The 138,040-nt window shown below is 45.7% G+C and overlaps 2 protein-coding genes and 1 long non-coding RNA gene across 7 annotated transcripts; 1 reads left to right on the top strand and 2 right to left on the bottom strand.

The window, feature by feature from the left end:
• Positions 1-27,385: 27,385 nt before the first annotated feature.
• GTF2A1L (general transcription factor IIA subunit 1 like) lies at positions 27,386-56,634 on the bottom strand. 2 transcript variants are annotated; one of them, XM_039529955.1, is made up of 10 exons: positions 56,488-56,634; positions 53,618-53,719; positions 52,744-52,867; positions 49,419-49,474; positions 48,506-48,599; positions 44,937-45,535; positions 32,450-32,731; positions 30,774-30,863; positions 28,059-28,186; positions 27,386-27,548 (listed from the first exon to the last, which is right to left on the bottom strand). In XM_039529955.1, the coding sequence occupies exons 1-9, from the start codon at positions 56,506-56,508 to the stop codon at positions 28,079-28,081; spliced, it is 1,476 nt and encodes a 491-aa protein (XP_039385889.1). In that variant the 5' UTR covers positions 56,509-56,634; the 3' UTR covers positions 27,386-27,548; positions 28,059-28,078. The 2 variants fall into 2 exon arrangements, with proteins under 2 accessions (XP_039385889.1, XP_039385890.1); XM_039529956.1 differs by having other exon boundaries at positions 27,386-27,528.
• A 12,124-nt stretch (positions 56,635-68,758) lies between these two features.
• On the top strand, positions 68,759-70,537 carry LOC120400836. The gene is made up of 2 exons (XR_005596103.1): positions 68,759-68,843; positions 70,231-70,537. It is a non-coding gene; the product is annotated as an uncharacterized LOC120400836 (long non-coding RNA).
• A 7,545-nt stretch (positions 70,538-78,082) lies between these two features.
• STON1 (stonin 1) lies at positions 78,083-133,357 on the bottom strand. Of its 4 annotated transcripts, XM_039529953.1 has the most exons (7): positions 133,270-133,349; positions 107,151-107,248; positions 99,463-99,528; positions 88,500-89,750; positions 87,777-88,037; positions 81,345-81,547; positions 78,083-80,459 (listed from the first exon to the last, which is right to left on the bottom strand). In XM_039529953.1, the coding sequence occupies exons 4-7, from the start codon at positions 89,698-89,700 to the stop codon at positions 80,385-80,387; spliced, it is 1,740 nt and encodes a 579-aa protein (XP_039385887.1). In that variant the 5' UTR covers positions 89,701-89,750; positions 99,463-99,528; positions 107,151-107,248; positions 133,270-133,349; the 3' UTR covers positions 78,083-80,384. The 4 variants fall into 4 exon arrangements, with proteins under 4 accessions (XP_039385887.1, XP_039385885.1, XP_039385888.1 ...); XM_039529951.1 differs by having other exon boundaries at positions 87,777-89,750; positions 133,270-133,352; XM_039529954.1 differs by having other exon boundaries at positions 87,777-88,912; positions 133,270-133,350.
• Between the last annotated feature and the right edge of the window lie 4,683 nt (positions 133,358-138,040).

Raw genomic sequence — 138,040 nt, 5'->3', positions numbered from 1 at the left:
ACACTGAGCATGGGGCAGCCCCATCCCCCACCCACAGTGAGGCTATGGCAAGGGGCAGCAGAGGAGGAAGGAAGCCACATGTGATGGCAGTCCCCTCCCCCCCAGCACCCACCACCTCCTCCCAGAGTCAACACCCCCTCTCTGGCCCCCAAACTCTGTCCCAGAACCTGCACCCAGCCCTCCGCACTCCTTTCCAGAGCCTGCACCCCTCCACGCATCCTGCACCCCTCCCCATGCCCCAACCCGGAGCCTGCACTCTGTCCCAGAGCCTGTAACCCTACCTCCTTCCCCCACACTCCCTCCTGCACCCAAACTCTGTCCCAGAGCCTGCACCCCTCACCCCCTACCCACACACTCTCTCCTGCCCCCAAACTCCCTCCCAGAGCATGCACCCAGCCCTCTGCACTCCCTCCCAGAGCCTGCACCCCTCCACCCATTCTGCACCCCACCCTATGCCCCAGCCTGGAGCCTGCACCCAGCACCCAAACTCCATCCCAGAGCTCAACCTCTCAACTGTCCTACACCCCAATCCCCTGCCCCAACCGAGGCCCTGCACCCCAGACCTCCTTCCCCCACCCAAACTCCCTCACAGAGCCTTAAGCAGGTGGGAGGCAGAGTTCGGGGTGGGTGGGCTCTGAGCGTTTTGGGCACCACCAAAATTTCTACAAACCTGCTGCCCCTTGGAGGGGGGTGAGGAGGCGAGTGGCAAGTAAGTTGCTGGAAGGGGACAAATCTCCAAGATTCAAAATCTGGGACTGTGTCTGTTGGTCCTTTTTGCTGCTTTTCTCTGGGCTGGGGGTTGTCCTAATGCTGCAAAGAGGGTGTTCCCAAAGGAAGGTGCTTGCTTCTAACCTCTAGGCCGTCAGTATGTCTGCTCTTCTCTAGTCAGCCCACTGGACAAGTTTGATTGTCCTTGGTCTGGCTCCCAGCCCCTCTCCAAGGGTTGAAGCTGTCTCATTCACACCTCATTCATTCAACAGGGCAATTGATTACAAAAAGGGGGGAAGATCTTATTCTACTTCTAGCAAAAAGGCATTTTTCTTTTACCTTAATTATACTATCTCAGGAGCCCACTATAACATATTACCAAGGTTCAATACAAAGTCATATAAAAGTTATACAAAAATGCATAATGCCACATTTACTGTAAATATAATAATAAGGCAAACGATAAAAATAAACAACGTTGTTTAACTACTTATTCCTATTACTACTTATTCCTTACACACACACACACACACACACACACACACATATATTCATTCACATAATCATTCATTCAGGTTCTGTATAGGTGTTATAGTTACCAGCCTAGAAGTTGCTCATGCCAAGTTACTGGCCAGGTATCTTGGTCATGAGGATGGAGCTGAGTCTGTGTCAGATGCACCTGATGTTCCTGGAGGCTGGCAGCAGAACCAGAGACTCAAAGTCCTCAGACTTTAGAGCTCATTCTTATAGGAATTAATTCCTATGTTAGTCTATGGGAGCTGTTTCATCCTGCTGTTGCTGACTCAATCAGCAGATGGCACATTCCTGGTGGCTCCACATTGTCTAAAGTGGCACATTCCTGGTGGCTTCACACTGTTCAACGTTTGTGTTTCTTATCCTTTCAGGTGATGGGGTGGATCCCAGTTTACCCTCCGGGGGTTGTCTGGTGGTCCACTTGACACATTCTTCGGCCGATGGATACTCCCTTTCTAGGCTGGCACCTCCCTAACCATTCATGCACATCAAGCATTCATCAACATACATTCCATATCTTAACCATATTTTAATTTACTGTCTCCACCACTTTCCGGGTGTGTGTTAATTCATATGAGACTCCCAGCCCTGTAATCACAGAGGGTGGGGGTCTGTTTGTTTACATTGTATCAATTACAGCTTAAGGCTAGCATAATGTTTACATCAAGAACAAAGTCAATTAACTTGTTTGTAAGATTTACATAGTAATAGAGTATCTTTCACAGGACAAATACAATAAATGTTTTCTGCAGACAGGAGCTTACAAGTTTTAACAGAAGAACTAAAAGATTTTTGTACATGGTGAAACTGGGGGATCACTGTCACTTGGGGGAATCACTGTTAGTACCTTCTTTAATATCCCTACAGGGTGGGCAAGCAGTGGGCGGGCAAAGAGGCAAGCAGTGAGCCTCACAGGTCAGGAGGAGATGCGCAGGGGAGGGTATAACAATGCTGCCTTTGGTGGGACACTTCTGAGAGTGTCAATTAAGGACAAATCGCTTAAAGCAGGGCAGTTACAGACCAAGGCTGGGATTCCTTTGCATACCAAGGCAAACCAAACCAGCCAAACATAGAAGACTTCAGTTTTACCCCACTGACTAACTATAAGTCACACAAGCAATTCCCTTAGACACTCCAGTTTCCCAGTATCACCACCAGTGCCACTCGTTACGGTGATGAATGGTTATGAAAACCAATACACCAGTAAAAGGAAAAAGGTTCTCCCAATCCCAAAGGACCAAGCCCCAGACCTAGGTTAATATACAAATCAGATCTTATCCACAAATAACACTGTTGCCAATCCTTTAGAATCTAAAATCTAAAGATGTATTCATAAAAGGAAAAAGATATAGACGAGAGCTAAAGTTGGTTAAATGGAATCAATTACTTACAGTAATGGCAAAGTTCTTGGTTCAGGTTTGTAGTAGTGATGGAATAAACTGCAGGTTCAAATCAAATCTCTGGAGTACATCCACATCTGGGATAGCTCATTCAGTCCTTTGTTCAGAGCTTCAATTTGTAGCAAAGTCCCTCCAGAGGCAAGAAGCAGGATTGATGGAGGAGTTGCAGCAGCCTTTTACAGTCTCTTGCCACGTGGTCCCTGCTTTCATTGTCCCAAAGAAAAGCTATCCAGCATATGGCATAGAAAAACCTTAGAGTTCTGTCCATAGGCATGTCATAGAATCATAGACTCTCAGGGTTGGAAGGGACCTCAGGAGGTCATCTAGTCCAACCCCCTGCTCAAAGCAGGACCAAACCCAAATAAATCATCCCAGCCAGGGCTTTGTCAAGCCTGACCTTAAAAACTTCTAAGGAAGGAGATTCCACCACCTCCCTAGGTAACCCATTCCAGTTCTTCACCACCCTACTAATGAAAAAGTTTTTCCTAATATCCAACCTAAACCTCCCCCTCTGCAACTTGAGACCATTACTCCTTGTTCTATCATCTTCTACCACTGAGAACAGTCTAGATCCATCCTCTTTGGAACCCCCTTTCAGGTAGTTGAAAGCAGCTATCAAATCCCCCCTCATTCTTCTCTTCTGCAGACTAAACAATCCCAGTTCCCTCAGCCTCTCCTCATAAGTCATGTGCTCCAGCCCCCTAATCATTTTTGTTGCCCTCCGCTGGACTCTCTCCAGTTTATCCACACCTTCTTGAAGTGTGGGGCCCAAAACTGGACACAGTACTCCAAATGAGGCCTCACCAGTGCTGAGTAGAAGGGAATGATCACATCCCTCGATCTGCTGGAAATGCCCCTACTTATACAACCCAAAATGCCATTAGCCTTCTTGGCAACAAGGGCACACTGTTGACTCATATTCAGCTTTTCGTCCACCGTAACCCCTAGGTCCTTTTCTGCAGAACTGCTACCCAGCCATTCGGTCCCTAGTCTGTAGCAGTGCATGGAATTCTTCCGTCCTAAGTGCAGGACTCTGCACTTGTCCTTGTTGAACCTCATCATATTTCTTTTGGCCCAATCCTCTAATTTGTCTAGGTCCCTCTGTATCCTATCCCTAACCTCCAGTGTATCAACCACTCCTCCCAGTTTAGTGTCATCTGCAAACTTGCTAAGGGTGCAGTCCACACCATCCTCCAGATCGTTAATGAAGATATTGAATAAAACCAGCCCCAGCACCGACCCTTGGGGCACTCCACTTGATACCGGCTGCCAACTAGACATGGAACCATTGATTACTACACGTTGAGCCCGACCATCTAGCCAGTTTTCTATCCACCTTACCGTCCATTCATCCAGCCCAGACTTCTTTAACTTGCTGGCAAGAATACTGTGGGAGACTGTATCAAAAGCCTTGCTAAAGTCCAGAAATAGCACATCCACTGCTTTCCCCTCATCCACAGAGCCAGTTATCTCATCATAGAAGGCAATTAGATTAGTCAGGCATGACTTGCCCTTGGTGAATCCATGCTGACTGTTCCTGATCACTTTCCCCTCCTTTAAGTGGTTCAGAATTGATTCCTTGAGGACCTGTTCCATGATTTTTCCAGGGACTGAGGTGAGACTGACTGGCCTGTAGTTCCCTGGATCTTCCTTCTTACCTTTTTTAAAGATGGGCACTACATTAGCCTTTTTCCAATCATCCGGGACCTCCCCCGATCGCCATGAGTTTTCAAAGATAATGGCTCTGCAATCTCATCGGCCAACTCCTTTAGCACTCTTGGATGCAGCGCATCCGGCCCCATGGACTTGTGCTCGTCCAGCTTTTCTAAATAGTCCGGAACTACTTCTTTCCCCACAGAGAGCTGGTCACCTCCTCCCCATACCGTGCTGCAGAGTGCAGCTGTCTGGGAGCTGACCTTGTCTGTGAAGACAGAGGCAAAAAAAGCATTCAGTACACTAGCTTTCGCCACATCCTCTGTCACTAGGTTCCCTCCCTCATTCAACAAGGGGAAGTCACTTTCCTTGACTTTCTTCTTGTTGCTAACATACCTGAAGAAACCCTTCTTGTTACTCCTAACATCTCCGGCTAGCTGCAACTCCAAGTGTGATTTGGCCTTCCTAATTTCACTCCTGCATGACTGAGCAATACTTTTATACTCCTCCCTGGTTATTTGTGCAATCTTCCACTTCTTATAAGCTGTTTTTTTGTGTTTAAGACGAGCAAGGATTTCACTGTTGAGCCAAGCTGGTCGCCTGCCATATTTACTTTTCTTCCTACACATCGGGATGGTTTGTTCCTGCAACCTCAATAAGGTTTCTTTAAAATACAGCCAGCTTTCCTCGACTCCTTTCCCCGTCATGTTATTCTCCCAGGGGACCTTGCCCATCAGTTCCCTGAGGGAGTCGAAGTCTGCTTTTCTGAAGTCCAGGGTCTCTGTTCTACTGCTCTCCTTTCTTCCTTGTGTCAGGATCCTGAACTCGACCATCTCATGGTCACTGCCTCCCAGGTTCCCATCCACTATTGCTTCCTCTACTATTTCTTCCCTGTTTGTGAGCAGCAGGTCAAGAAGAGCTTTTCCCCTAGTTGGTTCCTCCAGCACTTGCACCAGGAAATTGTCCCCTACACTTTCCAGAAACTTCCTGGATTGCCTATGCACTGCTGTATTGCTCTCCCAGCAGATATTGGGGTGATTAAAGTCACCCATGAGAACCAGGGCCTGTGATCTAGCAACTTCTGTTAGTTGCTGGAAGAAAGACTCGTCCACCTCATCCCCCTGGTCTGGTGGTCTGTAGCAGACTCCCACCATGACATTATCCTTGTTGTTCATACTTCTAAATTTAATCCAGAGACTCTCAGGTTTTTCTGCAGTTTCATACTGGAGCTCTGAGCAGTCATACTGTCCCTGCATGCCTTGCTGAGTCACAAGGTGTATCTGCCTTCTCTCAATGGTTCAATTGAGAGAAGGCAGATACCCATGCCGCATACCCACGAATAAATCCCTGGGTATGGGTAGGCTGACCATAGAGTTCTACTGCATGTTCTGGGACGTCCTCATTCCGGACCTTGTCACCATCTGGGCTGAGTCCTTGGAGAGCGGGGTCTTCCCCTTGTTGTGCAGGCAAGCCATGCTCACCTTTGCACCACATAATTAGCATTTGTGCAGCCCCAAGTACCAAACACACTGTGGCAGAGACTAAGCAGGGTCTGCCATGTGGAAGCACTGTGCTAATTTATTTTTAAGCTTTTATCTTTCAGGCTCTAAAACCAAAACATCAGGAGAGCTGGTACCAGCTGAAGAGTTATAAAATACCATGGTTATTGTGTCGCAACAAAGTCTGTGTTCAGTGTTCTGTGTTGCATGTTCTGTGTCTGTCTCTAGTGGTGTCCTGTGCTAGCATTGGGTCCAAAAAAAAAATACTACACTAGACAGAGCAAATGTCTTTTCCTCTCTCTACTTCCCCCATGTCCATCCAACTTATCAATCATCACTTGTGTCCAAAAAACTTTGGTCCCCAGTGCATCAGATTTATTTTTGTTAGGTTTTATTAATACATTTGTTTTGTTAGTTACATTTGCTTGTATTGTTAATTCCACACTTTTCTCTATGCACTCTGGTTCTACTTCCCCAAGTCCTAAAGGGTAGTTCTTGGGCCCCCATAACCTGTAAGACCTTGGCCCATAATTGCAGGGCCCCATCTTTCAGGTCCCCAAAAACCTCTTAAGTACAACTGTCATGAATAGTTAGTAAAGGGTTAAAGCATAGTACCTGGTGGACACCTGACCTGAGGACCAATCAGGGAAGAGAATTTGAAATTCCTAGGAGGGAACTTTTTCCCTCTGTGTGTGTGTGTGTTGTCTTTGGCCGTTTGGAGTTACAAGAGTCCAGATGTTTTAATCAAGTCTACAAGTTTCCACCTTTCTGAACTAATTTCTTCTAGTCAAGATAGTGAGTATTAGAAAGATACTTTGTGTCCTCACCTAATAATCCTATGCTTGCAATTCTGTGTGTTTGTTATTGATTATTCTTAATTCTACCTGTATCGTTGTACTGAGAAAGAGAGAAGATTCTCTCCAGAACTTAGCAAGGTTATACCCTATGAGTGGCCAGCTTGGACTCATAGAGATTCTGTATTTTCTTGTTTTTCTTTTAATAAATTCTTTCTATAAAGATTTGATTAAATCCCTTCTACTGTGGATATAGGGGGAGGGGCTAAGACATTCCCTCTTGGTGGTGAGACATCTTATCTTCGGGCAGAGAAGGGAGGGGGAAGAGAGAATTCCTCCTGGGTTTGATTCAAGCAGTTTGAATCAGGTATCTCTTTCCAGTGGCTAGGAGAGAGGGAGGGGGGAGGTTTCCCTCCTGTGAGTGGATCTGTATTCCCCAGGGAAAGTTGTGGGGACAGGCAGTGTGTCAGACACTTTAAACCTGACTGGTGGCAGCGACAAGGAGACCTACCCTAGGATTTTGGGGTGGGGGAAGACATGCGGGTCCTCACCTTGAAACCCCCCAGTTTCAAGTGAGGGTAGACCAGGACCTGGTGAGCAGCGGTGTTTCGAACCCATTCATACAGGCACGGTTTTTTTTTTCTACCAAAGGCACTCTGAGGCAGTTTCAGGGTTAGAAAGATTTCAGTTTCTTCCAGGGCTTTCTGTTACAAAGCCCTCCTGCGGAGCGGTGCTTTCGTCCATTGTGAGACGAGGTATCACTCAGGATTCCTAAGGTGGGGGGAAGTGCTCGTCAAAGTACATTCCCATCCAGCGGGGAAAACAGGTTTGTGGGGGGAGAGAGAAACCCTCCAGCCAGGTTTTTTTTTTCTTTCTCCTGGGTCTTTTGAAATGCTCAAAAGGCAGGAGAACACAAATCCCTGAGAGGATTCACTAGATTTTTTTTCACAGGTACTAAGTAGCAACAGCCTGTCAGCTGGGCTTATTAGTGCCACAGCTCAGAAGGACAGGGAGACAGAGAAATTTTTTTTTAATCTTTCCCTCTTTCTCAGTACAAAACAGTAACATTACACAAACCACAATTTGCTATACAAAGGATTGATTTCTCTTTGTTTAGTCAGTGATAGGCAGGGTTAGAAACGGTAACCCAAGCAACTGAAGCAAGCAAAACAGCACATACCCTGACTGCAGAGGGGTGTGGCCAGCACCAGGGCACAGACACAATGAGTACCAAGGCCGCATCTAAACTGGAAACAAGGCAAAAAGAACTGCAATTACAAGACATGGAATTACAATTAAAACTCAAGGAGATTGAAATGAAAGAAAAAGCCAAACAGGCTGATCACAAGAGAGAAATGGAAAAACTAGAAGCTAACCACAAGAGGGAGCTGGAGATACTACAAGCCAGAGAGGCTGACTACAAGAGACAACTGGAGTTAAAAGACAAAGACCTGGAATTGGCAAAGGCGAAGCAGCAGGAACCAACCAATCCAACCCCTTTTCAACCTACTGATCAACCTTCTCGGAGAAAATTTCCCGCCTACAGGGCAGGTGAAGATGTTGAGGCCTTCTTAGAAAACTTTGAAAGGGTCTGCCTCGGGTACAAGATCCCTGAAGACCAATACATGGTAGAGCTGAGGTCACAGCTCTGCGGAGACTTATTACAGGTGGCAACTGAAATGCCTAGGGGCAACATGAACGACTATAAACTGTTTTTAACCAAGGCCAAATACAGAATGGGCATAACCCCTGATCACGCCCGTCAGCGTTTCAGAGACCAGAAATGGACACCAGAGGAGTCATTTCCAAAACACACCTCCTACATTGAAAAGCATTATTCTTCCTGGTTATCAGGAGCCAATGTTAAAACCATGGACGAGCTAAACCTCCTGATAATGATGGAGCAGTTCTTGGATGGTGTTCCTGAGGACATTACACGCTACATACGAGATGGAAAACCAAAAAATATCACTGAGGCAGGGGAGATTGGAGCCAAATGGATGGCAGTTACACTGAACAAGAAAACTGCTGCCAAGGGGAGCGAATCCCACAAGGTACACACCGACACTAAACCCTACCGTCGAGGACCAATCAAGCCCACACCTACAACCCAAGGACAGTCACACTCTACCTCTTCTTCTACCTCACCAGTCTCCAGTAGATCAACACAAACTGGTGACCCATCAAGTGGGCGATGTTTTCAGTGCAATGAACTGGGGCATATCAAAGCCAAATGCCCAAAGAACCTAAACCGAGTGCAACTCCTTGCACCTTCACAGCAAGGAAAGCCGGACCTAGATGTATCTCAAATACCCTTAGAACATAGGGAAATGTTGAGAGTGGACGGAAAGGAGATCATCGCATGGAGAGACACTGCAGCACATGTGTCAGCTATTCACCGAACCTTCGTGGACCCCAAATTCATCAACCAGAAAACCAAAGTGACAATTCGCCCCTTCATGTCAAAACCTGTAACATTACCTACAGTGCATTTACCTGTCCAGTACAAGGACTGGTCAGGGAAGTGGACTTTTGCTGTCTATGACAACCATGCGATTCCCATGCTACTGGGGAACGACTTGGCCCGACACGTTGAACAGCAAAAAACAGAGGGAGTGGTTACACGCAGCCAAGCCAGACGAGCTGCCAGACCCATCCCTGTTCCTGTTCCTGAGCCATCCACCAAGACCCCGTCTGTGTTACCAGAGACCCAGACAGAGGTGGTGAAACCGGATCCCAGGCCAACACCTACAGCAGCCATAGTACATCCAGTCCCAGAACTGGAACTGGAAGAGCAACCAGCGCCAGCACCGACGCCAGCGCTTACAACTCCACCGTCAGAGGGCGACAACGGGCCTGAACTGGAAGAAACAGCAGACAACCCTACTCAAGAGGCTCAGCCAGAGCCTGAAATATCACCTTGTGCACCAGCGGAGAGCGGTTCACAGTCAACGGAAACAACCTCATCACCTACATTGCTCCCAGAGGAACTGGTGTCTCCCGCCTCAAGGGAACAGTTCCAGACAGAGCAGGAAGCCGATGACAGCCTCAAGAAAGCATGGGCGGCGGCACGCAGCAACCCACCGCCTCTCAGCTCTACTAACCGATCCCGGTTCGTTGTGGAGCAAGGACTGTTATACAAGGAATTTCTTTCTGGTGGACACCAGGAGGGCTGGCATCCTCAAAAACGGTTGCTAGTTCCGACCAAGTACCGGGAAAAGCTCTTAAGCTTAGCCCATGATCACCCTAGTGGCCATTCTGGGGTGAAGCAAAGCAAAGACAGGTTGGGAAGGTCCTTTGACTGGGAGGGGATGGGCAAGGCGGTAGCCACTTACGTCCAATCTTGTAAGGTATGCCAAACGGTAGGAAAACCCCAATACCAGGTCAAGGCCCCTCTCCAACCACTTCCCATAATGGAGGTCCCATTTCAGCGAGTAGCTGTGGATATTATGGGTCCTTTCCCAAAGAAGACCCCCAGAGGAAAGCAGTACATACTGACTTTTGTGGACTTTGCTACCAGATGGCCGGAAGCAGTAGCTCTAGGCAACACCAGGGCTAACACTGTGTGCCAGGCCTTAACTGACATTTTTACCAGGGTGGGTTGGCCCTCTGAAATTCTTACAGATTCGGGAACAAATTTCCTATCAGGGACCATGAAAGACCTGTGGGAAACTCATTGGGTGCATCATTTGGTTGCCACCCCGTACCATCACCAAACTAATGGCCTAGTGGAAAGGTTCAATGGAACTTTGGGGGCCATGATCCGTAAATTCGTACATGAACATTCCAATAATTGGGATCTAGTGTTACAGCAGTTGCTGTTTGCCTACAGGGCTGTTCCACATCCCAGTTTAGGTTTCTCACCATTCGAGCTGGTGTATGGCCATGAGGTTAAGGGGCCATTACAGCTGGTGAAGCAGCAATGGGAGGGGTTTACGCCTCCTCCAGGAACTAACATTCTGGACTTTGTAAGCAACCTTCAAAACACCCTCCGAGACTCTTGGGCCCTTGCTCGAGAGAGCTTAAAGGATGCTCAAGCGGAGCAAAAGGTCTGGTATGATAGACACACCAGAGAGCGTTCCTTCAAGGTGGGAGACCAGATCATGGTCTTGAAGGCGCAACAGGCCCATAAGATGGAAGCGTCCTGGGAAGGACCATACGTGGTCCAGGAGCGCCTGGGAGCTGTTAACTACCTCATAGCAGTCCCTGATTCCTCTTTAAAGCCTAAAGTGTTTCATGTTAACTCTCTAAAGCCCTTTTATCCCAGAGAATTACAGGTCTGTCAGTTTACAGTCCAAGAAGGAGATGACACCGAGTGGCCTGAAGGTGTCTACTACGAAGGTAAAATGAATGGTGGTGTGGAAGAGGTGACCCTCTCCACAATCCTGCAATGTCTACAGCGGCAACAGATCAAGGAGCTGTGCACTCACTTCGACACCTTGTTCTCAGCCAACCCAGGACGGACTGAGCAAACCTGCCACTCCATTGACACAGGTAATGCTCACCCGATTAGAACACCACCCTACCGGGTGTCACCTCATGCCAAAGTTGCTATTAAACAGGAGATTGACAACATGTTGGAGATGGGTATCATCCGCCCTTCTACCAGTGCATGGGCATCTCCAGTGGTTCTAGTTCCCAAACCAGATGGGGAAATACGCTTTTGCGTGGACTACCGTAAGCTAAATGCTGTAACTCGTCCAGACAACTATCCGATGCCACGCACTGATGAGCTATTGGAAAAGTTGGGACGTGCCCAGTTCATCTCTACCATTGATTTAACCAAGGGGTACTGGCAGGTACCACTAGATGAACCCGCCAAGGAAAAATCTGCCTTCATCACCCATGCAGGGGTGTATGAATTTAATGTGCTCCCATTCAGACTGCGGAATGCACCTGCCACCTTCCAAAGGCTGGTGGATGGTCTACTAGCGGGATTGGGAGACTGTGCAGTTGCATACCTCGATGATGTGGCCATTTTTTCTGATTCATGGCCCCAACACCTAGAACATTTGAAAATGGTTTTTGAGCGCATCAGGCAGGCAGGACTAACTGTTAAGGCCAAAAAGTGTCAAATAGGCCAAAACAGAGTGACTTACCTAGGACACCAGGTGGGTCAAGGAACCATCAACCCCCTACAGGCCAAGGTGCAGGCTATCCAACGGTGGCCTGTCCCATGGTCAAAGAAACAGGTCCAATTCTTCTTAGGTTTGGCCGGATATTACAGGCGATTTGTACCACACTACAGCCAAATCGCTGCCCCACTAACTGATCTGACCAGGAAAACCCAGCCGAATGCAGTTAAGTGGACTGATGAGTGTCAGAAAGCCTTTACCCAGCTTAAGGCGATGCTCATGTCGGACCCTGTATTAAGGGCCCCGGACTTTGACAAACCCTTCCTAGTTACCACCGAGGCATCTGAACGTGGGGTAGGAGCAGTACTAATGCAGGAAGGACCGGATCACAACTTCCATCCTGTCATGTTTCTCAGCAAGAAACTGCCTGAGAGGGAAAGCCACTGGTCCATCAGTGAAAAAGAATGTTACGCCATTGTATATGCCCTGGAAAAGCTACGCCCATACGTTTGGGGCCGGCAGTTCCAGCTACAAACTGACCATGCTGCGCTAAAGTGGCTTCACACCAACAAGGGAAACAACAAGAAACTTCTCCGCTGGAGCTTAGCTCTCCAAGACTTTGACTTTGACATTCAACACATTTCAGGAGCTTCCAACAAAGTTGCTGATGCACTCTCTCGTGAAAGTTTCCCAGAATCAAGTGGCTAAAAACTGTTCTTAATATGTTTTCATGCTTAGTAGTCGATGTAATAGTGCATGTGTTTTATTACTCTGGTTGTTTTACAGTTCTAGGAGGAAATCGCCGCCAGTGGATCCCACTGTGACGATTTGGGGGGCGTGTCATGAATAGTTAGTAAAGGGTTAAAGCATAGTACCTGGTGGGCACCTGACCTGAGGACCAATCAGGGAAGAGAATTTGAAATTCCTAGGAGGGAACTTTTTCCCTCTGTGTGTGTGTGTGTTGTCTTTGGCCGTTTGGAGTTACAAGAGTCCAGATGTTTTAATCAAGTCTACAAGTTTCCACCTTTCTGAACTAATTTCTTCTAGTCAAGATAGTGAGTATTAGAAAGATACTTTGTGTCCTCACCTAATAATCCTATGCTTGCAATTCTGTGTGTTTGTTATTGATTATTCTTAATTCTACCTGTATCGTTGTACTGAGAAAGAGAGAGGATTCTCTCCAGAACTTAGCAAGGTTATACCCTATGAGTGGCCAGCTTGGACTCATAGAGATTCTGTATTTTCTTGTTTTTCTTTTAATAAATTCTTTCTATAAAGATTTGATTAAATCCCTTCTACTGTGGATATAGGGGGAGGGGCTAAGACATTCCCTCTCGGTGGTGAGACAGCTTATCTTCGGGCAGAGAAGGGAGGGGGAAGAGAGAATTCCTCCTGGGTTTGATCCAAGCAGTTTGAATCAGGTATCTCTTTCCAGTGGCTAGGAGAGAGGGAGGGGGGAGGTTTCCCTCCTGTGAGTGGATCTGTATTCCCCAGGGAAAGTTGGGGGGACAGGCAGTGTGTCAGACACTTTAAACCTGACTGGTGGCAGCGACAAGGAGACCTACCCTAGGATTTTGGGGTGGGGGAAGACATGTGGGTCCTCACCTTGAAACCCCCCAGTTTCAAGTGAGGGTAGACCAGGACAACAACTGTTAAAAATAGGGAATTCTGCAACATTTTAGCAAATAAATGTTAGTTTAAATCCAAATCAGCTTAACCTTGCATAACAACTGTGGTCCTCCAACAAAATCTTATTTGTTGTGTGTGCTTAAAAAGGTCCTAACCTCAGTAACTTTTATTGTTTGATGGCTATTGCAGCACCAAATGTACCCAATTATTGTAATGGTTATGGTTTTATTGTATTCCCCATTATTATAACTATAATTGTTTGGATTTGTGTTTAGGTTATATCTGGTGTTTAGTCAATTGTAATGGTTTTAGTTATATTCACCTGGTTATAATTGTTTGGTTTGTTTACAACAGATCACATGTGCCCTACCATAACAACAACTACTGTAATGATCATAGATCAAGGGGCAGAGTGTTAGCAGCCCCCCAGCAGATGAATGTAAATGTAATGTCAGTACTGTTTTTACTAAACAAATTACAACCTACCACTGGTCTGATATATTCTCTGGATGGTCCCCAACCACTACTGGCATCCTATCAGTAATGCTACATTGCTTCATAGTTGTCTTAGTATTAAATTGTATTTGTATTATTGGAATGTTTAGCGTGTGCTTTTTGCACATCCCATGTTGCCTCACAGTACCTTCTTTTAAACAGGTTACATAGAAAGTGACACTAACGAGTATATGTATATCGTAGTGTCAAACGGGGGATTCTGTAGGGATATTAAAGAAGGTTTATATTAAACATGGTTTATATGAGAAATGATTTATTGATTTATTGTTAGTTAATACTTTATAACTTAAGGTTTATGTTAGAAGTAAATTTGTGATGATTTATTGATTTATTGTTAATTGATACTTTATAACTTAAGGTTTATGTTAGAAGTAAATTTGTGATTCCCAGCATTTAGCCTCTAACCTGCAAGCCACCAGCTGTGTCTGTGTGAAGCCTGCTCAAAGAGATACTTGGTATAAAACTTGTTAAGCGCAAAGAAATACTTTGTATGAAACTTGTTAAACATTAATTATCTCTAAGTAAGCCAAAACAGTAGCTGTTATAGTGTATAAATAGAGACCCCCCACACCCTCTGTAAGTTTTCATCTCACTTTATCTTTGCTTGTTAAAAGACAGGGAGTCTCACATAAATTGGTAACACCCCAAAAAGTAAAGAGACAGTGAAATAGATGTGATTAAGATAGAGAATGTATGTGAATGGATGATTAGGGAGTACCAGCCTGAAGAATTCAGTGTTGGCTGAAGAAGATGTCAAGTGGGATCAACCAGATGACCCCCAGAAGGCAAACTGGAATCCACCCACCACACCTCAAAGGAAGGAAAAACAAAACATCTAATAACATGGAGCCAGCCACCTGCTGATTGATTTAGCAACAGCAAAATGAAGCAACTCTCATGAACTGACATAGGAATAAATTCCTATAAAACTGGACTCTAAAGACTGAGGACTTTGAGTCTATGATTCTGCTGCCAGCCTCCAGGAGCATCAGATGCATCTGAAACAGACTCGGCTCCATCCTCATGACCAAGATACCTGGCCAGTAACTTGGCATGAGCAACATCTAGGCTGGTAACTATAACATCTATACAGAACATGAATGAAAGATTGTGTGAATGAATATATGTGTGTGTGTGTGTGTGCATAAGGAATAAGTAGTGATAGAAATAAGTAGTAAAACAACGTTGTTTGCTTTTGTCTTTTGCTATCTTTTGTTTTATTATGGTATTTACAATAAATGTGGCATCTTTGCCTTATCCCTCTTAATAAGATCCTGCTGGTTTTTATTATATTGGTATAACAGTCCGTGCTGCCAGATGTGGTCCACCCCGACCAGGTATACCATCTCGGACCATACCATCTTTGATAATCTGTACTTGGTCCAGGATCTCTTGGAGCTCGGGTGTAGGGATGGCCTGTCGTTCACCCTTCTGTCCCTGGATCAGGAGAAAGCATTCAACAGGCTGGACCACAGATCTCCTGGGCACTCTACAGGCATTCAGCTTCGGACCCCAGTTCATGGGTTTTCTCCAAGTGCTGTACGCTTTGGGCGTACCAATCAGCTTAGGGTATGGGGTGCATCAGGGGTGTCCACTGTCAGGCCAGCTATATGCTCTGGCGATCGAGCCCTTCCTTTGTGCTGGGGTTGGTGCTCCGTGAGCCTGAGTTGTGATTGGTCCTGTTGGCATATGCTGACAACGTGCTCCTCATGGTCCAGGACCCAGGCGACCTGGTGCAGGTTGAGGCTTGCCAAGCCATCTCCTCAGCAGCCTCCTCTGCCCAGGTCAACTGGGTCAAGAGCTCTGTCCTGGTGGTTGGGGACGGATGGCAGGCTAGCTCCCTTCCACCCGTGTTTCAAGCTATCCGGTGGAGCGTGGGTCTGCTGCTCTATCTTGGCCTTTATCTTTCTGCCATGCATCCTTCTCCGCTGGAGAACTGGCTGGGATTGGAGGTGGACGGGACTGAATGGCTGCGGAGGTGGATGGGTCTGAGTGGCTGCAGAGGTGGACGGGACTACTCCGGTGCCTCTCCCTGTGAGGAGGGGCACTGGTGCTCAATCAGTTAGTCCTGTCCATGCTCTGACACCGTCTCAACACTGTAGTCCGGGCCCCGGGTTTCCTGGCTAATATTCAGAGGCTGGTTCTGGAGTTCTTTTGGCCAGGACTGCACTGGGTCTCTGCAGGGGTCCTCTACCTGCCCCTGGAGGAGAGAGGACAGGGCCTGAAGTGCCTGCACACTCAGGTCCACGTCTTCTGCCTCCAGGCCCTGCAGAGGCTCCTTTATGGTCCCTCCTGCCTGGCCACCAGACTGCCTGCTGGAGCCACTGCTGCTGTGATTGCTGCCTGGGAGCTGCTGGAGCCTCGAGAAGGAGGAAGAAGAGGATCTTCTGCTGCTGGGGGAGCATGCAGGGACTCTGCAGACCACTATGGAAGGGGCCTTCAAAGGACTGAGTAACTTGCTAACTGTGCTCTTGTGGTGGGGGTCTTGACTGTGTCTGTGGGGATGTAGTGGGTGTGGTGTGGAGCCTGCCCAGGGCCGGCACTTCCATTTAGGCAACCTAGACGGTCGCCTAGGGCACCAGGATTTTGGGGGGGTGGCATTTTGCCACCTTTGGCGGCAATTCGGCGGCGGGGGGTCCTTCCGCGCTCTGGGTCTTTGGCGGCAATTCTGCGGCGGGTCCTTCACTCGCTCCGGGACCCGCCGCCGAAGTGCCCCGAAGACCGGGAGCGCGGAAGGACCCCCGCCTAGGGCGCCAAAAACCCTGGCACCGCTCCTGAGCCTGCCCCCTGGTCCATCCATGTGTGCCCACCCCCACTGGCCACTTACCATCTGCCTCAGCTCCTGCATCTGGGACTCAGCTGCTTGCCTTGCTTGCCACGCCCTGTTTCCACTGCTTGGGCCTGTAACAGCAGCCAGCACAGAGACTTTCCAAGCAGACGTGCCCCGCCCCCCAGCAGAGCACCACATTTCCCCTTATTACCTGAGCCACCTGCCCCTTGCAGCCTTTTGCTCCCGCTCTTTGTCCCAGCCCCTCAGCAGCTTCAGTTTGTTTGCCTGCCCCACCCTTTTCCCTTGCAGTTTTGTTTGCTCATCTGCTCTGCCCCAGCCGCTGATGCTAGCGCCTGGGTTGCCCTGTCCTACCTTCAGCCTGTTTGTCCCCTCCCACACTGCGATACTCCAGCCCTGATTAGCCCCCTGCTCTGTGTGCCCCTGCCCCCCATGCGCTTGTGCCCCTCCCTTCTTTCAGTAGAACCCGTGTCATTGCAGCCCCCCCAAATGCTATTATAGCCACCCTCCCCTAGTTCAGCTAGAGGAGTCAGAATCCCATCTTGTGTGGGTGACTGACCCCCACCCCATCCTTGCCTCTGTAGGCCCCCCATCTGCCTCTCCCATTTTGGCACCCTGCTCCTCTGCCTGCAACCTAGCAGGGAGGAGTAGTTGACTTGTTCCCCTTTATCCACCCCTCTCCTGTATTTGTCCTCCATCCCCACTCATTATGGCTGGGGACAAGATGGGTCGGGCCCCTCAGGCAGACCCTGTTGCCCCTCCTCCACCTGCCCCCCCATCATCCCTTGTGGTCCCCACTGCCAAACCACCCGCCACTGCCTCCACTGGGATGCTGGCAGCAATGGGTGTAGGGGTGGACTCCACTGCTGCCACGTCCCTTGCCCCCTCTGTTTCCCGTGTGAGGCCCCTAGCCAGCGGGAAGGACCAGGGAAAAAGAAGGGCAAAGGCCCTGCCAAGAAGGCTAAGCCCTCCTTGGTAGGGGCTGCCCCCTCTGCTACGGCCCCATCACTGGCCGTGGCATCCCTCCCCATTACTCCCTCCACCAGCTCTGCAGGTGCCCCTCTCCCAAACCCCAGGGTGTACGCCTCCTCCTCCAGGGCTGGCTTTAGGCCTATTCCACCAATTCCCCCGAATCGGGCCCCACGCCTAAGAGGGCCCCGCGCCCAGTGAGAATCCCTTCCCTGGCTAGAGGAACCTTTTTAATTTGTACTCACCCAGCGGTGCTCTGGGTCTTCGGTGGCACTTCGGTCATGAGTTCTTCGCTCACTCTGGATCTTCGACAGCGGGTCCTTCAGTGCCGCTGAGGACCTGGAGCAAGTGAAGGACCCGTCGCTGAAGTGCCGCTGAAAACTCAGAGAACTGTCCAGTGAGTACAAACCCCACATGTTTTTTTACATGTTTTTTTTTGTCATCCCTGCTGAGGGCCCGTCGAAACTGTTCAAATTGGGCCCCACACTTCCTAAAGCCAGCCGTGGCTGCAGGGAATACATCACATCTCTCTCTGTGAGACAGATGCATGTATATCTATCATTCTCTAAGGAGATAGAAAGATAGTCATGTACCTTTATTTGCTATTTTTCTCACTGTCTCTGATACTATGGGATAGTATTAAAATGGAAAAAAGTCAATGATGGTTATGAAGGAGATTAGAGAGATACAATGTCTGATAGTAAACAGTCAGTATGAAAGTTTTAGAGTTCACTTAAATAGCTGAAAGCTAAGATATAAAAATGATGACACAAGATGACAGAGTGCCAGGTTTAATTTTTAAAGCAAATTTTACTTAACATTTTCTACTGATGCCCAGGCAAATTTCCATCTATGCAGAGCCCTTCCCTTCTATGGTGACAATGAATACACGATGTCAAGTAACACACAAACTGAAACAATGTTAATGTCAGCTTTTGCCTTTTGGCCCTGCTCCCGAGGCGGGAACCCCGCAACCCCACGGTCCCGCTCCCCAGGCTGGAGGGCGGCAAGTCCTGCGGCCCCGCTACACTGGCCAGAGCCCTGCAACCCCGCAGTCTCGCTCTCCTGGCTGGAGCCCCGCAACCCCATAGCCCTGCTGTCCCGGCCAGAGCCCCGCAACCCCGTAGCTCCGTTCTCCCGGCCAGAGCCCCCCAACCCCACGGTCTCGCTCCCCCGGCCGGAGCCCTGCAACCCTGCAGCACCACTCTCCCGGCCGGAACCCCGCAACTCCAGAACCCCATAGCCCCACTGTCCCAGCCAGTAGCCCCGCTCTCCCGGCTGGAGCCCGGAGGCCCTGCTACCCCAGCTAGAGCCCCGCAACCCCGCAGACCCGCTCCCTCAGCGGGAGCCCCGCAACCCCGTGGTCATGCTCCCCCGGCCGAGATTGGCAAGTCCTGTGGTCCCGCTCCCCCGGCCGGAGCCCCGAGACTCCGCAGCCCCACTCTCCCGGCCGGAACCCTGCAACCCCGCGGTCCCGCTCCCCTGGCCAGAACCCTGCAACCAAAGCAGACTGTGAAGAACTTCAAAAAGATCTCACAAAACTAAGTGACTGGGCAACAAAATGGCAAATGAAATTTAATGTGGATAAATGTAAAGTAATGCACATTGGAAAAAATAACCCCAACTATACATACAATATGATGGGGGCTAATTTAGCTACAAAGAGTCAGGGAAAAGATCTTGGAGTCATTGTGGATAGTTCTCTGAAGATGTCCACGCAGTATGCAGAGGAAGTCAAAAAAGCAAACAGGATGTTAGGAATCATTAAAAAGGGGATAGAGAATAAAACTGAGAATATATTATTGCCCTTATATAAATCCATGGTACGCCCACATCTCGAATACTTTGTACAGATGTGGTCTCCTCACCTCAAAAAAGATATTCTAGCACTAGAAAAGGTTCAGAAAAGGGCAACTAAAATGATTAGGGGTTTGGAGAGGGTCCCATATGAGGAAAGATTAAAGAGGCTAGGACTCTTCAGCTTGGAAAAGAGAAGACTAAGGGGGGGATATGATAGAGGTATATAAAATCATGAGTGATGTGGAGAAAGTGGATAAGGAAAAGTTATTTACTTATTCCCATAATACAAGAACTAGGGGTGACCAAATGAAATTAATAGGCAGCAGGTTTAAAACAAATAAAAGGAAGTTCTTCTTCACGCAGCGCACAGTCAACTTGTGGAACTCCTTACCTGAGGATGTTGTGAAGGCTAGGGGCTTGGCTACACTTGCAAGTTGCAGCGCTGGTAGTTTGCAGCGCTGGTCGTCCAGCTGTGCAGGGCCAGCGCTGGAGTGTGGCCACACTGACAGCTACCAGCGCTGCAGTGTGGCCACACTTGCAGCATTTGCAGCGCTGTATTGAGAGGTGCATTGTGGGCAGCTATCCCACAGAGCACCTAATCCCATTTTTGCGCTGTGGGTTATGGGAAGGGGACGGAAGGGTGCGGGTCATTCCGCTTCCTGTCCCAACGCCCCGTGGTGCATCGCTTCGCATCCCAGCATTCACAGTTTTTCCGGCCACGTTTGGCGCCATTGTGAGTTGCTTGCTGTTTTTTACTCTCTGTCTGTGAATCGCGATTTCTGTGGGAAATGGAGCCCAAGCTGCTGAGGACTGTGATGATGAGTGTCGTCAGCACAACACGTTTGGCAGTTGAGCTATTCCTTCAGCTCCAAAGTGACAGTGAGGTGTCCGACGATGATAGCGAGTCGCCTGCCGTGTGTGACACTACAGTGCTTGTGGCATTCACGGAAATGCTCAGCACCGTTGAACGCTGCTTTTGGGCTCGGGAAACAAGCACTGAGTGGTGGGATCACATCGTCATGGAAGTCTGGGATGACGAGCAGTGGCTGCAGAACTTTCGTATGAGAAAAGCCACTTTCATGGGACTGTGTGCTGAGCTCACCCCCACCCTGCGGCACAAGGACACAAGATTGAGAGCTGCCCTGATGGTGGAAAAGCGGGTGGCTATTGCAATCTGGAAGCTGGCAACTCCAGACAGCTACCGGTCAGTCGGGAACAAGTTTGGAGTGGGAAAGTCGACCGTTGGAATCGTGTTGATGCAAGTTTGCAGGGCAATTAATCACATCCTGCTAAGAAGGACCGTGACTCTGGGGAACGTGCAGGACATTGTGGATGGCTTTGCACAAATGGGTTTCCCTAACTGTGGCGGGGCGATAGATGGGATGCATATTCCTATTCTGGCACCCCCCCAGCATCAGAGTACGTTAATCGGAAGGGGTATTTCTCTATGGTTCTCCAGGTGCTTGTGGATCACTGTGGGCGTTTCATTGACATTTACACAGGCTGGCCTGGAAAGGTGCATGATGCACGCATCTTTCGGAACAGTGGCCTGTTCAGGAAGATGCAGGCAGGGACTTATTGCCCAGACAGGAAGATCACAGTAGGGGACGTCGAAATGCCCATTGTGATCCTTGGAGACCCCGCTTACCTGTTACTGCCTTGGCTCATGAAACCCTATACAGGGAAGCTTGACAGGAGCAAGGATCGGTTCAACTACAGGCTGAGCCGGTACCGAATGACTGTGGAGTGTGCTTTTGGGCGTTTAAAAGCCCACTGGAGGTCCCTGTATGGGAAGCTAGACTTGGGGGAAAGCAGCATCCCCGCGGTTATATCCGCATGCTGTACCCTCCATAATATTTGTGAAATGGAAGGGTGAAACATTCAGTCAGGCATGGACCACCGAGGTTCAAGTCCTGGAGGCTGAATTTGCACAGCCAGAGAGCAGGGCTACTAGAGAGGCCCAGCACAGGGCTACAAGGATTAGGGATGCTTTGAGGGAAGAATTTGAGGCTGAAAGCCAGCAGTAATGTTTGCTGCCTTGCATGGGAGTGAAGTGCAGTGGTTACACTGTTAGGATTCTATTATCCCTAACATGATTTCCAGTGACTGTTTCTTTACTGGGATAAGGTATCTTTCACTATCTGCAATAATAAAGACTGTTTTCAAAGCCAAGATTTATTTTATTGAAAAGAAAAATACTTCCTTGACAGACACACAACATTTCAGGAACCTAGGGCAGGGGGGTGGGTTGGTGAACTGTACAGTCACAAGTTTGCATATGTCCTGTCTGCAGTGCTGTGCAATGGCTGCTGCACTTCAGGGTGCATATACTGCATGGTGATGGGGGTTGAGTGCAGAGGGTAAGGGTCGTAGTTCTCAGGGCTGGTTGGTGAACGTACAGGTGTTGGAGGCAGCTGGTGGTGGTAAGAACCTGGATGCTGGGGAAGGGGGTTTGGAGCTGACATTGGGGCAGAAGAGAATAAAATTTGGGACGAGGGGGGCTGTGGGGCAGCACGGGACTGCTCTGCCTGCATGGCTACGAGTGCCTGGAGAGAATCCGCTTGGCGCGCCAGGATGCCTAGCAGCTGGTCTGTGCTTTTCCTCTTTGCCACAGCATTTCTCCGCCAATGTCTCTGGCGAATCCTGCTTTCACTTTCTCTCCACTCCTGCAGGTGTTTACTCTCTCTAGCAGAGTGATCAATAACTGTTTTCAGCATGTCTTCCTTGGTTTTTCGTGGCTTTTTCCTCAGATTCTGTAGTCTCTCTGCTGTGGTGGAGATTGGCAGTCCAGCAGTCAAGGTCGCTTTTGGAAGGCAAAAATTGCAACAGTTAACAGGGTAGCATTGTTCATTATCTCATCCAAACAGTAATTCCCACACACTGAAGGAGTTTACAGTCTTCACTTTAGCATATTTTTCACATAACAAATAAGAGCACACACATAACACAACAGCAGCCACGAAATGGTGAGTAAGGGGCACTGATTGCTTCAGGGCTGTGCAGGGGTTTCTGTGCATTGGGGACAGCAAACATCTGCATGGGGGATCTGCACTAAACAGTCTCCCAACATTTTCCACAGGAGTTACTCCTGGAAGATATCTCCCTGCTGCGGGTCACCAGGGAAGAGCAGAAAGGTCTTCTACAGCAATGCGGATTCTGCCCTGGCCCCTATGCAGCTTGCCTGTGTGCAGCAATGGTCCCCCCACCCCTCGCGGCACAGTGGCGCGGAAACGTTGGCCTGACTGGGACAAGGCCCACAGTGGCTCTCCCTATAAACCTGCACAGGCACATTGCCCACGCTCTGGCTGAAACTTTTGAGGAGATTACTGCAGCCGATTACCACGATGTGATAGACCACATCAATGGGCTATTCCACATCTAGGCATGCATGCATGCAGCCCTAACCCCCCTTCCTCTCCTGAAACATTTCCACCCTGAAAATAAAAGCCACTTACCGGTAACTCGCTCCTCTGCTTGTCCTTCAGCAACTGTTGGGTGCTGCGATTGGCTTCCTTCCTCCTGGCTTGAGAAGAGCTCCTGGCTGCATGGCTCCTGGGACTCTGGGGTGTCTTCCCCCATCCCAGTACCTTCACTCGCGGTTTCCTCCCCCCCCCCGCCTCCTCCTGTCTCCCACCCAGCTCAGAAGTGTCCATCGTGGTCCTAGGATTGGCAGTGGGGTCACCCCCAAGTATCATGTCCATCTCCCTGTAAAATTGGCAGGTCGTGGGGGCAGCGCTGGACCAGCGGTTTCCCTCGCGGGCTTTGTAATAGGCACTCCGCAGCTCCTTTACTTTAACCCTGCATTGCAGCGTGTCCCGATCATGGCCCCTATCCAGCATAGACCTTGATACCTGCTCAAAGATATCATAATTCCTACGGCTGGAGCGCAGCTGGGACTGCACAGCTTCCTCCCCCCAAACACTAATGAGGTCCTGCAATTCGCCAGTGCTCCATGCTGTGGCTCGTTTGCCTTGTGGAGGCATGGTCACCTGTAAAGATTGACTGATTGCACCCCACACCTGGCTGCAGCAAACAGGAAGGGGATTTTTAAAATTCCCGGGGCATTTAAAGGGCGGGTCACCTGAGGCCAGAGCAGTAGAGTACAAACTGATGAGCAGAGTGGCTGAACAGGAATTCTGGGATATCTCCTTATTCCCTGGATGCCAATTAAAGCACTGGTGTGTGTCCACACCTGATGAGCAGCGCTGGATCACCAGCGCTGCATTCCTTATACCCCAACCGGAACGGGTGCACAGCCAGCGCTGCAGCCAGGGAGTTGCAGCGCTGGATGTGCCTTGCAAGTGTGGACGGAGAATAATTGCAGCGCTGGAAAGCCACCACCAGCGCTGCAACTTGCAAGTGTAGCCAAGCCCTAGGACTATAACAATGTTTAAAAGGGAACTGGATAAATTCATGGTGGCTAAGTCCATAAATGGCTATTAGCCAGGATGGGTAAGAATGGTGTCCCTAGCCTCTGTTCGTCAGAGGATGGAGATGGATGGCAGGAGAGAGATCACTTGATCATTGCCTGTTAGGTTCACTCCCTCTGGGGCACCTGGCATTGGCCACTGTCGGTAGACAGATACTGGGCTAGATGGACCTTTGGTCTGACCCGGTACGGCCATTCTTATGTTCTTATGTTCTTAACCCTGCAGCCCCGCTCTCCCGGCTGGACCCTGCAACCCCGCGGTCCCGCTCCCCCAGCAGAGCGCAGCAAGTCCCGTGGCCCCGCTACCCCGCGGTCGCGCTCCCCAGGCCGGAGCCCGGCAACCTCGCATCTCTGCTCTCCCGGCCCGAGCCCCGCTACCCCGGCCGGAGCCCCGCAACCCGGCAGTCCCGCTCCCCCAGCCGGAGCCCCGGGACCCTGCTCCCCTGGTCAGAGCCCCGCAACTCTGCGGGCACGGTCTCCCGGCCCGAGAGTGGCAAGCCCGGCTGCCCCACTCCCGCGGCCAGAGCCCCGCAACCCAGCGGCCCCACTACCACCGCCAGAGCGCGGAAATCCTAAGTGCCCCCAGGAGAGTACATGCCCCAAGAATCAGGCCCCGCACTGGCTAAAGCCGGCCCTGTCCCCCTCCTCCCGGTCCACCACTGCTTCCACTCGGGCCCTGGGGTGGGGCACATCCCCCAGTGTGCCGAGATGAGCAGGAGGGCTGCCTGCACTGCATGCAGTCTGGTGGGGCCTGTGGAGAAGGGTGCGGCGGGGGTACTGCCAGGCACGGGAGAGAGCCTGCCTCAGGAAGCGTTTTCCCTCCCTTGTGCCACCCCACCACTACCTCCCTGAGTCTCCGTGCCATCACCTTTGCCCCCCGCCCAACCCTTGCTAGCCAGCCCGCAGATAACACCATGGAGGGCTGGGTCCTTGTACAGGGGAAGTGGGGCAAGTGGAAGGCTCGGGCTCACCTCCTCCCATCTGATGTGGAGGATGCAGAGGCCCCCCATAAGTCCAAGAAGGAGGCCATAGACGCTGAGCCTTCTGCCTTGCCCCCAAGTGAGTTCCATGCACCAGAGCCAGCTAGGGAACACGTGGCAGCAAGGGGAGGCAGCACTGCCCCTCTTCTGGAGTCCCTCCCCCCTTGAGGGGGCTCTGATGGAGCCCCTCCAGCCCGTTGCCACCTCTGGCCCCTGCAACCTCCGAGGGAAGTGTTGCTTTGGGTGCCAGCAGGGAAGTCCCTGGGGTAGTGGGTGACTTCTCCTCCATATTCAAGGAGATTGGGGTCAGACCCAGGGCCTCAGTCACCCAAGGGGAGGACGACCCGCTGCCAGCGGGCCTCACTCTGGGCAACTTTACACTGTCGTCCCCCCCCCCCTTCCCATGACTGCTGCTCCCACTCTCACTTTCAGGGAGCCCCTGCACTCTTCCACCTGCCCGGCCACAGACGACACCTCGCTAAAGGCCACCAAGCCCTTCTGCGGCCTGAGGGAGACCCTGGTGCATGTGTATCTGGAGTGCACCAGGTTGCATCCCCTATTCCGACTCCTCTTAGATATCCTGTTACGTTTTCGGCTGCATTTTTCCCCTCATCTCCTTATCCATGCATTCCCTATCCGTGGGCCCACAGAGTCACAGGACCTCCTTGTCAAGGGGTTTGGACTAGATGATCTTCTGAGGTTCTTTCCAACCCTGATATTCTATGATTCAACCTCCTCCTCGCATTGGCCAAAATGTCCATCTACAAGACCAGAGAGAGGAGGTTGGCTGCCAGGGTTTCCTGCAACTGCGGAGCTTATTTCCAATCCTCTGTCCGCTCATGCATCTGGGGAGAGTTCCTCTGGGCAGTGTCTGCTGACTACCTTGACGCCTTCAAGGAGCAGTGGGCACTGTCCAGGGTTCTCTACGTTCCCTATGGTTCCCTTCGTTTAGCCCTGTGACCTCACTCTTGTCCATTATATCTTTAGTTGTTCCCTGTAATTAATTGAGATCACAGACCTTGTGGATCTTCCCCTTAGGCTGCGGGAGGTCCTTTAGCAGGATCACTCTCCTGTAGCCATCTGGTCTGATCCCGTCACAGAACATAATTCCCCAAACCACAAATTAGGAATATGCAACAAAATTCACGTCTCAAAAAGAACTTAAAACTTGCCAGCAAAAGACACTAGCCTCCTTACACTGGATAAAGCTGAGATTAAACAGGTGGGACATTCTGTGAGGCCTAAGAGTTGGCCTGTCAGACCACCAGAAGAAGCAGATTCCCCAAGTGATGATTTTCCACCTCTCCTGAGGGGACATAGTACAAATGAAATGTATCAGCAGCTGGAATAGTTCAGCTGACTTCAAATCTCTTGAGTTTGAGGTTTTGCTCTCTCCATTCTCTAGCTAGGATTTTTCCTCTCGTCTCTCCTTCCAACCCTTCAACCTTCCCCCTCCTCCCAGCACCACTGCACACCCCACCCCAATGAGCTATCTGCATCTCTCCCAAAGGGGTGGAGATCCTGCCATGCTCCCTGGTATTTCCTGTCAGCATTAAGAAGCTCAGAGCAGGATGAGGAGGCAGCAGAAATGTGAGAGAAAGAGAGGGGCCTTTTACTAGGTTGTTGTGCACTCTTCTTGCAATCAGAAGTACCATTCTGTTTTAAACAGATCCTGCTCACTACTGCTGACAGCTCGTCTGGAGAAGGCAGAAGGAGTAAGAAGCAGATGGAGGCAGTGCTTCCTACTGTCTGCCCCCAAGGATGGTGTAGTCTTCACCCGTCTCCTCTCAAAAGTAAGATAGAGAGTATGGCTAGCCATGTGAGTGCTGTGCCCAAAGCTGCATGAGATAGTGCCATGGTAATCAGGAGATCTTGAGTCAGCTTGGAAGAATCATCATCCACATGAACAAGGAAATCATCCAGATCAACAAGATTTAGCAGTTCCAGTACCAGGTTCCAGAAAAATACAATAAACTCAAGCAAGAAGGCAAATGTGCAGTGGGGTGGTGTAAGAGAATACTGGGCTTTGAGACACATACATATGCCCCAGGCAGCCTGTATGGTCCTTTAACACTGGGAGATGTAGTTATTGGTCACAAGTCTGCTCCTAGTCACGTGCTTTGCAGATGTCACATATCAGGCATCTTACAAGAGTAGCAGACAGGTGAGATCCAGGGTCAGGGAAGGTGCTCTTCACAACTGCCATGCAGGAGAACTGATCTGGCTGTGAATACACCTCAGCTGCGGAGGGCTATACAAGACCCTGAGGGGTAGCAAATTGGTTTTCAATCATTGTTTCTAGGTGAATAAGGAAAAAGCTTTGAGCAATGCAACTGGGCCCTTGTCAAGTCTATGATTTCACCTTCCCGAGCTGGTCCATCCAGCTCCCCACTCCCTTTTGGCATGCATATGTTTCCCATTAAAGCATTATTTACTTTTAAGAAGCACCAAAAGAACAATTCATGACTAGAAATCTGTATGAGATGATATTGTATCTTTTTTATTAGGCACAGTCAATTTATATCACTCAGAGTTTATTAGTGTATTCAGAATGTAATGAGTGTGTACAGAAGCAAAGTTAAATGGTTTAGTACACACTATGACAATAAGGTACTTTTTTTAAAATGAGACTATTTATTGCTCCTCGGTACATATCATATTTGAAGAAAATGCAACAACTGATAACAATGCTGAAGTCTTGTTAACTCAAGGGTCCTCTGTCCATATATTCTGGGTTGCACTGATAGCTTCAGACTAAAGGCAGACGAGATACACTTCACCAGAAGGATCATATGCAAAGGGGGGGGGGAGAGAAAGGTATAGCTAAAACACATCAGCATCTTTTAACAAAATAAACATTCTCAGATATTACAGTGAATTCACAATCTTATTTCTTTTAACATAAATCACTAAGAATTATGTTGTCTAACACTGTAAAAATCATTGCATTTTAACTTATCAAGAAAAAAGGAGTTGAAGTTACATAAATGTAGCTACTTGTTATTCCATTTACAGATCCAACACACTAGTTGTTAATTAAAGCTATTCATTCTGATTATACTTTTTAGTAAAAAGGTAACAATATAAATCAGAAAACAAACAGAAGAACAGTGAACATAAAACAGTCTTAATTTTCATTTATTAGAAACAAAACTAATTTTCAATTTCATATATTTTATTCAACAAATGCAGTTTCATTTTCATTTTTTAAATTGCAAAACATAGCAAGTTCAGAAGCTCTTCACTGAAGGTTATATAATATTTTGTAATAAAATAAATTATACCTCACTTATCCAGTGAGGATTTACCACTCCGCATCTCCAATGGCTTTTGCGAACACATAATCTTTACCCCCGAAGCACATTACTCCATCTTTCAAATAGAACTTCCATTTGTTCTTACTTCGATGAATCTGATTAAAAAAAAATTAAAATCAGTGCCTCCAAAAGTTTGTTACTAGGACATCTTCAGAAACTGACTGGTTTCTGAGAATTAAACAAAGCTGATAGGGGGGTAGGGCTGAAGGACTGAAGTTAACCTTTGTTAGCACTAAATACATAAAAAACTGCTTCTCTGAACAGAGCTCAGATATGGAGTACTGTGAAAGTCTGACATGCCAGAGAATAGATTGAGAGATACATTTTCAAATATTGACACCTTGATTGCATGACTTGTGGGCGCAGCTACCCATGTCTGTGTATTGCATTTTTGTATTTTGCATGCAGTTCTGGACATGGTAGGATAGTAGGAGAAGGCCAAAATAATACAGCAACCAAAAATATGACTAAAAAGCACAATGTTCCACAGAAAGCAGGTATGAATGTATTCAAATATGTGTAGGTGTAAAAATATGGTTTCATACTGTAGACCTATAAAAAAAGTTCTGTGCAACACAAAAATCTTTTTGAGCATAAGCTTTCGTGGGCTACAGCCCACTTCATCAGACACATCCTGTAGCCCATGAAAGCTTATGGTCAAATAAATTTGTTAGTCTCTAAGGTGCCGCAAGTACTCCTGTTCTTTTTGCGGCTACAGACTAACATGGCTGCTACTCTGAAACAAAAAATCTTTGTAGTTCATCTTGAAAGGCATGGAATTAAATGGTTTTACAGATTCCTCAGATTCTCAACTTGATTTGATTTTCAAGACTAGGAAACAAAAAGAATGCCTCCTGATTTTCTGGTTATGATATTTGTGATAGAAGTTTTTGGTTTTTTTTTCAAAGAGCTAAAACATGTTAGAATGACAGTCATCCCACTTCTATCCTCCCACTATGTTTAATAGCCCTAAAGATAATTAGGAACAGAATTACAAGATAATTATATTCTGCCTTTTGGCCAAAGAGACCGTGGTTTCAATCACTCCTCCCTCCATTAGAAATTTTTTCAGTAAAACTGGTCTGTCTGGGAAAAGTAACCAATATACCAGCTAGCCAACATATTATTTCATAGCATTAAACAAAAAGAAAAAAAAGGGGGGGGGGAGGGAAGAAAGACTCAGACTTTCATGCCAATCCATAGCTCTCAAATTCTAATCACATCTGTTATGAAATCCCTTCGCGGCAGCTCTGGTTTCAAGTTCCACATTGATATAAATATATTTCAGACCAAATTTTCTATTCATCCATACAAAATCTTAATTTTAGAGAGGAACATTTTAAAATTCCAGCACTTATAGTATTAAGTATCATAGGGAGAAATATAGTATTGCAATACAAATAATGTAGTTCGGATTCAGATGAGCTGTCTATACAACTGACCACCTAAATTTTTCAAAAGTGACTAGTGATTTTGGTGCCCAACTTGGCACACCTTAAATGGCCCGATTTTCTGAGATCAAGTGCTCATCGCTTTCTAAATCTCAGATTCCTTTAAGGCATTTCAAGTTTGGCACCTAAAATCAGTAATCACTTTGGAAAACATAGGCCCCTATTTCCAAAAGCCACATATTTGACAAAAATAAAATTTGTTGAAGCTGAAACTTTCCATTATTTCAAGATAAGATGTAATTCTAACAAAGTTTGGTTTTCCAGTTTGAGTTCCAGGTACACAAAAGCAAAAAAGCAGCCACCTGAATTCTAAAGGGTTTGTTTGACCTCTAAACTAGCTCAGAAAGAACTTTACTGTGAACAGTAACACAGGACAGGCCATTTGTCTTCATTAAGAACTTTGCTTATTTGCTTTGTTTATTTGAAAAGATGAATTTGTGGTAAATATTTTTAAAACCCTTTTAGGAATATTTTACTACCAGATAAGGATGCATACTCTTCCCTTCTTACTGCTCACTCAATCCATATTTAACTTTACTCATGAGTAGTTTTATTGAAGCCACTGCAATTATTCATCTCACTAAATTTAAGGATGTGCATGTGCCTGCAGGACTGGGACCCATTACACTCTGATGCACTGCAGAACAGCAATCCCAAACCACAAAAAACAAACGCAAAACCACCACCACACCACAAAGCAGAACATACTGGTAAATTGTCAATGAAAATTGTAATAACCAAGAACGAGCTAGGTCAGCAACAATCTGAACAAAAACCGTAACAGTCCAAACAGCAGGTCTGTAGCAGCCTTCCCTGAATAGCTGCACACCCTCAGCACTACACGTGCGCACACCCGCACCCTTAAATAGGAACAGCAGCACTGAGTTCAGGCAGCAGGAACCAGGAAACAAAATAGGAACAGAGAGCAGGAAGGCAACACACACACGTTATTTTGCACTTTATGATGTTAGATTTGAAATCCTTCTTTGACAGCCCTTGTAAGAAGTTTCTCCTTTTACAGGAAAACTGTAGGTGAATTTTCATACAATAGTGCAAATAAGTTTACATTCTTTTGTTTTTTATGTGCATTTCAACCAACAGATGATTAAATTATTTAAAATACTGATGAAACAATTGACATTCTCCACACACACGCATCCCCAAAAATAATTCTTACCAGAAATGGATGGGCTAAAATTACTGTTTAAAGGAACAGGGTTATACACTGTACCTTGTCATACTGACAAACTATAACGTTATCTGTGTCAAACAAGTCTGGTGTGTCCTGCTCACTGACATCATCACCGGAATTTAAAGGATCCTGGAGAATAAAGGTCACATTTAAACACCATTATTTACTGTCTTTTAAAAAAGTAATATACTAGATGAAACACAAGACTTTTTTCATACGGATATTCTCCCCTCCAAAAAAATGACCAAGATTTATAGCACTCAAGGCTGACAAAGTTAACTCCACTTTCTCTCCCAGAAATTGGAATGCTAAACCAACTTCCATATGTCATGAGGCAAGACTCTCTGAAAGGTGATTCAAGGAGAGAAATCATATAATACATGTAATTGTTCTATTACTAAGTGTTCCTCAGCTGTCCTTGGTCTCCTGGGAAACAGACAACCTGTAGCATGCACTGCCTGATTCCCCTTCCAATCTTCTTTAGTGTTTTAGAAGCAATGGAAACCTAGGATTCATAGATTCTAAGGCCAGAAGGGACCATTGTGATCATTTAGTGCAGTGCTTCTCTAACTTTTGTACTGGTGACCCCTTTCACACAGCAAGCCTCTGACTGCAACAAAACACTTTTTAATATATTTAACACCATTATAAATGTTGGAGGCAAAGTGTGGTTTGAGGTGGAGGCTGACAGATTGTGACACCCCATGTAATAACTTCATAACCCCCTCAGGGGTCCCGACCCCAAGTTTGAGAACCCCTGATCTAGTGCAACATCTTGTGTAACGCAGGCCATAGAATGGTGCTGAATTAATTCCTATTTGAATTTGAGTATATCTTTTAAAAAAAAATCCAGTCTTGATTTAAAGATTTTGTGATGGAAAATCCACCACAGCCCTTGTTAAATTATTCCACTGATTAATTACCCTCACTATTATTTCCAGTCTGAATTTGTCTAGATTTAATCTCCAGCCACTGGATCTTGTTATAGCCTCACCTACTAAACCGAAAGGCTATTATCAAATTTTGTTTCCCACATAAGTACTTACAGACTGATCAAGTCATCCCTAAAACTTTTCTTGGTTAAGCTAAACAGATTGAGCTCCAGGAATCTATTACTATAAAGATATGTTTTCCAATTCTCTAATAATTCTCGAGGGTCTTAGCTGAAACCCCTCCAATTTATCAATATACTACTTTAATTATGGATATCAGAGTAGCGTAGCAGCCGTACTAGTGCCAAAACTCTATATTCTCCCATTTATACATCCAAGGACCACATTAGTTAGCCCTTTTGGCCACAGCGTTGCACTGGGAACTTATGTTCATATGATCATCCACCATGACCCCAAAATGTTTTCCCAGAGTCACTGCTTCCCAGGATAGAGGCCCAGGATGAAATCCTGACCCTCCTTAAACGAATAGCAAGAGTCCCTTTGATTTCAGTGAGGCCAGAATTTCACTCCTAGCCTCAAGTTTTGTAATTAAAAGCATGTTAATTCATCCAATAAGCAATAGATATCACAGCAACTCCTCCTATTTTTATGGTCTGCCCAAGAAGCTCTCAAACCACCCCATAGCTATTACATTCTGCTCTGAAAACACATCTTAACCATGAATTCTGCCTCAATCTACTAGTGGATATTCTGGATCTAAGCAACCAGACATGCAGATAGGCACATTAGTTTAAACATTTTAAAGCAAGTCAGAGTAATTACCTCCTCAATTATGTCTATTTGGGGCTCTTCGGTATCACTGCTCCCGCTGGATTCAGCATTTGAAATACTGTCACCTTCTTCATCTTCCTCCTCCTCCAACACTTTCAGATCCTCTGCATCAATAATACCAATAAATTCATTTTCTTCCACATCTCTTGTACTTTCTATTTCCTCCTTAGGAAAAACATCATCAATTCCATCTAGCTGAATGATCCCTTCAATGTCACTGCAGATATCCTTTTCTGTCCGTATGTCAGATTCCATCAGTACAGTAGGTTCCATCTGACAGGAATAAGAAGGTTCAATGAGAGCTTGACAAGAGGTCTGATTTTTCACAAGAACTTAATACCCAAAAGCTTCCATTCTTCTCTACCAAATCTGTTGGGTACTAAAAGTTTGAAAAATTTGTCACCTTATTTAGGTGTTTAAATGGGAGTAGAGCTCTTTTTTTAAAAGTCGAGCTCCAATTATGAGTGCTGAGCACTTATGAAAATCTGGTCATATATACATTTTCCTGAAATGAACCCCATTTCAGATACTTGTTCAATAATATGAAAATCCATTTTTCCAGACATGGCTTTTAATATGGTCTTTAATATTCGAAGCAAATTTCCCATTAAAAAAAAATAGATATTAGAACTGTTCAAAAAAAATCAGAATTTCTGATCCAAGGGAAATTCTGATATTTGGAAAAAAATAATTCTGATTCAGAATAAAAAGTAACGATGCCAAAAATTTAAAAAAAAAACTCTTGCAAAATGTAATTTCCAAAAATAATCTGGTCAGGTAAACAAATGTTTCATTTAGTTAAAACCTCATTGTTTTGATTTGATTTTTTCATATTTTATATTATTTTAAAATTAGGGTTTACTATATTTTAATATCATAAATATTTTTAAAGTTTTGTTAATGAAAGTCATTTTGAAATAAAAACATCAAAATGCTTTGTTTCAGTTTTTTTCTAAATAAAGTTTTGTTAAAAACAAAACGCTCTGTGGAACATTTCAATTTCAACTACACCTCTACCTCGATATAACATGACCCGATATAACACGGGTTCACATACAATGCGGTAAAGCTCTGACACGCTGCTCTGAGCAGTGTGTTAAGGGTGCCCGGCCAGGCCGGGGGGTTTGATAAGGGACAGAGGGTCGCGGGGGTGGTCAGGGGCTCTCCCCCCCAGGGTCTGGGGGGCAGGAGCTGTGGGAGGGCACTTTTGGGGGGCCCGCAGTCCCAGAGTGGCCCAGGGGATTAGCGGGAGGCCAGGAGCAGCCCACTCTGCTTCCCTCTCCCCAGCCCCATCTGAGGGGCTCGGGGAGGGGGCTTGGCGGAAGGGATCCTTCCAGCACTCACCAGCAGCGGCGGAAGTGGAGCAGCCCAGCCCCAGTCCTCTCCACTCCGCCAGCTCCCCAGCCGCAGCACTCTGCTTCCTGCTGCAGGTGAGTATGGGCGGCATCCTTTCCCCAACCTCCTCACACTCACCTGCGGCAGGAAGCGGAGCGCCGCAGCTGGGAGGTGGCAGAGTGGAGCAGGCTAGGGCCGCGTCACTCTGCTTCCCGCTGCCAGTGAGTGTGGAGGGAGTCCCTTCCCCAACCTCCCCACACTCACCGGCGGTGGGAAGCGGAGTAGCCCAGCCCCAGCCAGCTCCCAGCCGTGGCGCTCCACTTCCCACCACAGGTGAGTGCAGGACCTTTCCCCAGCTGCCCCCCAGCAACACAGCTGGGGCCGGGGCAAGGAAAACGGAGCGGGCTGGGGCCACGACACTCCACTTCCCCCCACAGATGAGTGTGGGCAGCCATCCTTTCCCCAACCTCCCTGCACTCACTGTTGGCGGGAAGCGGAGCACCGCGGCTGAGAGCTGGTGGAGTGAAGCGGACTGGGGCCGGGCTGCTCCGCTTCCCGCCAGTGAGTGCCTGTCAGAAGGCGGGGTGTGTATGAATAGGGGTCAAAGCAGTCAGGGGTGGGGTCCTGAGGGTGATTAGGGATGGGGGTCTCTGGAGGGGGCGGTGAGGGAACAAGGAACCGGGGGTGGGGGCAAAGCAAGTTTGATATAACGCGGTCTCACCTATAACTCGGTGAGATTTTTTGGTCTCCCGAGGACCACGTTATATCAGGGTAGAGGTGTAACGGAGAATTTTCTGACAGACAAGTTTTCCATTAGGAAATACCATCTAGCGACAACAGATATGTATCTATGTATAGGCAATTCCTTGATACCAAAGCATCCATTGCATCAAAAAACATTGATGACTTTCAGGAACAAATAACTTAGAGCTTGTCTTCACATACAGAGCTCCAGTGCCACAGCTGCATTGCTGTAATGCGTTAGTAAAGATGCTACTATGCCAACACAAGAGCTTCTCCAACCAGCATAGTTAACCCACCTCCCTGAGAGGCAGTAGCTTCCCCCCTCGATATAGTTCTTTCTACACAGAGGGTTAGAGGTCAGTATAACTGGGTCACTCAGTGGTGTGGATATATATCAATATAGGTCTATAGTGTAGACGTAGCCTTAGGTTTGGTCTACACCTGTGCCTCTCAAGCTTTCCAGACTATTGTACCCCTTTCAGGAGTCTGATTTGTCTTGTGTACCCACAAGTTTCACCTCACTTAAAAACTACTTGCTTACAAAATCAGACGTAAAAATACAAAAAAAAGTTTAACAGTTCACTATTACTGAAAAATTGCTTACTTTCTCATTTTTACCATATAATTATAAATTAAATCAATTAGAATATAAATATTGTACTTCCATTTCAGTGTATAGTATATAGAGCAGTATAAACAAGTCATCGTCTGTATGAAATTTTAGTTTGTACTGATTTCGCTAGTGCTTTTTATATAGCCTGTTGTAAAACTAGGCAAATATCTAGAGGAGCTAATGTATCCCCTGGAAGACTTCTACGTACCCCCAGAGGTACATGGACCTCTGGTTGAGAACCAATGGTCTACACTACCAACTTATGTCAATATAACTACATTGCTCAGGGAGGTGAAAAATCCATACCCCTGAGTGACGCAGTTATTACTGACCTACCCCACAGTGTAAACAGAGCTACTGCCTTTCAGGGAGGTGGATTAACTACGCCAATAGGGGAAGGTCTCCTGTCAGCATAGCAGCATCTTCACTAAAGTGCTATAGTGGTGCAGCTGCAGCACTGTAAGTGTAGACAAGTCATAGAATCATAGAAGATGAGGGTTAGAAGAGACCTCAGGAGGTCATCTAGTCCAACCCCCTGCTCGACGCAGGACTAACCCCAACTAAATCATTCCTGTCCTCAGTTTATACCACAGTGGGCCAAATTCTGCAGTGGTAGGTAGAAACTGACTGCAATTGAATGAGGGCTTGATCTAATGCCAGTTAAGTCACTGGAAAGGCTGCTATTGACTTCAATGGGTTTTGGATCAGGACCTCAAAGCACTGAGACAGAACAACTAAAAGTCATATATGCAACTCAGTAGTTCCCACATCTTAACAGTAGAAAGGGGCATTTAATATAGTCTGCATAGTCATTCAATCTATAAAACATATGTATTGAAAAAGTCTACCATAACAGAAGCCCAGGAGTCAGATTTGCTCTCTCTTGCAATCTTAGCATGAATCTCACAAAATTTGGTGTTTTACTTAAAAAGTGGGGTTTTTTACACAATACATGAGAATTTCACTTTTCACTTGAAAAGCAAAACAAAACGTCCATGTTTTTATCACTCATGGATGTGGAGAAAAGCTTGAAAATGTGACCTGAGCACAAACAAAATATTGTACAACTACTCATTCAGGGAGTACTGTCCATCCTGTGCCCTGAATAAGGCAGGGGTCCTCTAGAAAAAGTAGTCTTTAATTACATGGTCACATACACTCATAATGCATATGCACAAAGGGTTTGAATACACAAAAGATGGTTATTCACCTTTGTAACTGTTGTTCGAGATGTGTTGCTCATATCCATTCCAATTAGGTGTGCGTGCGCCGCGTGCACAATCGGAGAATGTTTACCCTAGCAACACCTGGTGAGTCAGCTGTGGAGCCCCCTGGAGTGGTGCCTTAATGGCGCTGGCTATATAACCCAGCTGACCTAGTGCCCCCTCAGTTCCTTCTTGCCGGCTACTCCAACAGAGGGGAAAGAGGGTGGGTTTGGAATGGATATGAGCAACACATCTTGAAGAACAACAGTTACAAAGGTGAGTAACTGTCTTTTCTTCTTCCAGTGCTTGCTCATATTGATTCCAATTAGGTGACTCCCAAGCCTTACCTAGGCGGTGGGGTCAGAGTGAGACATCGCTGAGTGCAGAACCGCTGACTCAAATGCGGCATCGTCTCTAGACTGCTGAACTAACGCATAGTGAGCGGCAAAGGTATGTACCGATGACCAAATGGCAGCTCTACAGATCTCCTGTATTGGAACCTGGGCCAGGAAAGCAGCCGATGAGGCTTGAGCCCTCGTGGACAGGGACGGATTAACTTTTTGTGGGCCTGGCGCCAAACATATTGGTGGGCCCCCATGCGGTTGTGATGAGCCCCTTCCAGATATGGTCCTAGCGTGACAGCACCACTGATGCCATAATAAATGTGGTATTGCCAGGATGGGAATGAAAACATTTATTCAAAAACAAAATAAGATATTTGAAGCCAAACTGAGACCTCCACTCAGCCCATAGAGAACAAACTGGGCTAACATCAATGTACTCAGAACACCACTGAATTTGGTTTGTGTGGGAGGGGGGGTTGTTTGTTAGTTTTGTCTTTTTTTCTTTAAACTCTCAGGGCCTGCTTAGGGCCCTGAACACAAGTGCTTAATTAGCACACTTATGAGCCATATTAAGCCCAGATGCAGCAGTCAGTGGTGTCGCACCTGCATCTCCCCACCACCACCACCTCCTCCACCCAAAGTTATGTTTCCTAAATACATTTTTTTGAAAGCTGCATTTTCTACTTTGGTACAATAATGTTTACAAAACTTTGGGGCAGGGTGTGGGGAGGAAAATTGCTGGTGCCCATCTTTTGCAGGGCGAAAGGGCCACTGAAACACATACCACTTTACCACAAAGGCTACCACAATCCAGCCTCAAGTTCCTACCCCAATCTTCACACCTGGGCTCTCCCCCATCCCTCCTACTGTCCCCATCCCACACAATGAACCCCCTAACAAAGAATCTCCTCAATCTCCCTGCTACTGCCCACTCCCTACACACTTTCACCCCAGGGCTGCCACCTCCCTCTCTTCTACTACCCCCCCCTTCTACACACACACACACACACACACACTCTCTCTCTCTGCCGACCCCCACCTTCAACCCAGACTCTCCCCTCCTTCTGCCCCCTGCCACACCAACCCCCACCTTAACACCCTGCTTCTCCTACACCCCTCACATGGAGTCACCGCCAGCTCCTCCATCGCACCTGGACTTGCCCCACAACTGCCCCTTTCCCCCAAAACTGGGCTGCGCCCCCTCCCCTCCCCGGAGTGCAGGGAGGCAGTTTCTGGGCATTGCCACTGGCAGGGGGTGCGGCAGCCAGCATTGACAAGTCCCGCTGTCACTGCCCCCCTGCTCCCAGGCACCCCAGATAACCACCCCCCACTCTGAAGTGCAGGGTCAAGACAGTGCCCAGGAGCCCCAGGCATCACAGTCACTGGGGGGCTGCCCCCAACTCCCCACTGCCCCAGGAGAATGGGGGAGACTTGAGGGGAGGGGGAGCACAGTGGGATTAGCACCAGGAACCCTCGCCCTGCACCAGACCATTTCCTGGCTTGGGATTTCTTTTTGGCCCGCTCAGACAACTTCAGCTGGGGTGGCTGGTAGCATGGCACAGGGCATTCTGGGACTAGTAGTGCAGCCAGCAGTGCAGGTCCCAGGGCCCCTGCGGAACACAGCGGCATGCAAACTACAACTCCCAGCACACCCTGCACCTGCGCACTGTGCTCCCCAGGCTGCTGGGAAGTTGCTGACTCTTCACATTGCTGGGCTGTGGCCCTGGCTGGATTAACCCTTTGTGGGCCCCTTCCAAGTGTGGGCCTGGCGCCACCGGAGCCATTGTAAACCCAGTACTGCTCGTGGAGTGGGCGGTGAGGCGAGGGGTCGGGACACCGGCCAAGTCGTAGCAAGCATGATACAGGCCGTGATCCATGAGGAGATGTGTTGCAAGGAGACCGGTAGGCCTTTCATCCGGTCAGCCACTACAACGAAAAGTTAGGTTGTTTTCCTGAATGGCTTTGTATGCTCAATATAGAAGGCGAGAGCCCTACGACTGTCAAGGGAGTGCATACATTGATCCTGCCACATAGCGTGCGGCTTTGGATAAGAGACCGGGAGGAAAATGTCCTGGTTCACATGAAAAGCTGATACCATCTTGGGGAGAAAGGCAGGGTGGGGGCGAAGCTGCACCTTGTCTTCGTGGAAAACTGTATATGGCGGCTCTGACGTGAGGGCTCTGATCTCAGATACGTGTCTCGCTGAAGTGATGGCTACAAGGAAGGCTGTCTTCCAAGATAGGTAGAGAAATGAACAGGTGGGCCATTAGCTCAAATGGGGGCCCCTTGAGCCTGGAAAGGACCAGGTTAACGTCCCACACCAGAACTGGTTGTCGCACTTTTGGGTAGAGGCAATCTAAACCCTCCAATCTAACGACCATCGGATTGGAGAATACAGAGGAAGCATATTCTCCTGGATGGAAAGCTGAGATGGAGGTAGGCTCCACGACTGCCATACACTTGGTGAACACCCTGGGAGCTGTGCACAGGTCGAAGGGAAGGACAGCAAATTGGTAGTGTTTGTGATTGACCACAAAGCAAAGGAAGCATCTGTGCGCTGGGTAAATCTCTATGTGGAAGTACGCATCTTTCATGTTGAGGGTGGCGTACCAGTCTCCAGGATAAAGGGAAGGAATAATGGTCCCCAGTGAAACCATGCGGAACCTCAATTTTACCATGAATTTGTTGAGTCCGTGCAGGTCTAGAATGGGCCGAAGCCCACCCTTGGCCTTGGGAATTAGGAAGTAGCAGGAGTAAAAACCCCTGCCCCTTAGCTCCCTTGGAACCTCCTCGATCGCTCCCATGGACAGAAGCGTTTGGACCTCCTGTATCACGAGCAACGCCTTAGAGGGGTCCCTGAAGAGGGACAGAGAGGGAGAATAGGAGGGAGGGGAGAAAGAAAACTGGAGAGAATATCCCTTTTTCACCATGCAAAGAGCCCAGGGGTCTGAAGTTATATGGGACCACGCATGGTGGAAATGGAAGAGACGACCTTGAAATGGAGGGGAAGGATCCTGGATGGTGATTGGTACGCCATCCTCGGGCGCACCTTCAAAAGTTTTGCCTGGGTTCCATCAATGGTTTGGGAGGGCCTTGGTTCTGACCAGGTTGGAGGCCGGTGGATTTCTTTCTACCCCACCTCGTCCGCGTCTTCTATAAAAGTCCTGCCTTGGACAAGGAGGTGGGGTAGAATCTTTGAGGCTGTGGCTTAAAGGGCTTGCGCTGGGTAACCATGGTGTGCGTTCCCAGGGAGCACATGATAGCACTGGAATTTTTCAGGCTCTGTAGTCTAGAGTTTGTTTTGTCTGAGAACAGGCCCTGCTCATCAAATGGCAGGTCCTGCAGGGTCTGTTGTAGCTCTGGCAGTAGGCCAGATACCTGCAGGAGGCCAGATACCTGCAGCCAGGAAATGTGTCATATGGCTATGCCTGATGCCAAGGTCCTAGACACAGAGTCTGACACATTTAAGGAGGCCTGTAAGGAGGTCCTAGCCACCTTTTTGCCCTCTTCCACTAAGGCCCCAAACTCATCCCTGGACTCCGGTGGAATTAACTCCTTAAATTTCATCATGGAGCTCCACGAATTATAGTCTTAATGGCTCAGGAGTGCTTGTTGGTTTGCGACCCTGAGCTGAAGACCCCACTGCTAAATAAATCTTGCACCCAAACAAATTAAGATGCCTGGCGTCTTCTGATTTGGGCACTGGAGCTCGTTGACCATGCCGTTCCCTTTCGTACACTGAGGACACCATTAGTGAACACGGCTGAGGGTGAGTATAAAAGGTACTCGTACTCCTCGGAGGGGACAAAGTATTTCCTCTCCACTCCTCTGGCCATCGGTGGGATAGAGGCAGAGGTCTGCCAGATTGTCTTGGCGTTGGTCTGGATGGTGCGGATGATGGGCAATGCTACTCGGGACAGGGCCTCCACTGAAAGTATGTCCAGCACTGGGTCCTCCAGCTCCACTACCTCCTCCGCTTGGAGGTCCATATTATGTGCCACCCTACCTAAAAGGTCTTGGTGGGCACAAAGGTCTATCGGAGGAGGACCTGAGGTTGTTGTCCCCGCCACTGCCTCATTTGGAGAGAATGAGGAAGATGCCACAGGGGCCAGGGGATCCTGTGGCAGATTGTGTTGCGAGAGGTCCTGTTGGCCAGGATCTGCTACACTGGGGTCTGGGGCCTGTGCTGGGGTGGGTGCAGATGCTTCCATACCCCCCAGAGGAGGATGACTTATGGTGGCTTCTGGTACCTGAGGTTCTGAACGGGCTGAGCGGGAGGCCCCTGATGGAACTCCTTGGGCTTGGTGGTACGCACACGGGGTCCAGAATGACCATTGTGCAGGCTCCTGATTAGAGTCTTGGCCTTCGTCTTGCCCCTGACCCACATTATCCTGCCCTGGCTTGGAGTGGGGTAGGCTGAGCATGAGGCGCCCTCGGACTGTGATGACCGTGAGGCGGAGCGCGAGGGCCAAGGTGGTGCAGAGCATGTCTGTGTCGACTCTCCGGGGCGTGGTGCAGACCAGTACCAGGTCGCTGGAGAGCAGTGCCAGCGAGGTGCTGGGGAGCGGTACCGGGATGGAGATCAGCGTTGATGACCGAGCCGGTACCAGGATCCAGATCTGGATCGTGATGACGACGCCTGCGGGAGCGGTGCCGGGATCACCTCCAGGAAGAAGAGTGGTGCTCTGATCAGTGCCAGGAGTCCGAATAGTACCACGGTCCAGAACCATGCCGTGAGGTAGATTGGTGCCACAAGTATGACCAGTGCCGTGAGAGGGAACGGTGTTGGGCGCGGGACCTGCTCCAGGATCAGGAGTGGTGCTGTGTTTCCACGCTACGAGATGGCAGACATATTAGGGCTGGCTTACCCCTAGACTGTACCGCACGAGTCAGAGGCGGTGCTATAGTCTGCGCTGGTGCCAGCTCTGTGAGGACGATGATTTCTCTCGCTGTTGCAAATGTCTCCGGCATCAACAGAAGCCAGGGCTCAACCACGGTCCGGGTCGGGGAGCCAGTGTGTGCCGGACTCAACGGCTCCTCCCTCGGTGCCGGAGTCAACGATTCCGATATCGGCGCTTGTACCCTCAGTCGCAACTCCGAGGTTGGCAAAGGAGGTGCCGGCGCCTGTTGCTGAGAGACAGTCACCTCCAGCTTGCGCTGTCTCTTCTGGCCTGGAGACAGGAAATGGAGCCGAGTCACTTGCACTGGACATGGTGCTGGAGAGGTCTGGTGCCACGGGCCTCTATCCAAGTCCACCAATGGTGCAGTACCTGAAGCTGCTGCCGGGGCACTTGGCGTGCCGATGGGGGATCCAGGCTAAGGGCCGCCTCCATAAGGAGCTGCTTGAGCCTAAAGTCCCGCTCCCTTTTGGTTCGAAGTCTGAACGCCTTACAGATCCTACACTTGTCAGCCTGGTGAGACTCCCCGAGACACTTCAAACAAGAGTCATGGGGGTCTCCCGTTGGCATAGGCTTTGAGCAGGCTGAACATGGTTTAAAACCCGGAGCCTTGGGCATGAGCCCAGGCGGCAGGCAGGAAGCAGGAGGACCCTTTCCAACCCACTAAATCTAATTACAACCGTAACACTATAACAACTACTGCACTATACTAACTATCTATCTAAAACTGGGAAGCAAAAGCTAGGGATAGTGGAGGACAGCTATGCCACACTCCACAGTTCCAATGACCGTCATGGGTGGTAAGAAGGAACTGAGGGGGCGCTGGGTTGGCTGGGGTATATATATATCCAGCGCCATTAAGGCGACACTGCAGGGGGCTCCACAGGTGACCCACCAGGTGTTGCTAGGGTAAAAATTCTCCGATGATCATGCACGCGGCACACACACACCTAACTGGAATCAATATAAGCAAGCACTTGAAGAACCACCTTCATTCTGGCTTTGGACCCTTAATAATGTTCTTATAACAGTTTGTTTTTTTGTGTAATAATTATATATGGGTTGTTTATTGAAGGGTTCTGCTGACATGAGCCATGAAACCAAAGCTTGGAGTTGTCTGCTTATGTCATCATAACCTTACAAATGGGCCTTATGTCCATACAGGTTGTGGACTCTTACAATAATGAAGCCTTCATTGAGACCAGAACTGGATTCCAAGGCCAAGATTTTAAGAAGTGACTAGTGATTTTCATAACCTAACATGAAACACCTTAATAGGAGCCTGCATTTTCTGAAAGATCAGGACCCTTAAATAGTGACAAGTTGGTCACCCAAAAACTGAGACATTAGTCATTTTTGAAAATGCAGCTGCATAGGTCTTCTAACAGGGGTGGGCAAACTTTTTGGCCCTAGGGCCACACTGGGTACAGAAATTGTATGGAGGGCCAGGTAGGGGAGGCTATGGCTCCCCAAACAGTGAGGTGTGGCCTGGCCCCTGCCCCCTATCCAGCCCCCCAGAATCCCCACTCCCATCCAATCCCCCCCGCTTCCTACCCCTGACTGCTCCCCGGGACTCCTGCATCCTATCCAAACACCCCTGTTCTCTGCTCCCTGACCATCACCCTGGGATGACCATCCCCTATCCAAACCCCGCTGCTCCCCAGCTCCTGACCACCCCCGGGATCCCTGTCCCTATCCAATCCAATCTTCCCTAATCCCCACCCCCTTACCATCCCCTATCCAACCCTCCCTGCCCCACTTTACCTGTGGGGTGAGGGAAAGCGGGGGCTCAGTCCTTTCCTGTGCATTTCCCCTGCTCATTTGGCTGCTCTCCCTGGCAGTTGGGCAGGGCTCACTCCCTGCCTGGGCTTGGCTGCTGGGGACAGGGGCCAAGCATGCTGGGAGTGGAGGGGGGCCCTGGCTTGCTCTGCCCCTGTCCCCAGCAGCAGGGCCCAGGCCCTTTGACTGCTCCCCTGCAACTCTCCCGGAACTCCCCCTGCTCCCTGCCCCCTGACCATGCCACCCTGGACCACCAAGTCTGGTGGCGCTATAGCTGTGCCGCTTGGTCAGGAGCTGGGGGGGAACTGTGACTGGTCCTGATCCCGCTCCCTGGCAGGAGCTCGGGGGCCAGAGGCAAGGGTCCTGCAGGTCGGATGTGGCCCACAGGCTGTAGTTTGCCCCCCTCTGTCTTATAATCATTAGTACTAAATGATTCTAAGAGCTTAACAAGGGGGGATCCGAGCCTTCAATCATCTAGAATCATTTAGGATGTCCCACAGAATTCAATACTGTAATAAAGATTAAAAACCCACACACTTCTAAGATACCACACTGAAATATTATTGCATTATTCTGTACTCCTGGGATTCTTCTTTTTGACCATTCTTCTAAACCTTCCAGACCATATCAGTTTGTTTCAAAACCAGGTTCCATACAGAACCGACTGAATAATGCAGAATGTGTTCCATTAGTCTTTGTTCATGAATTTACCTTGACCACATTTGTGCACTCTGACTATTTTAGTGATTGGGGTTTTCCAGGCAACAGTTGTTGCCAAATGCAATTCTAACCCGAGAAGCCTCTGCCTTCATCTGATCAAGGAATAAAACCAACACCACATGGCTTACAAGACAAAAATCACAGCTAAGCAGCTTGAATTTAAAATATTTGTAATAAATTCATGGAGTACACAATTTAGACAGTTCAAACAAATAAATTCAAGAAAACCACAATCTGCTTGTGGACATTCCATAAATTATAAAAGAGGCTCTTTAATGAAATCAGCAATCTAATACAAATTATTCGCACAGCATTAGTTGAATGATTGTTTTTAATTGAGGGAAATACACTTTTCTTTTAAGTTTTCACTCATATCACAGTATAATTTGTGGATTCTGAATGTGAGTACATAATCTGACAGGAACTCCTCCTTATTTGCTAGCCAAATTGTATTCAAAAGGCAATTTGCCCACCATGGCTTGGATCTGACTTATGATTTCAAGGTCACAATGATATGGCAGTTTTTAAAGAGGTCATTGGTATGAACATTCCCATTTAACCTACATATTTCAACAATGTTAATTCATGAAAATCAGAAAGTAAAAATTAATAGGCCATTCGTGTTGTCCAAACGAAGTGAAGTGTAATGTATGCAATTTACTTATAAGTTAAATTCTTGAAGTTTTCCACTTTTAAAATGTAGAGGTGCTGTTAGTAACAAACAGATTTGTTTTATAGTTTCCCTTTAATATACTGATTCTTTAGATAAATATCTACTTTCATCAGATATTTTCACCAAGTTAAAGTTCATTACAAATTTTTAAACAATGAAGGTCCTACCTCTTCAGTGACAGAAATGCTGTCCTGCTCTTTTAGAAGGGTACTAGCATCCAAGCCATTACCCAGAATAATCTCAATGATATCATCAGACACCTGTTGCTGCACTGAATCTTGAAGCTCTGTGGATAATTGGTCTTGCACACTCCGAGTTATGCTGAATGAACCGCTTGCCATTGGTTCAGTGGTAGAATCCATTTCAGAGGACTTTGAAGTAAACACAGCTGTTTGAAGGTTGGTGTATTGGAATTTTTCTGTTGAGTTTGCCTGATGATTCAAAATTGTATTAGTTGTAACTTGCTGCTGACTCCTAGTAGGTTGCTGTAATAGAGTAGCATTTGCAGAGTTTTCTGAGTGTTTTGCTTCCACTCCCCTTTGTTGTAGTACGGTGGGCTGCTGGAGTGGGGCTTCCTGGGTTTGTAGTCTTTCAGCAGTTGCCTGAACAGAAGACGCATTCACCTGTGCAACAGTGGCAATACTGGCCTGCAGTACTGAAGGCTGCCCAAGCTGCTGAAATATTTGCTGAATAGGATGCTGCAGAATACTTGGACCTCCTGGGGCCTGTGTAACCATAACAGGCATATTTACCTTAAAGAGGTGCCCTATAGAGAGAAGTATTAGCAGTGGATTATTAAAGCTACCTGTTGGAAGTTAAGCTGATGCTGACTTACTGTTATCAGTGTTAGAATTCAGATGCCAGAACTGCCTACTCCCAACTTCATTCAGTTATACTGTCTACATTGGCCTTAAAATAGTATGAAATCACCATACAAACCAACCATCAAAAGGCTCTGGAGTTGGAGATACAACACTCCTATTTTGAAGCAGCACAAGGACAGGGGCCAATGTTTCCTCTAATTTTTTCCATCCATGTGCGGAATACACTTTGTTATGTGCACCAAGGTTTGTGTTGTTAGACAAGAGTTAAAAATTCAGTTAGCAGCTGAGACAGAAACCCACATAACTAACAAGCAGGCCTACCAGAGGCCCACGGACAATGGCAGCTGTAAACACTTGATCACTTCAATGGTTAGATGACTGCCCAGTAACTCAGCCTCTCAGTAAGAAAACAGTACAAACCCTCCACAGCTCTCCAGATATCTGTGGATACTCACGCCTACCCCCACCCCTTTGCCTTAAGGATAGTCACAAATAATTAATGTAATCAGAATGGTTTCTATGAGTATGTTCTGTTCCTGTCATTATCATGTTAAGTGTTCTCTCTCTCTCTCTCAGAAACAATGTTTGCCTCTGTAAGTACAAAATAAATGCAAATAGATTAATAAGAAAATGTATATAACTGGTCACTGTAACATCATACTTTTAAAGCTGTTTATCAGTCTTCCCAGTGCCGTGAATAAACCTCTTCACCATTGTCTGTGCTGCCTAATTCTTTCATCAACCTCGCTACTGCCTCTCAGGGAGGTGGATTACTACACTGAGGGCAGAAGCCCTCCCATCAGCATAAGTAGTGTCTACGCTAAAGTGCAAAAGCAGTGCAGCTGTGCCACTAGTGTTTTAAATTTAGACATAGCTTGAGGCAGGAGACAGAACCACCACCACTTCCAGCAGTGTTTGGAGAGAGTACTCTAGTAAAAATCTCAGCACCTGGGCTTAGAGGCTGAACTAACAATATATTTTCCCTTACTGGTGGGCTATTAATAAGTTTTCCAAAGGGCTGAAGTGGTAAAATGTATGGGTATCATTAAAGTCAGTAGATAGGACTCAATACACATAGGTAGATCTGATGGAGGAAGATGGTGTCATTTTACATTGCTGTTCTATTCTGAATAACAGTTTAAGAGAAAAGTGGTTACACCCATTGGTTTGGTTTGATTTATATTTGGGGAAACAGCTCCAGTCAGGCCAATGGGGCTGCATGGGGTGGAGGTGGGGGGCAAATTCCACACCTACCCAAGAGTTGCAGTTTGGGGGGGGGGGGGGACAATGCCCCTCTTCTACCTCCTTCCCCCAAACTACACCCATGGTTACACCACTGAGGGCTGCCTTTCCTTCCAAGTGCTCAAGGAGAGGGCTAATTTCTCCACACAGCCTTGTAGGCTATACTATGTAACCCTGTCAGAAAGAAAAGGGTGGGGACTGGGGATGGAGGGAATTGATTAAAACAAGCAGTTAAGGAAAATCCACCCTGACAAGGCAGAATCTGTCTGCACCTATTGGAGACTGGATAGACTATCTCCTTCAGTCAGGAGGAGGACATGCCCACATCTGGGCTGACGCAGGAGAACCTACAGCAAGAGCAGTGTAACAAAGAGAATGGTGTCACCTGGGAATGATGTTAAATAACATTGCAGAGGTGCACTATTACATGCTGCAGATTTAACAGACACTGTAACTGGTCAATAACAGTCACTTTATAAGCAGCTACAGGTTCAGAAAGAGAAAGACAGGAGGATAATTTGTTTTATCCACCAATACTTTACTTTGGCATCCAGTTTACAACCCATGCACTTGTGATCATCTTTCGAGATCTGTTCATAGTTGTAGCCCATGAGGTCAGTTTGCTAGCTTGCTATATTGCATAATGTGTTTTCTTCATTGGTTTGATTGATTATATTATTTTCTTGGGTTTTGTTTATGCTGAATTCCATATTATATTATTTATAATAGTTATTCATCATAGTTGGCTGTAACGCAAGAAACCTACAGGCTCTAGCTAATCATACAGGATATAGGCAAGTCAATATGAGTGTTTGTAACCTTTCGCATAGATAAATGGCCTACTGGTTACCCCTTTTGACTTTGGGGAACTGAACAAGGAACTGAATATGTTTATCACCAGTCTGGAACAGACCAGTAACCGCAGACTACACCGCAGAACATAGAAGTCATAAGTTAGGCCAAGAGCAATGGTTTCGGGGATGACATAATCAATATTAATATATGTCATAATATGATACTCTATAGAGTAAGTGTACCCAAAGATTTATCTAGGGGAGGAAATAAGATTTTGGTTTGGTTGGGCCTTGATTAAGGCAGTGCCAGGACCCTATAAGAGGGCAAACCACCAAGCAGGAGGGTCGCTCTTTCCTATCTTTTATCAAGCTATCAGCTCAACTTTGCAATATAGCTTAGCTATTCAACACTTGAACCTAATCCCTACCAACTTGGGAAGCTTGGACCATCAAAATTCATCGGGCATGCCAAAGACAAGGCTGGTCCTCTGTCTCCCACTACCAGGTCTTCAGGGAAGGATGTAAGAATGCTAGTTTAAGTAGTCTTTTAGAATAGAGATGTTACCACCAGTGGTCATAGAACTGTATTACTTCTTTGTGACTGCTTTATATTGTTTATTATTCTTTCATTCGTTTTAATAAAGATCTTAACAATTTGGTATTGTCCTCAGTATAAGTGTCCTTGCCACACAACCTGAGGGTCCTCTCACAACGTCAAACTCTGTATTCTCTTACCCTGTAGCCTGAATTGGGACAAGAACCTAAATATCTTCTGGTCAGATCATTGGCGAGCCATAATAAACTAGCCCATAAATTCAGGTCAACAAACTCTATGTACTCTAACTGGTGTCTGAGTTCAGCTTTTCTTAATCTTACCAGATGCAGTCTGTAGCGTTACTCCAGCAGGTACATGGATAGGATAAGCGATACCCGAAGGGAGAGTCAAAGTTGCACTGGTTCGTGAAGCATCCTAGACACACAACAGATTTACTAGGGAAATTAAGTTGCGTTTTGTGCTCTATCCTTTGAGGCCCTAACAGTCATACTTAGCAAAATGCAGCTCAAGAAATCTAAGTTATAGTCTTTCCCCATGATCATCCCTACTGAAAAATGGTTTTGACCCTTAAGCTACAGCAAGGTGAGCAGTGTTTTGTAATGAAGTGCTTAAGAAAATTAGACTTGTCTTGAGTACCTCCCCATTTACATGCTCCCTGCCCAATGTGCCCTTTCCCTTTCTAGCTCCTATTTCTTCTCTAGGGAAAACTCCTCCTTGCAGCCCCTCACGCTGCACCTCAAGCACCAGTATTCTACTTTCCCCCCATAATATCCAGTGTTTGAAGAGCCTCCTGCATTTCAATATTAATAGTATGTGAATACGAGTCAGCCCTACCACCACCCAAATAAATCAACATGTCCCCTCACCATAGTGCACATCCACAAAGCCCTCTACTAAGGCAGCTGAGCCTGTTTCCAGGGCTCCCTGCTTCACAGGGTGTCACTCCACCAATACACCTAACTTCTAAAAATGGCAGCCATCCCTTCCACTCATTTTCAACATTTGCTCTAATAGCAGAGCAGCCAGGAACATCCATCCCCACTCTTACTCCATTGGCAATGGTGGTTGCCCCTGGAAGCGGCCAGCACCACATCCCTGTGGCCCCTGGTCTAGAGCATCTAGACACTTCCGCCTCTCACTAAGTCCTTTAACAAATGCAAAGAACCTTAACTTTTTCATTTAGAGTGTTAAATATTGTAAAGTTAGAAATAAAATAGCATTAAAATTACATACCAGGTCTGCTGTTGTGAATTGTTGAATACCTCTGCCAGCAGGGATGACTAAAGAAGCTACACAGAAACAATAAGTATTACACAAAAACAAAGATACACTGATATAGGCACACCAAAGAATTAGCATTCAATTTCATATACATTGTAGCGTCTGTCAACACAAACTACATTGAGGACAAGACAAATTACTTAATATTTGGTGTTAGAGCAATAAATATGTTTTAAGCAAACAATCCTGAACACTGCTGAATACATTTGCCATTATTTAATATTTCAGCAAGTCTTTGTAATACTTTGGAAATTTATAAATCTAGAATATTTGTAAGTACAGTACTGTTATTCACAAGACCTTGCTGAGTTAAACAGACTGAAGAGTTAAATTAAAAGATTTTTTTGGAGTTGCATTGTAGAAATTAAATTTGGCATTTCTATTTATTACACCACCATTTTAACCTGACTGAACAAACATATACCAAGTGTACTGCATTGTCAACACTAGGAAAATTTGTAAGCAATTTTCTGCACTGCTGCTGCTCCAATAGTGCTAGCAGCAGAAGCAGGATGGGATTTTTAAGAGCACTCAGCATTGGTTTATCTGCTCCCATTATAGTCAATGGTAAAACTCTCATTGACTACAAGAGGAACAGAATTAGACCAGTGCTGACCACTTTTGAAAATTCTACTTAAAGCATAAACAGAGTCCATACATTTTTACAGTTGTGTTACCTGTAATAGAGTCTGTTATACCCTAGGTATTTCCCACCTCTACAGGAAAAGTTAGAAGACAATGCTTCCAATAGTGAGTGAATCTAGAACCTTTGGACCAGGTTAAATAAATAATGCCTCTGTACATAGCATATATAAATTGATACATTTATAAATGAGATCGTATGATGAAGTTGCCAGCAACTCATTGGGGACAGGACTCAATGCCCAGGAGTACTATGTCCCTGTATATTTATTATTACATCTAAAAATACTACTACATTAATAAAACATTAAGGTTACGCAATCAAGCACTCAAAAAAATTAGGAAATACCAGAATCAAAGTTGCCCATTCAACCTTTAATTAGTCACTTGTGCATATACATTATGATACAATCTTGACTTACTCATTCACATACTATTTTTTCCACTGGATCCCTGTCTCTGCTGTCAATGCTCTCTCACAGTAGGGAGACCCTCAATTGCTGATCTAGGCAGCTTTAAGTACTCTTGGAACCACCAGAGTGGTGCAAAAGGACTTAAAGGACTAAGATCTGTCCCTAAAACAAAGTACTAGGGCTGTTGATTAATTGCAGTTAACTCATGCGATTAACTCAAAAAAATTAACCACAATTTAAAAAATTAATCGCGATTAATTGCAATTTTAATTGCACTGTTAAACAATAGAATATCAATTGAAATTAAAGATTTTGGATTTTTTCCTACATTTTTATACATATTGTATTCTGTGTTGTAACTTAAATCAAAGTGTATATTTTTTATTACAAATATTTGCACTGTAAAAAGATAAACAAAAGAAATAGTATATTTACCTCATACAAGTACTGTAATGCAATCTCTATCGTGAAAGTGCAACTTACAAATGTAGATTTTTGTTATGTAACTGCACTAAAAAAAAAAAAAGTAAAACTTCAGAGCCTACAAGTCCACTCAGTCCTACTTCTTGTTCAGCCAATTGCTCAGACAAACAAATTTGTTTACATTTATGGGAGATAATGCTGCCCAATTCTTATCTATTGTCACCAGAAAGTGAGAATAGACACCTGCATGGCACTTTTGTACGCGGCATTGCAAGGTATTTACTTGCCAGATATGCTCAACATTCGTATTCCCCTTCATGCTTCAACCACCATTCCAGGGGACACGCTTTCATGCTGATGACGCTCATTAAAAAAATAACGTGTTAATTAAATTTGTTACTGAACTGCTTGGGGCAGAACTGTATGTCCCCTTCTCTGTTTTACGCATTCTGCCATATAGTTCATGTTATAGCAGTCTCAGATGATGACCCAGCACATGTTCATTTTAAGAACACTTTCACTGCAGATTTCACAAAATGCAAAGAAGATACAAATGTGAGATTTCTAAAAATAGCTACAGCACTCCACCCAAGGTTTAAGAATCTGAAGTGCCTTCCAAAATCTGAGAGGCTAGAGCATTCTTTCAGAAGTCTTAAAAGAGCAACACTCCAATGTGGAAAATACAGAACCCTAACCACCAAAATAGAAAAATCAACTTTCTGGTGGTGGCATCTGACTCAGATAATGAAAATGAACATGTGTTGGTCCACACTGCTTTGGATTCTTATCGAGCAGAACATGTCATCAGCATGGAAGCATGTCCCCTGGAATGGTGGTTGAAGCATGAAGGGACATATAAATGTTTAGTGCATCTGGCATGTAAATATCTTGTGATTTCAGCTACAACAGTGCCGTAAGAAGCCTGTTCTGGCTGTCAGGTGACATTATAAACAATAACCAGGCAGTATTATCTCCTGCAAATGTAAACAAACTTGTTTGTCTGAGCAATTGGCTTAACAAGAAGGACTGAGTGGACTTGCAGGCTCTAAAATTTTACATTGCATTCAAAAATAAAACAGTTTTTTGTACATAAGTCTACATTTTTAAGTTCAACTTTCATGATAAAGAGATTACACTACAGTACTTGTATTAGGTGAATTGAAAAATACTATTTCTGTTTTTTTAACAGTGCAAATATTTGTAATAAAAAATAAATATAAAGTGAGCACTGTACACTTTGTATTGTGTTGTAATTGAAATCAATATATTTGAAAATTTAGAAAATATCCAAAAATATTTAAATAAATGGTATTCTATTATTGTTTATTCACGTGATTAATTTTTTAAATCACTTGACAGCCCTACAAAGTACCTCTTTTTAGTCTGAATTATTCAACACTGTTAATCTATTAACAATCTATTAAAAAAACAAAAACCGAATTAGAATTAGTCCACATTTCTTATTAAAAATACAACCCTACTAATTTTAAGATGTGTTATACTTCTAGCCTAGAGAACAGAGGGCTACAATTCTGATCTCATGTGCATCAGTGCAAATCTGAAGTAGCTCTATTGAAATCAAATATCTGGATATTCATTAGTGTGCCAGAACAGGATTTACCCCTTAGTGGGCCAAATTCTGCTTTCAGTTTCATAGTGTCTTTCTTTCATTCTAGATCTACACCAAAGTAAAAGAGAACAGAATTTGGCCTATCACACACAATTCAAATGAAGAGGCTACTGAAACGTTGAACTAGTGTTAAATTGCAACTATTCGCATCTCCCAAATAATATCCAACCTGTTGATGTCTGTAGTGTGCGATGTAAGTTGTGTGGCAACTGCAAGGTGAACTGGGGTGAATAGTGGCTATGTTTGAAGAAGCCTTCTGTCGCTTTAGACTGAGTCACCTTAGCTTCCCAAACCTGTGAAAAAGATGTTAATAAGGACATTATTAAGTTGCCAAAATCAGTTTTCATCCATTAATATACTTGAAGTTTTCAGGCACTTTAACTATTCAGGATAATCAGGGGCGGCTCTACCTTTTCGGCCTCCCCAAGCAGTCATGCGCGGGAGGCGCCCCGGAGCCGCGGGAGCAGCGGACCTCCCGCGGGCATGACTGCAGAGGGACCGCTGGTCCCGCGTGGCTCGGCTGGACCTCCCGCGGCTGCGGACGGTTCGCGGGTCCGGCGGCTCCGCTTGAGCTGCCACAGTCATGCCTGCGGGAGGTCCAGCCGAGCCGCGGGACGAGCGCCCCCTCCGCAGTCATGCCTGCGGCAGGTCCAGTCGTCCCGGAGCCCCCGCAGGCATGACTGCGGCAGGTCCGCCGGCCCAGCCTGCCGCCCCCCCCGACGGCAGGATGAGCTGGGGCCCCAGCCTTTTGCCGCCCCCTAGATTTTGCCGCCCTAGGCACCAGCTTGTTTTGCTGGTGCCTAGAGCCGCCCCTGAGGATAATCCTGAAAACTGAATGGTTGAATCTAAGAAACCATTCAACCGCAGAATGTTAAGAATAACACCAGATTTGGACTCCAATTCATGTTTCTCAGCATATATGTATCTCCCTTTGATTTTGATGGAAGGTACCTGTATCCTGTGGTGCCTTAGAAAAATAAAGGACAGATAGAAGATATCCCAAGAAAAAGATTGTTTCTTAGATTTTTCATTATCCAACAAACCTGCTTCAAGTCTTTCAAGACCTGTTCCTCCACACCTTCTTCTACAAAGAGTTCCCAGACACCTTCAATCACATCTTCAATAATAGATCTGTAGAGTTTAGGCTGAATAAAACACAATTCAGAGAATTTAAAAACACAGGCTGACATTTGCTATAGCTCCAAGTGAAGTACAGACTCTCTAACTAGAGGCAGGATTTATAAGCTGGCTTTGTGAGCCTTATTATAAAATGAACAGATCCAGGGGACAGTACCATTTGTGGCTGAAGATTATGGCCAATGCAACTGCCGGGATAACTAGATAGGCCAAAACATTTTTCCTCTACCAAATCACTTATGGCACTGTAGAATGAAAAACTAACAATAAAATATCAAAGGGAACATTAGGATTTTGGCCTGAATTTTAGATTTCTTTTTTAGTTTATAGTTATTTTTAGCTATAACATCGAGCAAGAGTCCTAAAATCATTAGGAAAACAATTCCAGCATATTCTCAAACTAACATGTTCTGTTTCGGGCTAGCATTTGCTGTGTAAAGCCATTAAAGTAGCACTGGCTAAAGCTGCACAAAGAAGCTCTAGGAAGAAACTAACAATATAATGAAGAACAAAAAAACACACTTTATAGTTTGGCTAGTTTCTACAACATGAGCAGCTTCAGTTGTGAGCCAAATACAGAGACTGGAGACTGTTGTTGCTTCATGGCTATGATTGTAATAGCTATTTTGCTGCTAACTCATGTTATAACAATACAGTTATCAATACATAGTTCCAGATTAGAAAAAAAACTGTAATGTGACTTTTTCAAAAGTTGCAATAAAAATAGGAAGAAAAACCCCATGTAATCTGAAGGTAATTACACTGAAGTCAATGCATTTTATATCAGAATCAGACCTGGAGAAGATTTTTTGCCACTCTGCTCAGGCTAATAGTTTCTCTTTTAGGTCACAATCCTACAGCCAGATTCCCAAGTGTAGACTGAGAACAGGGCTTTGTGCAGGCTGAAGGGTTCACCTACATGGATCAGATAGCAAGGTTAGGGCCCTCAATTGCTAAAAGCTGTTTTAATCAGAACAGTGATTACTACGAAGTACACCATGTGCTGACAATAGGCTAGAACCTGAACCTTTAGCCAACCTTTGAAGTGTTAGGATTCTAAATCTTCATAGTTTGCTTTAAAAAAAATCTTAATGTTAAAAATAAACCTACTATTTCATTATTGTAATATTAGGATGCTTGAAATAAAATGATTTTCAAGTGAAACATAACCGAGGGCATGAAGCTGTTGTGAAGTAACTAACTACTTCTAGCAGAAAAGCAATCAGCCCAAGTGTACAATTGTCTCACAACAACATACCTAGCCATGTGGGAGGGGGGTGGGTGGCAGATGACATTAAAGATCTTGGAAAAATTCCAAGGCACATTTCAACATATCAGCTGTAGAAAAAAATAAAAACAGCTCTTGCACAATTATAGTCAAGAACCTCAAATGGCCTTCCCCTGCCAATTCAGTAGACATCTTGAGATTAAATTATTGTAAAACAAACACTTTTGCTTTCAAATGACTTAATTCTCAAAGGAAACTGACCAAGTTATATTTTATTATGCAAAGTGTTACAAAAAGTTAAAAGTCTTATTCTGATATATGTTTCAAACAGGATACTAATGGTAACCTCACAATTCCAACACTAAATACTATACTTACGACATGATCACAATTATCATAGAGCATGTATATTAGCATGCTCTACTCTTATCTACTCTTATCTTATACAACTGTCACACCATAAGGTCAAATAGATCAATAACTGTCATGTCCTGAAATGAGTTATTAGCCTTCCTAAAAAATACATGCAGTGTTGGGGGAGTGATGAAGTGGGGGTGAATGTAACAAAATAAAAGGAGGGTGGAAATGATTAAGGCCCCAATCCTAAAAACTTTAAATCTCCATGACTTCAGTGGGAGTAGTTACATCTTCAAGTTAAAGCGGGGCAACAGTTATTTCTGATAGCATCCACTATGTGCTAGATGCTTTCCAAACACTCAAGAAGGATGTTCCTGTGGGAGGCTCACAAAGGAAGCTCAAAAACAGGGCATAAGAAAATTAAGTTTGAGTGAAGGAGTCAGATTTCTCCCTAGCACTAGCTAACTAATTTCAGGAAAATAAGAGATAGTGATCCAAACTAGGTCAGATTTACTCGGAAACTATATAATAACTGTCAACATCACACGATTAATGCTTTTACTCAGTCACACACAGAACATTTTTTTAATAGCGAAGGCTTCCAGGGCTTTCAAACTAAACATTAGTCTCCAGATTTGATTTTAAACGTCCATTTCTATTTCGGCAACAGGAACAACAAATTGAGGCAATCACTAAATCAAAACCGAGTCTGATAGACTTTTGCTTGATTGCACAAACCACGTCGGTGTTTTGTTAATAACGGAAGGTCTTTAATGCTATCACACGGGAGGAGAAATAGTATCTGATGCCCCTATCTTGGTAATTCAGGTCGCAAACGCGTGGTCTACACCAGAGCTCGATGATTGCTGTCTCCGCCCGGTGCATCGTTCCTTTTCCGTCTAGCTGCTGTAGGGCAGGAGCTTGCAGCGTCTCAGCAGAGCCTGGGCGGCACAAACCAAACACTGAACGTTTCCCACTTTCGCCTGTGCACCAAGTGGGACCCCGCTCGCTCAGCATAACAGCCCGGGGCGACGGCCTATCACAGGGCAGAGGGAAAAGGCAGCCGGGACGTTCCTGTAAAACCCTCATATATTACGCGGGGGGCCGACCTGGGCAGGCGGCGCCTTTTTCTCCTCTCTCCTCGCTTCCCTCCTGCCCCTCGCGGGAGACCGCCCTGGTCCCTGCCCTTACCACGGGGTTCGCGTGAGCCATGGCTGCGCGGCAAGAGGCACCTCCCCTCTCCGCCCCGCCAGAAAAGCGCTGGGCCAGCACGGCTCAGCGTGTAACGTCCTGCGCGGCGGCTCGCTGCCGCCCCCTGCTGTTCCCATGGCAACTGACCCGGAGGTGGCCCGGCCTGGCTATGCTGCCGCCTCACCCAGCCAGGACTCGGGGCCAGGCGGTGAAGAGCGCTCTGCTATCCACCAGCGGCCATGGCCCTGAAGCAGAGCTCTCGGGGTCGCCTTGTGTGGCGACTGGTAACAGGACACTCTGCCAACAGGGCTAGGCGCCACATGGCTCCAGCACCCTAGGCGGGGTCGAAGAAGCCTCTATTCAGGGCTTGCCAAAGGTAAATTGCTATGAGACCAACTGCTACGTCTTGTAGTCACCATTGTGCTGTTGTTGCCGGCACAAGGCCTGAGGCTACAGCAAACAGTGATTTGTTGCCCGGAGTGCCTCGCTCCAATTAGACACACCAGGGTGGAGAAGCAAAAAAAAAAGGTTTATTTGAGATCTCAAAGCGCAGGATGCTTGGAGGAACACACCTCAGATCAAGCACACCCCAGACAAGCAGCTCTCTGTCTTTATACATGATCTTAGCTAAGCATGTCTATTACCCCCAATGCCCAGCTCCCCCCTCCCCCCCCCCTCTTCTCCCTCCTTTTCAGTTCCCATACAGCAAATACATTATGAAGCAGCAATTACTCTAAACAGGTTAGATCATACTTGGCAAAAAACATATTATCTCGTTAGTAACTTTTCTTGACCGGTCATTCTGTTTCACTCCCTTTAGCCAGGTGCAAGCAGGCTGTATAATTGCCTCCTGGTACTGATAACTAGTTGCCACACATTCCATTCTTTCCATCTAGCCTGTGGAGTTAATTAAAGTCTAAACATGGACGCGGTTCGGACAAGCAGAGGCCTAATACAGGGAGCCTTTATTGGCACTGTCATTTTCCACCCCTCTGTCAACACTGGGTCATGCCTGGTGCCACCAACAATTCCCTCCTTTGAGAATACTCAACAAACCTTTGGCTGAGTGTTCTCATATACTGTGGACAAAACGTAATTGAGTTCTATGGAGCTGGGGCTGTCAATGAGAGGGTACATAGGGACTTTCGGGGCACGGGGGGTACAAAGTTTACGGAGGAGCAGTTAGAGAGATTAAACTCTTGGGCAAAGCAAATTTTCAGGTTCTTATACGTATTTGACTTTAATTTGTTAGGGACTCCCCTCCATCTCGCATGTGCCTGGGGAGAAACGGGAGTTAACGAGAGGAGTGTTCCCATAGCAAAGAGTAACATTGTGGCAAGCCCTAGGCCTGGATTCATACTGGGCTAGTGATTTTAAGGCTTAATAATTACAATTCCTTAAATACCTACAAAATTACTACTACTAATAACAAGCAGATTAAAAACAAAAGGGACTAAGCCCACAGGTTAGGCTGGCCCTGTGAAAATAAACACAGCCAACGCTCAGAGTGTTCACGGGGAGTGCGCTGTAACTGTCCAAAGGGGTCACAGGGCATTCTCAGCAGGCCTTACTGTCGCCTGAATAACAGCTTAAGTCCCAGATCGTCGTTGGCAGTCTTCTCCGCAGGTTGGACGGTCCACCGTTCAGGAGCTGGCACTGCTTTTAGACGGGAGTAGTGGATTCAGTTCTTGTATCCCTCGACCTTTGCTGCTGTGTGGGTGATCAGCAGGACGGTGTGAGGTCCCTTTCACTTTTCTTGGAGAGGCTTGTTCTTCCAGGTACGAACGAGAACGGAGTCACCAGGCTGCAGGGAGTGGACAGGGGCATCCAGTGGGAGAGGCTGCAAATCTTTGGTATACTTGTGGAGAGAACAGAGAACAGCAGACAGAGAGCACATGTACTGAGATAAGAAACCGCAGCCTACCTCCCACTCCCCTAACAGAACCGGTGTACCATTCATAGGCCATGCCCTCCCAAACATAATCTCGAAGGGACTAAGCCCTAACCTGCCCTTTGGGAGAGCACGAACTCGGAGCAAAACAAGGGGTAAGGCATCAGGCCATCGAAGAGAAGCCTCTTGGCAGACCTTTGAGAGATGCCGCTTGAGTGTCTGATTAGTACGTTCCACTACTTCACTGGCCTGTGGTCGCCATGGAGTGTGGAGCTTTCAGGTGATCTGTAGAACATTCGAAATCCCCTGAATGACTTGCGATGTGAAGTGTGTTCCATTGTTAGATTTCATCCACTGGGGGAGTCCAAAGCGAGGAATGATCTCCTTGACAAACTTGAGAGCTACTGTTCTGGCAGTGTTGTTTTGGCATGGGAAGGCTTTAGGCCATTCGCTGAATTGATTCACCATGACGAGGAGGTACCTGAACCCTTGGGTCCGGGGGAACTCAGTGAAGTCTACTTGCCACACCAATCCTGGCCCTGGGGTAGGTTCCAGAGTGGCTGGTGGCACTGACACTCCTGGTCGAGGGTTGTTCTTTTGACAGACTAAACACTCAGCCTGTACCTGGGAAGCCAGGGGTCTTAATCCAGAGGTTAGAAAATACTTATTTATAAGCTGGGTGAGAGCCTCCCTTTCAGCGTGAGTGGTCTGATGTAGTTTTTGTAGTACTGGCCATATTAGGCTTTTAGGTAGGAGGATTTTTTCTTTTGTGGAGTGGAGCCATTTCTCCTTTTTCTGGAGCCCAAGGGAGTCGGCCAGATTCCTTTTTTTACGAGAGTACTGAGGGGCTGGGAGCTCACCCACTGATGGGATGAGGGCATGCACATGGGCCTTTTTAGCTTTCAATGGTTCCAGGGTGGCAGCCCGCTTGGCTTCCCTGTCGGCCCTGGCGTTGCCCTTGGCTACGTCCTGGTCTTTTTTTTGATGAGCTTTGCAGTGCACCACTGCTACCTTTGAGGGGAGCTGCACCGCTTCCAGAAGCCGGAGAATCTGTGTCCCATGCTTGACCGGGGACCCCTGAGCTGTAAGCATTCCCCTTTGTTTTCAGAGACCTGCATGAGCATGTAGCACTCCAAAGGCATATCTGAGTCTGGACGGCTGGAGTACTGGGCATCTATGATTTCTAAACAGTCATGTTCCTGCTCCTCTGTTTCTGGTAACATAGTGGCTGGGTTGAGGGAGGGGCAGGTCTGCAGGGTAACTTCAGGATTTTCTAGGAGTTTAGCCTGGTACCGAGCTACCCGAGCCTGCGTGAGCCAGAGACCACCCTTAGTGTCCAGCAGGGCTTGAACCATATGAGGGGTATACACCTGCACAGTCCCCCCCAAAGTCAGTTTCTTTGCTTCACCAAGCACTAGGGCAGTTGCCGCGACAGCTCGCAGGCAAGCTGGCCACCCCTTGGCAACTTGATCTAGTTGTTTAGAGAAATATGCCACAGGACGTTTCCAAGTGCCTAATAATTGAGTAAGCACTCCCAGGGCTACTCCTTTTTTTTCATGCACATACAGTTGAAACGGCTTAGAAAGGTCAGGCAGGCCGAGTGCCGGGGCTTCCATTAGCTTTCTCTTTAATACTTTAAATGCCTTGTCAGCTTCTGAGGACCAGTGAAAGGGGTCGTGATCCATTTTCTTAACACATTTATACAAGGGCTTAGCCCACAGTCCAAACTCTGGGATCCATATTCTGCAAAAGCCTGCCATGCCCAGAAAAGCCCTGAGCTGTTTACGACTGCTTGGGACAGGAATCTGACAGATTGCTTCCTTTCTTTCATTTGAAAGCTGTCTCTCCCCCTGTCTTATGTGAAATCCTAAGTACTGTACTTCTGAGAGGGCAATTTGAGCCTTGCTCTGAGCTACCCGGTATCCTCTGAGTCTAACAAAGTTCAGGAGGCTCACAGTGGCGTGGAGGCAAGGGGTTAATTTCACTGCCCTTATTAACAGGTTGTCAACATACTGCAGGAGGAGAATCCCGTCCGGAGTATTCCACTCCTCCAGGTCTTTGGCCAGAGCCTGGCCGAACAGCATGGGGGAGTTCTTAAATCCTTGGGCTAACACAGTCCAGCAAAGCTGCCTTTTAACTCTTCGGTCGTCTTTCCACTCGAAGGAGAAAATCTCCTGAGATTGTGTGTCGACCGGAATTGTGAAGAAAGCATCTTTCAGGTCTAGGACTGAAAAGTGGGTGTACTGCCCTCCTATAGATGCCAACAGTGTATAGGGGTTTGGAACAAGGGGGTGCAGAGTCTCAACCCGTTCATTAACTGCCCTCAGGTCCCGGACCAGCCGATAGGTGCCATTGGGCTTTCGAACAGGCAGGATGGGGGTGTTCCAGGCTGACTGACATTCTCGCAGTACCCCGTACTTCAGAAACTGATTTATAGTTTCCTGCAGCTTTTCTCTGGCCTCCCTCTTGATCGGATACTGCTTGATCTGCACTGGACCTTTTCCTGGCAGGAGCTGAACCTTAATGGGGGTGTGATGTACTGCCTTTCCTGGGACCCCTGATGCCCATACTAGAGGAAAAACCTGGTCTTCCCACTGGCTCCACTCTGGGGCTTGCATGGCTGAGGGCTCAACTGCAAGAGTCATTATCCAGGCATTCTCTGGGGGCAAGGTGAGGGTGATTTCATCTTGGGTGAAGTGCAGGGTGGCACCTAAGCGACAAAGCAGATTCCGTCCCAGTAGAGGCGTTGGGCAGTCGGGGAGGTAAACCAGCTTGTGGGAGAGAGTTCTGTCTTCCAAAGCACATTCTGCTGGGGCATACACTGGACATTTGATTCCTTTTCCTGTAGCGCCGACCACAGTGAGGGAATCTGCCACGGGTAGCTGGAGGGGTTGATTTACAGCGGTTCGAGCTGCTCCAGAGTCTACTAAAAAGTCTATTTCAGAATTTCCCACCCGCATTTTTACTCGGGGTTCCGGGGGCAGGATAGTCTGTCTCCCCTGACACCCCTAGTCTTGATTCTCTGCTGCCATCATAGGGGTATTTTCTCTCTCGGGGCACTCATTTTTCCAGTGTCCCTTCTTCCGGCATATGGCACACTGATTGCGACCCAAACGCCTTTCCTGTGAGCCAGGGCGCCCACGTCCACGACCTCTTATTCCCCGGCCCCTTCCACCACTTTTCTGAAACTTCCTCTTGTCACTGGCCTGTACTGCTGCAACCATCATCTTCACTTGCTTTTTTTTTTCTCTCCCTCTTTAAGGCTGTAAACCTTGTTTGCAGTTTCTAAAATCTGTGCCACAGACATGCCCATCAAATCCTCCTTTTCTCTACTTCATACAACAGGGTCTTCATAAGGATATTACAGTCATCCCAGTCAGGCTTGTGACTGGCAAAACATCCCTCAAAAACCGAAATAAACTTGCTGGGATTCGTAGAGAATTCCCCTGCCTGTGCCTTAAAGGCTGCTAGGTCCACTGGGTTAAAAGGCACATGTGAGTAAACTAGCATAGTAGTGCCCCGGCGCCCCTCTGCTTCCGGGCGAGCCACCACAGTCTCAGTAATCAACGGATAAAATCCCACTGAAGGAGCAATCTCTGAAACCTGAGGCACCTGGTCTTTATACGGTGGGGGTGTAGGAGCCGAAGGGGACACTGACTCTGCCATTACAACCGGGGAGGAGTTCGGGGAACTAACAACAGTGACTGCCAAGCCTGTCGGAGTCAGATTACACTCTTGCAACAGATCTGACCTATCTTTCAAGAACATAAACAACTGTGCATACATAAATTTATTCCACTTATTCATTCGCTGACAAAACAAAGCTAATTGAAGGATCGTGTTGTAATTAAGTGATCCCTCCGGTGGCCACCTTTCCTGGCCCTCTAGCTGATACTGAGGCCAGTTTACTGTACAGAATCTTTTCAGTTTACTTTTAGTCAATGGATCTTTTTCAAACACTTTCCAATTCATCAGAATGCATTCTAAGGGTGTACACCGTACCCTGCCTGTACTCTGTCCCTGCCCCATACCTATGGGAAGACACTGGGCGTCCCCAGGTCTTAACAGGCAAACAAAAGGTTAACAGCACTGGACTGTTCCTACCTTATCCACGAGACCGGTTCCCCACCATCGCCCGCAGCTGCTTCTCCACTATCTGAGCGCGTTGCACCGTAGTGCCCTCCGGGGTCGACCACACCGCGTCTCCGCCGAGGCCCCCGATGAAGTCACCGGTGCGCGCTGGGCATCGGTCGTCGCCGCAATCCGTCGACCTCCAGGAGGGGTCCGGGCAAGGCTAAATTTAGCCTCAAGCCCACCCAGGGACGCCAAAACTGTTGCCGGCACAAGGCCTGAGGCTACAGCAAACAGTGATTCGTTGCCCGGAGTGCCTCGCTCCAATTAGACACACCAGGGTGGAGAAGCAAAAAAAAAGGTTTATTTGAGATCTCAAAGCGCAGGATGCTTGGAGGAACACACCTCAGATCAAGCACACCCCAGACAAGCAGCTCTCTGTCTTTATACATGATCTTAGCTAAGCATGTCTATTACCCCCAATGCCCAGCCCCCCCCCCTCTTCTCCCTCCTTTTCAGTTCCCATACAGCAAATACATTATGAAGCAGCAATTACTCTAAACAGGTTAGATCATACTTGGCAAAAAACATATTATCTCGTTAGTAACTTTACTTGACCGGTCATTCTGTTTCACTCCCTTTAGCCAGGTGCAAGCAGGCTGTATAATTGCCTCCTGGTACTGATAACTAGTTGCCACACATTCCATTCTTTCCATCTAGCCTGTGGAGTTAATTAAAGTCTAAACATGGACGCAGTTCGGACAAGCAGAGGCCTAATACAGGGAGCCTTTATTGGCACTGTCATTTTCCACCCCTCTGTCAACACTGGGTCATGCCTGGTGCCACCAACACTGTGATGCACTGCAAAACGATCTTGCTGTCACAACAGCACACCCCTGCGTGATGGCATTGCACTGAGACATTGGCACACCCAGATACACTGTAATCACACCCTGCTATCACACCATAGAACCATAGAAGATTTGGGTTGGACGAGAACTCAGGAGGTCATCTAGTCCACCCCCTTACTCAAAACAGGACCAACACCAACTAAATCGTCCCAGCAGAGCTTTGTCAAGCCTGGCCTTAAAAACCTCTAAGGATGGAGATTCTATCACCTTCCTAGGTAACCCATTCCAGTGCTTCCCCACCCTCCTAGTGAAATAGTGTTTCCTAATATCCAAACTTGACTTCCCCCACTGAAACTTGACACCATTGCTCCTTGTTCTGTCATCTCCCACCACTGAGAACAGCTGAGTTCCATCTTCTTTGGAACCCCCCGTCAGGTAGTTGAAGGCTGCTATCAAATCCCCCCTCACTCTTCTCATCTGCAGACTAAACAATCCCAGTCCCCTCAGCCTCTCCTCATAAGTCATGTGCCCCAGCTCCCTGATCATTTTCATTGCCCTCTGCTGGACTCTCTCCAATTTGTCCACACCCTTTCTGTAGCAGAGGGGCCCAAAACTGGATGCAATACTCCAGATGTGGCCTCACCAGTGCCGAAACAAGGGAAGTGATTATTCCCCTCTATCTGCTGGCAATACTCCTACTAATAAGCCCAATATGCCGTTAGCCTTTTTGGTAACAAGGGTACACTGCTGACTCATATCCAGCTTCTCATCCACTGTAATCTCCAGGTCCTTTTCTGCAGAACTGCTGCTTAGACACTCGCTCCCCAGCCTGTAGCGGTGCATGGGATTCTTCCGTCCTAAGTGCAGGACTCTGCAATTGTCCTTGTTGAACCTCATCAGATTTCTTTTGGCCCAATCCTCCAATTTGTTTAGGTCACTCTGGATCCTATCCCTACCCTCCAGTATATCTACCTCTCCCCCCAATTTGGTGTCATCCACGAACTTGCTGAGGGTGCAATCCATCCCATCATCCAGATAATTAATAAAGATGTTGAATAAAACCGGCCCCAGTACCAACCCCTGAGCACTCCTTGATATCAGCTGCCAACTAGACATCAAGCCATTGATCACTATCCATTGAGCCCAATGATCAAGCCAGCTTTCTATCAACCTTATAGTCCATTCATGCAATACATACTTTTTTAACTTGCTGGCAAGAATACTGTGGGAGAGGGTATCAAAAGCTTTGCTAAAGTCAAGATATATCATGTCCACTGCTTTCCCCATATCCACAGAGCCAGTTATCTCATCACAGAAGGCAATCAAGTTGGTCAGGCATGACTTGCCCTTGGTGAATCCATGTTGACTGTTCCTGATCACCTTCCTCTCCTGCAAGTGATTCAAAATGGTTGCCTTGAAGACCTGCTCCAGGATTTTTCCAGGGACTGAGGTGAGGCTGAGGTGGTCCCCAGGTTCTCCTTCTTCCCATTTTTTAAAGGTGGGCACTATATTTGCCTTTTTCCAGTCATCTAGGACCTACATGTGTACAAATAAGATGACCACCCTCTTTCCAAATACTTTTGTTGCTCTGCGCATACTTCTAACACTTCCTGTAACAGTTGCCAGTGGAGAACGCAGCTTCTCTAAGCTGAAGTTAATAAAAACACATCTACACTCCACAATGACACAGGAGAGGCTGGTCGGCCTTGCAACCAGCTCAATAGAGCATGAGCTGGCCCAGACTGTGGACCTTTAGGAAACAATTCAAATCTTTGCAACCAAGAAGGCACAGAAAGCACCACTTTGATTATTCAAACAGATAAAAATGCCAGTGTTTACTATGCAGACAAGAAAAGTTACATTTGCTGTTCAGGCATTTGAAAGTTAAGTGTTACTTAAAATTTTTGAACAAGGCATTTTAAGTTGTTAGTTCTCCTTTATTGCGGTAGGTAGCAGCGCAGTGCCATGAGAGAAATAGAACAGGAAGAAGGCAGAATTGAGACCTTTCAAAGTGTTGACCCAAGTGAGCGGACATGGGGGTGTCATTTGAGCTCCCCACCTCAGGTGCCAAAATGTTGTGGGCTGGCCCTGTCTGCAAACTCCGAAGCCATGTGTTAAATGTGCTCTAGGGCTTCTACTCTGAGTTTCTGAGTTGGTGACACACACACACACACACACACAATGTGAAACCAGGAGAACTTTGCCTGTTTCTGCAGGGCTCTGTTGCACTTGCACAGCATGGGTCCTCCTAACCTAAACACTCATTTAAAATACCCGTAACCAACCTTGATGTTTTACTTTCCTTCATATTTTTGGTGTTGTCACTTGTTTGTGGTTCTGTTTGCTGGCTGTGTTGCTTTATTACTTATTTTTACTGTTCTATGTGTGTGTAGTGTTAACCAAATTAAGAGTTGACATCCCAGAGAAATTTTATAAGCCTGAGTGAATGCCTTTTACTCTCCTTTCCAGTATGCCTTTTACTCTCCTTTCCAGTATCAGAAAATATTGTATTAATATTTGCAATGAGAGCATGACTATTTCTAGATTTCATAGATTTGTTTAGCATCTTAAAGCTGAGCTATGTGGGCAGATAATATGCATGCAAGAGGGATAGTTTTGTGAACTTCAAAAGTCCATAGCATGCTAGTGTTTTGACAGATGCTTCATTTTTTGAGAGCAGCTTTCCCTGAAGATTAAGTGGTCTGTGGTAGAGTAGGTTAATTAAATTGGTCCTCTGGTGCATATTTTTTATGCTTTTACTTAATGGCCATGTCTTTGTTTTATTTATATAGCTGTTTTCAGTATGCCACATTTTGGTGTGTTTGTTAGCTTGAGATGTTAGAAAGGATGATAAAATACATGTACTCCAAGGGCCATGTTAATTTTCTTTTTATTTGATTTCATATTAAATAAACATCTTAAGTGGTGCACCTTGTTAGTTATCCCTTGTTTTAATATTCTTTCTTCTTCCATACCTATGAACTGTTTAAAAATATATATTATATCTAGGGTTTTTGTTTGTACTGGTGAAACAGATCCGCATATTACCTCGATATTGATGCTGTACGTAACAAAATTCATTCCACACACGGATGAAAAAAATTAGAGGGAATGTTGGTCGAGGCAGGTGTTAGGGTTCCTTCAGCTATTTTGCAGCAGTTCCCCCCTGCCCATAGCATCCCTCCTCCTCAGGCTCATGGGCCTCCAAGTCCGGGCCTCTGCCTCATCAGCAGCCAGGTACTCCATGAATTTGATGGACTCTTCCAGAGTCCCCAGTTAGTGCCGCTGCACCCTTTCCTTCCCCCTGCCTAGGAGGATCTGAGTGAACTGTTCCAGGACCACAGTTTCCACCACCTGGGTCCCTGAACGTTTCTCAGGTTCTAACCACCACCAGGTGCTGTTTCGTAGACATGCTACTGCTCGGGGCCTGGACCTCAGGGAATACCTCTCCTGGCAAAAGTGGCAGTGGTAGGTGTCATGGTTGATCCCTGTCTGGTCCAAGATGGGGGCTTTTCCTGTTTTGTGCTCCAGGGCGTCCTGGGGTTCTATAATTCCCTGAGGGACACTGGGTGGCAGTGGCCACCTGTTCGAATGTTACCAGGAATGCCTCCAGATCATCAACATGTCCCATTTTTGCCGAATGCAGAGAAAGACCAGCAGGAAGGGCCCTGGGTCTTGCCCGGATGGAGAAGGGTTTGGCTTCTCTGTTGGGTGCATCATGGTGGCTAGCTGTTGGATCAAATACTCCCACTGTGCTTGATGTTGCGCTGTCAACTCCCTCATCAGCTGTTGCTGCTGGGTCATGATTTGCTGCAACAGCTGGGCCTGCTGTTGGGTGGCCTGTTGTTGCTGGCTCTCCAAGAACCATTTCAATATTTTCTCCATCTCAGGCGAGGAGGCGGATGGGCGGGCGAAGAAAGGCTGCCCTCTTGGTACTCTCCTCCCGCTGTGGCCTTTCAACAGGGCCCGGTCGTTGCTCACATTCTCCACCACTTGCAGTGGTGTATGCACACCCTGTCCCCTGTCAGGGTGGATAGTGGGTTTGTGGACACTGCGGTTACTGTCTAACTGTCCGACTGTATTGAACCTCACCACACTGAGGTCCCAGGGTCAGAGCGAAAGCAGCGGGTCTTGGGTCCAGGGCTTCATGGCCCAATGGCCGGAGTCAATACAGCAGCCCTTGTGAGCAGGGCAGCATGGCTTAGCAGCCAGAGTCAATACAGTGTCCCTTGCCTCAGGACAGCATAGCCTAGTGGCCAGAGTCAATGTAGCAACCCTCAGATACAGGGCAGTGCAGCCTAGTGGCCAGTACCCAAGGTAGGGGGACCCGGGACCACTCAGGGCCCTAGCAGTGGCAAAGTGGTCCACCACTAGGTTAGCAAGGAATCCCACCAAAACACACTGACCTTACACAGGTGGGAAATATCACTCACTCATCCTCCCTGGGTCACTTCCTGCCATGCTTCCTGAAGCTGCAGTCCATGGGGTGTCAGGGTCTCTGGGCTTGTCAGTGCAGGTAATTCCCTAGGGCTCTGTTGGCCACAGATCTCTAGTCCAGATCTCAGGATCTCCAGCTCCTGCACGCAAGGGCTGGAGGCTCCACCAGAGGTCCTTCCTCTCCAACAGTCAGCCCAGAGTGAGCTGAGCTGCTCCCTTTTATACTAGCATAGCACTTGGTACATACCCAGTATGGTCTGAGGGGTGTGACTTCCTCTGCCCATAATGTGGGTTAACCCCTTCCAGTCTAATGCTGGGTATGCTCACCCCTTAACAGCATCATACTGACACTCTGTGTTAGCATCATACTGACACATTGATAACATCAGCACACCTCTACTTGATGACATCACACTGGCACATTGTCACACCATGATTATGGCTTCTGGTTTTGGGTGTTTAGTCATTTCATTTTTCAGCATTTATTTTTAGCAATTTTTGAGTTTTATGTAGATGACCAAAAATCTGTATATTCACATAGTACTGTTTCAAACAGTAATATGTTAAAGCACATTAGTAAATCTTTAGTGTGAACCAACAAAGTTTACATGACTCAATCAATGAACAATATGTTAGTGCACTTTAGAAATCACACCCCCTTAGTTTACGTTACTGCTCCATCTAGACAAGCCCTTAGATGCAAACTGGGTTGCAGGGACATTGCCTATATAAACTGCACTTCAAATGGGGTGAACTCAGCATGAACTAAGTAACCATTTCCAATGTTCTCACAGTGTTTATTCGATAAACACCAATTTCTTTGTGGGGGAGGTGTCTGGGGTGTTTTATTCATTGGTTAAACCTAAAATCAGAAGCCTCAACTATGAGACACTGTGAGGACACAATGCACACATCTGTATGATGACATCACACTGACACATTGTCACACCCTGATGCATTGCAATGGCATCACACTGGCATACTGTGATGGCACCATGCGGTCACATCACATATCACTGTCATATGCCTTAAAATGGCTCTGTGCCAACACATCCTGAGGTTGCATCTGACATCATATAAGTGAATTTCCAGTGGACTAATTGGTGGTAAACAGTGTGGATCAACAGTTAATTAATTAATGTTTATAAAGCACTTTGTAGAAGAAAGCTGCTATATACATGCAGTATTATAGATTGCCAGTCTTTTTGCATATTTCAGCAGTGCAAAAATGAAGCAGGTGGGAATGATGAGCAGGTATACTCACTGTGGAGTCATTTACTAAACATAATAGAGCAGGCACTCATAAATTCACACTGCTGAATAGGAAACCCATTATGCATTACCACAGTTTGTAAATAAAGAAGCTATAAAAATCCATTAAATACATCATTATGAAATGTACTTTGTTTATTTATTTTGGCAAATGAATTTGGTTTCAATTATTTATAATACTTTTTACCAAGATAGGTGTAAATGTACTGGAGTATATTTTGCCTAAGCAATGGAATTGTGGCAATATAAATCCTCATGATAGCAGCTGCCATTAAATCTTTGCTGAGAAGTGCCAGGCCTGAGAGCTGACTTTTTTTCTTTTAAAGTGGATATTTATATTAGCTGCAGATGAGCAAAATTAAAATTTAGTGAGCTAGTTCAGTGTTGCCGACTCTCACACTTTTATCATGAGTCTCACTATATTTTTTTTTCTTGAAGCCCCAGCTCCTAGAATTATGTGATTGTGAGTAAATCTCATCTTTCATTTTTTTTTAAAGTACATTTCCAGCCTTCATGGTTGTGGAGAAAAGCTTGAAAACATGACCCAGGTGCAACCTAAACACTCAAAAACCAGAAAGCATATAAAAACAACCTAACAAAATGTATTTTTTTAAAACACGTATGATTTTTTTAAGCAAATCTCATTATTTTTGGGGACCTGGCTCATGATTTTTTAATGATTAGAATTGGCAGTACTACAAGTTTTCTTACAGTAACTTGGACTATGAAAGGGAGTGAGCTATGTGCATACTAAATGTTTCTTCTATGTATAGAAATTTGCTAGTGAAAAAATAATATTAATGCATTCTAGAAAAAGAGGGAGTGTTTTTGGGGAGTCACTAAGGGGCAAATTTTGGAGGGCTCCTCTGCAGCAGAATTGGTGTGGGTTTGGTTTGCCGGGATAGGGCTTGAGGTGGGACAGGAGTTTTTGAGCTACACTGATCCTCCCTTTCCCCATCAGTGTGGTATAAGGGCCATGGTTGTAGTTAGTAGGGCGGCTGAGAATCAGAATTGCTGTTCCCCAAGAAATTCTGGTATTTGGACATCTGTTTCTGTCTCAAATTGGGATGGGAAGTCAAAATATCAATTTTATTCATGGAATGGAAAGCTCTGAACATTTTTTATTTGAAACAGTGAAAATGTTTGGCTTCAGCTTGATTTAACGTTGAACTGCATCAACTTGATCTGCTACAGTGCCTCACACTCTCATTCTCTTCTAAGGGCTGGGCTCCCATGATGCAATATGGCAGTTCAACCAGCGGAAAGACCGTGGCACATTATAGGAGATGCAGTCCAGCCTGGAAGCCTGACCCACAGAGAAGAATGAAGGGCTTGAGGCACTTGAACTACAATTCCCATGAGGCACCAGGGCAACTCAGGCAGACACAGATTAAATCAAACTAACCCATGTGCCACATTCAGCACGCGTGCCATAGGTTGCCTTCCCTGAAAAAAGTAGAATATAAAATAATGGCACAACTTGTACCAGAAAAGAAAAGTGTTCCAAAAATAAATAGCTTAACCTGTTTATTTGTATTCCAGCAATTTCACAGCACACTTTTCCACACATCTAGTTTATCACATAGCTCACAGAGATTTATAAGTAGTCCACATTGCGTAAACATCAATTGTGATCTTGTACAGCTCTTGGAACATTGTGGCTCCAGGCTCTACTATAATGCATATAAAAGATTAATAGTAATAGCAGCTTTTTCATGAGGGGGTCATGCTGAATAAACTGCCCCAGATAGTGCTGGTGCTAATCCATTGAGGACCATAAGCAGGAATATTATGGGGAGCTTGTGGTGGGTTTTGTACCTCGTCAAACCCTTCAATTCAAGAGGGGCAAGGTTAACCCCACCTCCCTGCATCTATGTCGGTTCTACTACCTCCCCGGTAGTCAGGGCTGTATGGCCCAATGGCCGGAGTCCTTCTAAATCCTCTTCCCCTGGTGGGATAGCATGGCCTAGCGGACGGAGTCCCTATAGTGAGCTCTTAAAGCAGCATGGCCCAATGGCCAGAGTCTCTCTAAACTCTCTTCCCCTTGTAGGATAGTGCAGCCCAGCAGCCGGAGTTCATCTATCTCCTTGAGGTAAAAGAGAGGTCGGTGAACTATGTCATCACCAAAAAGGGTGTGCGGGAGGTAGAGACCAACGGTAGGGGAGCCCAGGCCCACACACCTTTACTGGGCTCCAACCCAGGGCCCTGTCAGTGACGGCATGATCTGCCACGGGTTAACAGGGAATTCTACAGCAACACGCTGCTCTCAGAGTGGTGGGAAAAACCACTCCCTTCCCTTCCCTGGGTTACTTCCTACCAGTTCTCCAAACATTGCAGTCCCTGTGGCATCAGGGTCTCCAGGTTCTTCAGCACGTGGTGCTCCCTGGGGTTCCAACAGCTGCCGGCTTCTGGTCCCGGTCCCTGGCTCCTCAGCTCTCTCCGGTAAGGGTCGGAACTGCTCCTGGGCTGGAGCTGGCTAAGGGCCCAAGTTTAGGTTCTGAGGGGTATGAGGCAATCATAAAATCCTTGCAGGCCTTCCACACCTTCAGCAGATTTACGTGGTATACTTGGGTGTCCCTTCGATGTCTGGACAGCCGGATCTTGTAATCAACAGGCCCCACCCACTGAACCACTTTGAGCGGCCCCTGCCACTTGGCTAATAATTTACACTTGGAGGGGGGCAGTAACAGAAGACCTCAGTCTCTCGGTTCAAAGTTCCTCATTTTCATCCCTCGATTGTACTGGATCTCCTGGTTGTGTTGTGCTTGTAACAGGTTCTCCCTGGCTCGGGTGCCCAGTTCCTGAAGCCATTCCCTCAAATGGAGGATATACTGGACCGAACTTTGACCCGGGTCTCTTGCTCCTCCCAGGTTTTTTTCAAGAGGTCCAAAATCCTCCGGGGTTGCCTCCCATAGAGGAGCTAGAATGGGGAGTACCTGGTGGAAGCTTGTGGCACCTGGTGGAAGCTTGTGGCACCTCACATACAGCAAAGAGGAGTGCTGGCAGGCACTTGTCCCACTGGTGGGGCTCGTCCCCCACGAATTTCCGCAGCATCGCCTTCAGGGTCCCATTAAAGCATTCTACCAATCCATGGAGATGGTAGATGGAGGTCTTAAGGGCCCGGATGTTCAGTAGTCTGCAGAGCTCTGCCATCAGCTTGGAGGTTACATTAGTCCCCTGGTCTGTCAATATCTCTCATGGCAGTCCCACCCGGGAAAATATCTGTAATAGCTCATTGGCGATAACGGGGGCAGTAGTTGTTCATAAGGGTACTGCCTCAGGATACCTAGTTGCATAGTCTACTACAACCAGGATGTATCTATGTCCTGAGCTACTTTTATCCAGGGGCCCCACCAGGTCGAGGCCAATCCGTTCGAAAGGAGTGCCAATCACTGGTAAAGGCACCAAGGGGGCCCTGGGTACCCCCATCGGGCCAGTCTTCTGGCATTCTGGGCAAGAGGCACAGTAATCCCGGACCTCTTGGTGTATGTCTGGCCAGAAAAATGTTGAGCTATTCTTAGGAAGGTCTTTTCTCACCCCAAATGACCCACCCAGGGGACCACATGGGCTAGGCGGAGCAGCCCTCTTCAGAACCTTCGGGGGACCAACAATTGGTACACCTCGGCTCAGGTCTCTGGCTCCTGGGCCACTTGATAAAGTAAGTCTTTGTGGATCTCAAAATGGGGGCCTTGGGGCCGACAATGCTGAGGATGGGCCTCTCCGTCATGGCTGACCGCTTATTCCCAGGCTGGAGTCCCCTCTCTGTTCCTCCAAAAAATCTCCATCAACATCCAGCCACCTCGTCTCTTCCACTGTCGGACCATCAGTCGAGGCCTGGCTCTCCTCAGCTACTTCGGGCCCTCTCAATGTCCCCTCCAAAGGGTCATGTGGCCCGGGTTGGCCCAACAAACCCTGTCTCCCATAGCGGGCTTTCTTCCTCTCCTCTTCCTTTCTTCCTTCTTCCTCCACCCCCCGGCGAAACCCTGCCAGTCGCAGCTCAACACCACAGGGTATGCTAATCTAGGTGCCAACCCCACTAAGCAACATGACTCCTGCTGGGCAACCTCCAGTTGCACCCAGAAGGTGGGGTAAGACTTCAAGTCTCTGTGTATACATTGTAACTGTATCGAGGCCCGGTGGGAAGAGAGTCCTCTACCAATCCTGTGTGAATGATGGTTTGGCTGCACCCCAAGTCCACCAGTGCTACGGCTGGGGTTCCCTCCACTCACACTGGGATCACCATCTTCGCCGGCCCGTCCTTCTGGGCTCATCGGTCCACCATCAGGCCCTGCCCATAATTACAGTTCATGTAGGGGCACTCTCTCCTGAAGTGCCCCCTTTGTCCGCACTGGCAGCACCTATCCCGATCCCCCTCCGTGGGTAGGGTGACTTGTGGGAGGCTTGACTCCTCAGATGGGTCCTCTTGGTCCCGGGACAGGCATGCCCCCGAGGGGTCCTGGGGTTTGTTGGCGACCCCGACTGTTGGGCGGGCAAATGGGGACCTCCCCCACCGGTCTTATGCACCATCCCTTCTGGGGGTCGGTCTCCCCCTCCTGAAGTCCTTGTCTTAAGACCCGCTCGCTCGTCCGGCTCTGCCGCCATGTAGTCTTCGGCAAGGCACGTAGCCTCTGCAAGGGTCTTTGGCCGGTGTTGCTGCACCCACTCCTTCCCCCGGTGGGCAGGATCTGGAGGAACTGCACCAATGCCACAGCCTCGGCCATCTGGCAACTAGTATGGCGATCCAGCTCTAGCCACCTCCAACAGAGGTCGCGGACCTTCTGGGCTACTGCCCGGGGCCTGGCTCCTGGCAGATATTTCTCTCGACGCAGCCTCTGCCGGTACGTCTCCGGACTGATGCTCATATGGTCCAGGATGGCGGCCTTAACTTTCTCATATTGCAGTGCCTCCTGTGGGTCAAGATTGCAGTAAGCGGCCTGCACAGGGCCCATTAAATACGGGGTGAGAATAGTGGCCCAATGTTTGAGGGGCCACTAAGTAGCCGTAGCTACCCGTTCAAAAGTTACTAAGAAGGCCTCGGGGTCGTCCCCAGGCCCCATCTTCACCAGCTGCACCGATAGTCCCCCACAGCCCTCCCCTGGCCCTCCTCTGGCTGAGTTGTGGGGAGGACTGGCTGCTGTCTTCAACAAGGTTGCCACCTGTTGGAAGAGTCAATCTTGACTCACTTGCTGCTGGGCGGCTAACTCCCGAACCAGCTTTTGCTGGGATTCTTGTTGCTTTGCCGCCTGCAGTTGCTGTTATACAGCCAGTTGCTGTAACAGCTGCGTCTGCTGTTGTTGCTGTTGTACAGCCTGTTGCTGCTGGTTTTCCAGCAGCCATTTTAGGAGCTTGTCAGTCTCCATCTTGTACATCTGGGTCCTTCTAGCAGGCCCTGGTCGTTGCCCACATTCTCCACCACTTGTGGCGGGTTTTGTACCTCGTCAACCACTTCGATTCAATGGGGGGGCAAGGTTAACCCCACCTCCCTGCATCTATGTCAGTTCTACTACCTCCCCAGTAGTCAGGGCTGAATGGGCCGAAGTCCTTCTAAATCCTTTTCCCCTTGGGATAGCGGGGCCCAGTGGCCGGAGTCCCTATAGTGCGCTCTTAAAGCAGCGTGGCCCAATGGCCAGAGTCTCTCTAAACTCTCTTCCCCTCATAGGATAGTGCGGCCCAGCGGCCGGAGTTTATCTATCTCCTTGAGGTAAAAGAGGGGTTGGTGAACTATGTCGTCACCAAAAAGGGGGCGAGGGGTTACAGACCCCCGGTAGGGAAGCCCGGGCCCACCCGCCTTTACTGTGCTCCAACACAGGGCCCTGTCAGTGACAGCGTGATCCGACACAGGTCAGTGGGGAAGCCAACTGGAACATGCTGCCCTCAAAACATTTAGGGAGAAACCACTCCCTTCCCTTTCCTGGGTCACTTCCTACCAGTTCTCCAAATGTAGCAGTCCCTGTGGCATCAGGGTCTCCAGGTTCTTCAGCATCCAGCGCTCCCTGGGGTTCCAACAGCTGCCGGCCTCCGGTCCTCGTCCCTGGCTTCTCAGCTGTCTTCGGTAAGTACGCAACTGCTCCTGGGTTGGAGACTCTGCTGGGCGTCCTCCTTCCTCAGCCACCAGCCCTGACTGAGCAGCTCTGCAAGCTTTAATACTTGACTCCCAGTTGGAGCATGCCCAGCAGAGCCTCAGGGGCGTGGCTTCTTCTGCCAGCTGGGAAGGGTTAACCCTCTCAGTCCCATCACAGGGCCCCACGCAACAAATAATAAAAAGTGAATGGGGGCCCTCTTGAGCTGCATGGGCCCTAAGTAATTGCTTAATCTGCTTATGCTTATGGCCCCAGATCACAGTGTACCTGTTATGTGCACATTCTACTGAGGTCTCCAAAACAGCAACAGGAAGACTTCATTGAACAGACTGACTGCCACCCTACAGACTTAGAAGCATAGCAAAAATGTTTTTAAATTTTTAATGAGCACATGTGCTGCTAAACTGAGTTACAGTGACTCATCTAACATTTTGATGTCGATTTACCAATGGTTATTTTCTCTGGAGTTGACTCAGGTATAAAAAAGGTATAAGGGAATGAGACAATATTTACTTGATATCAAGATAGTTTAATATGTAGTGATTCACTGGGTTTAATTTAATTGGCATTGTGGATGCTAACTACATTTCTCAGTATTTCAGAGAATGGTCTACTGATTTCAATAATACAGGAAGTAGGATAGCATTGACGGAAGAATCCCATACACTGCTACAGACGGGGGACCGAATGGTTAGGCAGCAGTACTACAGAAAAGGACCTAGGGGTTACAGTGGACGAGAAGCTGGATATGAGTCAACAGTGTGCCCTTGGTGCCAAGAAGGCTAATGGCATTTTGGGCTCCACACTACAAGAAAGACGCAGAAAAATTGGAAAGTGGAGGGCAACAAAAATGATTAGGGGGCTGGAGCACATGACTTATGAGGAAAGGCTGAGGGAACTGGGATTGTTTAGTCTGCAAAAAAGAAGAATGAGGAGGGATTTGATAGCTGCTTTCAACTACCTGAAAGGGGGTTCCAAAGAGGATAGATCTAGACTGTTCTCAGTGGTATCAGATGACAGAGCAAGGAGTAATTGTCTCAAGTTGCAGTGGGGGACGTTTAGGTTGGATATTGGAAAAACTTTTTCATTAGGAGGCTGGTGAAGCACTGGAATGGGTTACCTAGGGAGGTGGTGGAATCTCCTTCCTTAGAGGTTTTTAAGGTCAGGTTTGACAAAGCCCTGGCTGGGATGATTTAGTTGGGGATTGGTCCTGCTTTGAGCAGGGGGTTGGACTAGATGACCTCCTGAGGTCCCTTCCAACCCTGATATTCTATGATTCTATGATAAGAACTGTGATGAATATACAAATAGTTTCAATCTTCAGGAAATTCTTACAGGCATAGTTCCTGTAGGATAGTGGAGAAACTGTCTAATTGGGTCTCTGATTTGCAGGTATAGACTGATACACATTTCTTAGGAAAATTAATCCCTGGTTTTAGTTGGCTGAATTATTTAATTATATCTTCAGAAGCTTTCTTCTCTAGGAGCTAAATTCACCTTGGGAGTTCTATTTAGTTACACTATTAACACTGACAACCTCTTTGTGCCAGGAGTAAAATTAGCCCCTGGTGTTTGTTTTGTTAATTCAATTATTTGAAGTCTGTGCCTTCAAATCTCTGAATATTCACACATTTCCACCTGGTGGTACTGGTAGGCAGTGACTATTCATTCCATGCTGTCCATATAACTTGTCAAAATGTTAGGAATTGTGTGTTCATTAGGTTACATTCAAGTATCTCAGAGAATTTGGAGGATATCTTGGCTAGAAGGAGTCATGGTAGTCTTATTTTTAGCATATTGTGCTAAAAGTCCAGCTACCCAGTGATCCAGTTTACCCAGCAGTATTTAATCTAGGTGGAATGGCCCTATACTCATTCATACAGAGTGAAATCTCTTAATGGTGAAGTGCTATACATAGTGATAAAGAAAACTGTTGATTTTAATTCTATTAAATACAAAATCACCTTGATAAAATATTCAATAAAGGGGAACAAAAAAATGATAGTTTGAAATACAACTTTAATTTAAAAAAATCAATATGCCGTGTACAATGTTTTGTTACAAGATTATCAGCTTGATTTGTTTTGTACTTATACTGACAGAACAAAATGATATTTTGAATTAAGCATAATATTGATTCAAAGTTATTTATAAATGATCAAAGTGATAGCTGAATATTACTAATGTCAGTAATTAGTTAGAACTGTTGGTCAGCAAAGACAAATACAGTTAATACAAATATATGGAAACTGGTACTGTAATTGAGCATTATGTCATGTCATGTCAAGTAGGCTTAACTAAAAGGAACACTTGAAAGCATACTTTTTTTTCCCAAATGTTTGTCAGCTTTGTACACTTACTGTTGGATAATCTAGAAATATGCAAAAAACAGCAGCTTGGCACTACAATTAATGGAATGCATTATCAAATTTCTCTCTAGAGAAGGGCAATAGAAATGGCAGCCAGAGAACCATCCACAATCATTACAGGGTTTTTACATGGATATCCAGTAATCAGTTTCCTCTCTTGTTCTCTTTCCTGGATGAACCACACAAGCATTGTAGGATGTTTATTTACAAGCACCAAGAATTTTCTGTTGTGCATTTCTTTGTCCATAACTACTATTTTTTGTTTCTCCTTATTGTTAGAGACCCAGACCCAACTCCCATTTTGACAAAGATTTCCATTGACTTCAATGGGAGTTTGACTGAGCCCATAACCACTGTATGTCAAGTGCTCATCACACATAGTAATGCTGTGAGAAGAAATCTAGTTTGTTACCACCTGTCTGAGAAAACAGAATTTGTGTACCTGTTGTAAATAAACAGATTTAAAATCTTTATTAAAGCTAATGTTAAAAAAAGTATATAATACATAGGTTGGGAAAAGAGTGTCTGTACATCTGGGTATAGTGCTTAGATTATCCACAAATATAAAGTTTGTTTTTAAAGTCATATGATACATAGAGTACATAATCAGAAACAACCCAAATTTAGGTGAATAGATTTAACAATACAGTTTAGATATTAGAATCCAAATACGCAGGTACATCACTCATGAAAAGTTGTACAGAGATTTGGTTGTGGAAAGCAAAATATGTCAATGAGTGGAGACTGTCACTCAGTAATTGAGAATTATGTTGGTTGTCCATTTAGAAAATACAATCCAGGAGGAAAGTATTTGTTACTTTCCTGACTTCTCTTCTCATAGGCACTCTAGTTCATCCCTCCTGGTATTGCTGATGTCCAGTGATGTGTTCTATGTAGGTGTCCCTCGACCACCTCACGGCATCCAACACCATGAGTTGCCACATCATCCAAGTGTAGCATTGACCGATTCCACATTCTTTCAGCACTCGCTTGTTACTGGAGTCCCACGCACCTAAGGCTCCGACAATCAGTGCATTTGTCTGGACCTGGTAACCCTTAGCTCTCAAGGTTTCAGCCAAAGGGGCACATTTCTCTACCTTTCGAGCTCAGGCATCGTGGAAGGCGGGGGTCCTGTTCTCGAATGGCACTGTGACTTCCACCATGATGATCTTTTTCCGGTCTTCGTTGGTGACGATGATGTCTGGTCACAGTTGGCTGCCAGTTCCAGGGATGGCAGAGGTTACGGTAACCTTTCCCATAGGTGGCGGAATGGCTCTGGCCAGGCGATCTTGGATTGCGTTGTGTCGCAGCTGAATTATACTAAGAAAATACCCTACTCTGCATCAGTGATTTCTGCTCCAAATGTAAAACTGACCTGCAAGATTGCAAAATTCTGCTTCTACTTGGCAAAGGAGCAACAGTAATTGCTCTTTGGTAATGTTAGTAAATGTTGACATTTTAAGTGACCAATGTAGTTGAATGAGTTTAAGTGCCCATAGCATTAGCTGGAGCCGAGCAAAAGGCACACATGCTGCGCTAGCTTCCCCACACAATTCTGTCAACATCATCAGTAATGACTTGTGCTTCCAGTCCTGAGCTACTGTTGAGTAGACACTGATCATCATGTACAATTATACCAGTGGTCCTAGTGTGTATTCCCGTCTGCCCCAAGCACTAAGTCAAACCACATATGAACCCAGGTAACTTCAGTGCACATTTTTAAACAATTAAGCCTTAAAAAAAATCTGAACTTTGATCATTAGAAAATAAAGCCAGACAAAAAAAAATTCTGGTTAAAAAACACAAAATTCCTAAAGGATATAAATCCCTAAAGCCTGGTATATAAATATAACCATCAATTTTCCTCTGTAGTAAATTCCTTTTTAGATGGCAATGTAAGGATAATTCTAACTTTCCCTGTACGTTTGCATTGTCCTCTGCCTTACAGTTCAAGGCAGTGATCCCGTACAGGCTCTAGTTTCAAACCAACATCTGGAACTTGAGTCTTGAAAGACATCCAAAACAACAAAAAACAACAAGTAGTGATTAGCCACCTTTATAACTCATAAGGCCAGATTCTCAACTCGTGTAAATTGGCAAAGCTGCATTGAACTTAATGGAGCTACGCTGATTTATGTCAGTTGAGGGTCAGGCCCTGTTCACCGAGGCACTGAAATAAATTAGCCTCACCTTAGCATGGGAATTTCAATCAAGATTGCCTGAGATTTTGCATTCAACAATCTTAGAGGAAACAGTGAGAGCAACATTTACAACCCTTGAAGGGAGACAATTAACAGTTTTATTCCTGAGGAAGTTCTCTCACTCTGCATTAGGTGGAAACTCTTATTGGGAAATAAGCGTATGCTTGTGCTGTTCACAAACATGGAGATTTACAAACTGCATATTTACAAACTGCACTCAAATATGCAGTTGATCCTGCTGCACCCTACCAAGGTGCTGGTTTGTGCCATAAGTATTTTGGATGTTTTTATTGTTAAATATCGATATGGCCAACAGACAATTTTTTTAGAATAGTGATATTAGTTCTCAACATGGAGCATGAGACCATTCACAAGTAATAGATACTTTACAGAGAAATATATTACAGTCTGTACTCTAAGGGCTCAGTCCTGCAAACCTATAACTGTACAATCAGTGCTTACTCACGCCAGTAATCCCATACTGGGCTGCTCATTTGAATTAAGGCTAATTAAATGACTAATAATTTGCAGTATCAGACCCAGAAGCATTACAAAAATTGTGAACAGTGGATTCTCTACTACTGTATTTATTATACATTAGATCATTGCACTTTTTCTTACAATAAAAAATATTTACTATGGAAATTAATTCCCACTAACATTTTCCTTCATTGTTTTCATATTTAAAGAACACGTAACCATGTATTACAGTGCCTCATCTCCTTTTACTGCATTAGGCAGTTGCTAGCCTTATCTGGGTCTTCTCCATCAAGCCTGATCCACTTCTTTTCAATTTCAACCTGTGGTTAGAAAATATACATGTACAACATTAGCAAATGATTAGGTATTAGAAGTCTGATCGTGCACTACTGAAGTCAATGGGATTTTTGACATGGACTTCAATGGGTGCAGAATCAAGCCCTACAGGTGGAGGCCTGAAATACAGGACTCGAGATCCAATGAATTTCAAATCACCACACCCAAAATTTGTTTGGTGGGGAAAAGGGAAATTGGTTTAGCAGGTCTGGTTTGGGCCCCATCTCTAAAAATCATGTGTTCAGATCAAGGATATTCTTTTATTAAATAATTACTGTGTTCAAAGCCATTAAGCCAACAAATAAATGCATGCAAGATCATATGCTTAAAATGTAAGTCACACATACTTAGGGCCTTACCAAATTCACCATCCATTTTGGTCAATTTCATGGCCAGAGGGTTTTACAATTGGTCAGTTTCATGTTTTTATATGTTTACATCTGACCTTTCAGTTTTTTGTGAGGGTCCCAAACTAAAATGGAGACATGAAGCAGGTCGCAAAGCTGTTGTAGGCTGGGCACGGCATTGACGCCCTCACTTCTGTGCTGCTGCCAGAGCTGGGAAGCTGCAGAGCTTCCTGCAGCTGGGGGAGATAACCAGAGATGGGTCTGATCTCCCCTCAAGACTGGCCATGCAGTCTGTCCCTCTCCAGCCCGACAGACTGGCAGCTGGAGCCTGGTGAATGGTAGAAGCCCCTGGCTGGGGTGCCCACCCTGTCCTTCCCCTCCAAAAACTACATTTCATGGGGGAGGTCTGATTTCACAGTCCGTGACATGTTTTTCATGGCGGTGAATTTGGTAGAGCCCTACACATACTTTGTAAATGGTGTATCAGAACAAAAAGACTGCAGAAAGCAAAGTGAAGACTACCTGGCAGTTGTAGCAAGTTTTCTTGTTCAAATGTTTCTGGGGCTGAACATCACACTCTATGCCCAGCGATTTTACTTCAGTCCCCGAGGCACACACATCAAGCATGTCAAACTGTACAGTTGCAAATGGATACCAGTCAGAAGGTATTTCCTGGTCTGATCCAAGTTCTAGTTTGTAAGACAGACTGTGTGGCTGATATGGGCCTTTGAAAGGAAAAAATCACAGTTCATTATTTTCTCTCCATTTTCTCTCCATTATTTTCTCTCTCTCCAATTAACATGGTTAATTTGTTAACTGGGTATGGTAATGCTATTTTTTAGTAAACTGTAGTTGTTTCATAATGCAAGATTACTCTATCATCTGTCTAGCTATTTATAAAGTGCCTAATCACTTGGTATATAGGCATAAGATTACATCTGTTATCATTTTCTGCCTATTTCAACATATTTCTATAGCAGTCATCATAGTTCTTTCAAATCAATTTTCACAAAAGTCACCAGATACATTGAGAGCTGGATTAATGGATGGACACCATAAACCTGTGTCTAGGGCCATGGCTCCTGGATTTAAGTGATTACATTAGAATCTCAGCTTTCATTTTTAAAATAATTCAGTTTCTATCTCGCATGGATGTGAAGAAAAGCTTGAAAACATGCCCCAAGTGTAATCATCCAGTGCTATCAGACTGCCAACAGTCTGAAACAATAGCCCTCCGATGGACAAATTACCCCATTTATCTCAATGGGGTGTTAAACTCTGAGGCCTGGTCTACACTTAAAATTTAGATCAACATAGCTATGGCGCTCAGGAGTGTGAAAAATCCACACCCCTGAGCACCATAGCTATGCCAACCTACTGCTCACTGCAGACGCAGCTAGGTCGAATGCTCCCAGTCAACCTAACTACTGTTGCTGGAGGACATGGAGTTCCTACAGTGGCAGAAAAACACCTTCCATTGCTGTAGTCTACATCTATGCTAAGAGTGTACAGCAACATAGTTATGGCGCTGTCAGGGGCAGCTCCAGGCCCCAGCACGCCAAGCTCATGCTTGGGGCAGCAAGCCGCTTGGGGCAGCAAGCTGCTTGGGGGTGCTCTGCCGGTTGCTGCAATGGCGGCAGGCAGGCTGCCTTCAGCGGCTTGCCTGCGGAGGGTCCGCTAGTCCCATGGCTTTGGCGGACCTCCGAAGCCACAGGACCAGCGGACCCTCCGCAGGCAAGCCGCTGAAGGCAGCCTGCCTGCCGTGCTTGGGGTGGCAAAATGCCTAGAGCAGCCCCTGGGTGCTGTCACTATGCTTCTGTAGCATCTATCGTGTAGACATGGCCTAAGACCCACTGCTCTGGGCAGCTTGCCAGCACTTCCCTAGCAGAATATAATGTGTGTGGCAGTAGAACAAGAGAGCAGTACAGAACACCACCCATCCAAGCACGTGCACCCCAACTGCTGAGATAAATGTGTGGGGACCTGCTGCTACCCTGGCCTCTCTAAGATGTGGGGGAGCTCTAAAAATCCAAAAGGCGGGAGGAATCTCATGCCACCATCCCTGACTCTTTACAATTGCATGGGCCCCCCAGCTGCTGCATGGGGGTAGAGCCATAGTGGGGAGGGGATATGTGTTGCAATATGCCCCCAAATTGCCTTAATCTGGCCTTGGATCCTATACATTCAGTTTTTTTAAATAACTTGGGAGAAGCAGGGGAGTTCATTTTTCCATCCCTTGGCACACAAGCACTTCTGGGTGAACAGCTAGATTTCCAAAAACATTGAAATCAGGAAGTTTGCTTTGTGAGTTCTAGCAAAATATTGGAATGAAAAGAATTTTCTACATCACAGCTTCCTCTGCAAAGTCTTCAGAGCAAAGTAAGTGGTAGTGCTGCCTTTTCTTCCTCCCCAATGCTTCTTAAAGCATGTGTAGTGTCAGTATAGAGAGGAACTGTGTACTTTAACCACAGTTTGGCTTCAGGCAGAAAAGCACTGTTACAAAAAGGACTGACCATACTTTGTGAAGGGGACTGTAGGTTTAGATTTAATCCATTACAGTGAATGACATGTCAACCTGCAGCATAAAAGTGCCTATTCTTTATGAATTTACATTTCTCAGTGGCAACCACTAAACAGGGAGGATGAAACTAAATTTATGTGAAGGTAAAGAAAAAGATTATATGCTTAGCATTATTTGTCATGTGGATGTCATCAACACACAGTGCACTACATTCACAACTTCATCAGCAATTCATAAGGTAAAAATGGACCTTTGAAAGAAAGTAGGCAAAGCAATTATCCACAGCATCAATGCATTGTGACAGGGTAAACAAAAAATGATTTACCTATCCTAAGAAAATAGGAGGAGGGTAAATAAAGTGACCTTTACTTTGTAAAAGTAACCACTGTCATCAGGAAACAGAGTTTCTCTCTTGTTAGTTCTGAATATCTATTACTTGTATTAATCAGTTCTTACAACCTTAGACTGTCATATGGAGTATAGATATACTTCAATGTAACATTTTTAAAGTATTTCAGAAATCTTGAAGTCTTACTCAAGACCTTGTTGTACTATTGTTTCAACTAATTTGCCCGGTACTGACATTAGACTACCAGTCTGTAATTGCTGGGATCACCTCTAGAGCCCTTTTTAAATATTGGCGTTACATTAGCTATCTTCCAGTCATTGGGTACAGAAGCCGATTTAAAGGACAGGTTACAAACCATAGTTAATAGTTCCGCAATTTCACATTTGAGTTCTTTCAGAACTCTTGGGTGAATGCCATCTGGTCCCGGTGACTTGTTACTGTTAAGTTTATCAATTAATTCCCAAACCTCCTCTAGTGACATTTTAAAACTGTGACAATTCCTCAGATTTGTCACCTACAAAGGATGGCTCAGGTTTGGGAATCTCCCTAACATCCTCAGCCATGAAGACGGAAGCAAAGAATTCATTTAGTTTCTCCACAATGACTTTATCATCTTTAAGTGATCCTTTTGTGTCTCGATCGTCCAGGGACCCCACTGGCTGTTTAGCAGACTTCCTGCTTCTGATGTACTTAAAAAACATTTTGTTATTACCTTTTGAGTTTTTGGCTAGCTGTTCTTCAAACTCCTTTTTGGCATTTCTTATTACATTTTTACACTTAATTTGGCAGTGCTATGCTCCTTTCTATTTACCTCACTAGGATCTGACTTCTGCTTTTTAAAAGATGCCTTTTTATCTCTCACTGGTTCTTTTACATGGTTGTTAAGCCATGGTGTCTCTTTTTTAGTTCTTTTACTATGTTTTTTAATTTGGGGTATACATTTAAGTTGGGCCTCTATTATGGTGTCTTTGAAAAGTGTCCATGCAGCTTGCAGGGATTTCACTCTAGTCACTATACCTTTTAATTTTTGTTTAACTAACCTCCTCATTTTTGCATAGTTCCCCTTTCTGAAATTAAATGCCACAGTGTTGGGCTGTTGAGGTGTTCTTTCCACCACAGGAATGTTAAATGTTATTATATTATGGTCACTATTTCCAAGTGGTACTATTTCCAAGTGTTACTCTTGGACCAGATCCTGCGCTCCATTCAGGACTAAATTGAGAATTGTCTCTCCCCTTGTGGGTTCCTGTACCAGCTGCTCCAAGAAGCAGTCATTTAAAGTATCGAGAAATTTTGTCTTTGCATTTCGTCCTGAGGTGACATGTACCCAGTCAATATGGGGATAACTGAAATCCCCCACTATTATCGTATTCTTTATTTTGATAGCCTCTCTAATCTCTCTTAGCATTTCATCGTCTCTATCACAATCCGGGTCAGGTGGTTGTTAATAGATCCCTACTGTTATATTCTTATTAGAGCATGGAGTTACTATCCATAGAGATTCTATGGAACATGTGGATTCATTTAAGATTTTTACTTCATTTGATTCTACATTTTCTTTCACATATAGTGCCACTCCTCCTCCCTCCCCCCACATGACCTGTTCTGTCCTTCCAATATATTTTGTACCCCAGAATGATTGTGTCCCATTGATTGTACCCACTCCACCAGGGTTCTGTGATGCCTATTATATCAATATCCTCCTTTAACACGAGGCACTCTAGTTCACCCATCTTATTATCTAGACTTCTAACATTTGTGTACAAGCACTTAAAAAACTTGTCACTATTTATTTGTCTGCCCTTTTCTGATGTGTCAGATTCTTTATGTGAATGTTTCTCGTCTGATCTGTCCCATACTTTATCCTGGTCCATCCTCTCCTTCTGACTAGAACCCAGAGAATCTCTATCAATAGACTCTCCTCTAAGAGAAGTCTCTGTCCGATCCACGTGCTCCTCTGCAGCAATCGGCTTTGCCCCATCTCTTAGGGTAGGTCTATACTTACCTGCCAGGTGGACGCGTAGAGTTCGACTTCTCGGAGTTCGAACTATCACGTCTAATCTAGAGGCGATAGTTCGAACTCCGAACGCGCTCCCGTCGACTCCGGAACTCCACCACCGCGAACGGCGGTGGCGGAGTCGCTGGGGTAGCTGCGGACTTTGATCCCGCGGTGTCTGGCCAGGTGAGTAGTTCGAACTAAGGTAGTTCGAGTTCAGCTACGCTATTCACATAGCTGAACTTGCGTACCTTAGTTCGACACCCCCCTCTAGTGTAGACCAGGCCTATGTTTAAAAACTGCTCTGCAACCTTTTTAATGTTAAGTGCCAGCAGTCTGGATCCACTTTGGTTTAGGTGGAGCCCATCCTTCCTGTATAGGCTCCCCCATCCCAAAAGTTTCCCCAGTTCCTAATAAATCTAAACTCCTCCTCTCTACACCATCGTCTTAACCACACATTGAGACTCTGAAGCTCTGCCTGCCTACCTGGCCCTGCGCGTAAAACTGGAAGCATTTCTGAGAATGCTACCACAGAGGTCCTGGATTTCAGTCTCTTTCCTAGCAGCCTAAATTTGGCCTCCAGAACATCTCTCCTACCCTTCCCTATATCATCGGTACCTACATGTACCACGACCACCGGCTCCTCCCCAGCACTACACATAAGTCTGTCTAGATGCCTCAAGAGATCCAAAGCCTTCGCATCAGGCAGGAAAGTCATACGGTTCTCCCAGTCATCACAAACCGAGCTATCTATATTTCTAATGATCGAATCTCCCATTACTAACACCTGCCTCTTCCTAATGACTGGAGTTAAAGGGTTAAAGTTTTGCTGGGCTTTTTCAGGATGTAATTTGAATTTCTAGGTGGTAAAATATAAGTTATCTTGCTATTTTGATCCATTTGTTAATCTACCTTCTTGCACCCATATTTCTAGAAGGCATAATTTCTGGAAATGGTATTACATACAAGAGAATGTAATAGTTGTCATTGCCTTGCACAAAATATTCCAAAAGCCTCACATACACAATGCATATCCAAGGGGCCTTCATTCTCCAGCACTTACTATTTCTTGTATTTTACAGTGCAAATATTTATAATAAAAAATAAATATAAAGCAAGCACTGTACACTTTGTATTCTGTCTTGTAATTGAAATCAATATATTTGAAAAAGTGGAAAACATCCAAAATATTTATATAAATGGTATTCTATTATTGTTTAATAGCACAATTAATCGGTCTTAATTTTTTAATCGCATGATTAATGGCAATTATTTTTTTAATTGCTTGACAGCCTTAAATAAAAGCATAGTTGCCCCCCCTTTATTTATTTATTCATTTATTTTGCAGTGGGCATTTATTTAATGTATCAACACCACAGAGAAGGAATATAACCCAAGTCACTGTGGTATCACTGTTGATATTTTTCTATTAATACAAACTCAGAATATTAGTTAGTCCACAAACATGGTACTAGATGGCTGTGCTTTCACAAGGAAAGTGAACATGTCAAAGTTGAAACTTGACAGACCTCTGGACTCCAAGGGAGATTGACCACAGCACCTTCCAACTACACTGACACTATCTCTTGGCATGAAGATGCTATAAGCTTAAGACTCCTGGGTTCTAGTCCCAGCTCTGCCACTGACCAGCTCAGTGACTCTGGTCTGTTTTTGATTCCCATCTCATCTTTGTCTGTCTTTTCCCTTTAAATTGTATGATATTCATGGGCAGGAACCATTTTCTATTATGGGTTTACAGAGTGCTTAGAACAATGAGGCCCTGGTCTCAGTTAGGGGCTCTAGGCACTACTGTAGTGAAGAAGCTACTGCCATCAAGGTGAAATTGCTCATTAGAAAAAACATTTAAGGCCAAATTCTTCTCTCATTAAAAGGCCCAGTCCATCTCCCACTGAAGACAATGGGAGTTGGACTGGTACTGGGCCCTTACACTGGTGTAAATTAGGAGTATTTCCCCTAAAGTCAGTGAAGTTATACAAGTGTAAGAGCAGCGTGAGAGAAGAATCAGGCTCCTCCAGTAGAAGAGCTGTACCTAAAAAATACTATTTTGATAATGCAGAATATATTTACTTGAGTTTTTATCCGGAAGTCTGTCTATCTTCCACACTACAGCCCTGTAGGCACTTTCATATTTTGCTGTTCCAATTGAGACCTGAATAACAGGATCAGATTCAACTTCATGTAAAGAACCAAGGCATGTTTTTCTGTTCATTTTTGCTTTTAGGGACTTCTGTCTTTGGAGATTCATTGTCCAAAGTGCTTTGATCCACTGTGCAGGAACTGGAAAGCGTATCATGACATTTTCACAGTATTTCATGGAATGCAAACGTGCTGGAATCAGAGAAGTAGAAGACATGTTTATAAAAGCCTGAAGTTCAATGTATGCTCCCTGAACAACTACTGCAGCCTTTAAAGAAAATGGAAGGTCTTGCCCATTATACAGTGTCTTGAAGCGCATCAGTTCTAACCTACAGGCATCCAGGGGTGTAAACTTAATAATTCTAGATTGCTCAAACTCATGTGTTTTGACACACTTATGGAAATGGTAGTCAAGAATATCAATCCATTTCTTCTCCAGGTCCTTGTCAAAATAACGTTCATCTCTTTTCTGAAGCTCTAGATCATTTAAAGTAAAAAAGCATTCAGTATTGCCATTCACAAAACACATACAATAAATGTGAGTGATGACAGCACTTTCTACAAGTTTTCCTTCTGTTTTAGTGATTTTCCCCCAAAACTTATCCACTATTTCTAGTATAATTTCTTGTTCCTCATAATTTCTCTTTTGCTTACAGATGGCTGGAAGCTTCATTAACTCTTCCTCAACTGTTGCAAGGAAGTCAGTGAAGTCATTGTAATCCGTGGTTCCTAACTTTAGCATCTGCTCCACCTCTGGTTCATGGACCACTTCTGCTTTGGGATGGAATTTTCTTTTCTCTGTATAAGACACATATTCAATCTTCACGGTATGGATTTTTCCTGAAACACTACAGTTCTCTAGCTTGGGTTCTGACAGTTTACAGCATGGTTGGAGCTGGAATTCTTTGAAAGGTTTTTCAAGGCCCTTCTCGTAGTACATTTGTAAAATGCCCCCAGGTAGGACTTTAAGATAAACAGGACCCCACTGCCGAGATGACATCATATTCTTCTTCTCAGGAATTCTTAGCATGAAAGGCCAACCATCTTTTTTCTGGCTCCTGAAGAGACTGTGTGGAATGAAAGAAGAGAGATTATGCCATGCATGTATGCTGGAGGCAGACAGGCTTCCCGAAGTATCAGTTTGCAAATGTTCAAGCCTTTCACAGATATAACTGAAGGAATTCTGATTGACACTTTTCTGATCATGGCAACTGTCTTTTTCTTTAGGATGGCAAATACTTCTACAAAGCTTTTTATCCTTTCTTTGTGTGTCAACATTATAGGGAGACATGCTAGTTGAACACCCCTCTTTCCAAAATAACGTTGAAAAAGCACAGTCATTCTGAAAATATTGGAAGTGTTCCAATTCCAACTGATCTTCTAATTCATTGCAGCTTTCTTGGTAAGTAGGATTTACTTCACCTGGGGCTGCTTGTTTAGAGAATAAAATCTTAGGTGGATTATCATTAGCTGCAGTGCTCAGTTTCTGAAAAGCTAAGGAAGAACAAGTCCCAGGTGGTGGGTGAAGATTAATGTTTGATGACAATTCAGGAATAGGATAAAGAATGTGAATTCCTGATTTGGGGATACGGGGACTTCCCGGATACTCTTTGGTAGGTGTAGAAAGTGGAGAGTTACTAGGAGGTCCAGGATTTAAGTAAAAGTCAGCTATAGGAGAAGAAAGTGGGGTGCTGCTTGTAGAGGATGACCTACTGGAAGATTCATGCACATTAGCAAGATTGAGGTTAAGACCATTTGCTGTACAGGTATTACGCTTTTCCACTGATTTTTGAGGAGACTGAAAGAGAGGTTCATCATCAAAAGTGACCCAGTTTTCTGGATATGTGGAACACATCTTGTAGAAAAAAACTTGAAACACTTATACAGGTATCACCTCTGAGTCATCTGTTAAGAAATAACACAAAACAAGAACAAACATGATAAGAAATAAATGCAATTACTTTTGAAAAAAACTTGTAACAGTCACATTTCATAATGCCTGCATTTTCATGAGCATCCAGTTTTGGGCACCTCAATTTCTGGATGCACGACTTGAATCACCTAAGGCTTGATTTTTAAAGTACTGAGCACCCATAGACCTCCAATTGATGTCACAAATTGGGCACCCCAAACTTAGCAGACAGCTTTGAACATCTGATATACACACCCACACACACTGTAAGTAGAGCTGACAGAAATACCGATAGGTAAGGTTGCCTAACATTTTCCATTATAAGGCTCTGTTATCTTTCGCAAAATAACTGTTTGAGCTGAAATTTTCATGCTGGGTATCTGCCTCATGATGAATTTTTTGGAAAAGTTCAGTAAAAATGGCTCGTCTGTTTCCAAGATGGAGGCTAGGGGGAAAATGCATTGCTTTGCCCATATTAAAAAATTCTTGCAACTATTTTGCTGAGAAGCTATAGCACCTCCATGCTTTGGGGCAGAAACTTACCATTTGGAAGAGCGGCATGTGTGCGTGTGAAGGAAGCTGGGTTCTCTCACCCTATGCCCTTTTTTGATCTCTGAAATTTCACCCAAATTTGGCTGAGTTATAAGCCTCTGAAAATATAAATTTACATATCTCAGAAGTTCATTGTGGCTGGCAGAAAAATTCCCTGAACATTCCATCTGTACTGAGCCTGATCTACTCACACAGAGTTCTGTGCCAGCCACAATTCACATGCTCCAACAAGAGGCTGAGCAGAACTGAGGCCAGGGAGTCTGATGCCTAGGCAGCATGGAGGAAAAGGAAACAGTCAAACTCAAATGCATATGACTAGGTGCAGAGGAACAGGACGAAAGGGTCCTATGGAAGAAGAAAGTAATTAAAGACTGTCATATTACATAATCATAAAGGGACATAGTAAGCTTGCACAGGCAACTTGAATTCTGGCATTTCCTAACTTTTGAGTGCTACACTTTACAAACTTAAAACATTCTTAACTAGGGCTGTCAAGCAATTAAAAAAATCAATTGTGATTAATTGTCCTGTTCAACAATAATAGCATACCATTTATTTAAATATTTTGGATATTTTCTACATTTTCAAATATATCAACTTCAATTACAACACAAAATACAAAGTTTACAGTGCTCCGTTTATATTTCTTTTGTATTACAAATATTTGCACTGTAAACAAAAGAAATAGTATTTTTCAATTCACCTGATACAAGTACTGTAGTGCAATCTCTTTATCATGAAAGCAACAAGAATGCTGAGAAGACGAAGACTTCAACTGAGGAGACTGGTTGTATTGAGACCTGTGTATTAAGAACTGTAACATCCAATGGAGTAAGAAAATTGCTCGATCTAAATACAGCCTAGTGTAATAAGGTTTAAGATTTAGATTATGTGCTTATCTTTTATTTTCTGTGGTATCTATTTTGCTTGAAGTGCTTGGGAAATCTCAACTCAGGTTACAAAGGCTAGGGCACGATCTCTCCACATTGAGGGTGGGGCGGACTAGGTAATAAACTTACACTGGTCGGGCTTCTGACCAGGGCAAGACAGTACAGCTCTGGGGTGTAAGGCTGGGAACTGGAGGGAATTAGCTGGTGCCTTTCTCTGAGTGATATGTGAGTGGCTCTGGGAGCATTCATGCAATCTAGCTGGGTGTGGGGATCCACATGCTGTTGTGCTGATTGATAACAGCACCTGGAGGGGTTTGCTGCTTGTCACTAACAAAGCATTGTATCTTCAGGGAGAGGGACATGGGGCTGCAGAGAGACAGGGACAGGTGCTGGGTCAGGGAAGACACAGTCTATGCCTGAGGTGACAAGGCTTGAATTCTGGTGGGGATAGGTGCAGAGGGGTACAGAGACAGGCTGGGGGGGTGGGGGGAGTCAAAGACAGGCAGTTGGTGTGGCATAGTGGCAGGGGAGGAGAAACAGGTAGGTGCATGCTAAGGGACAGGGGAAGAAGGGTAACTACTTGAGCACATTTCCCTTCCAAACATGGAGTGGAACCCAGGATTCCTGACTTTCAACTTTCCTTTGGTGTCAGCAAAGAGCTGTGAATCCCACTAGCAAAATGTGTCCTATCAGCCTCTGGTGGCTGGTCCACAATGAGATAACAGCCTTGTACAACCATCTGTTACTCCATTAGTGTGCTAGGGATCTACAGGTCCAAACTGCTAATAACCTCTGAGGAGGGATGGGAGGGGAGACAATATGGTAGATACTTTTGACAATTTTGGCCTTAATCTCTCTGTGCATCAGTTCCCCAGCTGTAAAATGGTTATTATAATTTCTCCATTATAACACCTGCTGGTGTTGTGAACATAAATTCATTCATGTTTGTGAAATGCTCAGCTACTATGGTAACAAGTGCCACAGAAAAGCCCATGAGGAAATTAATAATTCTGTATTTAGTGCAGGGTTTAGATGGTGAGCAGTAAATAAGGCCTGAAGTCACATTTTGGCTAAAAAGAAATAATGAATAACTACTTATTCAGTGAGCACCATCCATCCTGTGCACTGAATAAGAGTGTCCTGTGGAAAAATTAGTATATGATCATGTAATTAAAACTGTATCATAATACATTACACACAATGAGATGAATTGCCTGTGCAATCTTAACCCTGGAATTCCCTAGCTTGTGAAGGCTTAACTGTACAACCTTAAACAGGTTATATAAACCTATTTATTTGGTGTGTAGATTGGATTTTGCTTGTAATTTGTGGGATGACTTTCACTAAAAGAAGTGAAGATCAGATACAGGGAACTGAAGATTATGAGAACACCCAAAATTATTTCAGCTTCTGATTTAACCTATCAGAGGCTGCAGAAATGTGGGCACATATAATATCAGGGTTGGAAGGAGATCATCTAGCCCAACCCCCTGCTCAAAGCAGGATCAATCCCCAGATCCCTAAGTGGCTCCCTCAAGGGCTGAACTTACAATACTGGGTTTAGCAGGCCAATGCTTAAACCACTGAGCTATCCCTCCTCCCCTTTAGATTACATCTTAGATTAGCACATCTAAACCCTTTTCAGGGTGGTTTCTAGGCCTAGTGGTTTATAAAGAGACTCTTTTACACTTGACTTTAGCCACAAGCCCAAGAAGTAGTGACACATTCATTCTGCTTAGCACTGATTTGGCTGGGAGTCTGGAAAAGAACAATTCAGTCAGTCAGTAAATAAATTAGGTTTAAGTGAAATATTCCTCTGATATAAGCATTATTATGCTTATCTGGATGATGGGATAGATTGCACCCTCAGCAAGTTCACAAATGACACTAAATTTGGGGGAGAGGTAGATATGCTTGAGGGTAGGAATAGGGTCCAGAGTGACCTAGAGAAATTGGAGGATTGGGCCAAAAGAAATCTGATGAGGCTCAACAAGGACAAGTGCAGAGTCCTGTACTTAGGACAAAGAATCCCATACAGAATCTATAGGCTAGGGACCGACTGGCTAAGCAGCAGTTCTGCAGAAAAGGACCTGGGGATTACGGTGGATGAGATGGATATGAGTCAGCAGTGTACCCCTGTTGCCAAGAAGGCTAACAGCATTTTGGGCTGCATTACTAGGAGCATTGCCAGCAGATTGAGGGAAGTGATTACTCCCCTCTATTCGGCACTGGTGAGGCCACATCTGGAGTACTGCATCCAGTTTTGGGCTCCCCACTACAGAAAGGATGTGGACAAATTGGAGTCCAGCGGAGGGCAACGAAAATAATCAGGAGGCTGGGGTACATGACTTATGAGGAGAGGCTGATGGAACTGGGCTTGTTTCATCTGCAGAAGAGAAGAGTGAGGGGGGATTTGATAGCAGCCTTCAACTACCTGAAGCTGGGCTGAGGCACATGACTTATGAGGAGAGGATGGAGCTTGGCTGTTCTCAATGGTGGCAGATGACAGAACAAGGAGCAATGGTGTCAAGTTGCAGTGGAGGAGGTCTAGGTTGGATATTAGGAAACACTATTTCACTAGGAGGATGGTGAAGCTCTGGAATGGGTTACCTAGGGAGGTGGTGGAATCTCCTTCCTTAGAGGTTTTTAAGGCCCAGCTTGACAAAGCCCTGGCTGGGATGATTTAGTTGGTGAAGGTCCTGCTTTGAGCAGAGGGTTGCACTATATGACCTCCAGAGGACTCTTCCAACCCTAATCTTCTATGATTGTATGATTATTAAATGTAATCTGTATGAGAAATCAAGCGGTAAACCAGTGATACTCAGACTGAGGCTCGCGAGCCACAAGTGGCTCTTTAATGTATCTCCTGCAGCTCTTTGCAGGATATGTTATTAAAACATTGGTTAATAATTAAATCACACAATCTAAGTTATTAACCAGTCAGGATGCTTTTACTATGTTATTAACCAATTGTAGAATATTCGGTCAGTTATTTTGCTGTGAGAATTATATATATATAATTAGTAAATTAAACAATGAATTCACACTACTGTGGTTCTTTCAATTCTGAACCACTTAAAGGAGGGGAAAGTGATCAGGAACAGTCAGCATGGATTCACCAAGGGCAAGTCATGCCTGACTAACCTAATTGCCTTCTATGATGAGATAACCGGCTCTGTGGATGAGGGGAAAGCAGTGGATGTGCTATTTCTGAACTTTAGCAAAGCTTTTGATACAGTTTCCCACAGTATTCTTGCCAGCAAGTTAAATAAGTATGGGCTGGATGAATGGACGGTAAGGTGGATAGAAAACTGGCTAGACAGTCAGGCTCAACGGGTAGTGATCAATGGTTCCATGTCTAGTTGGCAGTCGGTATCAAGTGGAGTGCCCCAAGGGTCGGTGCTGGGGCCGGTTTTATTCAATATCTTCATTAATGATCTGGAGGATGGTGTGGACTGCACCCTTAGCAAGTTTGCAGATGACACTAAACTGGGAGGAGTGGTTGATACGCTGGAGGGTAGGGATAGGATACAGAGGGACCTAGACAAATTAGAGGATTGGGCCAAAAGAAATATGATGAGGTTCAACAAGGACAAGTGCAGAGTCCTGCACTTAGGACGGAAGAATCCCATGCACTGCTACAGACTAGGGACCGAATGGCTGGGCAGCAGTTCTGCAGAAAAGGACCTAGGGGTTACGGTGGACGAAAAGCTGAATATGAGTCAACAGTGTGCCCTTGTTGCCAAGAAGGCTAATGGCATTTTGGGTTGTATAAGTAGGGGCATTTCCAGCAGATCGAGGGATGTGATCATTCCCCTCTACTCAGCACTGGTGAGGCCTCATTTGGAGTACTGTGTCCAGTTTTGGGCCCCACACTACAAGAAGGATGTGGATAAATTGGAGAAAGTCCAGCGGAGGGCAACAAAAATGATTAGGGGGCTGGAGCACATGACTTATGAGGAGAGGCTGAGGGAACTGGGATTGTTTAGTCTGCAGAAGAGAAGAATGGGGGGGGGGGATTTGATAGCTGCTTTCAACTACCTGAAAGGGGGTTCCAAAGAGGATGGATCTAGTCTGTTCTCAGTGGTAGAAGATGACAGAACAAGGAGTAATGGTCTCAAGTTGCAGAGGGGGAGGTTTAGGTTGGATATTAGGAAAAACTTTTTCACTAGGAGGGTGGTGAAGAACTGGAATGGGTTACCTAGGGAGGTGGTGGAATCTCCTTCCTTAGAGGTTTTTAAGGTCAGGCTTGACAAAGCCCTGGCTGGGATGATTTAGTTGGGTTTGGTCCTGCTTTGAGCAGGGGGTTGGACTAGATGACCTCCTGAGGTCCCTTCCAACCCTGAGACTCTATGATTCTATGATTTTGGGTAATGCTGGTTGCTAATTTGGCTCCTGAACCCCTGAGATCTATCACTGAAGTAAACAGTTAACCTAGACTTCAATTTTTAATGTATAATTTAAAACACGAAACACATAACATTATATCCCTATATTAGATATATTGTCCCCAAAGAGTTCTCCCCCCACCACACACTCCTTGTGGTTGATGAAGAAACAAGAAATAAATCTCTAATTATTATAAGGAAACAAAATACAATGAAACACTGCAGGGTTTGTACAAATGTTGTTCATTCTAGAAAGGATATCCTGATTATGTCAGTACACATTTATGTCTGCATGAAAGCACAAGAATGGCCGTGTTTCTACTCATTGTACCACCTGCATGTATATTCCTATATAATTTAGGATTAGACAACAGTTACTTGGAAGCATTTTCCCCTCACAGCTATATCATCAATTTGTTTATTTGAGTTATTTGTCATATAGCCATACAAGCCATTCTTAGCTTGCAGGGATTAGGAAATCAGTTTGTTTCTAAAAAGGAAAGAGTTCAGCCAAATGAATTAGTATGTTGTGCCATAAACTTTGCAATTTCTTCTGGGCCAACTTAAAATTTAGGAATGCATCCTGGACTATGACAAACTTTTTGCTTATTTTATTGCTGAACAAACAAGAATTTAGAATGGAATTGTTTTAGTCTCTCATTATTTTTTGAACTCTAAACCTTTTCCTTCACAAAAAAAATTTGCAGTACACTAGTTACTTTTAGTAACATTTCTCCCCCACCTCTCAAAAGATAGAGCATTCCAAATGGTTACATTGTAGTGAGTACCCATTAGTGTCTCCATTATCCATTCAAACACTGTGTATGTGTTTGAAGTTTAGCAATGGACAGAAAACTTGGGTCATTTCCTCCCTACATCATTACCATTTTTCTACTGTTTCAGCCACTCCCCTTTAGTTGCCAGGCTTCTTTATTCACCTCTTTTCCAGTCTCCCCTCCTATCATCTTACTCCAGCAATCTCAAAATTACATGGTCTGTTTTCTACAGGCAAGCTAGTATCATCCCAAAATACCTTGCTACTTTTTTTTAATCACAGGTGGGGTATTACTCACTCAGAGCATCACTTTTGCTGCATCACTTTAGGAGCAAAGCATTCTGGGGCACATCAACAAGTTGGAGGGTGGTGGGAAGTGGGCACAGAAGTTCTGCATTATAGCTCAAAGGGAGGTTACAAGAGACAAGTAAGTGATGGGAGCAGGAGAAGATGATGAATGGGCAGAAAGGAAGTGATTGAAAGAGAAATTCTACTGAAACGGACTCAGGAGAGTGCAGAGATAGGGCTTGAATTGGGTAGGACAAAGCATAAACCTTTTATTTAACTATTTTCACACACACAAGTTGTTAAATATGGACTAGCATAAGTGAAAAAATGACAAAATATAAAATGTGACTGTAAGTACATACACATTATATACAACACATATATATTTTTCCCAAACAGCACTTTGTGAACTATTCCCCTTCCCATCACTGACACGGCACCTTTTCAATGTCAGTTATTCCACATGTTAATATTCATATCTATACCTCTGTCCACAGTTATTGCCTTTCTATATATTTTTTCTGTCTGAACATGAAATTACAACTTTTCCACAGATTTTGCTTTAAAGCTCCAGTCTTTTTACCTGTGAAATATTTAACTTCAGTTAATAAAAGTCTATGAAGAAAAACATTTTTCCACATGCATCTCTCTCCTCTGTATTTATGCCATTCAGATGCCTTTTGGCATGAATGGAGCTTTCCCTTATTACTTTTTGAGATATTGGGAATAAAAATAGTACGTATATAAAAAACAAAAAGGAAATATTCAAATAAATAGTACAGTGGAGCCTCAGAGTTATGAACAGCAGAGTTAAGAACTGACCAGTAAACCACATACCTCATTTGGAACTGGAAATACACAATCAGGCAGAAGCAGAGATCAAAAAAAAAGCAAATACAGTACAGTACTGTGTTAAATGTAAACTACTAAGAAAAATTAAGGGAAAGAAGCATTTTTCTTCTGCATAGTAAAATTTCAAAGCTGTATTAAGTCAATGTTCAGTTGTAAACTTTTGGAAGAACCAGGGCCGGCTCTGGCTTTTTTGCCGCCCCAAGCAAAAAAAAACAAAGAGGGGGGGCGGCCGGAGCGGCAAAGCGGAGGGGAACAAAACAAAAACACTGCATGGCCAGAGCGGCAAAGTGGGGGAGGGGGGACAAAACAAAAACGGCGTGGCCAGCAAAGCGTGGGGGGGGGGAACAACGGCGCATCTGGCAAAGCAGGGGAAAAAAACAAAACAAAAAACCCTTCAGGGCGGCCGGAGCCAGGGTGCAGAGGAACTCCCTGTGCTGCAGAGTACGTGCCCGGTCTAGTGGAGAGGAGGGGTGGGGGAGGGAGCGGGGGGGGGGGGAAAGAGAGAGAAGGGGGGCGGCCAGCGCTTCAGCGGGGCGCTCGCCAGGCGGCCCCGACCGCCGCGCCGCTCCGCTCGGCAGGGAGGGAAGGACGCGGGCTGCCCTGCCAAGTTTGCTGAGCAGCGAACAACAACAACAAAAAGGCGGCCGTGTATGCCGCCCCGTAGAATCTGCTGCCCCAAGCCTTCACAGTGCAGGGCTCAACAAATTAATCTTTCTTTAAAAAACAACCTGACATGAAGTGCTTTAATTCACTCCTTTTCAGGAATTTTAAGAAACTTTTCCTTGGAAATGGCAATGAAGCAGAGTTTTAAATATACCAGTTCTCACTCTTGAAAAACTAGAATGGGATCCATGTAAATTTAATCCACAAGTTCTTAATCACAGGAAAACTGTACACAAAGACATTGACCTTATATTAGCACATATGTTGTGCAGCTCATAACATCTAAATCACAAGAATGTGTGGTATTTAATACAGAAATGTGACGGGAAATACCATTTGTAGAATACTAAAACTAGATAAAAATATCTGTGTTCAAATGATAAGGGTCTGTCAAGGCTAATTCCCCACAAAGGCCCCGCAAGGATTCCAAAAATTAATACTGGCCACTCCAGGCTTGTATTAAACTCCCAAGGTTACAGCTTTTCTCTGACATTGGATTGGTAGGTGCTGCCACCACCCAAGTAGTGAGAGCCCAGGAAGGCGCCCTTGGGCATTCCTTCCTGTGGGGCACCCTAAAGCCCTTTCATCTCCCCTCCGGGGGAAGAGCTGAGAAAAAAAAAAGGAAATCAGCTGTTGCCACCAGCTAATTAAACAACGTGCGCACAAACCTCTTAAGACAGAAAAATCTAATTCTGTTCTTAAAAAAGGTAAATTTTATTAATAAAAGAAAAAAAAAGAAAATACATCTGGGAACTCAGGCTAGTGCTAGATTTTAAAATAGCACCTACAAGGATTAAGCACCAAGAACAGATTTCTTGAGATCCAGCTTAAAGGTTACATGCAAAACAAAAGCCCCTGGGGTTAGCACAGAGGAATCCATAAGCCATAAAGAAATAAAAGGGATAAATCTAATTGCATCTTCCTAGACATTTCCTGATCTACTTACATATCTGGGGTTTTTAATGAGTAGTTCCTAGGTATGATACTGATGTTTTTTTTCATACCTGGCCCAAGCTTCTTACAGCATAGCTCTGCCCTGTCCGCCTCTCCCTGGGAGAACAGACAGACAGACAAAAGAAGAGTCTTTTCTCCATTTAAAAAAATTCTAGCCTTCCCATTAGCTCTTTTGGGCAGGTGTCCATTCAATTCCTTTTACCTATGCATAGCAGTGAGACTTTTTAACCCTTTACAGGTAGAGCAATTAGAGAACAGCTACTAAGAGGGATTTTATAGCTAACTGGCTGGGTGGGTGTCCATAAAAGGGAGCTGCCCCGCCTTTCATTTATCACATACATACCCCCAAATCACAGTCGGTGCTGGACAGCCTGGTTCAGGTCGGGTCCACACCAGCTGGGATTTCTTCCTGGAGGTTTAGGAAAACAGAGTTAATAAGATACATGCACATCTAATTTTACTACTAATTACAGGAAGAACTAAGCAGTATTTTCCACATTTTAAGGACTATAATGACTTAGAATACAGGACATTTTTACGTCACTGATGTTAGAGGCTCCTGATATGTGTTGTATCTCAAAATCCAAGTCTTGAAGAGCTAAACTCCACCAAAGAAGTTTTTTGTTAGTGTCTTTGACAGTGTGAAGCCCTTTTAGTGTAGCCTGTGCAGTACGCAGGTGAAAATGCCGTCCCCAAATGTACCGGTGTATCTTCTCCACAGCATACACAATGGCGTAACATTCTTTTTCTGAGACAGACCAGTGGCTTTCCCTCTCAGAAAGTTTTTTGTTTCGAATTGTTGATCTGGTCCTTCCTGCATTAAAACTGCTCCTACACCATGCTCGGACACATCTCTGGTTACGATGAAAGGCTGGTCGAAGTCTGGGGCCCTTAATGCAGGGTTAGATGTAAGGGCTGCCTTAAGCTGGTTAAAGGCTTTTTGACACTTCTCAGACCACTCGACTGCATTTGGCTGTTTTTTCCTGGTTAGGTTGGTCAGTGGGGTGGCAATTTGGCTGTAGAGTGGTACAAATCGTCTGTAATACCCAGCGAAGCCCAAGAAGGGTTTTTCAATTTAGGCACAGGGCAATTTTGAATAGCACTTACTTTAGCCTGTAGGGGGTTGATAGTTCCTTGACCCCTTGCTGTCCAACGTACGTTACCCTGTTTAGCCCTATTTAACATTTTTTGGCCTTAATGGTTACTCCTGCCTCCCTTATGCGCTGGAAGACAGCTTGAAGGTGTTCCAGGTGTTCTGCCCATGAATCTGAGAATACGGCCACATCATCAAGGTAGGCGACTGCAAATTCCCCAAATCCAGCCAGAAAGTTATCTACCAGTCTTTGGAAGGTGGCGGGTGCAGTCCAAAAGGGAGCACATTAAATCCATACAGCCCTACATGGGTGATGAAGGCTGACCTTTCCTTGGCTGGGTTATCCAGCGGCACTTGCCAGTACCCCTTAGTTAAATCTAAGGGCACATCTACACTTGCAAAGTTACAGCCCCAGCAGTTACAACACCGCTCAGAGAGCGCAGAAGTGAAAACGCTGTTCACACTGATAGCTGCCTGCACAATAGCGTGTTCACACTTGCGGCACTAGCAGCACCATTCAGAGTGGTGCACTCTGGGCAGCTATCCCACATAGCACCTCTTTCTCTTTTTCAATAAAGACTTGTGGGAAGGCGGAGGGGGGTCACAGGGCATCCTGGGTCCAGAACCCCCCCGTGATGCATTGTTCAAATCCCATCAATCCTTGTGCTTGTGCATTTGGCGCCATCTTTCAATGGTTTGTGTACTGCGCACCCTGATTCTTTTGGGCTCCAGGAATGGATGATAAAATCACAGAATATCAGGGTTGGAAGGGACCTCACGGGGTCATCTAGTCCAACCCCCTGCTCAAAGCAGGACCAATCCCCAACTAAATCATCCCAGCCAGGGCTTTGTCAAGCTGACCTTAAAAACCTCTAATAACCTCCCTAGGTAACCCATTCCAGTTCTTCACTACCCTCCTAGTGAAAAAGTTTTTCCTAATATCCAACCTAAACCTCCCCCACTGCAACTTGAGACCATTACTCCTTGTTGTATCATCTGGTATCACTGAGAACAGTCTAGCTCCATCCTCTTTGGAACCCCCTTTCAGATAGTTGAAAGCAGCTATCAAATCCCCCCTCATTCTTCTCTTTTGCAGACTAAACAATCCCAGTTCCCTCAGCCTTTCCTCATCAGTCACGTGTTCCAGCCCCCTAATCATTTTTGTTGCCCTCCGCTGGACTCTTTCCAATTTTTCCACATCCTTCTTGTAGCGTGAGGCCCAAAACTGGACACCACTTCAGATGAGGCCTCACCAATGTTGAATAGAGGGGAATGATCACGTCCCTCGATCTATCGGCTATGTCCCTACTTACACAGCGCAAAATGCCATTAGCCTTCTTGGCAACAAGGGCACACTGTTGATTCATATCCAGCTTCTCGTCCACTGTAAACCCTATGTCCTTTTCTGCAGAACTGCTGCCTAGCCATTTGGTCCCTAGTCTGTAGCAGTGCATGGGATTCTTCCATCCTAAGTGCAGGACTCTGCTCTTGTCCTTGTTGAACCTCATTAGATTTCTTTTAGCCCAATCCTCTAATTTGTCTAGGTCCCTCTGTATCCTATCCCTATCACTCCTCCCAGTTTAGTGTTATCTGCAAACTTGCTGAGGTTGCAGTTCACTCCATCCTCCAGATCATTAATGAAGATATTGAACAAAACCGGCCCCAGGACCAACCCTTGGGGCACTCTGCTTGATACCGGCTGCCAACTAGACATGGAGCCATTGATCACTATCTGTTGAGCCAGATGATCTAGCCAGCTTTCTATCCACCTTATTCATCCAGCCCATACTTCTTTAACTTGCTGGCAAGAATACTGTAGGAGACAGTTTCTAAAGCTTTGCTAAAGTCAAGGAATAACACGTCCACTTCTTTCCCCTCATCCACAGAGCCAGTTATCTCATCATAGAAGGCAATTAGGTTAGTCAGGTATGACTTGCCCTTGGTGAATCCATGCTGACTGTTCCTGATCACTTTCCTCTCCTCTAAGTGCTTCAGAACTGATTCCTTGAGGACCTGCTCCATGATTTTTCCAGGGACTGAGGTGAGGCTGACTGGCCTGTAGTTCCCCGGACCCTCCTTCTTTCTTTTTTTAAAGATGGGCACTACATTAGCCTTTTCCCAGTCATAGAATCATAGAATATCAAGATTGGAAGGGACCTCAGGAGGTCATCTAGTCCAACCCCCTGCTCAAAGCAGGAACAATCCCCAGACAGATTTTTACCCCAGTTCCCTAAATGGCCCCCTCACGGATTGAGCTCACAACCCTGGGTTTATCAGGCCAATACTCAAACCACTGAGCTATCCCTCCCCCTGGGTCCATCCAGGACCTCCTCCAATCGCCATGAGTTTTCAAAGATACTGGCCAATGCCTCTGCAATCACATCCATCAGCTCCTTTAGCACCCTTGGATGCAGCGCATCTGGCCCCATGTACTTGTGCTCGTCCAGCTTTTCTAAATAGTCCCGAACCACTTCTTTCTACACAGAGGGCTGGTCTCCTCCTCCCCATGCTGTGCTGCCCAGTGCAGTAGTCTAGGAGCTGACCTTGTTCGTGAAGACAGAGGCAAAAAAAGCATTGAGTACGTTGGCTTTTTCAACATCCTCTGTCACTAGGTTGCCTCCCTCATTCAGCAAGGGGCCCACACTTTCCTTGACTTGCTTCTTGTTGCTAACATACCTGAAGAAACTCTTCTTGTTACTCTTAACATCTCTTGCTAGCTGCAACTTTAAGTGTGGTTTAACCTTCCTGATTTCACTCTTGTATGCCTGAGCAATATTTTTATACTCCTCTCTGGTCATTTGTCCAATCTTCCACTTCTTGTAAAATTCTTTTTTGTGTTTAAGATCAGCAAGGATTTCTCTGTTAAGCCAAGCTGGTCGCCAGCCATATTTACTATTCTTTCTACAAATCGGGATGGTTAGTTCCTGCAACCTCAATCCCGAACTGCTGACCAGTATGCTGCTCACTCTGACCAACACGTGAAGAGTGGCAGTAGAGTTATTCCTTAAACTACAAAGGCAAGAGGAGTTCAATATTGATCTCACCACGCGTATTAGCTACGACACGAGATTGCTTGTGGTATTCATGGAGGTGCTGACCACAGTGGAACACAGCTTTTGGGATCAAGAAACAAGCACTGAGTGGTGAGATCAAATCGTGATGCACGTCTGGGATGATGAGCAGTGGATGCAGAACTTTCGCATGAGGAAAGCCCCATTCATGGGACTGCGTGATGAGCTCACCCCAGCACTGCGGCGCAAGGACACAAGAATGAGAGCTGCCCTGTTGTTGGAGAAGCACATGGTGATAGCACTGTGGAAGCTGGGTACTCCACACTGCTACCGATCGGTTGCTAACCAGTTCAGAGTGGGAAGGTTGACTGTTGGAGTTGTGTTGATGGAAGTATGCAGGGTCATTAATCACATCCTGCTCCAAAAGACTATGACTCTGAGTAACATGCATGACATTGTGGATGGCTTTGCACAAATGGGTTTCCCTAACTGCAGAGGGGCGACAGATGGCACACACATTCCAAGTCTGGCACCAGACCACCTAGCCACTGGTCAATGGTTCTCCAGGCACTTGGGGATCACCATGGGCGTTTTACAGACATTAATACAGGCTGGTCCAGAAAGGTGCATGATGCATGCATCTTTTGGAATACTGGCCTGTTCAAGAAGCTGCAAGCAGGGACTTTCTTCCCAGACCAGGAGATCACCATAGGGGAAGTCGAAATGCCCATTGTGATCCTGGGAGACAGCGCCTACCCCTTAATGCCATGGCTCATGAAGCCATACACGGGGCAACTTAACAACAGCAAGGAGCGGTTCAACAATAGCCTGAGCAAGTACAGAATGACTGTGGAGTGTGCAGTTGGCCGTTTAAAAGCCCACTGGCACTGCCTCTATCGGGAGCTGGACATGGCCGATGACAATATTCCTATGCTTATAGCCCCATGCCGTATGGTCCATAATATTTGTGAAGGGAAGGGGGAAAGCTTCACTCAGGGCTGGACTGCAGAGGCTCAGCGCCTGGAGGCTGAATTTGAACTGCCAGGGCTATTAGAGGGGCACAGCACGGGGCCATAAGGATCAGGGATGCCTTGAGGCAGCAATTTGAAGCTGAAAGCCACTAATCTTTGTTGCCATGCTTGGGATTGCAGTGCTTGTAATGCTAGGAAGTGATTGGTGCACATGATGCAAGAAGGGGCCTTAACATTATTCCATGTTGCTTTGGAGTGCTCTTTTTGCTTTCACTTAATAGAATAAAGATTGCTTTCAAATAAACACAATTCTTTTATTAAAAGACAACAACCGGAGGGAGAGTCAAATGAAAAATTTCATCAGCAGGGAGCAGAAGGAGGTACAGAAGAAGGGAAGTTCTCAAGAGGAGGAGGGGTCCCGGGACAGCTACAGATTTGTGTATGTCCAGGGATCATACACAACCTTCTCCTTTGGAGTACAATGCACCCGGTGCTGTACTTCAGCAGGGCCCAACTGCAGATGGATGGGTGTTGAGTGCAGTGGGTACTGGGAGTCCACAGTGCTGGACTGTGAGGAGGGAGGAGTGGAATGCTGCAGGTAGAGAATGGAGCCAGGAGGTTGATAACAGTGTGTTGGTGGTGTGTGGGGGATGCATGAGAAAGAGTTTTGCGACAGCAGCTGCAGGGAAGGGCGGGCACGGAGCTGCTCGGTATGAAGAGCTAGTATCGCCTGGAGCATGTCCCCTTGGCGCTCCATAACTGTTAGGAGCCGCTCTGTGGCTTCTTTCTGGTGTGCCATGTTCTCCTTTCGGTCCTTCTTCTAGCTGTCCCACCACTCCTTCAATTCCTGTTTCTCGGCAGCTGAGTGCATCATAGCCTCATGCAGAAAGTCCTCCTTAGTTCTTCTTCGATGCTTTCTAATTCTGCGCAGCCGTTCTGCCGCTGATAAGGGAGGCTGGCTTCCCAAGGTCATCTCTGTGAAGTTTAAATGCAACGTTTTACAGAAGTAGTATTGTTTGCAACACAGACAACAGTGCTTCAAAACAGTGATTTAAAACACAGCCAGTACTCACACTCCTGTCACTAACTGGCTGACCCCAGGTGAGCACACATGAGCCACAAAACCCCCAAAATGCTGAGTAGCCATAGGGGCAGGGTAAATCACGCTTCCTGGACCCTGCTATACACTTGGCACATGGCTTTTGGGGAGAGCCAGCACTGTAGCGTGGGCCTGATAATAATTTCTGTCCCCAAACTTTCCACAGGAGGTGATCATTATGGAAGGTATCTCGCTGCTGATGGTGAGCAGGGAATCAAGGGAGGGTCTTCTTCAAGCCTGCGGCTTCCACCCTGGTGCCTATGCGGCTAGCCTGTGTGCAGCAATGGTCCCCCATCCCCCTCCGCCCCCATCACGGCAAAGTGGCGTGGGAAAGTTACTATTAATGGGGCAAGAAACAAAGCAGCTCTGCCGAAGAACCTGTGACAGTGGACTGCCCAGTATCTCCATGAGAGCTTCCTGAAGATCTCTGAGGGAGATTCCCACGAAGTGAGGGAGTCTATCAACAGTCTGTTCTGCTGCTCAGACTAGGCATGCAGTGGGAGACAAGCCTGCTTTTTGCAACCCTCTGCCCCCATCAACTCGCTTCATCAATTCCCAAAATCAGATCCACTTACCAGGGGCCTCCTCTCCTGTTTGCGCTTTGCCAAGCTCCGATTGCTGTGACTGGCTAGGCCCTTCCATGGTAGGAAAGAGCTCCTGACTACATACATCTCTGGCCTTCAAGTCATCCTCTGCCTCTGGGTCCCCCTCCCCCGATTTGTCCAAGATTTCCACCTCCTGGCTCGGTCCACTCTCGACTGGCACGTGAGCCAACGAAGTATCCCCAGCGGCCTTCACAGTGGAGGTGGGATCGCCACCGAGTATCACATCCAGCTCCTTGTAGAACCGGCAGCTCGTGGGCGCAGCACTTGAGCAGCAGTTTGCGTCCCAGGCCTTGTGGTAGGCATTCCGCAGCTCCTTCACTTTTACCCTACACTGCAATGTGTCCTGGTCATGGCCCCTTTCTATCATGCATCGTGAAATCTGTTTGCTGGAACTGCACAGCTTCCTCTCCCCAAATGCCAATGAGGTCCTGCAGCTCGGCATTGCTCCAAGCGGGGGATTGCCTGGTGCGTGAAGCAGGTATGGCCACCTGGAAAGATGCGCACAGACCACTGCCTGCATCACCGAGCAAATAGGAAGGGAACTTTCAAATTTACAAAGGAATGTAAGGGGTGGGGTTGGTCACCTAAGGACAGGGCAGTAGAGTTCAAACCGATGACCAGAGAAGCAAGAACAGGCATTGTGAGAAACTTCCCGGAGGCCAATCACTGTGCTGTAATTGCCACGGTGTCTACACTGGCACCGCAGGGCTGTAGCCCCGGCGCAGAAAGCTCTACGCCTCTCGTCGGGGTTGTTTTTTAATAGTGCTGCAACTGCGCAGTTTCTCCGCACTGAGTGGCTTGGCAGCATGTACACCTCAAAGCTGCTTTAGTGCTCAGAAACTTGCCAGAGCAGATGGGGCCTAAGGCAGAGATGAATTGGGCACGTCTCAGTTTTTCCAATAGCTCATCTGTGCGTAGCATTGGATAGTTCTCTGGGCAAGTTACAGCATTTAGCTTATGGCAGTCCATGCAAAAGTGGATTTCCCCATCTGATTTGGGAACCAGAACCACTGGAGAGGCCCATGCACTCTCAGAGAGGCAGATTACACCCATCTGTAACATGTCCTTGATCTTCCTTTTTATCGCGGCTTTCGCTTGTGGAGCCATCTAGTAGGGCTGGGCTCTAATTGAGCAAGCATCTGCTGTGTCAATGGAGTGGTACGCCCATTCTGTCCGTCCTGGGCACGAAGCTGGTGCACAGCTCCTAGATTTGCTGTCACTGCTTACGCCCAAGGGTTAAGGAAAGGCTCACCTTTTCTACGCCACCATTCCTTTTCCCTTCAAAGGAGACTCCTTCAGGCCACTCAGCATTGTCTCTCTCCTGGGCTGTAAGCTGGAGAACCTTGATTTCTGGGGAATAAAAGGGCTTTAGAGAGTTAACATGGTATACTTTAGGTTTTAGGGTAGGGTCCAGGAACGCTATGAGGTAATTAACAGCTCCCAGGCAATCTCGGACCACAAATGGCCCCTCCCACGATGCTTCCATCTTATTGGCCTGGAGCACTTTCAGGACGATGACTTGGTCACCTACTCTGAAGGAACGCTCTCTGGCATGTTTATCATATCAGACCTTTTGCTCTTGTTGAACATCCTGTAGGTTTTCTCAAGCAAGGGCTAGAGAGTCTTTGAGGGTGTTTTGCAGGTTGGTTACAAAGTCCAAAATGTTAGTTCCTGGAGAAGATGTAACCCTTCCCCCTCCATTGCTGCTTCACCAACTGTAATGGCCCCTTAACTTTGTAGCCATAAATGAGTTCAAAGAGTGAAAACCCTAAACTGGGATGTGGTACAGCCCTGTAGGCAAAGAGCAACTGCTGCAACACTAGGACCCCATCATTGGAGTGCTTATTCATGAATTTACATATCATGGCCCCCAAAGTTCCATTAAACTTCTCCACTAGTCCATTTGTTTGATGGTGGTAAGGGGTGGCAACAAAGTGGGTCACCTCATGAGCTTCCCAAAGACGTTTCATGGTCGCTGACAAGGAAGTTAGTTCCCGAATCCGTAAGGATGTTGGAGGTCCAACCTACCCTGGCAAAAATGTCTGCCAATGCCTGGCTCACACTTTTAGCCCTAGTGTTGCTTAGAGCTACTGCTTCCGGCCATCAGGTGGCAAAACCCATTAAGGTCAGTATGTACAGCTTTCCTCTTGGTGTGTTCTTAGGGAAAGGACCCAGAATATCCACAGCTACCTGCTGAAATGGAACCTCAATTATGGGGAGTGGCTGGAGAATGGCCCTGACCTGGTCTTGGGGCTTTCCCACACTCTGGCACACCTCACGAGACCGAACATAGGTAGAAACATCCTTGCCCATTCCCTCCCAGTGGAATGACTACCCCAACCGGTCCTTGGTCCTGTTCACCCCAGCATGGCCACTAAGTTGATCGTGGTCTAAGCTCAAGAGCTTTTCCCTATACTTAGTTGAAACTACCAACTGTCTCTGAGGATGCCAGTCCCCCTTGTGCCCACCAGAAAGGGTTTCCTTGTATAAGAGTCCTCCTTCTACAACAAACTTGGACCTATTAGAAGAGCTGAGAGGCAGTGGGTCGATCCGTGCCACCTTCCAAGCTCCCTTGAGGCTTTCATCCACTTCCTGTTCTGCCTGGAACTGCTCCCTCGATGCTGAAGACATTAGTTCCTTGCTGGGTTTTGGACTTGGGCTTAGTCCCACTGGAAGCAATGCAGGTGATGGGAGTTTCTCCACTGATTGTGAACTGCTCTTTGCTGTTGCACTAGGTTGTATTTCAGGTTCCAGTTGAACTTCTTGCGCCGGTTTAGCTGCTGCTGCAGGTGCGGGCTCTGTGGCGCCCTTTGGTGCTGGCTCCCCTGACTCTGGTAGGGTTGCAAGCATGGGCTCTGGTGCTGACTGCTCTGACAGTTCCAATCCTTGGGCTGGGTCCCAGAAACTGGATTTACAACCGCTGCCGTAGATTTTGGTCTGGGGGTCTGTTCCACCACTTCTGGCTGGGTCCCTGGGCCTGTGATATCAGGGGACACAGACTGGGTCCTTGTGGGAGGCTTAGGAATGGAGTTAAGTGTGGAGGCCTGTTTAGCCTGGCTGCGGGTGACCATCCCCACCCTTTTTGTTAGCCTCACATGGTTGGCTAAGTCTTCTCCCAGCAGCATGGGAAAGAGATAATCGTCATAGACTACAAAAGTCCATATTCCTGATCAGCCCTTGTACTGGACAGGCAAGTTGGCTGTAAGCAAGTTAAAAGAGTTGGCCTTAAAGAGTTGCACTGTCACTTGGGCCTCTGGGTGGATGAATTTGGGGTCCACCAGGGATTGATGGATAGCTGACACCTGTGCTCCAGTGTCTCTCCACGCAGTAATCTTCCTCCCGCCCACACTCACAGTTTCCCTTCACTCTGGGGGTATTTGCAAGACATCTGGGCCTGAAGGCTCTTGGTGGGATCCCAGGGTGATGAGCTGCAGTAAGCTGGTGCTCTTGGGGTTGTTGGCCTTCACGTGCCCCAGCTCATTACATTTAAAGCATCACTCAGCTGACTGTGGGCTGGGGCGAGGTGGGTGGTTGGAAAGTAGGGGGTTGGGACGAGAGGGCATCTGGGGTCTCCCTGGCTGTGTGGAGGACTCCTCCTTGCGATGTGGTGGCTTGGGCTCACTCCAATGGTGGGGTGTCATTTCGGGTTGCCCCTTCTGGTATCCCCACCAACTGCTATTAGCTTTCTTCTTCTCCACCATCTCCACCCATTTGGCTCTGATCTCCACTGCCTTGATTACAGTTTTGGGCTTCCCATCTAGGATGTACCTTTCTATTTCCTCATGAACACCCTCTAAGAACTGTTCCATTTGTATTAGGAGAGACAGGTCTTCCAGAGACTTAACATTTGCTCCTGATATCCAGGCATCCAAATTTTTTACAATGAGATGGCTAGAATGGGTAGGCGTGTTGGGAAAATGACACGTCTGGGTTCCACCTTAGGGCTCTGAACCGCTGACGGGAATGCTCGAGTGTTAGCCCCCATCCAAATTCTGGCCTTTTGTTTAAAAAGTTCATACTTGTTCATGTGTTCTTTAGGCATTTCAGCTGCCACCTCTGCTAAGGGTCCACTGAGTTGTGGCCTCAGCTCCACCATACACTGGTCTGTATGGATGTATGGATCTACCCAAAGCAGGCCCTTTCAAAATTTTCGAAGAAGGCCTCTATATCATCGCCTACCTTGTATGTGGGGAATTTCTTGGAATGGGGAGCAGTACTTGGAGGAAGACTGTTAGAGCTAACTGGTTGACCCAGCTTAGCCCTTTCCAGCTCTAAGCACTTCAGCTCCATTTCCGCTTCTAAGTGCTTCTCTTCTCTCCTCTCCTCCACCTCAAAGCACTTCTCCTCCACTTCCATCTCCAAGCGCTTCACCCCTCTCCTCTCCTCCACCTCCAAGTGCTTCGCCTCTGCTTCCACCTCCAAGCGCTTCACCTCCACTTCCACCTCCAAGCACTTCATCTGTAGGAAGAAATTCCTGTCTTCCGCAATTAGGACTAGGTCTGGCTTAAGGACATCCCTCCATCTTGGCATCTGGAGTTGGGGAGGGCTGACCATTCGCTCTGGGGAAATCTCCGTTCCCCCGTTCCCTCACTGCATTTCTGTTATGGAGCTGGATGTCTGGGCTTGATTTGGGTCTGTCTTCTCTGTGGCATGCCGCTTTGGGAAGGCTGGTTGCTCTAGGGTTTCGGTGCCTGACTGCAACCTCATGCACAGGGCTGACCTACTCTAGCCTAGCCATATCCTTGTCACAAAGCTAGAAAAAAAATAAACTGCTTGTTGGACTCCCTGGCTTTTCAGACTGAACCTTTTGGGTGCCTGTTCCCCTTCAGGCAGCAAAGAAAAGAAAAGAAAAGAAAAGAAAAGAAAAGAAAAGAAAAATATTCCCTGGCTTTGCAGGCTGCCAAAAGGAAAAATGTGACCTTTTAAAACCCTGAGGTCTGTGCTTGTGGTTCAAAATGATCCCATCTCTACCACCATGTCAAGGCTAATTCCCCCCTCTGGCACGTTGAGTGCAGAAGGTGGGGGCCCACAAGGATTCTAAAAATTAATACTGGCCACTCCAGGCTTGTATTAAACTCCCAAGGTTACAGCTTTTCTCTGGCCTTGGATTGGTAGATGCTGCCACCACCCAAGTGCAGAACCCCTCTGAGAGTCCAGGAAGGGAAATCAGCTGTTGCCACCAGCTAATTAAACAACATGTGCACAAACCTCTTAAGACACAAAAATCTAATTCTGTTCTTTAAAAAGGTAAAATTTATTAATAAAAAAAAAGAAAGAAAATACATCTGAGAACTCAGGCTAGTGCTAGATTTTAAAAGAGCAACTACAAAGATTAAGCATCAAGAACAGATTTCTTGAGGTCCAGCTTAAAGGTTACATGCAAAACAAAAGCCCCTGGAGTTAGCACAGAGGAATCCATAAGCCATAAAGAAATAAAAGGGATAAACTTAATTGCGTCTTCCTAGACATTTCCTGATCTACTTACATATCTGGGGTTTTAAATGAGTAGTTTCTAGCTATGATACTGATGATTTTTTTCATACCTGGCCCAAGCTTCTTACAGCATAGCTCTGCCCTGTCCACCTCTCCCTGGGAGAACAGACAGACAGACAAAAAAAAGGAGAGTCTTTTCTCCATTTTAAAAAATTCTAGCCTTCCCATTGGCTCTTTTGGGCGGGTGTCCATTCACTTCCTTTTACCTATGCATAGCAGTGAGACTTTTTAACCCTTTACAGGTAGAGCAATTAGAGAACAGCTACTAAGAGGGATTTTATAGCTACTGGCTGGTTGGGTGTCCATAAAAGGGAGCTCCCCCCCACCCTTCATTTATCACAGGGCCTAACTTAAATACATTAACATAAGTTTACTCAGAGGTTGTAACTCATTCTTCACTCACCCCACTCAACCCAAGTAAATCCTTAGTTTTATCAGATTGACTCCAACCTGTAGCATTTTCTGAATAATTGTTGTAATTTAATTTTTTGGTTTTTAATGTTATTAAAACAGAAAAAAAGGGAATGATACTTGACATCCTGGATGGTATGATGACATTATTAGAGGCTGGGCTTTATACAGGGTGATCCTGTTGTCCTCTCAGTAGCTAGGAGCGTGAAAGAGGGTTTTGCAAGATAGAATAAGAAAACAAGCAGCATAAGGGCTCTATCTCAGCAATGCATTTTAAAGCATATACTAAAAGAAGTGTTAGATTCTTTCTAGAAGCAGAACTAAGCTTCAGATTTTGGTTTCATATCCAAACTTCCCCAAAACGTAAGGGTATTTGGTCTTCAATATTCTGGTTCTGGATCCATTTCAAGTTCTTTGAGATATTTCATTCTCAACCCCAACTTTTTAAATTTCATTTGACCATAAAAATATATTCCAGTGAAGTATATTGTAAGTCCTTGGGCAGATAATGGTTAATATATCATGCACATTTTCCTCTTCACTTTTCAAAACCTAATAATCCTTGGTCCTGATTGGAGGGTACACTGGGCTAAACACACAAACGATTTCAGGGCTCCACATAAGATTTTGGACCACATTCTGAATCTGGCTCATGAGTTGAGGTGTCACCCAGGCCAAACCGCTTAGTTTCTTTGGTATTATAAAAAAACCTAAAATAGAAAGACTAAGCACCAGATTCTATGCTTGTCTCATGGGTTGCTGATCTCCTAATGATGGACATCTGTCTGGTGTATGTGCTGATTCTCTGAGATGTGTAAGGAGCCTCTAGTATTGATCATCAGATTTTGCTGACTCACATGTGCAGCCTGGCTCAACTGTGTGATTTGCTCAGTAGTGGTTCAGAACTTTTCTATCAAAGTAGTCTCAACTTATTATTTTTGTGTAGTTGCTCATCTTCCAGAGGGGTTTATCATATGGGGTTCTGTAAGGCTCCATACTATCACCACTGTCATTCAACACATGCATAAAACTGGGAGTGGGGGAGGGACTGCAAGGTGATTTAGGCTGCATACAAAATATGAATGACACTTAGATTTGTGTTTCATTTTCATCAGGCCCTCTTGCCACCATTTCCATGTCTACTCGGTGCCTACCTAAGAGTGGAACTGGGAGGAGAGCAAGTTGACAAACTCAGGATAAAACAAAAGAGATGCTAGCATACTCAGTGGTATAAGCAAGGCAGCTCTTGCCCCTGTTATTGAGGTGATTTTCCATCCTTTGCACAAGTGTTTCACAATTTAGGGGTGCTCTTGGATCCTCTGTTGCTTCTAAAATCACAAGTGACATCAGTGGAAATTCTCCTCAGCCTCCAGGCCTGGGAAATACTCATATCCTTTTCTACTGGCTCTGAACCTGGAAGTAGTAGTCCATGCCTTTGTCACTTTAAGACTAGATTATTTCAACAGGCAGACAGTTGTACTACTGTACATGGGGCTACAGCTGATGCAGAGTACAGTTGCTGTGTGACCATGCTAGCTGATGGAAAGATGTGATAACAGTTCTTCAGAAATTCTCCAAAACTGTACTATCTGCTCACTCCAAGATGCAGTTCAAGTTACTGACTTTGGTCTATAAAGCATGAGATGGTTTGGTCCCAGCTATCTGAGTGACTAGCCCTCACCCTGTACTCCACCACAGCGGTTGACATCAGCTGACATATCAAGCTAAAATCCCCAGATTTAAACATGAAGCGGCTGGTGGGTTGGCATCCTCTCCTCTGAAATTAGCTCTCCCTGCTGGTGCAACAGAGCCCAAGTTTATTCGCCTTCAGGGCTCAGTAAAAGGACATCTCTTCTTTAGGGATTTTTGTATGAAGGGTGAGAATAAGTGGCTAATGGGGAATTGGTTTTTTGAAGGGAATGATGTACACCCTGATCCCTCAAAGCATAGAAATGTATGACAATATGTTTATTAAATTGTATTCATATGTCCCAAGTTCTAGTGAAATACATATTTTATAAATCTAAATACATACATATATAATATATACAAGCACATACTGCATGCTTGCCAGTTTTAGATTTTTCTGTGCATGAATAACTCAAATTACTTCAAGATGAAAAAAAGGAAATTTGGCAAAAGATATGCACTTATTTTTAGATGTATAAAAATGCCCTCATTGAAGCATCTGAACGCCTATGCAAAATAATAATAAAAACATTACTTGACAAAAACAGTTCAATAACTCCCTCCAAACAAGCTTAATTTATCTCACCAGCTATTCTAACTCCAAACATTGAGCTGACAGATACAAATTGCTGGCCTTCCTCGTCCATGGATCTTTTACTCCTGAGGGAATTCTGCACCAAAAAAATTAAAATTCTGCACCAAAAAATTAAAAATGATACACACAGCATTTTAAAATTCTGCAAATTTTATTTGTCAATAAATGTGGTTCCAGCATGGCAGTGGGGAGCCCGGGCCATTGGCTGCATTGTGGTGGGAGATCACCCTGAAGCCCCCACCTCCCCCAGTACAGGGACTCGGCAGTGAGGCTGCACCTGACCCTGACAGTGCAAGGGCTGGGCCTGCCCAGAAACACCCCAGGGCCCTGCCCCTCTGCGTCAGGTGCACCAGGTGTGGGTGGGCAGGCTCAGCCCGGCAGGATCCAAGTTTGGGGGGATCCAGGTGTGGAGTCTGAGGTTTCTGTGTGGGGCAATCTGGGTGTGGGCAGCTCAGTGTGAGATCTGGGGGCAGTGGCATGTAACCCCTATGCCCCCCATGCCTCGCTTCTGTTTGGAGGGGGGAAATCCCTCCCAAAAAACTGCACCTATGGTCGCCCCTCACGCGGCTTCCCTGCCATTTTCTGCAGGGAAACACAGGAAATCTGCATGGGGCCATTTTCTGTGGGTGCGCAGTCACGCAGAATCCCCCCAGGAGTAATCTTTGCAGATTACATTCTGCAAGATGCTAATCATTTACAGAGAAATTTCTTTGCCATTTTTCAGTCTTAACCTCATTATTTTACATTTCCCTAAGTTAAATTGCAAAAGGCACCTTACAGCGCATGTACCCATTGTCAAGACCCTCTGTATCCACTCTGCCTCCTCCCCATTTGGAGTCACTGGCAAACCTATACAACATGCTGCATACCAATGGACATCCATGGCATTACTGGAGAGAGTAACATTTTCAGCCCAGTCTTTACCAAGCCTCCATTTTTGCATGTGTAAATAATTGTATTGTATCTTTGGGTTTGTTCACTCACATCTCAGTTCTTGATTGCTGAAGTACTAATCATAAAATTTGACATCCAAGTGATCTAAATTGCAAATGTAAAAAACTGTGGGTGAAAAACTGTATCAGAAATTTATACCCACCAAAGCAGATTAAGCATACCACTATTTCCCTCTTGCCTAATTTGTAACCATTGTCACCAATGACCTATATTAACAAGATTTTTAGCATGTACTGCTTTGGTCCTGCTTTGAGCATGGGGTTGGACTAGATGATCTCCTGATGTCCCTTCCAACCATGATAATCTATATTCTAAATAGTATGTTAGTTGCAAAACTGCAGCAATACTGTGTGTGGTAAAAGCTATTCCATAATGACACCACATGAGTTGTTATGGTTTATTATACATAAATTTAGACAATTCTTAAAACACTATTTTGCTATAAACAGTAATAGTTTCAAAACAGAGTACAACCTCTCCTTAATTTAAGTATTGCAGAGCATATAGCTGTAAATTACCATAATGCAGTGGTTCTCAAACTTTTTTTTTTTGCAGGCCACTTGAAAATTGCTGAGGGTCTCAGTGGACCACTTAATGATCTTTCCAAATGTTGTTTGTACCATTAGCTAACTATTGTAAAGCACTTTGGATAAAAGCGCTATATAAAAAAAACCCGTCATAATAATTAATGTTTTTTGTTCTACAAATAAAAGCCCACAACTCATATTTTAATATCAGTAGTCTTACCTTTCTAATGCGATGGATGTGCCCTCTCTCCCTCACCACGGCAGCCACAGAGCTGAGGCTGGGAAGGAGGGGGGGGGGGGTCTCTCCCTCTCTCCCCCATTACCAGCAGCCCCTTAGAACTAATCTAAAACTGTTAAGGCTATAAACAGTCACGAAATTCACATGGAATGGGAAGTATACAAGAATATCTCAAAAGGTAATACATAGAAATTAGTAATCTACAGTCAGATTCCCATCTATAATATCTATCTTTTTCTTTCTAGCTGCTGTTGAAGTAGGCCTCTCATTCTCAGAAGAAACATCACTTCTTTTAGTTTACAACAGAAAGAGATGAGATACTCCCCTTTGGCTTACATCAAAGTTTACTGTATTGAAAACAGTTGCCATGTTTGCTATGGAATAATCACACAGAACACTGCCTGGTGTGCTTTGAAAAAAATATTTTCCTGTTTCTGAGTCCAATCTATTAGGCTTCCCCTAACACTCAGATCTGAAGTAATTTCAAAATTTACCTCAAAAGGAAAATAAACCCACCTCATCAATAATAAGCAAAAATTTAGACTGGAGAGTCTATGTATGAAATATGATTTAATCTGGTCTCCTTTCAATGCCATATGATCAATGAGACACTTTATTAAACTTGTTGGTGTCACTAGGCATAAATCTAGGTAACTAGGTAACTCGGGAGGGTGGAAGACCACAAGTGTCAATGAAGCCTTTCTGCACTAGGCCTGAATGAACCAAAGTTATTCCATGTCTAATCAAAGCCCGTCCATGTTTGAACTTTAATCGACCTAACAGGCCAGCAACAGAGAATGGTTATCAGTTGCAACACCTGTACCAGAAGGTAATAATGAGGCCTGCTATAATGAGGCCTGCTTGCTCCTGGCTAAGGGGCAAAATAACAGATCAAAGAAAGTAAGACAAGATAACGGTTCACAGAAGAGTTACTAATGAGCTAAATTGTTAGATGCCAAGTATGACTTAACTGCTTAATGTAATTGCTATTGCAAAGTGCTACATGGGAATGAAAGGTGGGGAGAGAGGGGAAGTGGGGGGGAGATAGAAAAAGCTTAGCAAAAGTTATGTATAAAAAGAGAAAAGCTGTTTCAGCTGTGTGCTTGATTTGAGACGTGTCTGTCTCCTAGCATCATGCTTTGAGATCTCAAATAAACTTTGTCTGCTTCTCCATCTTGGTGTGTTTATTGGAGCGAAGCACACCGGGCAACGGACCACTGTTGCTGTCCTCGGGCATTCTGTGCCGGCAACAAACTGATGCTATGGCATGCATTAGAATGTTACAGACCTTGACCCAGAAGATTTTGCAGAGTTTAACATCAGAAATACAATTTACAGAAATATCTAATACAGTATTTAAAGAATATTAGATAGGCAGCCACCGTTAAGCACTACATTTTGAGGCATGAGGATGGAGAAGTGCTGGTAGATGCTGAGTCTTGCAAAAACCCTCCTCTACTTCAGCAGCCCATATCCCAAGTGTGAGCTGCAAAGGGATATGGGAGGCTGGAAGATGAGCTTCCACTCCTCGTAAAGGAAAACACTCACTTTATTGATGTGGGGGAAACTAAAAAGTTATCTGTCTAGGACCCCAGTTCACATCTGTTAACTGTCCATAGTCCAGTTTTTAGGCACGTTATAAAATTCATATAAAGCAATTTAAAAAAGGGTCTGCACCCATAGATCATACATAAAAATAAAACACAGACCTGTTTTCTATCTCCTTAACACCAAACAAAATTTCTCAACTCAGTCTTTCCAAGTCCATCTCTCCCAAAGAAAAGCCTATGGAAACAGGTAGGTCATGCAGCCTATCCTGAAGGTTACAAAATTGGTAAAAAAAAAAAAAAAAGAAGAAGAAGAAGGAAAAAAAAATCTCAGACCCAGGTATACTTATGACTGACTCTTGGTAAGAAAAATATACATAAGGCTAATACCATAACAGCTGTTCTCAAACTATGGAGCAGGCCTCCCAAAGGAGGCACGGGAATGGATCAAGAGAGGTGTGAGCTTTATGCCTTTTTTTTTTTTCTTTTTTTTTTAAGAAGAGCTCTAGCTGTGAGTCCTGGGTGGCTGGGGCTCATGAAGAAGGACGATGCACACCCAGAAGGCAGGAGATAAAGGGAATAGCAGAATCCCCTTCATCTGGCCTCGGGCTTGCCTTCATCCCCCACACAATCCCTCACCAGGAGGCAGCCCAGGCTCTGGCTAGCCTTCCTTCTCCCCACTCCCCCATCCCTCACCTGGAAGCGGCAAGGCTCCAGCTGTCAGCTCCAGGGTGGCAGCAGGAGCACAGAAGTAAGGGTGGCAATGGGATGCTAAGTCTGCTGTGAAAAGTGACATTGATGAATATCACTTTTCACATTGCAACCCTTACTTGTATGCTGCTGCTGGCATGGAGCTGCCTTCAGAGCTGGGCACCCAGCCAGCAGCTGCTGCTGCTCTCCATTTGCCTTCAGAGCTAAGTGGCGATATATGTACTTGTGGGAGTGGAGGGGGCGTAAACGACTACACAAAGAAGGGAGGCCCTTCAAATACGTTTGAGAACCACTGCCATATAATAATATGTGTATCATTAAAACTAACTAGGAGAATGACTAGCTGATGGTACAAGACCAAATATTTCTCTCTCTCTCTCTGCTCCTTAGATTCCTTCCAAGTTCTTGACCAGTGGTACTGAATCCCAAAATTCTATAATAGGCATCCTCTCTGTAGAGAGGAAATATAGAAGATATTTCTCCCAACCAGATCTTGAAATTATATTATTCTTTTTTTATAGCCCAAAATGAATAACTGTTGGACTGCCTATTTTAAACATAAGTGTTATATCTTCTGATATCCTTCTTTAGGATCCCTTGACTAAATTGTACATCTCTGGACTTGAGATTTATAACTTAGAAGCAAATGAGGCGGGATGTATCCATGGTATCTAGGGCTGTCAAATGATTTAAAAAATTAATCGTGATTAATGGCACAATTAAAAAAAGTAATCATGATTAATCACACTGTTGAACAATAATAGAATACAATTTAAATATTTTTGATGTTATAACACAGAATACAAAGTATACAGTGCTCACTTTATATTTATTTTTGATTACAAGTATTGCCACTGTAAAAAACAAAAGAAATAGTATTTTTCAATTCACCTAATACAAGTACTGTAGTGCAATCTCTTTATCATGAAAGTTGAACTTACAAATGTAGAATTATATACAGAAAATAACTGCATTCAAAAATAAAACAATGTAAAACTTCAGAGCCTACAAGTCCACTCAGTCCTATTTCTTGTTCAGCCAATCACTCAGATAAACAAATGTGTTTACATTTGCTGCCCACTTCTTGTTCACAATGTGATGATGTCACCTGGTACAAAATACCGCCTGGGACACTGCTGGTACTTTTCCGCTGAAGGGGCGGTAGGAATCAAACAGGGAAACAAAAGATTCCCACATTATGTAAATCCTATGTAAGGCTGGAGAGTGAGTTAATTAAGGTAATCAGTTCTCCACTGAATCCCCGCCCAGGATGACTGCTGTAAACACCTAAAAGACTGATCTGGAGACTTGCTGACAAAACATGAATCTTCCGAAAAGAGCTCTGTGGTTCAGAGCCAACCCACGAAAGCTCATGCTGCAAAACATCTGTTAGTCTATAAGGTGCCACAGGATTCTTTGCTGCTTCTACAGAACCAGACTAACACGGCTACCCCTCTGATACTTGACACTATTTTCTATTGACTTTAATGTGAGAAGAATTAGGCCCTATCTGATCAGCCCCTAAAAATGATTGTCCTCATTAACTTACACCTCTCAGATAGAGAAACTCTTTTTTCTAGAGGGAAAAGAAATGTGTAATCAAATCTGCAGTCATTATGTTAATTGAGACTATGTTGGAGTTTCATTCTATTCCCTCTGTTATGTTCCACAAAGCACTGACCTCTAAGGGTACGTCTACACTACGGGACTATTCCGAATTTGCATAAACCGGTTTTGTAAAACAGATTTTATAAAATCGAGTGCGCGCGGCCACACTAAACACATTAAATCGGTGGTGTGCGTCCATGGTCCGAGGCTAGCGTCGATTTCTGGAGCGTTGCACTGTGGGTAGCTATCCCGTAGCTATCCCATAGTTCCCGCAGCCTCCCCCGCCCCTTGGCATTTCCGGGTTGAGATCCCAGTGCCTGATGGGGCAAAAATCATTTTCGCGGGTGGTTCTGGGTACAGCCTCACCCCTCCCTCCCTCCCTGACAGCGGCAGACAACCGTTTCGCGCCTTTTTTGCTTGGTGAACCGTGCAGACGCCATAGCACAGCAAGCATGGACCCTGCTCAGCTCCATACCGCAATCGTGGATGTTTTGAACACCTCGCGCACTCTCGTGCAGTATATGCTGAACCAGGACCTTCGAACCGAGGTGAGTAAGAGGCGGATACGGCAGCGCGGCGATGACAGTGATGAGGACGTGGACACAGAATTATCTCAAACCGCGGGCCCCGGCGCTTTGGAGATCCTGATGGTAATGGGGCAGATTCTATCCATTGAACGCCGATTTTGGGCCCGGGAAACAAGCACTGACTGGTGGGACCGCATTGTGTTGCAGGTGTGGGACGATTCCCAGTGGCTGCGAAACTTTCGCATGCGTAAGGGCACTTTCATGGAACTTTGTGACTTGCTTGCCCCTGCCCTGAAACGCCATAATACCAAGATGAGAGCAGCCCTCACAGTAGAGAAGCGAGTGGCGATAGCCCTGTGGAAGCTTGCAACGCCAGACAGCTACCGGTCAGTCGGGAATCAATTTGGAGTTGGAAAATCTACTGTGGGGGCTGCTGTGATGCAAGTAGCCAAAGCAATCACTAAGCTGCTGCTATGAAAGGTTGTGACTCTGGGAAACGTGCAGGCCATAGTGGATAGCTTTGCTGCAATGGGATTCCCTAACTGTGGGGGGGCGATAGATGGAACCCATATCCCTATCTTGGCACCGCAGCACCAGGGCACCCAGTACGTAAACCGGAAGGGTACTTTTCAATGGTGCTGCAAGCACTGGTGGATCACAAGGGACGTTTCACAAACATCCACGGGATGGCCAGGAGGGTTCATGACGCCGCGTATTCAGAAGCACTACTCTGTTTAAACGCGGCTGCAGCAAGGGACTTACTTCCCAGACCAGAAAATAACAGTTGGGGATGTTGAAATGCCTGTCGTTATCCTGGGGACCCAGCCTACCCTTGATGCCATGGCTCATGAAGCCATACACAGGCAGCCTGGACAGTGGTCAGGATCTGTTCAATTACAGGCTGAGCAAGTGCAGAATGGTGGTGGAATGTGCATTTGGCCGTTTAAAGGCTCGCTGGCGCACATTACTGACTCGCTCAGACCTCAGCCAAACCAATGTCCCCTATGTTATTGCTGCTTGCTGTATTCTCCACAATCTCTGTGAGAGTAAGGGGAGACCTTTATGGCTGGGTGGGAGGCTGAGGCAAATCACCTGGCCGCTGATTACGCGCAGCCAGACACCAGGGAGATTAGAAGAGCACACCAGGAAGCGGTGCGCATCAGAGAAGATTTGAAAACGAGCTTCATCAATGGCCAGGGTACAGTGTGACTGCTGTGTTTGTTGATGAACACCCAACCCCCTTGATTGACTCAGTCCCTGTAAGCAACTCCCCCTCCCCCTTCGAGTACAGCTTACTTATGCAAATAAAGTCACTCTCATTTAAAAAGCATGAATTCTTTATTGATTCATTATAAAAGAGGAGAGAAGTAAGGGTGTGCTTTGGGAGGAGGAAAGGAGGGATGGAGAAGGCCATTAAAAAAAAATTCAGAGTAACGGCATCCTTCTGGTTGGGCTGTCCACGGGGGTGGAGTGGGCGAGTGCACGGAGCCTCCCCCCACGCGTTCTTACACGTCTGGGTGAGGAGGCTAAGGAACATGGTGAGGGGGGAGGGTGGTTATACAGGGGCTGCAGCGGCACTCTGTGATCCTGCTGCCGTTCCTGAAGCTCCACAAGACGCCGGAGCATGTCAGTTTGATCACGCAGCAGCCCCAGAGTTGCATCCTGCCACCGCTGATCTTCCTGCCGCCACCGCTGATTTTCCTGCCGGTCTTCCTGCCGCCACCTCTCATCTCGGTTGTCCCTCCTGTCCTCACGTTCATCCCTCCTGTCCTCACGTTCACTGGCCTCTTTCCTGTAATTTGAAACCACGTCCTTCCACTCATTCAGATGAGCTCTTTCATTGCGTGTAACTTCCATAATATCCGAGAACATCTCATCTCGCCTTCTTTTTTCCTCCGCCTTATCTGTGCTAGCCTTTGGGATGGAGGAGGGACGCTTGAAAAATTGCAGCTGCATGAGGGAGATAAATATTTAGAAAGATACATTTTACAGAACAATGGTTATACTCTTTCACAGTGAAAAGCACTATTCACCTTACATAGCACATGTGATTTCCCTACAAGGTCGCATTTTCATCTTAATAGTGACTGCTTGCATCTCTGGGGTTACAGATCTCAGACACAGGTCCAGGCATCAGGATTCAGCTTGCATGCGGCCATGGTAAGCCACTGTCTCAGTGATTTACCCTCCCCAACGCATGGCTAATACCACGCTAGCTCCTGCTAATCAACAACCTTCCCCTCCCCACCCACTGCTTGTCCGGTAGCTTGGGAAGATCGCCTCGCCGGTGACCAAACAGAAAAGATCATCGGCATTTCACTCCTCCCCTCCCCGGCCGCTACGTGCAGGAAAGTGTTTTTTTTAAGCTGCTGCATTCCACGAACCCAGTAGAGAAATGGCCACCCCCCTTACTTAAATTCCTGATTTTTAACCAGGTTATCCTGAACAATATCACTTTGCTGAGGATAACAGAACAAGATAAAGAGCGGATGCTTCTTGAATGCCAGCAGTCACCGGGACCATACGCTGCTATGCTTTGCCACGCAATGATACCTGATTACTTGCTACATGCATGGCATGGTAAAGTGTCCTACCATGGTGGGCGGAACAAGGATGCCTTGCCCAGAAACCTTCTGCAAAGGCTTCTGGAGTACCTACAGGAGCGCTTCATCGAGATGTCCCTGGAGGATTTCCTCTCAATCCCCGGACATGTTAACAAACTTTTCTAAGTAACTATACTGTCTGCGAATGCATCCCAAGTCCTCTGGGCAAATCAATCATTAAAAAAGGCTTGCTTAAAAAACACTGTTTGCTATTTGCAAAGGTACACTCACCAGAGCTCCCTTCCAGGGCGTCATTCTCTGGAATAGTTGCTTGTGAGGGCTGGGAGCAGGGTAATTCCGTCAGGGTGATAAAAGCTCCTGGCTGCTGGGGTCACGGAGTGCTGTGTGCTCTCTGCGAGGTCTTCCTCTTCTTCTTCCTCTTCATCTTCCCCGTCTGCATAATCCTCAGACATGGCAGAGATTACAACCCCACCTCGGAATCCACGGTCAGGGTGGGGTACTGTGGCGCAGCCCCTAAAATTCCATGCAGCTCATCATAGAAGCAGCATGTTTTTCGACCTGCCCGGACCTTCCGTTTGCTTCTTTGGTTTTCTGGTAGGCTTGTCTGAGCTCCTTAACTTTCACTCTGCACTGCACGGAGTCCCTGCTGTGGCCTTTAGCCGTCATAGCCTTAGAAATTCTTTCAAATACTTTTTCATTTCGTCTTTTGGAACGCAGTTCTGTTAGCACTGAATCCTCTCCCCATATAGCGATCAGATCCATTACCTCCCGAGCGGTCCATGCTGGGGCTCTTTTTCGATTCTCAGGAGACAGCATTGTTAACTGTGCTGATGAGCTGTGCGTGGTCACCTGTGATGATGAGCTCTCCACGCTGTCGAAGCAGGAAATGAATTTCAAAAGTTCGCGGGGCTTTTCCTGTCTACCTGGCCAGTGCATCCGAGTTGAGAATGCTGTCCAGAGCGGTCAGTGGTGCACTGTGGGATAGCTCCCGGAGGCCAATACCGTCGATTGCGGCCACACTAACCCTATTCCGATATGTTAATACCGATATTAGCGCTACTCCTCTCGTCGGGCAGGAGTACAGAAACCGATTTAAAGAGCCATTAAAATCGATATAAGGTGCCTCCTAGTGTGGACGGTTGTGGCATTAAATCGGTTTTACGCTCCTAAAACCGATTTAAACGCCCAGTGTAGACCAGGCCTAAGACTCACTGTTTTATTTATGTTTAGTATGTAGTCAAATAAAATATGTAAATTGTCTTTAATTCACCTTCTCATAGAAATATATGTTTCTCTCCCTTATATAATACTCCTCTCTGCTGGATCTGTCTTTCTTGTATAAATAAAATTCTTCAGTTAAAAAACACAGTTGAGGAAAAAAGCACACATAATGAGGATGAGGTTGCTATTCTTCTCAGCATGGAAAAGAATTTCTAAGTATTCTTTAAAGTGTGTTCATTCCACAGTTTAATCAGTTCTAGTTTGCATCTTTTCAAACACACTACTCCTCAGCGTTACCATAGACAGAGAAGAGTTTTACATGAACTGTTCATTGGCACCAGGTGATGTTTTACTTTGTAGAAACTTAAAGAACCTCACTGCACTTTGGCCACTATCAGAAGACAGAATACTGGGCTAGATAGTCCTGTGGTCTGACCCAGTATGGCCATTCTTAACATGCTTCCTGTAGAGAAAAACTCTTTTTATTTATAATATTGTTCTATTTAGGCCATTAAGCTAATGTAATGCTTTTGAACCTAATGAAGTAATTTTAAACTTAGTTTAGAAAACATGTTAGCACTGCAAATGTAGTTTCGCCATATAGGACTCTGTTCATCTTATTGTTAAAAAGGACATTAGCAGATAGTTTAGACCACAAAATTAGTTGTTTCTTTGAGAGGGTGGGGGAGAGTTTTATAATACCAAGTAGTAAAAATTAGTCATGTGGGGTTCTTTGTTTTTGTTTTTAACCTCAACAGATTATTTCATAGATTCCAAGGCAAGAAGGGACCACTGTGATCATCAACTCTGACATCATAAATATTACAGGCCACAAAATTTCCCCAATTAATTCCTAGAGCAGATCTTTTAGAAAAACATCCAATCTTGATTTTAAAATTGTCAGTGATGGAGAATCCACCATGACCCTTGATAAGTTATTCAAAAGGTTAATTATTGTTAAAAATTTACACCCTATTTCAGGTCTGAGTTTCTCTAGCTTCAGCTTCCAGTCATGGGATCATGTAATACCTTTCTCTGTTAGACTGAAAAGCCCATTATTATATTTGTTCCCCATATAGGTACTTACAGACTAATCAAGTCACCCCTTAACCTTCTCCTTGTTAAGATAAATAGATTGAGCTCCCAGTCTATTGCTATAAGGAATATTTTCTAATCCTTTAATCATTCTCATCACTCTTCTCTGAACCCTCTCCAATTTATCAACGTCCTTCTTAAGTTGTGGGTACCAGGACACAGTATACCAGCAATATAACCTCTCTACTGCTACTCAAGATAGCCCTTTTGGCACCAGTCACACTGCGAGCTTATGTACAGCTGCTTATCCACCGTGACCCCCAAATCTTTTTCAGAGTCATTGCTTCCCAGGATACAGTGCCCCATCCTCTAAATAAGGCCTACATTCCTTGTTCCTAGATGTTTACATTTAGACATATTAAAATGCATATTGTTTGCTGATGCACAGCTTACTAAGCAACCCAGGATGCTTTGTATCAACTACTTGTCCTCTTCAATACTTATCACTCCCCTAATCTTTTCTCATCTGCGAACTTTATCAGTGATGATTTTATGTTTTCTTCCAGGTCATGAATAAAAATGTTAAACAGCCTAGGGCAGAGGTTCTCAAACTGTGGTCCGCAGACCACCAGTGGTCCGCAAGCTCCATTCAGATAGTCCGCGGATAGTTCTCTCCAAGGTGCGCGCCTGGGCAGCTGCACACAGGAGAATGAAGGGCCACCTACCTAATTAGTGGCTCCACTAATTAGGTGCCTGGACCCTGAAGATGTACATGTAAGGTGAGGTGGTGGCTTTGGGGGGAATAGGGGGTAGGTGGGAGAGGGCAGTGGGGAATTTGGGACGTGCAGAGTTGCAGCAGCCAGAGAAAGAGGTGACTTTCCCCAGCTCCAGGGCTGCGGCTGCCGGGGAGAGATGGCCCTCCTTCCCAGCCCCAGCTCTGTGGCAGGGGAGATACCTGCCTCCTTCCCAGCCCCAGCTCTGTGGCAGGGGAGATACCTGCCTCCTTCCCAGCCCCAGCTCTGTGGCAGGGGAGATACCTGCCTCCTTCCCAGCCCCAGCTCTGTGGCAGGGGAGATACCTGCCTCCTTCCCAGCCCCAGCTCCATGGCAGGGGAGACACCTGCCTCCTTCCCAGCCCCAGGTCGGGGGCTGCCACAGCTGGGGAGAGAGGGCACATTGATTGCATTAGAAAGGTAAGACTACTGATATTGAAATATGAGTTGTGTGCTTTTCCTTATAGAACAAAAAAAATTTAATTATGAAGGGTGTTTTTTATTTAGAGCTTTTATCCAAAGCGCTTTACAATAGTTAGCTAATGGTACAAACAACATTTGGAAAGATCATGAAGTGGTCCGCCGAGACCCTCAGCAATTCTCAAGTGGTCCGTGAAAAAAAAGTTTGAGAACCACTGGCCTAGGGCCAAGAACCTATCCCTGCAGGACCCCTTCAAAAACACACCCATTAGATAATGATTCCCCATTTATAATTACATTTTGAGAACTAGCAATTAGCCAGCCTTTAATCCATGTAATGTGTGCCATGTTAATTTTATAGCTAATTTTTTAATTAAGAGTCATGTAGTACTAATTCAAATGTCTTACAGAAATCTAAGTATATTACATCAACACTATTACCTTTATCTACCAAACTTGCAATCTCACCAAAAAAAGATATCAGCTTAGTTTGATGGGATCTATTTTCCATAAACCTATGTTGACTGTCATTATTTTTATTACCCTCCTTTAATTCTTTATTAATCAAGTCCTATATCTGCCATTCCATTGTCTTTACAATTAAACATTTTTCTAGAAGAGGGGAGGGCAAACTACGGCTCACGGACCGCATCTGGCCCATCAGAGCTTTCAATCCAGCCCGCGAGATTGCCAGCCCCCAGCGCAGTGGGGCTAAGCCAGGCTCCCTGCCTGTGCTGGCCCCACGCTGCTTCCAGAAGCAGCCGGCCCCATGTCACTGTGGCCCCTGGGGGAGGGGGAGCAGAGGGCTCCGTGCACCACCCTTGCCTGCAGGCACTGCCTCCTGCAGCTCCCATTGGCCGGGAACAGGGAACCGCCTGCCCTACCCCACCCCCAGGAGCCACTGCCGGACATGCTGGCCACTTCCGGGAATGTCGCCAGGCCAGGGCAGGCAGGGAGCCTACCTTAGCCCCACTGCACGCCGCTGTCACCCTGGAGCTACTTGAGGTAAGAGGCACCAGGCTGGAGCCCGCTCCCCAAATCCCTCCTGCACCCCAACTCCCTGCCCTCAGTCCCCTAACCCCCTGCCTTGAGCCCACTGCTGCACTCTTCCTGCACCCCAACCCCTGCCCTGAGCCCTCTCCCGCACTCCACACCCCCTCCTGCACCCTAATCCCCTGCCCTAAGCCCCCTGCTGCATCCTGCACTCCTCCTACACCCCAACCCCTTGCCCTGAGCCCCTTCCTGCACACCGCACCCCCTCCCACACCTCGCACTCCCTCCCGCACCCCAACCCCCTGCCCCAGCCCTACATTCAAGGCCCTGCATACAATTTCCACACCCAGAAGTGGCCCTTGGGCCAAAAAGTTTGCCCTCCCCTGTTCTAGAAGAATATTAAGGACCCAAACACTTAAGCACCAGTGTAGTGCATGAGAACCAGTAATTGATAATTGTGGAGGGAGAGGAGGAGGGGAGGATAACAACTATAAAACTGGCCTTTCAGCTGGTATTTGTACTGTCCAAGCTGAGTGATGTGCAAAACATTATGAACAGAATAAATGACAAAAAGGATGTTTTTAAAATGCTTCCAACTTTAATAATCTACAGCAAGCTGTTGTTAATAACAAAGTTAAGGAAACTATTTAATATATAGCTCTGAACTGGACAGTGTTCTTGTAGTAATGTGATATGCTACTTTCTCATGTTATACAATAGTCAGTTTTTGAACCGGCATTTCAAACTATGCCACATTTTAGCAGCCAAGAGGAAAATGTAAAGTGCTAATATTTTTTTTTTTATTGGCTAGTACACTACTTCATGCTTGTACAGCTCTTTCAGTGTGAAAAGCACTGTAGGTGGGCTATAATTAATATTTTCAACAGATCAATGCTCTCTCCTAAACTACACAGGAACACCACAAGTGCCTTCCTTAAAGCCTTTAAAACAGTTATCACAAGGTGTACTAGTATGAGAGGAAATCTGCACAATTACATTATTACATGTTTAATTAGATAAATGTATAGCACAATATTTTTACATTTACTGACAATGGCTTCTTCATAGCCTTCACTCAGATCAAATTTTTGATGAGCGCACTATCAGTAACTGTCAAAACTGGTCCCCAGAAGAGCCTAATTTGGATTCACATCCAGATGTATAATTTGCTGTTTTAGTTGGGGTGCGGATGAGTATGTTTTTAAGAGACATGTTTGCTGCACTGCCTGGCTTAAAGGCAATAGGGAAAGTGATATTTATACCTATCAAGAAAACTTTAAAAACTGTGGGTGCCTGATAGTGTTGCTCTTATAACGCTTGAAGTGCTTTGAAATCCCTGAATGGAAAAGTCTATTGAAGTGGAAAGAATTATTTGGAGCAATAAAATCTCATTTCTCAAATATATGAAGCAAGGGGATGTTCATTGTGGAGTTTTGCTCTTTAACTTGATTAATTAAGTAAGTCTACCACTAGACTAACATTCATATGGGCTGCAAGTTCAATGTCTAAATATGGATTTAAAAGCCTAGATTTAGGCAGGCCTGCCTGAAAATTCAGTCCATTAAGATTGCAACAAGCCAAAAAATACAGAGTTACAGAAATTCTGTGTTCTTGTTATTGAGGGGGGAAAAAGTTCATATGTGTATGTTATTTAAGGGCAGAATGTCTGCCTTAACTTGGAATTTCCTGTTGGTTTGATTTATAATCCTAATATTGCTTCACTGTAACTTCTGGCCATACCCTATGATGGCCAAACTATTTTTATGCTCTCAATCACAGCTATTTATACTAAGCGCTCATTTCCATCAGGGTACTCATGCAAATATTCAAAGACGTAGTTTGATTTTATGTTGTTACATAAAGGCCACAAAATGTTTTGTTGCTGTACACATACTTTCAATGCTGTAGACAAACAAAAGTTTATTCTTATCCACAAACTTACTTTTTCCCTCCCTTAAACTGTAATAATTTTATAAGATGTGCAGCCTCCAGATAGGGAAAGAAGGCGCTGACCCTTAGTTTCCTATGATGTAGGATATGTCTTCGCTACCAATATTTGGAGGGAGGGATAGCTCAGTGGTTTGAGCATTAGCCTACTAAACCCAGGGTTGCAAGCTCAATCCTTGAGGGGGCCATTTAGGGAACTAGGGTAAAAATCTCTCTGGGGATTGGTCCTGCTTTGAGCAGGGGGTTGGACTAGATGACCTTTTGAGGTCCCTTCCAACCCTCATCTTCTATGATTCTAAAGCATTGCTGCAGCAGCACTTTAACGTGGCTGTGTAGTCATGGAACCATAAAAAACAAATAAACCCATAAAAAAGCTAAATAAACCCATAAAAAAACCACCCCCATGATGGGAGAAGCTTCCAGCGCTGGTGCACTGTCTACACTGCCACTTGATAGCACTGAAACTTGCATTGCTTGGGTGGGGAGGGGGGGAGGAGAGGTTTCACACCACTGAGCAAGAAAGTTTCAGTGCTGTAAAGCAGCAGTGTAGACAAGGCTTAAGCAGAGCTCCAAGGTTCAATACTAGCAGGCTTAACAGGGCTAAAAGAAAAAGTGAAAGGAGCTGCTGTTTGTAGCAATTAAACAAGTCTCCAGCAACCTTTGACCATCAGGGTCTTACTATCACCTGTTTGTTGGAAGAGCAAGCCACCATCAGTTTTCCAACAAATGGACAATGAGACCACTTATTTGGTGTCCAAATATAGACTTAGGAACTTAATTTTAGGCATTCATATTTGAAACATTGTATCTAGTATTTTTTCCCAACAAGTTTAGGAAACAAGTCTTTTATTTCCCACAAATATCAGAAAACTATATAAGCAAAAAGAATATCCCATCTTAAGCATACATACATAAGCAAAATGAGTATTCCACCTTAAACCAGTAAAACTAACCCTCTGGACCTGATTCTGCAAGGTGCTAAGCACCCAAACCCTCATTGACTTCCACAGGAGTTGAAGATGCTTGGCACTGAATGTAATCAGGACTTTTTTCTTTACCTTTCTGTAATAAAAGTGGTAGAACAAAATCTCTTAACATTTATATTTTTAAATCTATACTAAATAAACTCTCATGCCAGAACTACTGGCTACATTTTAGCCACCATGAAAATTTTGCAAATAATGGAAAACGTTAACAATTTTAACTACTAGCGCACAAACACTACTGCGCTAAACCTTGTTTCTTTCAAAGCAAGCTGAAAAAAGTTGAACTTTTACTGAATACTGAACACGCAAGAAAGAAACCAAGGAATTTGATCAATCATTCTCCAAGTATGTTAGTGGGAAGTCTAGGCTCCTGCATTACTTTGCTTTCATAATATTCTCCAGGAAGCAGCTCCTTGAACAGTGGAAGGCAAATTCCCTGCTGGTGTAACTCCACTAACTTCAGTGGAGTTATTTCAGCAGAAAATTTGGCCCTGGAATTTTTTATTTGAAGTCCAGAAGCTGACCTCACATAAACTGCAATATTTGTTTGTTCCCCACAAGTTTGGCACGCTGGTGTAGTTCTTATAAAACAGCACAAAAATAAAGAATTTGGAAACATTTATCCCAGAGCTGGCAATATGGCAGATAAGCAACTGGTTAACATATTTTAAACTTTGGACCATAATTAAGTTCATCATCATTTAAAATAGGAGAGATTTAAGAATGACATCCTTTGGCAAGTGTAAAGATTAGATAGCCAGAAAGTTCTGCTAAGGGCATCAGTTAGGAGGGCCAGGGGAGGGCAGAAGCCCCCCCTTGAGTTTCATAAAGAAGGTGTGCAAGCTCCAAGGTGGAGCTCTTAACTACAGCACAGCATTAGGGCTAGTCTACACTGGTCACGTTGGCTTGTGTAGTTGCGGAAGCACTCCCAGCGCTCTAAAAAACCCACCTCCACGAGGGGCGTAGCTACCAGAGCTGGGAGCACATCTACACTGGTGCTTTACAGAGCTGAAACTTGCTGTGCTAAGGGGGGTGTTTTTCCACCCCCAAGCGAGGAAGTTGCAGTGCTGTAAATTGCCAGTGTATACAAGTCCTTAGTGTGAAATGTAAGTTCTGCAGAGGAGAGGTGCTCCTGAGGCAGGGAGTCAGTACTGTGTTTAAAAACAGAGACAGGGTGATTAAAGTAAGAACGGGCTGGTAATTAAGGATATGGAAGTTTAGCCTGTAAAAGAGGCTCAGATATTTAAGTATGGCGTGTATAGTTATTGACCACACATGTTATCACATGTTCACTGTGATGTTTACACCTGAGTGGAGGCACTGATGGCAATAGAAGTTTTAGTTGACTAAGGACTAGAAAATTTGACCCTCCAACTTTCTTTCTAAAGGAAGAGCTGCCCAGAGCTCCTGTGCCTGTTTATTTTCCTTTCCCGCCTGCAGTGGCTCTGATGTACCTCAGAAGTCTGTTTTTTTCTCAACTTTAAAATACAGAATTTTCTTGGTGTTTGGTTTTAAATATTCTCCTGTGAGAACTGCAACTCAATCACTATAGTGTTATATTTAAGAGGCTTCTGGAAAGTAACTAGCCTTTAAACAGAAATAAAAGCAGTGTTGCCAACTCTCATGATTTTGTCATGAGTTTCATGATAATTGTTTTCCTTAAAGCCCCAGCTCCTGGAGTCAAGTGGATATGTGATGATTTCAGCCTTCATTCTTAAAGAAAAATGAAGTTTCTAGTCCTCGTGGCTGTGGAGAAAGCTTCAAAATGTGTCTCCAGTGCACACTAAAGGCTCAAAAAGCAGAAAGCAAATAAAAAGAGCTCCAAATCTGTTATTTTCACATAATCTCATGATTTTAAAGCCAATCTCATGATTTTTGGTGAGCCTGATTCATGATTTTGGATTGGCAGTACTGTGAAAGTGACTTGAAAATGTCAGTTTCACTCCTGTTTAAGGTTAGTTTCTAGGCTATTATTTGTAGTGAGGTGACACCTCTAGAGCCCCAGGCAGGTGCAGTATAAACTCATGGGGGGTCTTGCCTTAGTAAGATTTTTCCAAAGTTAAATGATCTATTCCAAGTTTGGTGAACTGCAAAAAAATAAGCGATAGAAATCTAGATTTTTCTACAATTGTTGTATTCGAGAGTTATTAACAAGGAATATACATAAAAATTTTAAGCCTAACTAATGTAACTTAAGTGACTTGACACAAGATGTGAGAACATGTTAGTATTAGAGCTGAGTGGGTCTAATATTCATTAAATCCTCTTTTTTATATAGGAATTAGACACAGTGCTATCAGCTAATTTCTAAATTATGGGGGGGGGGGACCTAGAGTTTTCAGGTCCCTAAGCAGTCCCTAGAATCAGGATTAAAGTTGCCTCCTCCCCCCAATCTGAAATGGCGCCCCTGAGCTCTGACTTTGGGAACAGCAGCCTTTAGAAAGAAATTCCCTGGCATTTTCCACACAACCAGGGAGGAGGGTAGTAGTTAGTGCAGTTTCTGTTAGTACACAAGCTACACTACACTTCTCAACAGCTACTGGGAGAGTTTGCACTTTGCATGAAGTTCAACTTGCTGCAAATTACAATTTTCAACCTTGTGAACAGAAACAAACGACTTGCCTGACTAGCCTGCAAATATTCAGCGAACGCAAGAAGCCTAATCATAATCAACGAGTCCGAGCCAGCAGCGGAACGGACCCTTCCCACTACCAGGATCCTAGAGCTCCGCCCCCGAGCCCCACCGCCTCATTCCCACCCTGGCAAGGGAGTGGGTCCAGTGGGAGGCCCAGGCCTGGGCCAGGCAGTGATGAGCTCAGCTGCCGCGCACACCAGCTCAGCCCTGCCCGCAGTCTGTCCCCGGCCCTGCTGGCCACGAAACAAAGTAACTCGCGCTGGAGGTCTCCCGAGTGCCCCAGGGGGCAAGCACTGCAGAGAGCGCCCCAGGCAGCAGCCTGACCTCGCAAGGGGCGGGGGACTGACGGCTCCCACCTCCCCCTGCCCGCTCCGGCTGAAGTCGGACCCGGTGCGAGGCAGCTGGTCCCTGCCTCAAGTCGGAGTCAGCCCGCGGTGCCCCGTGCCCGGCGGGGCGTTGCTGCCCCTGCTGCCCCCTGTTGCGCCGGGACCCCCTTACCCGTGTGCACTGCACGGCGCCCGGGATCGCAGCCTTGGCGCCGGCCGCCGCCCGGGAGGACAGGCTTCTACACTGGCGGAGGGGGAGGAGGGAGTAGGGGCCGGCGCACAATGCAGGAGGCTGGAGCTGCCTCTGCTCACAGCCCTGCTGCAGGGAGGGCCCTAGCGGCTGCAGCCCCACAGGCTGGGCTATGGGACAAGCTCGTAGCTGGGGAATCTGAGCGTGCCCCAGTCTAAGATGGAGCCAGCCCAGGGAGGAAGCAGCAGTGGTCGTAGGCACGCAGCGTTTTTACACATTTAATTACTTGTAAGCAAAGTTGAGTGTCTTTAATCTCTTGGTTTGCACTATGTCTAGAACCCTGTTTAAACAAGGTAAACTTTTACTTAAGCATCGTAAAGGCCAAAAGCCTCTTGGTAACCTAAGAACCTAAATCCGATTTTCAAAAGTGATTTAGTCACTTAAGAGCCAAGATTTCATTGAAAGTCAATCGGACTTAGAGGCCTAAGGCCTGGTCTACACTTAAAAATTAAATCAACCTAGCTGTGTTGCTCAGGGCTGTGAAAAATGTTGCACCCTGAGTGTCATAGTTAGGTCAAGCTAACCCTTACTGGAGACATAGCAACCTGGACAGAAGAATTCCTCCATCATCCTAGGTACCACCGCAGAGAGATAAAAATCCCTCCATCAATGTAGGAAGTATAACTGTGGTGCTAGAGCAGCACAGCTACAGCGCCATACCTGGTGTAGACATACGCTCTGTCTCTTTTGAAGATGGGACACTCCCAAGACACTTAAGTGCCCTCGAAAATGTTATTTTAAGTGTCTAACTTTCTGTCAATGAGACTAGTCACATCTTTAAAGTTAATCATATGCTTAAGAACCTTGCTGAATCAGCCTTAGCTAACACTGGGAGATTAGATGAGGGATGGTGTATGAGCCATAATACATTATCTTAAGTTTGCAATTTTTTGCACCTTTTATCTTGAGGAAATGAAAGATTCCACATACCTCAGATCACTTTAAGTCATCCAGATCAAAATGGGAAAAGTGACAAATGGAAACCCTTAGTCCCAAACCAAGCATTAGGATGAGCCTGACAATGGGTATAGTACTGAGAAGGTGATGCTGTTCAGGTGACACTATGTCAAGGTCTGTTCAACCCATCTCTGGCTAATGTTCTGGTGGAAGTTAAAGAGCTTATGGCAGTTTTCATAGAATAAATTGGTGTAATGATTAATATCCTCTCTCTATAAAATAGATCAAAACAGCATCCACTTGAAAATCATATTTTCTGACAATTTTTTATTATACCATGCCAAGTAACACCTATTATCGGTATAACAGAGAAGTTAGCCAAAAAAGACTTTTTTCAGTTTACTTTGTTCTTTTTTAAAGCACTTTGTGTATTCACTTTTGTTGGTTTGTTGATTATTTGCACTTTCACGATGACATCACTCTTACTCTTTGTTCTGGGATAGAATCATAGAATATCAGCTGCAAGAGGGTTAACCACAGGCTGACCCAGGGGCAGCACGTCAGAGCCCTCTTTCCTGAGCAAGGCATCTACCACCATATTTTCTTTCCCCCTGTGACGTTATTGATATAAATGGGGACCATATAGAACATGGGTTGCAACCAAGGTCCTGTAGTGGCACCAAATCCTAAGTAAAGGGGGTCATATAAGGTGTCTAAGACCAGGTTCTGGGTTGCTGGTTATGATTATGCTGTCTGTATGTCTGTGTATTATTTTGTAGTTGAAGTTATAAGTATTGGCTCTGTAATGTCTGTAATTTTGTATTATGCTCTGCCTCTGGGAAGTGTCCCAGACAAAGCTGATGTTAGCCCGGCATAGCTGGCTTGATGGCCCGTTAAAGGGCCATCAGCTACACAATTGACCCATGGAGAGAAGGCAGACACGCCTTGTGACTCAGCAAAGTATGCAGGGACTGGCCCATGTGACTCCAGACTCCATTTTATTTTGCTGTAAATTTCCACAGTGAAGACAAAGGGATTCTTACACCTGGAAAAGTCTATATAAGGCTAATGCCTCATCTCCATCTGGTCTTCAATCCTGCTTCTGACCTCTGGAGGGACTTTGCTACAAACTGAAGCTTTACACAAGGGACTGAAGGACCCATCCCAGTGGGGGATGTTCTCCAGAGACTTAATCTAAACTTGCAGTTTACTCCAGCACTGCTGCAAGCCTGAACTAAGAACTTTGCCATTACTGTATGTAATTGATTCCATTTAACCAATTCTACCTCTCATCTCTACCTTTTTCCCTTTGTAAATAAACCTTTAGATTTTAGATTCTAAAGGATTGGCAACAGCGTGATTTGTGGGTAAGATCTGATGTGTATATTGACCTGGGTCTGGGGCTTGGTCCTTTGGGATTGAGAGAACCTTTTTCTTTTATTGGGGTGTTGGTTTTCATAACCATTTATCCCCAGGACGAGTGCACTGGTGGTGATACTGGGAGACTGGAGTGTCTAAGGAAATTGCTTGTGTGACTTGTGGTTAGCCAGTGGGGTGAGACCAAAGTCCCTTTTGTCTGGCTGGTTTGGTTTGCCTTAGAGGTGGAAAAACCCCAGCCTGGGGCTGTAACTGCCCTGTTTGAGCAATTGGTCCTGATTTGGCACTCTCAGTTGGGTCCCGCCAGAATCGCTCCGTCACACCCCCTTAAAAAGAAACAACCTGTTTCGTTACTTTTGTCTTTTTACACTCTCCAGGACACAGTATCAGACAGTATCCAAAATTTCTCTTAGCAACTTGTTACACACTTTTCACAGTGACATTATTGACCAGTGTATTATTAGATTTCAAACAATATAGTACATGCCACCTTTTAAATAAATATTATGACACCTGTGTGTGAGATGTAGTGAGTATGTCAGGCCTGATAAGATATGCTGACAGAGAGGGAACCACAAATGGGCTGTTGTGTCACACCTTCACTCCAGTTCCCATTGCTCCCTGGTCCATGAAAGGATCTAGTGAAGAAAGTACCAAACTCCCTAATCCCCAGCTGTGATATTATATGATTAAAATATGACCATGTATATCATTGTTGTTACCACTGTTATACAATTGCAACAAATTGTTGCAAGGTATGTCATGTAAGGTGTCAATGGAAAAGTTATGATTTGCTGAATATGATTATCTGTTAGTGTGCATGTATCATTTTCATATCAGAAGTTATGAATATTGACTGTATACCTGTATTTCAAATGTGTTTGCTCCTAGGTAACACCCGCAGGGTAGTTTACATCCAGTCTAGCCAGAACGTTGTGAATCGACAATTCAAGTTGATGACCCATCAACAAACACAGTGGGTCATGGAAGAAGCTTATTCCCACCTGATGAACTTTACTGTGGATGTTGCAGTCAGAATATGGGTAATGGCCCCTGCTATGACTCATCGAAGCATGCAAGGGCATGTGACCAGCTCAGGTGACACTGGACTCCATCTTCTGCCTGTACTTTTCCACTGACTGAACTGAGAACAGAGCCATCATATGGCAGAAAGTATAAAAGGCCCTGGAAACATCTTCATTTTGCCTCTTTCCTGCTCTAATCTCTGGACTCTGGATTTACAGAAGCATTCTAATCAAGGAACTGAGGTCTGGGAGGTGAAACCAGGGCTGGGATACCTAAGGAGACTCCATTTCTGATTTCTTGTCAACCAGTGTGGTGAGATAGAAGTTTACTTTTGTTTCTGGTTTGGTATATCTTATGGAAGAATAACCACCAGTTTTTGGGTGTTTCTGCCCTATCTCTTAGCAGTTTGTCCTGAATCTGGTATTCTCAGTGGTGACCCACTGAGGCACGGTCACACCAGGTTACAGGCTCTCTGTCTAGGGAGGGAAGATTAGAGCTCCCTGGCTCTTCAGGGTGCCATTGGTCTCCAGTCCCATCAAAGAGTCTGGGGAATAGGGTCTTATTCTGGTCATCCCATCAGCTTCTGTTGCTCTCAGGAGTCCTCAGCTGCTACCATCTTGCCCCAACCTCAGAAACAGCAGCAGATCTGCTGTTGTGTTCCTGAAAAACACTCTCTTCCAGGGCACAGCAAAAAATCACGTCCATAAACACATTTAGCAAACACATTTGTGTGTACACAAACACATTTAGTATGCAGATGATACTAAACTGGGAGGAGTGGTAGATACGCTGGAGGGTAGGGATAGGATACAGAGGGACCTAGACAAATTAGAGGATTGAGCCAAAAGAAATCTGATGGGGTTCAACAAGCACAAGTGCAGAGTCCTGCACTTAGGATGGAAGAATCCCATGCACTGCTAGGGACCGAGTGGCTAGGCAGCAGTTCTGCAGAAAAGGACCTAGAGGTTACAGTGGACGAGAAGCTGGATATGAGTTAAGAGTGTGCCCTTGTTACCAAGAAAGCTAACGGCATTTTGGGCTGTATAAGTAGGAGCATTGCCATAGATCAAGGGATGTAATCATTCCCCTCTATTCGGCATTGGTGAGGTCTCACCTAGAATACTGTGTCCAGTTTTGGGCCCCACACTACAAGAAGGATGTGGAAAAATTGGAAAGATCCAGCAGATGGCAAAAAAATGATTAAGGGGCTGGAGCACATGACTTATGAGGAGAGGCTGAGGGAACTGGGATTGTTTAGTCTGCAGAAGAGAAGAATGAGGGGGGATTTGATAGCTGCTTTCAACTACCTGAAAGGAGGTTCCAAAGAGGATGGATCTAGACTGTTCTCAGTGGCAGCAGATGACAGAGCAAGGAGTAATTGTCTCAAGTTGCA

Source organism: Mauremys reevesii, linkage group 3, assembly GCF_016161935.1.
Source record: "Mauremys reevesii isolate NIE-2019 linkage group 3, ASM1616193v1, whole genome shotgun sequence".
Classification (NCBI taxonomy): Eukaryota; Metazoa; Chordata; order Testudines; family Geoemydidae; genus Mauremys; species Mauremys reevesii.
This window is presented reverse-complemented; position numbering and strand designations above follow the sequence as displayed.

Bases quoted from the DNA above. Each gene is read 5' to 3' on its own strand.
- GTF2A1L (XM_039529955.1), bottom strand. From the start codon at position 56,508: ATGGCTCACGCGAACCCCGTG. The intron at 49,475-52,743 runs GTTGGATATTAT...GTTTCTGTGTAG, and splicing joins CACACTACAGACATCAACAG to CTTCTTTAGTCATCCCTGCT. The intron at 48,600-49,418 runs GTATGTAATTTT...TTGTGTGTCTAG, and splicing joins AATTCACAACAGCAGACCTG to GATGCTTCACGAACCAGTGC.
- STON1 (XM_039529952.1), bottom strand. From the start codon at position 89,700: ATGTGTTCCACATATCCAGAAAACTGGGTCACTTTTGATGATGAACCT. The intron at 81,548-87,776 runs GTAAATATATTC...TTCCTTTCAAAG, and splicing joins ACTTCCGGATAAAAACTCAA to GCCCATATCAGCCACACAGT. The intron at 80,460-81,344 runs GTAGTCTTCACT...TTCTAACCACAG, and splicing joins AAACTTGCTACAACTGCCAG to GTTGAAATTGAAAAGAAGTG.